The following is a 121,896-nucleotide window of genomic DNA, read 5'->3' on the forward strand; positions in this document are numbered from 1 at the left end:
CTAAAGGAAATGGGGCCAAATTGCATCATTGGCTCGTGTGCAGAATTGGCACTGCAACAAAGTTGTCATAATGTGGTAGCTTCACATATTTCTCTACATGTCCATGCAACTCAATGACTTTAAGTTGTGATGAGAGTTTGCCAACCACATATATACCCAACCTCTGTGAATTTATAGGATACTCAAAAAAAGGCTGCATCAATTCATATTCTCTAAAAACAATGTAAATCTTTCCCAGAGACTGAAGAATGTTTTCAATCAAAGCAATATGTTCACCAATCTTTACACATCTATCTCCCTCACTAGAGATTTTGATTGTGGTCCCACTCACAACAAGTTCCTCAAACTGAACTACATTTAGGTCTACCAGAAAGGATGGAACTGGTCCATGGCTGTGCTCCTTTTGCAACTCTGTTTTTCGCTGAAAAGCCTCGATCTCTGTAAAACGATCCATCTCAGAAATTCGCCGAAGAACCTGAGCCAGTGGATGGTGTGAAGTTCTAACCATCTTTTTCATCTTACCCAAATAATCTTCAAATGGAAATCCAGATATCAGGTCCAGATGTCCATGAAGTCTGACATCGTCAGAAAGGTGGATAAGACTATGAACATTGTATGTAACAAATTCGGGGCCATACAATTCACTGAAGTGTGTTACAAATGAGACAAGTAATTTGCCTGCAAAATCATTAAGAGCTGCAGACAATGAAGGACTGGCAAGAATAAAAATGGCAACAGACAATAACATGAAGTTGTTATAAACAGAAGCTGACAATTCATTGAAGAGAAACACTGGCCCTGTGTACAACAAAAATTGACGAAACTCTGTTGCTTTCCACCTAAGCCTTTCTGAAAGCCCCCTGGGTTTGCGAGCAAAATCCATTGGAATGAAATGTCTTGAGTCTATGAGTTTCCTTGATATTTGTTCCATCTGATGAAAGGACAAGCGGCAAGACAATGGCCCTGTTGTAAACCATAAATCTAATAGTCTACGTACTACCCCAAGACAGACAAGGTGCATGTAGTCATGAGGAAAACCAGATACCATGCCAATGCCTACATCTTTTAATGGAGAGCTTTTGATATGGTGTTCTTCATCACACATCTGTTCAAAAGAAAGATCAGAGCGGCTTGGACAGCTGACCTCGGGAAATGTCATCCTATGTTTAAGATAGACACCTGTTTGGACACACTTATCACACCCAGAGTAACCAGTGTGAGTTTTTGTTCCTTTAATGAAAGCTCTTGCAGGAGCATCACAAATTACAGATGTTAGTTTTATGAAGCACTGTTTCCCATTGAGAACAAATCCTTTGCTGAGCTCTTGTAATTCCATGACCAAATCTTTTAGATACTCAGTGAGACAATTTGGCTTTGAATTGCCACAGAACAGTGCAATGACAACAGGCTTTCTCGCAACACCCTGTAACAAGCCAAGGATTGGCCAAAACTGCAATGATGAACTTTTAAACAAAGGCAATCCATCTACATTCAGCTGCAATCTGAACACATGGCTGTTTGGAATACAAGACCATATTTGTTCTAGACTCTTCTTAAAGGCCTTCAAAATACCAAAGTAGTGGTAAGTACCACCAGCAAGATCTTGAATGGTGTAGGAGGTTGTTGTTTTTAGGAGAGTTCTAGCATCCCTTGGTAGTGAAGGATGATGCATTCTCAAGATGGAAAGAAGAGCAGTCAAAGCTACCAAAGACACCCTGAAATGAACTGCCCAATCACACAAAGACTCATCCAAAGACATGACATTTCCCACGTCATCGTTCTGGGACTCACCATCACTGTCCCATATTTGTCCCTGATCTTCATTCTGGTTAACTACTTGCTCGCCACAATTAACTGCAGTATTCTCAGGACCACAGGCAGTAAAGTCATTCTCCTCATTGTGAAAGGACGCAAAGAAAGAACTTACTTTTTTTACTGCTCTCTTTCTAAGAGTACGGCGATCCATGTAGCCTACTCACCAGTGTGTGTGTCTTCAAGCTAAAGAGAAAGACATAAGTTACAATTGTAACAAACAGATTTCTTAAAATAAATTATTTATATTTAAATTATTTTCCTGGTTAACATGTTTGAAATAATCTTAAGTTTCTAATTAAAACTTTTAGCACATTTAAAGCTAGGGGGGCATTTAAAGCCCACTTACACTCTCTAGGTTATGGTAAATGACATTCCGTTGGAAAGGGTTCATCATTGGCTACAAGATACGTCAGTCATCATTGCCAAACAATGCGACTGGCTGATTCTACTGTCATTAGAAATTTGTCTATGCCCCTGAGTGGGATTTATTCTGAGTTGCGATTCCTATCGGTTTTATGCATAGTTACGCTGTGTAATGTAACAAACACGTTTGATTGAGGCCTCCTGTGATTCACAGAAGCTTATGTCAAACTTTATTGAATTAACGGCGCAATCAACCGTAAAACGAACCGGATTACCGCTTTTTATGAGGAGGACGATGGATTTATGGATTTACTGTACAATATTATGTCTTTTGGACTAAAACACTGGTGCACTATGTTCTATGGATTCTAACGAACAAAAAAATATGCGACACTGGATGTTTCTGTGCATGTAAGAAGTAACAACAGAAAAGGTAAGAACAGCATACTGTACAGTATTTGTACTGTTGTTAAATATTAAGAAACTGTAGTCGTTGTGATAATTCCATCCCAAATTGCTACATACCATTTGCATCGTGAGACTCTAAGCTTTTATTTGATATATATTTTGTCAGACTTTATTCAAATATGTCTTACGATCTTGGTGACACATCTGGACATACAATTCTTCTCCCGCCCCCGGGAGATGGGCAACTATGCCAGGAAGGCAGAAATAAGAGATGCAGAATAACGAACTACAGCAACAAAAATACGAAGAAATAACTACCATAACTAGGTTTTCGTACATGTTAAGGCTAAACAAACAGTATTGGCCATAGGTTTCTAAAGTTTATATGTGACATTGTGCTGGCCATTGAGATGCGAGAGAAGTTGCAAAAGCTCAACAGCATTTGCTACCTTGAATTTCTGCCGACCGAGACAGTGCTAAGAAAGCGAGTGGGCAGGCTGGCCAGGCTCAAAGTTAAGACCAGCCACAATAAGGGAAATGCTTGCTTCTAATAATATTCACATAAAGAAGGTGCGCGGTTTGGTCTTCCCTCGCTAGCTTAGTCACAGAACGGTGAGGCAGAACTCAAACGCGGTAGCAAAAATAACGCCATAAATCAAAATTGTTGCCCAAGTTACAAGCTGAGACTAGACTTACTCTAACTAATAATTTAGGATTTAATATCATTAATCTGGGGAAAAGACCCGTCTATTAACTTAACTTACTGTATCAGCAATACAAGCTAACACTAGCGTTAGCAAACGTTAACACCTGATTCTACCAACTTTTGATGAAGCTGGGGCTGTGTTTTAACCGTTAAAGTAAATTAATAAATTTGCAACGCTATTATTCCAACATTTACGTGACCATTTAGGCTAATGACTTGATAGCAATAATGAGTTACAAGTAAAATAATAAGAGAGTTGGCATCGTCTACTTACCAGTGCCAGAGAGAGAAATCCTATGAAGAAAATCGCGCTTTTTGTGCTTCATGGGTTGATTGACAGTCGGGCAATGTTCGTCCGTGGACAACGAGCCGATAGTCGTAGGTGTTTGCCGCGTACTTCATGAACTGAATGTCGGCCAGGGTTCGTTCACTGACGATGAGCCGCCGCTTTATAAACGTCAGCGCGTTGTACAGTGAATGACCCATAGAGTCTCTGCTCTCATCCCCTCCTCTCCCCACTGCCTCAACGCTCAGCTGACCTGCCAGTTGTGCAGACCTTAAGCTGTAAAGCTGTGTTGTTGTCCTACTTGCTTTATGGTGAGGGAGGGTATCCCAAAACGAAATTGTTAAGTTAAAATGTGTAGCTAAATGATTTGTCAAACTTTTTTTTAAAATCAGATTTCCAGTCTAATTTATTATTTGTTATTTTGTGTTATAGTAGCCACCACCTGAGAAAATGATTTAACCCTGTGTCGGAGGGAGATCAGAAACTGAACTGTAAATGACCAACTCAGTAATCTGTATTAGGCTCAAAACCTAAATAGGCTGGGTGACAACAGCCATAGGTCAAGAGGTGAAAATGTCTTATAGAGCAGGAAGATGGACCTGGGCGCCACTGTTGGCGATGATACGTTACTACCAGCACTCAGCCAAAGCTGGGCCAACTGTGTTTGCTGCGACACTGGTCGTTAGTATCGGGCCACACACTGTATTACGCATGTTTGCCATATTTGCATCCAACGCTGGCAGCTGGGTATCAAGCCACAGTTGGGCCTAATAAGAAACATAGTAATCTGCCCTACTACTGCGTATCTGTATCGGCCCATTCAAGAAAAACAGTGCTCCAGCCGACCCGGAACTGGGCCGATAGTGCCGGCTCTCAGCCAGAATCGGGCCGACTGTGCTTGCTATGTGGGAGCTCTCTCTCACCCTCCCTCTCTTCCCTACACACACACTTCTTCTCTCCTCCCTGACCCATCTCCTCTAGCGCACCCTACCGACTCCCCAAAGAACACCCAGAACAAGACAACAACCTATAGTCACTACAGCACCTTCAGATCTCCCACCCTGCGGCCAAGTACAGAGATATCCTGGAAGAAAACCTCTTCCAGAGTGCTCAGGACCTCAGACTGGGCCGAAGGTTCACCTTTCAACAGGACAATGACCCTAAGCACACAGCTAAAATAACAAAGGAGTGGCTTCGGAACAACTCTGTGACCGTTCTTGACTGGCCCAGCCAGAACCCTGACCTAAACCCAATTGAGCATCTCTGGAGAGACCTGAAAATGGCTGTCCACCAATGTTCAGCATCCAACCTGACAGAACTGGAGAGGAGCTGCAAGGAAGAATGGCAGAGGATCCCCAAATCCAGGTGTGAAAAACTTGTTGCATCATTCCCAAGAAGACTCATGGCTGTACTAGCTCAAAAGGGTGCTTCTACTCAATACTGAGCACAGGGTCTGAATACTTATGACCATGTGATATTTCAGTTTTTCTTTTTTAATAAATTTGCAAAAATTTCTACATTTCTGTTTTTTTCTGCCAAGATGGGATGCTGAGTGTACATTAATGAGAAATAAAATGAACTTTTTTGATTTTGGCAAATGGCTGCAATGACACAAAGAGTGAAAAATTTAAAGGGGTCTGAATACTTTCCGTACCCACTGAATATGTATATCTATATGTACATCTCTATGTAGCCATATAGATGTATATATACATATACATACATACATTTATATGTACATATGTGTACAAATAAATATTATATATTCTAACTTATTGCCCTGTATACAGAATATATATATATATATATATATATACGTATGTTCGATATATAATATATACATTGACCACTCAGGATTCGAACCCCCTGATTCACAATCTCTTGCACCAAAGGGAGCGGCACGAAACGCTGAGATATCCAGCCATCCTGTATGTAATTATATAGACGTGTGTGTGTCTTTACATGTAGCACAAACACTACGAAATAATTTCAGATTGACTCATCAGACTGCCTCAGATGAAGAACAGCATCAAACAGGATATTTTATTGTGGCTATAGTAGGATATATTATTGTAGATTGTAAGATTCCTGCGTTAAAGATTAAAGAAATAAAATGATTCTACATATATCCAAAAAAATATATCTACATTTATCTTCTGCTTCTTATCTTAAAATATACATTATATATTGGATACTATAGTGGCATGTCTAGTAAGAATATATAGGTGGCTGGATAGCTCAGTGCTTCGTGCCACTGCCTTTGGTGCAAGAGATTGTGGATCAGGGGTTCGAGTCCCGACTGGTCAATGAAAAAACACAAAAATGCTACGGCAAGGGGGAGCCAGGACGCCCGGTTGAGGGGGGGAGTAATGTCCCCCCCCACCCAAGATTAGGTAACAAGTCTCCTAAATTTAAACTTAAACTTCAACTGAAGATGGCCACTGAAGTGTGATGAAGATGAAGACCAGAAGACTAAAGAAGACTAAGGCATGCCCCCAACAAAGAGAATGAGAGAGCATGAACAAGACTTGTTACCTAAGCTTGGGTGGTGGGGATGACATTACTCCCCCTAGTGTCCTGGCTCTAATTGGAGATGATAAGACATACATATGATTTTATATGCACACAGAAATTATGATATATATCATCAAGTATTGTATATTCTATATATATATAATATTATATATATTATATATATATTATATATATATTATATATATATTATATATATATATTATAATATATATATATAATAAATATATATTATATATTATATATATATATATTATATATTATATATATAATATATTATATATATATTATATATATATATTATATTATATATATATATATATATATTATATTATATATATATTATATTATATATATATTATATATATATATATATATATATATATATAATATATATATATATATATATATATATATATTATATATTATATATATTATAGACACAAAATCTTATGTATGTCTAATCATCTCCAATTACAGCCAGGACACTAGGGGGAGTAATGTCATCCCCACCACCCAAGGTTAGGTAACAAGTCTTGTTCATGCTCTCTCATTTGGGGGGTTTTCATGGCCTTCTTTGTTGGGGGCATGCCTTAGTCTTCTGGTCTTCATCTTCTTCATCACACTTCAGTGGCCATCTTCAGTTGAAGTTTAAATTTAAATTTAGGAGACTTGTTACCTAATCTTGGGTGGGGGGGACATTACTCCCCCCCTCAACCGGGCGTCCTGGCTCCCCCTTGCCGTAGCATTTGTTTTGTGTTTTTTCATTGACCAGTCGGGACTTGAACCCCTGATCCACAATCTCTTGCACCAAAGGCAGTGGCACGAAGCGCTGAGCTATCCAGCCACCTATACATTCTATGTAGACATGCCACTATAGTATCCAATATATAATGTATATTTTAAGATAAGAAGCAGAAGATAAATGTAGATACATTTTTTTTGATATATGTAGAATCATTTTTTTTCTTTAATCTTTAACGCAGGAATCTTACAATCTACAATAATATATCTTACTATAGCCACAATAAAATATCCTGACCCTGCAGCGACAGCCAATCATCTCCTTCCTCCCACACCTTCGATCACTGATCAACGTCTGCGTCAACCTGGTAAGGAAAAAAAGAGGACACAGACTTATTACTCAGGTTTGGATTGGATTTTTAGCTTTTATTTTTGTGCATTGTCAGGTGATGGGTGTGGTTGGACCGTCCAGTGTGGCAGACGGCTTACCTCTGCTGCACCTCAGCCCATACCTTTCTCCTCCACTGCCCTTCAGCACAGCAGTGGTGCGGCTGATGGCCCTGCAGATCCAGGTAGACTTCAATTACACTCATCTGAGTTCATCAAAACTGTGTTCCTAAATAATATGTTCCAAGTTAGCCCACTATCAGGGCAAACTTCTGTTTCCTCCTTTTCCTCCATCCTAGGCCTTAAAGGATGATTTCCCTCTAAGTCATGTGATCTCACCTTCCACCAATCAGGAGAGGCGTGAGGGGATGCTGCTCAACCTGCTCATTCCCTTTGTATTGACAAAGTTATTGCTGGTCACCTTGTAAACAGATTAGAAATCTTAGGGACGATCTAGTATAAACGTCCGTTCACCTACTGTATAATGAAACTATGTTGTAAAATCAATGACTTTGAGCCGTGCAGGTTGTTCCTCCATAAAATGACATTGTCGATCCCACAGTAGGTCTTTTCACTTTCACTTTCTCACTTTCCACTTCCTTTTGAGCACTGACCCTCATGGTCTCAGCTCATCTGCTGTGCTATCTAACCAGCCCCTTTCCTAAAAATCTAAAGAGGGCCCTTCAGCCCCAGGGCCAGGGAGCTCTGTCTCTTCTTCTGTGTTAGCTGTGAGTCTTTACAGTTGATGTGCCATCACCAAAGTCAGCCTCTCTCCCATAGTGTTTCATACTGTTTACGTGTCTCTCAGGCTTCTCGCTAATCAAATTGGGCGTCCTACTGTGGATACCAATCTGTAGGGACAAGGGGGAACTGGGTTGGCAACCATAATGACACTTTTGTCGTATTTCTTTTTGGCCGTTTTATGAAATTGTACTTTTGAGAAATGGATGTCAAATCTGTTTAACCCCTATCCTACACACTTCAAAAGGAATGAAGGGGGGATTTAAAAAACTAGACACCTCCACTTATTAGTACAAAAGTTTCTTGTCTCTGCGTTGCTACTCCAGCCCCTACTGTCCCCTGTTGTGTTTTCGGTGTATGAATCATGGCAACCTGCCCCGACCGGGCATCTTGTAGCATAGTGTTTGTGTTGTGTATGGGTATATGTTGAAGTTAAATGTCGTCAATAGGCAGAGCTGGGGATGCGGTGGCCTTGTGGTTCCTTCGCCGTTACGTATTTCTGCGTCTTTGCGTTTGTGTCCATCTCTGTGATTGAACCAGGGTGGCCAGCGTGCAGAGCGAACCGGGCCAGCAGAACCTCTTGATACAACCTCCATTAGGAAGAAAGCGTGGCCTCAGACAGGTGAGACGCCATCATCGTCTGTCATCTTTTATACAAGCACAAACACGCATACATGCATTGAGGATAATATGGTGGATTTATACATGTATCATGGTCATTGAGCAAGTGCAAAGGCTTTAGAATAATTGTGTTTGAGTATTACAGAGAATCAAGCCCCTGACTCCCAGCGTCGCGGCCCCTCTGGCCCCTTCAAAGTCCCCCACGCCAGAGGTCACGTCCACTCCCACGGTCAGCGCCGACCTCCATGGCCCTAAACCTGTTAATATGGAGACGAAAAGCAATCCTGAAAAAATGTAAATCTTTAGATAGATAACTAAAGACAATATGCTTTCATTAAACAAACTGAACAAGGAACAGGAGAAGAGAGAGCAGTGGGGCCTCCTCAGCAGCCTCTCCCTTCCACCCTCCATCTCCCAGCCCTCCACCCCAACACCCCCATCCGGGACGTGCTCCCCGCTGCCTCTTTCCCGAACCTGTTCCCCTGTCCCTTTATCCCGCACCTCCTCCCCTCTCCCTCCACTGCTCCCAGTGCTGCGTACTGTGTCCGCCCCGGGCCCTCCGCCACCACCAGCGCTGCCATCAACCCCACTTCTTCCTCTGCCTCCTCCGGGGCCATCCAGGATCAGAAAAAGCCCCGGGAACGAGGACACGGAGCCACGCCTTCCACGCTGTGACGCCCTGCTGCGCTTCAGCGAGGACGACGGCACAGAGAATCCCCTCCTCACCCCCCTGTTGACCTGGACCTGGATGAGTCCCATGTTTGATGAGGCAACAGGTAGATTGATTCTCTAGCTATTCTATTCTCAGGCAATGACCTGAATGTATAACATAGTTTATTTTTCTGTTATGTTATGTCATCAGTGGTGTTAATGATGACATAAATAAAGATCAGACATTATCAAGTGATTAATATATTGAAGTTAAACATATGTATAGTGAGAGTAGAGTATATACATCTAAGAAGAAGACGCAAAGTTTATTAGATGATATACATGTAGTGTATATTGTATACATTATATACAACAGAAACCACCAAAGCACCAAATTACAATACAAATCATCTCAAGGCACTTTACAAAAACTAAAAACCCAACAAGAGGAGAGAGAAGAGAACAGCAACAATAAACAACAAATAGACACTGCAGGTCTGCACATCAGCAATATACAGCTCCAGGACCAGGGACACCTGCAGAAGGTACACAGAGAGAGAGAGAGAGAGAGAGAGAGAGAGAGAGAGAGAGAGAGAGAGAGAGAGGGAGAGAGAGGGAGAGAGAGAGAGAGAGAGAGAGAGAGAGAGAAACAAAGCGACTCCCAATCAGGAGCCGGGGCGTGGCCGAGAGATAATCAGTAATGTGGAAAACGTGCGACGCATTAGTCATGTGATTTCCGGCTCTTTTGGCTCAGCTCACTAAAGAGACGGCTCTTTCCGTGGCTCTTCAGATTTTTTGGTGCTTAAATTCATTTATTACCAACACTAATGTGAAAAAACATGCACTATATGAACTGTTGATTATATAAGTCCACCTTTATTTATACACTCTACAGAGCGATGGAAAAATAAATGAGAAAGTGCAAAAACAAACGTTTAACTATTTACAAGCCAGATCTATGTGAGATTTTAGTCTTGCAGACTCTACGTTCTGCCTTAGTTTGGTCATTGACATAGCCGGCTCCCGTCCTTCACGTCAAACAGCCTGCTCTCAGAGCCGTTTCGTTCAAGACCGACACATCCCTACGGCGCATGCGTAGAAAGGATTCACGTGCGATTGGACGGCGGCTCAATCACGTGGCTGTGCGTCTATTTAAGCGCCTGCGGGAAGGCGGGCCGGTCTCATTTAAGGTCCAGGTTCAGACGGGTTCAGGACGTTCGGCGTGAGCTGGTCGATCGTTTGACGAGTCGACGCTCATTTGAACTTGTTTCTGACCTGTTGTGTTTTGTTTGCAGAGTTCGGGCTGTTCGTTCCGCTGAGGACGAGACCGGCGTGAAAGTTTGGTTGGGTTTTTGGTTTACAGGTGTGACTGCGGGACGACGGCAAACAGCGTCAGTTTTGGAGTCCGGGGCTGGCGGTTTGTGAGGAGTGTTTCTTTGTTTAATGTGTTTGTTTCCTACAGGTCGGCGGAGAAGACAGAGTGTGTGTTTATCGTCGGAGCTCAATGTTTGTAGCAGGTGTTAACGGAGTTTGTTTCAGGTGCTGAAGCGGGTTGGAGTCGCGCAGCAGACCCGGAGTCCCCGCATGTTTTTAATGGCGGTTGTGGACGAAGATTTTTGTTTGTTTTACAGACGAGAGAAGCAGAAATAACTTGGTTTTCTTTTTTGCTGTAGAGGAGGGCGGGGTTTGTGTCGGGAACGTGACAAGGCACCGGGCGGAAGGAATGAATGTAGTCTGAACTTCCGGGCGGGGCTGTTGTGGAGTCGTCAGCAGCCTCACGAACTGTGCAGGTGTTTTGACAGGTGGTGTCGGGAGGGAGGAAGTAAAAAGGAGATCGGTGTGTGTAAAGTGTTTGTGTCCGCTCTACAGGTGGTGGCGGAAGGTCGCAGGTTCCGCAGCCGTCGGCAAAGAAAGACGAGTGTTTGGAGCAGCTTAGTAATGTTAATTTAATGTTTTTAATTTCAGAGACGTGCGACGGAGCAGTTTAGTTTATTTTCCTCCCCGTTTCCTTTGTCTCAGGATTGTAGCTGAGGTTTCCTTTTCCGGAAATACTATTTTTGTTTTTCAGGTAAAATAAGGAGGCCTGGAGAAGCTGTTGGCTACCTTGTAAACTGCTTGTTTGCAAGGTAATTTTTATTAAAGTGAGTACAAGACAAGCAGTGTTTAGAAACATATTTTGTATTTTATTACATGTGGAGATGATTGTCAATATCACAGAATTAAACATTTCGCCCTTATCAACCCCAATCCATAATAAAATTAAACTTTCTTTTTTTTTCATTTCAGGGTTCCTGGACTCTTCATGCTTGCCTTAGCCCAAGTTTGCTTTGGATGACAAAGGAGCAGCCATTGAAGTGAAGTCATTTTTGCAACACAAAGACCAGGAAGTGTACCTGTGGTTGCAAAGTGACTTGACTTGGATGTTTGCTACTTTGTCAGTGTTGCAGTCCAGAGCAAAGATGAGTTTGATTTGGATGAAGCAGCTTTGTGCATTGAAGTGAAATGACTTTGCAACTTTTGGACTTAAAGGTCTGTGTGTTGTTGTGAAGTGATTTGACTTGAATGTGACACTTCAAAAAGCACTTTAAGTTTTAAGTAAATGTTTAACTTAACTGACATTTAACTTCATTTTTCTTGTCTGAACACTAAAAATGTAACTTCCACTTTTAGACACTTCAGTTTTTTAAAGTTCTTTTCCTGTTCTTTATATTCCAACACAAACTGTTAACATTTGTTCCACCAATAAAGATGATTAACACTTATTCCATCTGTTTATCTAATTACTGCTTCTTCAAATTGAGGTTGTTTTGCCTGATACAAATATGAGGGGCACATGATGCTCACAAACAATGAAAAACAAATACACACTACGCTCAATAACACATTTCTGCTCTCTAGCACCACTACATAACCCTTTGACACCTGAACTCCCTTCTTTCCCACATAATTAGACAATTAGACAGCCCTTTGCTCTTTCATACTCACATTGCTGTCTCATGCTACAGTTAGTTACAATGATGAGGACAAGAGAGTCAGATTTTACATGTCACTTTATTAGAAAGAACAAACATCACAAGTAGCACATCTATTCACATCCTCTCCTACACTGTTCTTTCCCTGGAGTCTTAACACTTTTCTAAACCTTTGCTCATCTATCACATCTACCTCTACTGAAATACATTGACTGCATATGATTTGGAAAGAAACAACTGACTGGGCTACTGACATGACTAAGGCTAGGAGATGACTGCAGATAAAGGAGCAACTCAAGGTATGTGCTACTCAAATATTCCAATGCATTGACCTAAACGGCTTCTCGGTAACTAGTTTGTCTGAACAAACACTTTCAGAACTACAAACCCACACCTTACGATATACGCTGTCCTTTATTCTAACACTCACCGCTCAGCGACGTCCTTTCCTGGAGGTCGACGACTCCGTCTGGATCTGGCCGCCGGGTGTCCCTCCGTCCCCCGTGCTCCGAACCTTCATCAAAACATGAAAAACACGAAAACAATTACTGCACCTGACTATGAACCCCGTGTCTTCCCCCCCGGCCTCTCTAGACCTTTCTTGTTATTGTCGTGACAACGACAAAGGTACAGAGAGTCGTTTTCTTTCATATACATGTTGGACAACTCGCCCTGACGTGACCGCGACTCTCACACGTGGCGTCCGTCTGCTAACTGCCCAGCCGGTTAGCCGGTTAGCTAGCCGCCATCCTCCGCCGCCACGTCCATCTACGCGGTCCGACCGTCCAACTAAAGCCGAGTGTGTCTCCTCTGTCTCCGCCACACGACGAGCCGCCGCCGACACCGAATCTCCGCCGTTACTGAGCCAAACGCGGGTCGCTGCGGCTCTTCCGTCTGGCTCCGCCGACTGTCAAAGAGGAAGTGACGTTCTCCGAAGGGATTTATGGGAGGAAGTGGATCCTCTCTTCCTCAGCCATTTCCTCATGGCAGCTTGCAGCCTCGCCAAAGTTGCTTTACCGCCGCCTACTGACCCGCGGTGTGAACTTCATTCAACATTATTCTTATCTATATTTAGATCCGATTTCTAATATTTATTATGACTCGCTGTGTTCACTCTTTGTCTAAAACCCCAGGGCGCCATCTGCTGGACAATACCTTGATATTGCATTTGTGGACATAATACATCTTATTTCTCTCTATAGACGTTGTAAAGATGAGCACCATTTAACAACCTGTAAAAATCTGTTTGGTTCGGCTATATATGTCTTTTTAATTTTCTCAATGATTTAGGGGTGTATGTAAATGTGACCGACCTCTGGGTCCGTTGTAGCCTATATGCTCTTTACTATTTAGGCCATTGAATTCATATGTAGAATTTCTGAATAAACTATGGCGACATCTGCTGGTCGACGTCTAAGATTACATGTCTATGTGATATTGGAACTTTCCAAACAACATTTCATGTCTATGGCAGAGACAATACCAAGACTTTGTTTGGCTGTCAAATCAAAGACCTCTGTTTGGACCAATTTGGACACTTTGAGAAGCTATAAATGATCTGGCAAAAAAACATTCATGGTTTAGTTATTGAAATATGACGTTTATTGTATAGCATATATTCCTGTAGCTACACACAAACACAGTTACGTAATTAGACACACAAATGGCACATTTAAAGGGAACAGTAATGCTTCTTCAAAAAAGCGTGAAAAACTCAACCCATATGCATAAGTCCACTTTACTATTGTAAAGACTACACACAAGATATGATTGTATCTTCACAAACTTGGACACATAATGTTAAACACAGCTAATGATGACACATTGCTTCACCGGTGAAATGAGTTATAAGCAATAAGACAACATCACTAATACAAACTTTAATATAGTACTTAAATTCAAGTAAAATAAACTTAATTAATAATGGTTGATTTGATTATCGATAATTAAATCTTATATTTTCTTATAAAAATCCATTCTTTGGATGACTAATCTCCAGACTGTTGTATATAATGTATACAATATACACTACATGTATATCATATAATGAACTTTGCATCTTCTTCTTAGATGTATATACTCTACTCTCACTATACATATGTTTAACTTCAATATATTAATCACTTGATAATGTCTGATCTTTATTTATGTCATCATTAACACCACTGATGACATAACATAACAGAAAAATAAACTATGTTATACATTCAGGTCATTGCCTGAGAATAGAATAGCTAGAGAATCATGGAGGCGGGGATGGGACAGGAGGGCTAGGCAAGGACTAGCAGGGGATGCAAGACAGACATGCAGAGCGCCTTATCAGGCGAGGTTGCAGATAAAAGGGGTGGACCGTTGCAGGTTGAGAGGAAAGGTAAGGATTGTGTCTCACCTTCACAGTACAATAAAGTTTCTTTTTTTTCGAAACAGGGCATGAGACAGAACAGAGTGAGAAGAGTCAGTTTGAAGACAGGTGATACAACAAACAGCACAGGAACAAACACAGAGGTTGTGGAGGGGTGAAGCAGGTCAGTTCAAATCTGCACACAGACACTAAATATCAATTTTTATCAGTCCACATTTGGCCTGTGCTCTCGATCTGAAGTGTGGGAGAAGTGTAGCCTCATCCTTTTTTAAAATGTAAAACAAAATCGTTTCAGATTTTCACCGATCCTTACTGTCACTAACTCTCAGACACATGTGAAGGTTGTTACCCAGTGGTTTGTTTTTGGGCTGGATGCTCCAACTGGTTGTGGAAAGCCTCGCTCCAGATCGACCTCATGGTTCATTCTTTGGAATCGACAGCAGGGGGCGTCGTATCTGCAGAGAACTCACAAGTAACAGCAACTAGGTATAGAGAATTGTTTCCACACTACCACTTTTACACAAACACAATTATTCCAAAGCCTTTGCACTTGCTTGATGACCATGATACATCTATAAATCCACCATATTATCCTCAATGCATGTATGCGTGTTTGTGCTTGTATAAAAGATGACGGACGATGATGGCGTCTCACCTGTCTGAGGCCACGCTTTCTTCCTAATGGAGGTTGTATCAGGAGGTTCTGCTGGCCCGGTTCACTCTGCACGCTGGCCACCCTGGTTCAATCACAGAGATGGACACAAACGCAAAGACGCAGAAATACGTAACGGCGAAGGAACCACAAGGCCACCGCATCCCCAGCTCTGCCTATTGACGACATTTAACTTCAACATATACCCATACACAACACAAACACTATGCTACAAGATGCCCGGTCGGGGCAGGTTGCCATGATTCATACACCGAAAACACAACAGGGGACAGTAGGGGCTGGAGTAGCAACGCAGAGACAAGAAACTTTTGTACTAATAACTGGAGGTGTCTAGTTTTTTAAATCCCCCCTTCATTCCTTTTGAAGTGTGTAGGATAGGGGTTAAACAGATTTGACATCCATTTCTCAAAAGTACAATTTCATAGAACTGGACCAAAAAAAATACAACAAAAGTGTCATTATGGTTGCCAACCCAGTTCCCCCTTGTCCCTACAGATTGGTATCCACAGTAGGACGCCACGACCGACTTCCTTCACCTCACACATTCTTTCCTTTGCCGATGTTACTGTGAAGCACCGTAAGTACAAGGATTTTTACAGTCATACTGGGGACCAAGACTATAGAGAGAAGAGAGAGGGTAAAGTAGGTATATTATAAGAAGAGGTATGTCAGAGGTTTGTCATTGCAAAGTACAATAACCTGTGTGTTATGTGATAGTCATACAGGCTTTTATTTCCTTAAGACAAGGTGGTTTGTTTCATTAGGTTTTGTCAATTTATTTGTATAGCACCAAATCACAATACAAATCATCTCAAGGCACTTTACAAAAACTAAAAACCCAACAAATCCCTCATGAGCAAGCACTTGGCAACAGCAGAAACCTCCAGCAGAACCGGGCTCAGTCTGGGCGGCCCTCTGCCTCGACCGGTTGGGGTGAGTGGACAGAGGAGAGAGAAAAGAACAGCAACAATAAACAACAAATAGACACTGCAGGTTGGTGGGGCCAGTAACTGCACATCAGCAATATACAGCTCCAGGACCAGGGACACCTGCAGAAGGTACAGAGAGGGAGAGAGAGAGGGAGAGAGAGAGAGCGAGAGAGAGAGCGAGCGAGAGACAAAGCGGCTCCCAATCAGAAGCCGGGGCGTGGCCGAGAGATAATCAGTAATGTGGAAAACGTGCGACGCATTAGTGATGATAAGTCCACCTTTATTTATACACTCTACAGAGCGATAAAAAAATAAATTAGAAAGTGCAAAAACAAACGTTTCACTATTTACAAGCCAGATCTATGTGAGATTTTAGTCTTGCAGACTCTACGTTCTGCCTTAGTTTGGTCAATGTAATTGAAATGTGTCCAGATTTTGCTGCGTTTTCTGTTGTCACTCATTTTCTCAACTTTTTTTTACATTTCCAGTCCGTTTTTGTTTTGGTCCCTCCCTCCTGTTTGTGTGTTTGCTGTGTGGCTATGTGTGTAACTCCGCCCACCCCCTCTCCCCCCCGCTCAGCGCAGACAGACGCCACACATGTCAATCAAATGCGGATTGAAGTGAAAAGCGACAGAGAGAGAGAGAGAGAGAGAGAGAGAGACAGACACAAAGCGGCTCCCAATCAGAAGCCTTTTTTCTGAGGCCATTGTGGACTGGTGTGTATTTGCTTTCCTAGGTTTTCACATGGTCTGAATTGCTTGTGGCATTTTGTGTATTATAATATGTCAGCTGAAGCAAACCATGTTGTCTTCAGTATATAGTGTTTGAGAACCGCGGCCATTTTTACAACGCCCACAAGAGGGCTACAGCGCCACCTGCTGTAAAATGAACGAAATGACACAGCAGTGGTGCGGCTGGTGGCCCTGCAGATCCAGGTAGACTTCGATTACACTCATCTGACTTCATCAAAACTGTGTTCCTAAATAATATGTTCCATACGCCCACTATCAGGGCTAACTTCTGTTTCCTCCTTTTCCACCATCCTAGGCCTTAAAGGATGATTTCCCTCTCAGTCATGTGATCTCACCTTTCACCAATCAGGAGAGGCGTGAGGGGATGCTGCTCAACCTGCTCATTCCCTTTGTATTGACAGTGGGGTCTGGAAGCAAAGGTACAGACTTTTTTCTGATCTGAGGCAGTTCATGAATAGTTTTTATGAAATCAATTTGGATGGTGTCTAAGATGCATCGTATCTAACTTATATTGGCATTTTGTCAAGATTTATTTATTCACATGAAGTTTATTTCTGGTCTAGTGGCAGCATGCAGTCTTTTAAGTGTTCTGTTTCTGGTCTGGACTGTTATTGCTGGTTACCTTGTAAACAGATTAGAAATCTTAGGGACGATCTAGTATAAACACGTCCGTTCACCTACCGTATAATGAAACTATGTTGTAAAATCAATGACTTTGATCCGTGCAGGTTGTTCCTCCATAAAATGACATTGTCGATCCCACAGTAGGTCTTTTCACTTTCACTTTCTCACTTTCCACTTCCTTTTGAGCACTGACCCTCATGGTCTCAGCTCATCTGCTGTGCTATCTAACCAGCCCCCTTCCTAAAAATCTAAAGAGGGCCCTTCAGCCCCAGGGCCAGGGAGCTCTGTCTCTTCTTCTGTGTTAGCTGTGAGTCTTTACAGTTGATGTGCCATCACCAAAGTCAGCCTCTCTCCCATAGTGTTTCATACTGTTTACGTGTCTCTCAGGCTTCTCGCTAATCAAATTGGGCGTCCTACTGTGGATACCAATCTGTACTAATCTGATACAACCTCCAGTAGGAAGAAAGCGTGGCCTCAGACAGGTGAGACGCCATCATCGTCTGTCATCTTTTATACAAGCACAAACACGCATACATGCATTGAGAATGTATTACAGAGAATCAAGCACAGCAGGCGTCCGCAGGGGAGGCCAAGCCCCTGACTCCCAGCGTTTCTGCCCCTCCGGCCCCTTCAAAATCCCCCACGCCAGAGGTCACGTCCACTCCCACGGTCAGCGCCGACCTCCACGGCCCTTATTAGAGAAATTAAAATGTTTCCCTCAGGTTTGTTAATCCACTTTACTTTAATGTAAGTCAAAAACTCTGTTGAGTAGGGCCTGTTATCTCTCGTCTCTTCCTAAGGTCAGTCTGTTCTGACCTTCTTTTCTGATTAGACTCTTAGTATCGAAACCCAGATGTTTTGCAGTTTCATGGGAAACTGCCTCCTCTTTCTTCTTTTATCACATGACTGTTTGTATCATAGTATTAAAATGATGTGCTGCCCAGCTAAGGGCCAGTGACCCTCATGCTGTACCAAGGTGCTGCGTGACTGTTACTCCTTGCAAGAAAAACTTCTATATAATCTTACCGAAGTTCGTCCTCTGAGTCTATTTGTTAAAAGAATTTACCTAACAACTTGGGGGCTGGTCGGGGATCGCAAAATCTCCTCTTCTTTCCAGGTTTGGACCTAAAAACCGTGCACGGGGGAGTCTAAGACTCCTGACTGAAAGCCCTCCGTCCCGGTCCCATAAGGGAACGGTTTGGAGCATTGAGAGGCTAGGATCTGCTGTGAGGGGAGAGTAGTGACGCGACTGAACTTTGAAAAGAGAGACCAGAGATGGACTCCTGTAAGGTAAGAGGAATTTAATTAGGTAAAACTGAGCAGAGTCTCAGTGGGTCTAATTCGAACAAAACCGTCACCTGAGTAGAGTCTCAGGGAATTAGGGCCCAAACAAAGCTGTGAGAGGTCTGTGGGAGACCCAAAGTAAACTAACCCCACGGTCTGTGGGAGACCCGGAACAAAAAGAACCCCGGTGCAGCGTCGATAGTGCTTTTGAGGATAAGGCCAAGAGAGAGTATTGGTACCATGGGAAGAATATAAAAGCATAGAAATAATTAATGTGACATAAAGCAAATTAATCAGCTGCTCCATCTCCTCCAATCAGATCAGTAACTAGACAATAACAGTAATTAAATTAATTTAAAAAACAAAAAGAGAGAGGGGGATAAGGAGCCTGTTAAAATAATAAGTGTAGGCCTATAATAATAATAAATAAATAATAAACTAATTAATTAATTAGAAATAAATAAAAATGAATAGCAGTGAGTAAAAACAAATTGTAACTGAATATAAAGAAATAAAATGGGTAATAATACTAAAAATTGAAAAAAATATATGTTTTTTCAGGGAAGTTAAACTGTGAGGACTGTAGAAACTTAGTGAAGGACATAAAGAGTAAGACTAAGGGAAATCAGAAGAATCAGAGAAAAGAAGGGCTGTTTGACGAGGTCGTGGCCGGAGACCTGGCAGATGGCAGATCATGACTACTGCTACGTCTGTGGAAAAGCTGGACACTGGGCTAAGAGCTGCCCACAGAGAAAGATGCCCTGAGCACCAGGAGGGAGGAGCAGGCTACTCTGCATGACTAGACAGCAAAAAAGGTCAGATGCAAAATACACACACTGAACAGAATAAAGAGATACGAGACACACATCTGACTGAAGCTAACATTTTGAGCTTAGAAGGAGTAACTGAACTCATGCTGTATGAAGAAAAACCTAAAGTGACATTGTTGGTGCAATGAGTTAAAATAAAATTCCTGTGACACAGGAGCTTGTAGGTCAGTTCTTAATAATCCACCAGACAAACTCAGACAAAAGAACATATTTTAGTAAAAGATGTAGGGGCAGCATGCAGACTACAACCTGAGGAAGAGAAGAGAAACTGTTCAAATTGTGGGTGAGCCCACACATTTCACTTGCTAAACCTTCAACAGCTGAGTGGAAAGATTTAGGTGCATTTGTAAACGGGGCTGAGGAGGTGGGGACCGCCTGGGAGCCAGTCCCAGGTGACCCTCATGTTTTCTACAACCGCCCTGTAGACACATATAGCAAAAGATTGAACTGGTGTACAATCACAACAAAAGCTAAACATCTAAGTATAAAAGACTCTAACAACAGAGGAAGAAGATCAATTCAAGGAAATTCCCTCATATTTATGGTCTACGGGAGCAGCAGATGTAGGAGAATCAAAGAAGTAGAACCAGTTAAAATAACACCAAAAGGAACCTTCAGGCCCTTTCAAAGACAATATCCACTAAAACCTGAGGCTGTTGAAGGAACTAAACCAGTATTTGACTCATTACTAAAAGAGAGTGTCCAGATTCACCATGCAACACACCATTGTTTCCTGTTAAAAAGGCTGCCCCATCCACGGGCTGGAGGATGGTGCAGGACCTACAAGCTGTAAATAGAGCAGTGATACCTAGAGCTCCACTGGTACCAGGCCCACACACCCTGCTGAATGACGTCAAGCCCAGCTCAAAGTGGTTCACTGTCATTGATGTGGCAAATGCATTTTTCTCTATTGAAGTTGACAAACAATGACAATTGTGGTTTGCATTTGAGTTTTTGGGCAAAAGATGGACTTGGACGTGGATTCCACAGGGTCATTGTGAGTCTCCTACCATCTTTTCCCAAGTAATGTCTGCTAACTTAGCTAAGTTTTCACAGACACCATAGCTCTGCTTAAGTTTCTAGCAGAACAGGGACACAGAGTGAGTAAGAACAGACTACAGTTACCTAGGTCACGACCTTTCACAGCAAGGGAGAGCTCTAGACTGAGACAGAAAAGAAGCTATACTTAAGGTACCAGAACTACAAACTAAAAGACAGATGATGTTTTTCTTAAGTATGACAAACTTCTGCAGAGCAGGGATACCAAACTACTCAGAGTTGTCTAGTCCATTGTTGAAATTGATTTATGACACACCTATGGCAACTTAGGATAAAATAACATGACTGAAATGACAGAAAAAAACTTTAATGATCTTAAAAAGACCCTGACCAGCACCTCTGTTTTAGGACTGCCTAACTATGAAAAATGTTTTATGCAAACTGTAGATTGTAAAAATGGTCACATGACTTCAGTGCTGAATCAGCCTTATGGGGACAAATACAGACCTTTTGCTGTTTCTGCCCAATTGGATCCAATAGCAAGATCAATGCCTGTGTGTATTCAAGCTGTTATTGCAGCCTCCATGACAGTCCAAGCTTCAGCCAACATCATGTTGTTCCATCCTCTGACAATAAAGGTTCCACATGCAGTCTCTGTCCTGTTGTTGCAAAACAAGATAACATACATGTCTCCAGCTAGACATTTATCCTGCATGACTACATTGCTTTCACAGCCACATCTCACTATTGAACGATGTACAACCTTTAATCCTGCTACATTAATGCCTATAGCTGAGGATGGTGAGCCACGATTGTATTGCTGAAACTGAGTATAGAGTGTTGCCCAGGGCTGACCACACTGACACACCTTATAAAGATGCTGAAATGACAATGTTTGTAGATGGATCTTGTAAAAAAAAAAAAAAAAGAAAAAAACCTCAGACTGATCTAATTCTACAGGATATACTGTTGTAACCCTTAAAGATGTTTTAACGCTGAATCACTACCATCTCATTTATCATTGCAGGCAGTGAGACTTATTACCTTAACAGAAACTTGTAAATTAGGAGAAGGAAAAGTAGTTAATATCTACACTGACAGCAATTATGGATTTTCAACTGTACATGTGTTTGCTCAGCAGGGGAAGAACAGAGGAATGATCACATCATCTGGTAAGCCCATCACACACAAAGATCTTATATTACAGCTGTTAGATGCTGTGCAGCTGCCTAAAAAGGTTGCTAATAGTAAGTGCGACACAAATGTGAGGACTAGATATGATTTCTCTTGGTAATTGTAAAGCTGATGAAGTTGCTAAATCAGTAGCACAGAAACCACTGCCTTTACAAGCTACAGTTACAGCTGAACATCCTGATGAGCAGATACTTAAAGACATGCAGAACAGTGAACCTTAGAAATGAAGAGACTCATGGGTAACAACAAAAACAAAGAGAAAAGAGAGTAAATTAAATGACAATAACATTTGAAGATGTAAAAATAAAAAGTAGTTTTACCTAAAAGTTTTAGATATGCAGCTGTACTGACACATGCTAATGTTCATACGTCAGCAGGAGGGATGGTGGATTAATAAACAAAGTGTTTACAACATATGTCTTTACAAACTACTGTAAAAAAGTTTCCACTACCTGAATATCCTTTCAACACATTTGCATGGATGGAATTAAATAACTGTGAGGAAAGAAATACTGTTTAGTGATCATTGATGCATTAACTAAATGGACTGAAGTGTTTCCAGCAAAGCATCCTGATGCACTAACAGCAGCTAAAACAATGACAACTACTATTATTCCAGAGAAAATCTATTGTGATAATGGTACATATGTTGTAAACCAGGTAATTAAACATCTTACTGCAGTGTTTTCATCTTCCTGAGACCAATAGGGACCACTCGTCTCAAACCAGTGAAGAAACCACACCCAGGGGAATTAGGTGAGTGAGGAGTAGAGTGACCTGCTCAGAAGTACAATTTGCCATGGAGGGTCCAATATATCAACCCTGGGACCCCTTTAGAACATTTTGTGGGGTGACACTGACAATAAGCATATTGACTCTCATATCACTGACCACAGTTATGCTGATTGTAGGTTACACTGATAAGACTTAATCCACCCAATGATCCAACAGGCCCGAACTGCACACTGCAGCTGTTTGCTTCCACCTGCCCTCCAGCCAGTAAACAATGTCTTTGCATTATTTGATGCCACCTATTCCTGTTGTTACTCCTCCTTTCTTTACACCTTATAGTACTAATTATACCTGTTTTTGAGAAATTCCACTTCAGGGAGACAGGTCGGTGATCTCCACTGGTGCAACCCTACCACCAGTGTAACCACTCCTGGGGCAGGCTATGATGCTTCCTGGTTCACTGACCATGTTACTGCACGTAACAAACCAACTGAGACCAGTGCTCCCACCTGATTGGCAGGGAACCTGTGCTCTTATACATTTGATGATGCCATTTTATGTGTTGCCTCTGTCTGGTTCTCCCCTAGACAGCCCACACCGTGTGAAAAGAGACACTGCAGCAGGTTTGATAACAGAGTATATATTGATGCCATCAGAGCCCAGAGGAGTCCCCGACGAGTACAAAGCTAGAAACCAAGTTGCAGCAGGGTTTGAATCTTTCCTGTTTTGGTGGTCAACCGTTTATAAAAATGTTGATTGGATAAATTATTTGTATTACAACCAGCAGAGATTCATTAACTACACTAGAGATGCTGTCAGAGGCTTAGCAGAGCCGTTAGGTAAAACTAGTCTTATGACCTGGCAGAACCGGATGGCATTAGACACGTTACTGGCTAAGGAGGGAGGTGTTTGTAAAATGTTTGGATCTACCTGTTGTACCTTTATTCCTAACAACACTTCCCCAGATGGATCCGTCACTCGAGCTTTACAAGGACTCCAAGCCTTATCTGAGGAGCTCGCTGAGAATGCTGGTATTGACAACAACTTCACTTCTTGGCTGGAGGGAATGTTTGGTAAATGGAGCGGTCTGATCCAGTCCATGCTCATCTCTATGGCTGTGATCACTGCTATTTTGGTTACCTGTGGTGGCTGTTGCATTCCATGTATTAGAGGCCTTTGTCAAAGCCTTATTGATACAGCAATTAACAAAAAAATGTATCAGTCCATTTCACAGGATGACCTGGACCCTGAAACTCCTCCAGAACCAATGAAGGAAGACCTGACTGTCTTTTACCGACTATGATAGATTTGTCTTAACTTCTGAACTGTAAGGCACAAATGACTCCAACATTGATAATTCTTACAGAAAGTGATGTTGTGATGACTGTTTGACCATAAAGACAGAAAGTTACATTTATTTCTCACTTCTACAAGTTATATTTAACATGCTAATCATCTTAGAACTGTGATTGTGATCTTGTTTGTTTTTTTAATCATAGTAGTTATGATTTTACTGTGTGTATGATCTGCTAAACATTTTCATATAGTAGTTATGCTAAGCATAAACAGGAGGGATGTGTTAGAGAAATTAAAATGTTTCCCTCAGGTTTGTTAATCCAATATACTTTAATGTAAGTCAAAAACTCTGTTGAGTAGGGCCTGTTATCTCTCGTCTCTTCCTAAGGTCAGTCTGTTCTGACCTTCTTTTCTGATTAGACACTTAGTATCGAAACCCTTATGTTTTGCAGTTTCATGGGAAACTGCCTCCTCTTTCTTCTTTTATCACATGACTGTTTGTATCATCAGCACGGCACTCCGTCCACGCTGTGACGCCCTGCTGCGCTTCAGCGAGGACGACGGCACAGAGAATCCCCTCCTCACCCCCCTGTTGACCTGGACCTGGATGAGTCCCATGTTTGATGAGGCGACAGGTAGATTGATTCTCCAACTATTCTATTCTCAGGCAATGACCTGAATGTATAACATAGTTTATTTTTCTGTTATGTTATGTCATCAGTGGTGTTAATGATGACATAAATAAAGATCAGACATTATCAAGTGATTAATATATTGAAGTTAAACATATGTATAGTGAGAGTAGAGTATATACATCTAAGAAGAAGATGCAAAGTTTATTATATGATATACATGTAGTGTATATTGTATACATTATATACAACAGTCTGGAGATTAGTCATCCAAAGAATGGATTTTTATAAGAAAATATAAGATTTAATTATCGATAATCAAATCAACCATTATTAATTAAGTTTATTTTACTTGAATTTAAATACTATATTAAAGTTTGTATTAGTGATGTTGTCTTATTCCTTATAACTCATTTCACCGGTGAAGCAATGTGTCATCATTAGCTGTGTTTAACATTATGTGTCCAAGTTTGTGAAGATACAATCATATCTTGTGTGTAGTCTTTACAATAGTAAAGTGGACTTATGCATATGGGTTGAGTTTTGCACGCTTTTTTGAAGAAGCATTACTGTTCCCTTTAAATGTGCCATTTCTGTGTCTAATTACGTAACTGTGTTTGTGTGTAGCTACAGGAATATATGCTATACAATAAACGTCATATTTACGATATCAGCGTTGGTGAATGGTTTTTTTTTGCCAGATCATTTATAGCTTCTCAATGTGTCCAAATTGGTCCAAACAGAGGTCTTTGATTTGACAGCCAAACAAAGTCTTGGTATTGTCTCTGCCATAGACATGAAATGTTGTTTGGAAAGTTCCAATATCGCATTGACGTGTAATCTTTGACGTCGACCAGCAGATGGCGCCATAGTTGATTCAGAAATTCTACATATGAATTCAACGGCCTAAATAGTAAAGAGCATATAGGCTACAACGGACCCAGAGGTCGGTCACATTTACATACACCCCTAAATCATTGAGAAAATTAAAAAGACATATACAGCCGAACCAAACAGATTTGTACAGGTTGTTTAAAGGTGCTCATCTTTACAACGCTATAGAGAGAAATAAGATGTAATGAAAGTCTCAGAAGACTGCGGCTTTTCTCGCTGTGATTTATGTCCACAAATGCAATATCAAGGTTTTGTCCAGCAGGTGGCGCCCTGGGGTTTTAGACAAAGAGTGAACACAGCGAGTCATAATCAATATTAGAAATCGGATCTAAATATAGATAATGAGAATAATGTTGAATGAAGTTCACACCGCGGGTCAGTAGGCGGCGGTAAAGCAACTTTGGCGAGGCTGCAAGCTGCCAAGAGAAAATGGAAGAGGAAGAGAGGATCCACTTCCTCCCATAAATCCCTTCGGAGAACGTCACTTCCTCTTTGACACTCGGCGGAGCCAGACGGAAGAGCCGCAGCGACCCGCGTTTGGCTCAGTAACGGCGGAGATTCGGCGTCAGCGGCGGCTCGTCGTGTGGCGGAGACAGAGGAGACACACTCGGCTTTAGTTGGACGGTCGGACCGCGTAGATTGACGTGGCGGCGGAGGATGGCGGCTAGCTAACCGGCTAACCGGCTGGGCAGTTAGAAGACGGACGCCACGTGTGAGAGTCGCGGTCACGTCAGGGCGAGTTGTCCAACATGTATATGAAAGAAAACGACTCTCTGTACCTTTGTCGTTGTCACGACAATAACAAGAAAGGTCTAGAGAGGCCGGGGGGGAAGACACGGGGTTCATAGTCAGGTGCAGTAATTGTTTTTGTGTTTTTCATGTTTTGATGAAGGTACGGAGCACGGGGGACGGAAGGACACCCGGCGGCCAGATCCAGACGGAGTCGTCGACCTCCAGGAAAGGACGTCGCTGAGCGGTGAGTGTTAGAATAAAGGACAGCGTATATCGTAAGGTGTGGGTTTGTAGTTCTGAAAGTGTTTGTTCAGCAAAAAACTAGTTTAGGTCAATGCATTGGAATATTTGAGTAGCACATACATGTTATACCTTTATCTGCAGTCATCTCCTAGCCTTAGTCATGTCAGTAGCCCAGTCAGTTAACAATGTCAGTGTTTAGAGTCAATGGTTGTTTCTTTCCAAATCATATGCAGTCAATGTATTTCAGTAGAGGTAGATGTGATAGATGAGCAAAGGTTTAGAAAAGTGTTAAGACTCCAGGGAAAGAACAGTGTAGGAGAGGATGTGAATAGATGTGCTACTTGTGATGTTTGTTATTTCTAATAAAGTGACATGTAAACTCTGACTCTCTTGTCCTCATCATTGTAACTAACTGTAGCATGAGACAGCAATGTGAGTATGAAAGAGTAAAGGGCTAATTCTGTAATTATGTGGGAAAGAAGGGAGTTTAGGTGTCAAAGGTTATGTAGTGGTGCTAGAGCATAGTGTGTATTTGTTTTTCGTTGTGAGCACCATGTGCCCCTCATATTTATATCAGACAAAACAAATTAAAATAAAAACCTTAATTTGAAGGAGCAGTAATGAGATAAGCAGGTGGGATAAATGTAAATCTTTATTGGTGGAACAAATGTTAACAGTTTGTGTTGGAACAGAGAAAAGGAAAACAACTTCAATAAAAACTGAAGGGTCTAAAAGGGTAAGAACTTTTTTTTTCATGTGTTTGTATAAGAAAAATGAAGTTAAACGTTTGACCTAAGTTTAACATTAAAACTTTATTAACTTAGAAAGTGCTTTTTGAATTGTCACATTCAAGTCAAACCACTTCACAACAACACACAGACCTTTAAGTCCAAAAGTTGCAAAGTCATTTCACTTCAATGCACAAAGCTGCTTCATCCAAATCAAACTCATCTTTGCTCTGGACTGCAACACTGACAAAGTAGCAAACATCCAAGTCAAGTCACTTTGCAACCACAGGTACACTTCCTGCTCTTTGTGTTGCAAAAATGACTTCACTTCAATGGCTGTTCCTTTGTCGTCCAAAGCAAACTTTGGCCAAGGCAAGCATGAAGAGTCCAGGAAACCTGAAATGAAAAAAAAAAGTTTAATTTTACTATGGATTGGGGTTGATAAGGGTGAAATGTTTAATTCATCTGTGATATTGATATTTATCTCCACATGTAATAAAATACTAAACATGTTTCTAAACACTGCTTGTCTTGTACTCACTAATAAAAATTACCTTGCAAACAAGCAGTTTACAAGGTAGCCAACAGCTTCTCCAGGCCTCCTTATTTTACCTGAAAAACAAAAATATTATTTCCCAGAGAGGAAGCCTCAGCTACAATCCTGAGACAAAGGAAACACGGAGGAAAAAAACTGAACTGCTCTGTCGCACGTCTCTGAAATTGAAAACAATGAAATTAACATTATTAAGCTGCTCCAAACACTCGTCTTTCTTTGCCGACGGCTGCGGAAACTGCGACCTTCCGCTACCTCCCGTAGAGCGGACACTTTACACACACCGATCTCCTTTTTACTTCCTCCCTCCCGACACCACCTGTCAAAACACCTGCACAGTTCCTGAGGCTGCTGACGACTCCACAACAGCCCCGCTGTCGGAAGTTCAGACTACATTCATTCCTTCCGCTCGTGACGCATCCGGTGCCTTGTCACGTTCCCGACACAAACCCCGCCCTCCTCTACAGCAAAAAAGAAAAAACACGTTATTTCTGCTTCTCTCGTCTGTAAAACAAACAAAGATCTTCGTCCACAACCGCCATTAAAAACATGCGGGGACTCCGGGTCTGCTGCGCGACTCCAACCCGCTTCAGCACCTGAAACAAACTCCGTTAACACCTGCTACAAACATTTAGCTCCGACGATAAACACACACTCTGCCTTCTCCGCCGACCTGTAGGAAACAAACACATTAAACAAAGAAACACTCCTCACAAACCGCCAGCCCCGGACTCCAAAACTGACGCTGTTTGCCGTCGTCCCGCAGTCACACCTGTAAACCAAAAACCAAACCAAACTTTCACGCCGGTCTCGTCCTCAGCGGAACGAACAGCCCGAACTCTGCAAACAAAACACAACAGGTCAGAAACAAGTTCAACTGAGCGTCGACTCGTCAAACGATCGACCAGCTCACGCAGAACGTACTGAACCCGTCTGAACCTGGACCTTAAATGAGACCGGCCCGCCTTCCCGCAGGCGCTTAAATAGACGCACAGCCACGTGATTGAGCCGCCGTCCAATCGCACGCGAATCCTTTCTACGCATGCGCCGTAGTGATGTGTCGGTCGTTAAGGAAACGGCTCTGAGAGCAGGCTGTTTGACGTGAAGGACGGAAGCCGGCTATGTCAATGACCAAACTAAGGCAGAACGTAGAGTCTGCAAGACTAAAATCTCACATAGATCTGGCTTGTAAATAGTGAAACGTTTGTTTTTGCACTTTCTCATTTATTTTTCCATCGCTCTGTAGAGTGTATAAATAAAGGTGGACTTATATAATCAACAGTTCATATAGTGCATGTTTTTTTACATTAGTGTTGGTAATAAATGAATTTAAGCACCAAAAAATCTGAAGAGCCACGGAAAGAGCCGTCTCTTTAGTGAGCTGAGCCAAAAGAGCCGGAAATCACATGACTAATGCGCCGCACGTTTTCCACATTACTGATTATCTCTTGGCCACGCCCCGGCTCCTGATTGGGAGCCGCTTTGTTTGTTTGTTTCTCCCTCTCCCTCTCTCTCTCTCTCTCTCTCTCTCTGTCGCTTTTCTCTTCAATCCGCATTTGATTGACATGTGTGGCGTCTGCGCTGAGCGGAGAGGGGAGGGGCGGAGTTACACACACAGCAAACACACGAACACAAAACGCAGCAAAATCTGGACACATTTCAATTACATTGACCAAACTAAGGCAGAACGTAGAGTCTGCAAGACTAAAATCTCACATAGATCTGGCTTTTAAAAAGTGAAACGTTTGTTTTTGCACTTTCTAATTCATTTTTTATCACTCCGTAGAGTGTATAAATAAAGGTGGACTTATATAATAAACAGTGCATTTTTTTTACATTATTGTTGGTAATAAATGAATTTAAGCACCAAAAAATCTGAAAAGCCACGGAAAGACCCGGCTCTTCTGGTGAGCCGAGCCAAAAGAACCAGTTCTCTAAAAACAGCCGGAAAACACTTGAGTAATGCGCCGCACGTTTTCCACATTACTGATTATCTCTCGGCCACGCCCCCTCAAGAGCCTCATTGCACCTGACCCTATGACCTTCATACGTCTATAGATGACGCCATCTCACTGAGTCTATAGTCACAGGTGTAGTCCTAAATAAACCGACCTCTTATTTCTCAGCACATCTACACTAAACCATTTCTTGGACTTTATTTCACATTAAACACCTCATTTTAGTCCTTTATACCAGCTCTTCATTCCTCATCGGATTTTTAGCACTTCTGATACTGATGCTTCAGTTTTACCACACTTTCAGTACATGACCCAAAAATGTTTATCATTCACGTTTCACTTTCCACCACAATTTCTCCACATATTACACTACTGCTTCATTTTTACAACACGCAGCTGCAAAATTTCACAGAATGTCCTGACACATATTAAACTCCCCTCCTCCTCATATATATGTATTGATTGTCACTTTGTTCTCTCTCTCTCTCTCTCTCTCTCTCTCTCTCTCTCTCTCTCTCTCTCTCTCTCTCTCTCTCTCTCTCTCTCTCTCTCTCTCTCTCCCTCTCTGTACCTTCTGCAGGTGTCCCTGGTCCTGGAGCTGTATATTGCTGATGTGCAGTTACTGACCCCACCAACCTGCAGTGTCTTTTTGTTGTTTATTGTTGCTTTTCTCTTCTCTCTCCTCTGTCCACTCACCCCAACCGGTCGAGGCAGAGGGCCGCCCAGACTGAGCCCGGTTCTGCTGGAGGTTTCTGCTGTCGCCAAGTGCTTGCTCATAAGGGATTTGTTGGGTTTTTAGTTTTTGTAAAGTGCCTTGAGATGATTTGTATTGTGATTTGGTGCTATACAAATAAATTGAATTGAATTGAATATGTAATTTCAATGAAATATTCCTCTTCTGTGCTACGACGGACTTCCTTCACCTTACAGGATTTTTACAGTCATACCGGGGGCCAAGACTATAGAGCAGGGGTGTCAAAGTCATTTTAGGTCAGGGGCCATATGGAGGAAAATCTATACCCAAGTGGGCCGGGCCGGACCGACAAGGCAGCTAGCTCCGGGCCAGCTAACAGGTATAGGCCTACTTGCAGTTTGCCTCCTTAACATAATTGCTATTGCGATACCCAGTGGACACATTTAGAACAGCAGTTTCTTTCATTGAAAAATTGCAGCTAATTTAAACTTCAAATCATCTCGCGGGCCGGATTAAACCCGTTTGCGGGCCTGATCTGGCCCGCGGATTGTAAGTTTGACACCCCTGCTATAGAGAGAAGAGAGAGGGTAAAGTAGGTATATTATAAGAAGAGGTATGTCAGAGGTTTGTCATTGCAAAGTACAATAACCTGTGTGTTATGTGTTAGTCATACAGGCTTTTATTTCCTTAAGACAAGGTGGTTTGTTTCATCAGGTTTTGTAGTAACATTAACTAATACGGTGAGAGAGAAGAGAACAGCAACAATAAACAACAAATAGACACTGCAGGTTGGTGGGGCCAGTAACTGCACATCAGCAATATACAGCTCCAGGACCAGGGACACCTGCAGAAGGTACAGAGAGAGAGAGAGAGAGAGAGGGAGAGAGAGAGAGAGAGAGAGAGAGAGAGAGAGACAAAGCGGCTCCCAATCAGGAGCCTGGGCGTGGCCAAGAGATAATCAGTAATGTGGAAAACGTGCGGCGCATTAGTCATGTGATTTCCGGCTCTTTTGGCTCAGCTCACTAAAGAGACGGCTCTTTCCGTGGCTCTTCAGATTTTTTGGTGCTTAAATTCATTTATTACCAACACTAATGTAAAAAAACATGCACTATATGAACTGTTGATTATATAAGTCCACCTTTATTTATACACTCTACAGAGCGATGAAAAAATAAATGATTTTAGTCTTGCAGACTCTACGTTCTGCCTTAGTTTGGTCATTGACATAGCCGGCTCCCGTCCTTCACGTCAAACAGCCTGCTCTCAGAGCCGTTTCCTTAACGACCGACACATCACTACGGCGCATGCGTAGAAAGGATTCACGTGCGATTGGACGGCGGCTCAATCACGTGGCTGTGAGTCTATTTAAGCGCCTGCGGGAAGGCGGGCCGGTCTCATTTAAGGTCCAGGTTCAGACGGGTTCAGCACGTTCGGCGTGAGCTGGCCGATCGTTTGACGAGTCGACGCTCAGTTGAACTTGTTTCTGACCTGTTGTGTTTTGTTTGCAGAGTTCGGGCTGTTCGTTCCGCTGAGGACGAGACCGGCGTGAAAGTTTGGTTTGGTTTTTGGTTTACAGGTGTGACTGCGGGACGACGGCAAACAGCGTCAGTTTTGGAGTCCGGGGCTGGCGGTTTGTGAGGAGTGTTTCTTTGTTTAATGTGTTTGTTTCCTACAGGTCGGCGGAGAAGGCAGAGTGTGTGTTTATCGTCGGAGCTAAATGTTTGTAGCAGGTGTTAACGGAGATTGTTTCAGGTGCTGAAGCGGGTTGGAGTCGCGCAGCAGACCCGGAGTCCCCGCATGTTTTTAATGGCGGTTGTGGACGAAGATCTTTGTTTGTTTTACAGACAAGAGAAGCAGAAATAACGTGGTTTTTCTTTTTTGCTGTAGAGGAGGGCGGGGTTTGTGTCGGGAACGTGACAAGGCACCGGATGTGTCGTCACGGGCGGAAGGAATGAATGTAGTCTGAACTTCCGACAGCGGGGCTGTTGTGGAGTCGTCAGCAGTGTTTGGAGCAGCCTAATAATGTTAATTTAATAATTGTTAGTTAATGATTTTAATTTCAGACACGTGCGACAGAGCAGTTTAGTTTATTTTCCTCCCCGTTTCCTTTGTCTCAGGATTGTAGCTGAGGCTTCCTCTTCCGGAAATACTATTTTTGTCTTTCAGGTAAAATAACGAGGCCTGGAGAAGCTGTTGGCTACCTTGTAAACTGCTTGTTTGCACGGTAATTTTTATTAAAGTGAGTACAAGACAAGCAGTGTTTAGAAACATGTTTTGTATTTTATTACATGTGGAGATAATATCACAGATGAATTAAACATTTCACCCTCTTATCAACCCCAATCAATAGTAAAATTAAACTTTTTTTTTTTTTCATTTCAGGTTTCCTGGACTCTTCGTGCTTGCCTTAGCCAAAGTTTGCTTTGGATGACAAAGGAACAGCCATTGAAGTGAAGTCATTTCTGCAACACAAAGAGCAGGAAGTGTACCTGTGGTTGCAAAGTGACTTGACTTGGATGTGTTACTTTGTCAGTGTTGCAGTCCAGAGCAAAAGATGAGTTTGATTTGGATGAAGCAGCTTTGTGCATTGAAGTGAAATGACTTTGCAACTTTTGGACTTCAAGGTCTGTGTGTTGTTGTGAAGTGGTTTGACCTGAATGTGACACATCAAAAAGCACTTTCTAAGTTAATAAAGTTTCAAGTAAATGTTGAACTTAAGTCAAACTTCATTTTTCTTATACAAAGACACAAAAAAAAGACTACTTCCACTTTTAGACACTTCAGTTTTTATTAAAGTTCTTTTCTCTATGTTCCATATTCCACCACAAACTGTTAACATTTGTTCCACCAATAAAAGTGATTTACATTTATCCCATCTGCTTATCTAATTACGGTTCTTTCTTTTGTCTGATATAAATATGAGGGGCACATGATGCTCACAATCAATGAAAAACACATTTCTGTTCTCTAGCACCACTGCACAACCTTTGACACCTAAACTCCCTTCTTTCCCACATAATTACACAATTAGCCCTTTACTCTTTCATACTCACATTGCTGTCTCATGCTACAGTTAGTTACAATGATGAGGACAAGAGAGTCAGAGTTTACATGTCACTTTATTAGAAAGAACAAACATCACAAGTAGCACATCTATTCACATCCTCTCCTACACTGTTCTTTCCCTTGAGTCTTAACACTTTTCTAAACCTTTGCTCATCTATCACATCTACCTCTACTGAAATACATTGACTGCATATGATTTGGAAAGAAACAACCACTGACTCTAAACACTGACATAGTTAACTGACTGGGCTACTGACATGACTAACGCTAGGAGATGACTGCTGATAAAGGTATAACATGTATGTGCTACTCAAATATTCCAATGCATTGGAATATTTGTCTGAACAAACACTTTCAGAACTACAAACCCACACCTTACGATATACGCTATATACGTATACGCTATATATATACCCCGAATAGCGCCATATACGCTATTCCTTTATTCTAACACTCACCGCTCAGCGACGTCCTTTCCTGGAGGTCGACGAGTCCGTCTGGATCTGGCCGCCGGGTGTCCCTCCGTCCCCGGTGCTCCGTACCTTCATCAAAACATGAAAAACACGAAAACAATTACTACACGACAAAGGTACAGAGAGTCGTTTTCTTTCATATACACGTTGAACAATTCGCCCTGACGTGACCGCGACTCTCACACGTGGCGTCCGTCTGCTAACTGCCCAGCCGGTTAGCCGGTTAGCTAGCCGCCATCATCCACCGCCACGACCTTGTCCCTAAACGTGCATCTACGCGGACGTGACCGCGACTCTCACACGTGGCGTCCGTCTGCTAACTGCCCAGCCGGTTAGCCGGTTAGCTAGCCGCCATCCTCCGCCGCCACGTCCATCTACGCGGTCCGACCGTCCAACTAAAGCCGAGTGTGTCTCCTCTGTCTCCGCCACACGACGAGCCGCCGCCGACACCGAATCTCCGCCGTTACTGAGCCAAACGCGGGTCGCTGCGGCTCTTCCGTCTGGCTCCGCCGACTGTCAAAGAGGAAGTGACGTTCTCCGAAGGGATTTATGGGAGGAAGTGGATCCTCTCTTCCTCAGCCATTTCTTCATGACAGCTTGCAGCCTCGCCAAAGTTGCTTTACCGCCGCCTACTGACCCGCGGTGTGAACTTCATTCAGATCCGATTTCTAATATTGATTATGACTCGCTGTGTTCACTCTGTCTAAAACCCCAGGGCGACACCTGCTGGACAAAACCTTGATATTGCATTTGTGGACATAAATCACGGTGAGAAAAGCCGCAGTCTTTTGAGACTTTCATTACATCTTATATCCGCAACGAGTGGTGCCGAGACGCTGTGGTGGTGTGCAAACATTGCTCACCACTGGTGGAGTTTATGGTCATAAAGTGCCGACCATTCTATTTGCCTCGGGAGCTCAGCGCGATCTTGCTAGTCGCGGTTTATTTACCTCCCACTAACAACAGCAGCGATAGAAACGAGGCACTAAATGAACTGTACCAGGCTATCAGTGAACAACAGACAGCACACCCAGACGGTTTCATCATCCTCGCCGGGGATTTCAATCATGCTGACCCCAAGACTGTCCTTCCAAGATTACACCAGCATGTTGATTTTCCAACAAGGGGGAACAACATCTCGGACTCGGACTCTCTGACCACATCACTGTTATGCTAATGCCAGGATACAGACAGAGAGTGAAAGCTATCAAACTTGTTAGGAAACTGGTAAGGGTGTGGCCAGAGGGAGCATCTTCTGCTCTTCAAGACTGCTTTGAAAAAACAGATTGGGGAATGTTGAAAGAAGCAGCAACCTACAACAACCAGACAGACATTGAGGAATACACTGACACTGTGACCTCCTTCATCTCCAAGTGTATCGATGATGTGACCCACACAAAAAACATCATCACTCGGGCTAACCAGAAGCCATGGCTGACAGGCGATGTCCTCAGGCTGGTGAGAGCTAGAGACATAGCCTTCAGAGCCGGGGATGTATCTGGACTGAAAACCGCGAGAGCCAACCTGTCCCGTGGCATCAGGAAAGCAAAACAGGATTACACACACAAGATAACCACCCACTTCAGAGACAGCAGAGACGCACGGAGCCTCTGGCAGGGCATTCAGGCCATCACAGATTACAAGCCCGCGCCACAGAGCTGCGAGAGCAACCCCTCTCTGCTCAACAATCTAAACAGTTTCTTCGCACGCTTTGAAGAACAAAACAACACAAGGCCAAAGAAGACCCGTCCCCCCTCCCATGATCAGCCCCTGTGCCTCTCCACTGCCAGCGTGAAGAGGACACTTGTCACCATCAACCCCCGCAAAGCAACAGGTCCAGACAACATTCCTGGTCTGGTACTGAAGGACTGCGTAGAGGAGCTGAAGGAGGTCTTCACAGACATCTTCAACACTTCCCTGAAGCAAGCCACAGTTCCATCATGCTTCAAAGCCGCCACCGTCATACCTGTGCCAAAGAAACCTGCGCCATCCTGCTTCGATGACTACCGTCCTGTGGCACTGACACCCATCATCATGAAGTGCTTCGAACGGCTTGTCATGTCACACATCAAATCCCCCCCCCCCCCCACCCTGGATCCCCACCAGTTTGCATACCGAGCCAAACGATCTGCAGAGGATGCAATCTGTTCTGCCCTCCATCCAGCCCTGACCCATCTGGACAAAAAAGACACATATGTGAGAATGCTGTTCATAGACTTCAGTTCAGCATTCAACACAATAATGCCGCAACAACTCATCTGCAAACTTGACAAACTAGGACTAAGCACTTCACTCTGCAACTGGCTATTGGACTTCCTCAGTCAGAGACCTCCAGTGGTGCGTGTTGGCAACAACATCTCAAGCAGCATCACACTGAGCACAGGAGCCCCTCAAGGCTACCACCAACACTGCATCTCTGGCGAAGAAGGCTCAACGGCGTCTCTACTTCCTGTGCAGACTCAGGCGGGCAAGTGCTCCACCACCCATCATGAACACTTCCTACAGAGGCACCATTGAGAGCATCCTTTCCAGCTGCATCACTGTGTGGGGCGGGAGCTGCACTGAATACAACAGAAAAGCCCTGCAGCGCATAGTAAACACAGCCGGAAAGATCATTGGTGCCCCCCCCCCCCCCCCAAAAGACTATTCTTGCACTACCATGCCATGTGCACACTTCTGATGCTGCTTTGATCAAAGTGTCTTGCACTATCATTTGAATGCCATTTGAATACTTCTGATGCTACTATGACCCTACTGTCTTTGCACTACCCTGTCCTCTACTGTACAAACTTATTCAAATGTCTATTTATTGATGTTTATATATAGAGATATGTCTACTATTTCTTTTTTTAACTATGTCTAGTTTTAAATTTTAGTTTAGTTTTTACTATATGTCTTGTCTTCACTGTGGGATGGAGAGAAACGTAATTTCGATTGCTTTGTATGTCTGGAACATGTGAAGAATCGACAATAAAGCTGACTTTTGACTTTTGACTTTTTTTTTGATTTCGCTCAGGTTCAGCTGTATATGTCTTTTCACTTTTCTCAATGATTTAGGGGTGTATGTAAATGTGACCGACCTCTGGGTCCGTTGTAGCCTATATGCTGTTTTCTATTTAGGCCATTGAATTCATATGTAGAATTTCTGAAAAAACTATGGCGCCATCTGCTGGTCGACGTCTAAGATTACATGTCTATGTGATATTGGAACTTTCCAAACAACATTTAATGTCTATGGCAGAGACAATACCAAGACTTTGTTTGCAACATTCATGGTTTAGTTATTGAAGTTATGATTTTAAAAAAGGAAGAAAAATGCACCCAGCGCTGATATCGTAAATATGACGTTTATTGTATATCATATATTCCTGTAGCTACACACAAACACAGTTACATAATTAGACACAGAAATGGCACATTTCAAGGGAACAGTAACGCTTCTTCAAAACAGCGTGAAAAACTCAACCCATATGCATAAGTCCACTTTACTATTGTAAAGACTACACACAAGATATGATTGTATCTTCACATGTTGTTAAACACAGCTAATGATGACACATTGCTTCACCGGTGAAATGAGTTATAAGGAATAAGACAACATCACTAATACAAACTTTAATATAGTACTTAAATTCAAGTACAATAAACTTTAATTAATACTGATTGATTTGATTATCGATAATTAAATCTTATATTTTCTTATAAAAATCCATTCTTTGGATGACTAATCTTCAGACTGTTGTATATAATGTATACAATATACACTACATGTATATCATATAATAAACTTTGCATCTTCTTCTTAGATGTATATACTCTACTCTCACTATACATATGTTTAACTTCAATATATTAATCACTTGATAATGTCTGATCTTTATTTATGTCATCATTAACACCACTGATGACATAACATAACAGAAAAATAAACTATGTTATACATTCAGGTCATTGCCTGAGAATAGAATAGTTGGAGAATCAATCTACCTGTCGCCTCATCAAACATGGGACTCATCCAGGTCCAGGTCAACAGGGGGGTGAGGAGGGGATTCTCTGTGCCGTCGTCCTCGCTGAAGCGCAGCAGGGCGTCACAGCGTGGAAGGAGTGCCGCCGTGTCCTCGTCCCCGGGGCTTTTTCTGATCCTGGATGGCCCCGGAGGAGGCGGAGGAAGAAGCGGGGTCGACGACAGCGCTGGTGGTGGTGGAGGGCCCGGGGCGGGCGCAGTACGCAGCACTGGGAGCGGTGGAGGGAGAGGGGAGGAGGTGTGGGATAAAGGGACAGGGGAGCAGGTTCGGGAAAGAGGCAGCGGGGAGCACGTCCCGGATGGGGGTGTTGGGGTGGAGGGCTGGGAGATGGAGGGTGGAGGGGAGAGGCTGCTGAGGAGGCCCCACTGCTCTCTCTTCTCGTGTTCCTTGTTCAGTTTGTTTAAAGAAAGCATATTGTCTTTAGTTATCCATCTAAAGATTTACATTTTTTCAGGAGTGCTTTTCGTCTCCATATTAACAGGTTTAAGCTATTGGAAAATCTTGAAATTCAAGTGAGCGTACCCCTTATGTTGTCTCCTACCTGCTTGTTTGCAGGGCTTTGAAGGGGCCGGAGGGGCCGCGATGCTGGGAGTCAGGGGCTTGCCCTCCCCCGCGGACGCCTGCTGGGCTTGATTCTCTGTAAAGGTCACCGACCTCTTTCGGTCTCCGGGCGCTGTGGGCACACGTGCACGTGTGGTCAAAACAGAAAAGACAGCGTCATCTCGCAACTCGTTAACACATCAGCACCACCAAAGAGAATGGAGGCGGGGATGGGACAGGAGGGCTAGGCAAGGACTAGCAGGGGATGCAAGACAGACATGCAGAGCGCCTTATCAGGCGAGGTTGCAGATAAAAGGGGTGGACCGTTGCAGGTTGAGAGGAAAGGTAAGGATTGTGTCTCACCTTCACAGTCCAATAAAGTTTCTTTTTTTTCGAAACTGGGCATGAGACAGAACAGAGTGAGAAGAGTCAGTTTGAAGACAGGTGATACAACAAACAGCACAGGAACAAACACAGAGGTTGTGGAGGGGTGAAGCAGGTCAGTTCAAATCTGCACACAGACACTAAATATCAATTTTTATCAGTCCACATTTGGCCTGTGCTCTCGATCTGAAGTGTGGGAGAAGTGTAGCCTCATCCTTTTTTAAAATGTAAAACAAAATCGTTTCAGATTTTCACCGATCCTTACTGTCACTAACTCTCAGACACATGTGAAGGTTGTTACCCAGTGGTTTGTTTTTGGGCTGGATGCTCCTGCGGGTTGTGGAAAGCCTCGCTCCAGATCGACCTCGTGGTTCATTCTTTGGAATCGACAGCAGGGGGCGACGTATCTGCAGAGAACTCACAAGTAACAGCAACTAGGTATAGAGAATTGTTTCCACACTACCACTTTTACACAAACACAATTATTCCAAAGCCTTTGCACTTGCTCGATGACCCTGATACATCTATAAATCCACCATATTATCCTCAATGCATGTATGCGTGTTTGTGCTTGTATAAAAGATGACAGACGATGATGGCGTCTCACCTGTCTGAGGCCACGCTTTCTTCCTAATGGAGGTTGTATCAGGAGGTTCTGCTGGCCCGGTTCGCTCTGCACGCTGGCCACCCTGGTTCAATCACAGAGATGGACACAAACGCAAAGACGCAGAAATACGTAACGGCGAAGGAACCACAAGGCCACCACATCCCCAGCTCTGCCTATTGACGACATTTAACTTCAACATATACCCATACACAACACAAACACTATGCTACAAGATGCCCGGTCGGGGCAGGTTGCCATGATTCATACACCGAAAACACAACAGGGGACAGTAGGGGCTGGAGTAGCAACGCAGAGACAAGAAACTTTTGTACTAATAACTGGAGGTGTCTAGTTTTTTAAATCCCCCCTTCATTCCTTTTGAAGTGTGTAGGATAGGGGTTAAACAGATTTGACATCCATTTCTCAAAAGTACAATTTCATAGAACTGGACCAAAAAAAATACAACAAAAGTGTCATTATGGTTGCCAACCCAGTTCCCCCTTGTCCCTACAGATTGGTATCCACAGTAGGACGCCACGACCGACTTCCTTCACCTCACACATTCTTTCCTTTGCCGATGTTACTGTGAAGCACCGTAAGTACAAGAATTTTTACAGTCATACTGGGGACCAAGACTATAGAGAGAAGAGAGAGGGTAAAGTAGGTATATTATAAGAAGAGGTATGTCAGAGGTTTGTCATTGCAAAGTACAATAACCTGTGTGTTATGTGTTAGTCATACAGGCTTTTATTTCCTTAAGACAAGGTGGTTTGTTTCATTAGGTTTTGTCAATTTATTTGTATAGAACCAAATCACAATACAAATCATCTCAAGGCACTTTACAAAAACTAAAAACCCAACAAATTCCTCATGAGCAAGCACTTGGCAACAGCAGAAACCTCCAGCAGAACCGGGCTCAGTCTGGGCGGCCCTCTGCCTCGACCGGTTGGGGTGAGTGGACAGAGGAGAGAGAAAAGAACAGCAACAATAAACAACAAATAGACACTGCAGGTTGGTGGGGCCAGTAACTGCACATCAGCAATATACAGCTCCAGGACCAGGGACACCTGCAGAAGGTACAGAGAGAGAGAGAGAGAGAGAGAGAGAGAGGCTCCCAATCAGAAGCCGGGGCGTGGCCGAGAGATAATCAGTAATGTGGAAAACGTGCGACGCATTAGTGATGATAAGTCCACCTTTATTTATACACTCTACAGAGCGATAAAAAATTAAATTTAGAAAGTGCAAAAACAAACGTTTCACTATTTACAAGCCAGATCTATGTGAGATTTTAGTCTTGCAGACTCTACGTTCTGCCTTAGTTTGGTCAATGTAATTGAAATGTGTCCAGATTTTGCTGCGTTTTCTGTTGTCACTCATTTTCTCAACTTTTTTTTACATTTCCAGTCCGTTTTTGTTTTGGTCCCTCCCTCCTGTTTGTGTGTTTGCTGTGTGGCTATGTGTGTAACTCCGCCCACCCCCTCTCCCCCCCGCTCAGCGCAGACAGACGCCACACATGTCAATCAAATGCGGATTGAAGTGAAAAGCGACAGAGAGAGAGAGAGAGAGAGAGAGAGAGAGAGAGACAGACACAAAGCGGCTCCCAATCAGGAGCCTTTTTTCTGAGGCCATTGTGGACTGGTGTGTATTTGCTTTCCTAGGTTTTCACATGGTCTGAATTGCTTGTGGCATTTTGTGTATTATAATATGTCAGCTGAAGCAAACCATGTTGTCTTCAGTATATAGTGTTTGAGAACCGCGGCCATTTTTACAACGCCCACAAGAGGGCTACAGCGCCACCTGCTGTAAAATGAACGAAATGACACAGCAGTGGTGCGGCTGGTGGCCCTGCAGATCCAGGTAGACTTCAATTACACTCATCTGACTTCATCAAAACTGTGTTCCTAAATAATATGTTCCATACGCCCACTATCAGGGCTAACTTCTGTTTCCTCCTTTTCCACCATCCTAGGCCTAAAAGGATGATTGCCCTCTCAGTCATGTGATCTCACCTTCCACCAATCAGGAGAGGCGTGAGGGGATGCTGCTCAACCTGCTCATTCCCTTTGTATTGACAGTGGGGTCTGGAAGCAAAGGTACAGACTTTTTTCTGATCTGAGGCAGTTCATGAATAGTTTTTATGAAATCAATTTGGATGGTATCTAAGATGCATCGTATCTAACTTATATTGGCATTTTGTCAAGATTTATTTATTCACATGAAGTTTATTTCTGATCTTGTGGCAGCATGCAGTCTTTTAAGTGTTCTGTTTCTGGTCTGGACTGTTATTGCTGGTTACCTTGTAAACAGATTAGAAATCTTAGGGACGATCTAGTATAAATCAGAATCAGAATCAGAATGAGCTTTATTGCCAAGAGTGTGGCTGTCTTGATGTTTGGAGCTATGAAGCACCGGCCAGAGGGTAAGTGCTGGAAGAGGTGGTGGCTTGGGTGGGTGGCATCCAGAGTGATTTTCTGAGCTCTTTTTCTCACTCTGGAGATGAACAGGTCTTGGAGGGTGGGTAGGGTAACACCGATGATCTTCTCAGCAGTCTGAACTGTCCTCTGAAGTCTTCGGATGTCTGATTTAGAGGCGGAGCTAAAACAGACAGTGATGGAGGAGCACATGACCGCTGAGTAGAACTGGGTCAGCAGCGTCTGTGGAAGGTTGAACTTCTTCAGCTGGCGCAGGAAGTACAACCTCTGCTGGGTCTTCTTCATGATGGAGTCGATGTGGAAGTTCCACTTCAGGTCCTGAGAGATGGTGGTGCCCATGAACCTGAATGACTCCACTAGTGCCACAGTGCTGTTCATGATGGTGAGAGGGGGGTGGGTTGGGGCATTTCTCCTGAAGTCCACAACCATCTCCACTGTTTTGAGCGTGTTTAATTCCAGGTTGTTGTGATTGCACCAGCAAGCCAGCTGCTCCACCTCCTGTCTGTATGCAGACTCTTCACCGTCCTGGATGAGACCAATAACAGTGGTGTCATCTGCAAACTTCAGGAGTTTCACAGAGGAGTCACGGGAGGTGCAGTCGTTTGTGTAGAGGTAGAAGAGCAGTGGGGAGAGAACACACCCCTGGGGGGCGCCGGTGCTGATGATGCGGGAGCCAGAAGTAAATTTCCCCACCCTCACTAGCTGTTGCCTATCCGTCAGGAAGCTTGTAATCCACTGACAGGTAGAGTCAGGAACGGAGAGCTGGGAGAGTTTATTCTGGAGGAGTGATGGGATGATGGTGTTGAACGCCGAGCTGAAGTCCACAAACAGAATCCTTCCATAAGTCCCTGGTTTGTCCAGATGTTGCAGGATGTAGTGCAGCCCCATATTGACTGCATCATCCACGGACCGATTGGATCGGTAGGCAAACTGCGGGGGGTCCAGGAAGGGTCCAGTGATGCTCTTCAGGTGGGCCAACACTAGTATTACAAAGGACTTCATGACCACAGATGTCAGAGCCACTGGTCTGTAATCATTGAGTCCTGTGATTTTTGGGTTCTTGGGGATAGGAATGATGGTGGAGCATTTGAAGCATGCAAGGACTTCATACAGCTCCAGTGATCTGTTGAAGATCAGAGAGAAGATGGGAGCCAGCTGGTCAGCACGGGTTTTGAGGCATGTTGGTGAAACCCCATCTGGTCCTGGTGCTTTCCTTCTCCTCTGCTTCCTGAAGAGCTGACATACATCATCCACACTGGTCTGAAATATGGGAGCAGGGGAGAGGGGGTTAATGGTTAAAGGTGTTAAAGGTCGCTCTGGAAGACAATCAGAGCGGGTGGGGGGTGGTTCAAATCTGCAGTAGAACTCAGATCGTTCACGAGGGTTTGATTGCCTATTGAGGAGGGAGATGAAGTCCTATAGTTGGTTATTGTCCTCAGGCCTCTCCACACTGAAGCAGAGTCATTGGCTGTAAACTGGTTTTCCAGCTTTTTGGAGTAGCTCCTCTTAGCTGCTCTGATCTCCTTATTCAGTGTGTTCCTGGCCTGATTATACAAGACACGATCACCACTTCTGGAGGCATCTCCTTTGGCGTGACGAAGCTGTCTGAGTTTTCCAGAGAACCATGGTTTGTCGTTGTTGTATGTTAAGAAGGTCCGGGTGGGAATGCAGATATCCTCACAGAAACTGATGTGAGATGTAACAGAGTCTGTGAGTTCGTCCAGGTTTGTGGCAGCAGCTTCAAAAACACTCCAGTCAGTGCATTCAAAACAGGCTTGTAGCTCCTGCTCTGTTTCCCGTTTCCCGAACACATCCGTTCACCTACCGTATAATGAAACTATGTTGTAAAATCAATGACTTTGATCCGTGCAGGTTGTTCCTCCATAAAATGACATTGTCGATCCCACAGTAGGTCTTTATAGAGACACTCTGCGATTGAAATGGCCAAAAAGCAATAGCAGATCGGCTGTACCTGGGCGTCTGTGGTGTTTTCTTTGCAGACAGCCCCCACCTGGAGCAGCCTGAGATCTTCCTGCTGCTGCAGACAGTCGTCAATATCCTTTTGCCTCCTCGGATCATCTCCACCTCTCGCACCAAAAACTTCATGCTGGATGCTTCCCCAGCTCACTGCTCCACCCCCGGCGACACAGGGAAGGATCTGCGCAGAGAAGGTTTAGCCGAGTCCACCAGTCAGGCTGCATATCTGGGTATGACTGAGAAATGACATCAGCCGATGGCTTTTCTTGTTCCCACCACTTTCTCTTCTAATCCTCTTGCCTTCTTTCTTCTCTTTCCAGCTCTGAAGATGGTGCTGCTTTGCTTCGAGCACTCGTTAGGGAACCAGGGGTACCGCTTAAGCCTGCAGGTAAAAGAGATGGCTCTGCAGAAGGTGGGCGGCCTGGCCTTCTGGGACTTCATTGACTTCATTGTCTGAACCCGCATCCCTGTCTTTTAATAGACAGGTTCTAACATCACCATAAATGCAGCAATCCTCTGGCCGGTCTCAGAAATGTCATGCGTTTTGCAGTTGTTGACCCAGCCTGCCGACTCCCGTCACCACATCGCCGACCAGCTGGAGCGACGTTTCATCCCACGGCCTCCCTGCAAGAGCTCCCTGTTTGCAGAGTTCAACAATGAACTGAAGATCCTCAAGGAGGCTGTGCACAGCGGCTCTGGTCAGACATTTGCTCCAAAAATAAAAGACCTCAGTCCTTTTTCGTATTTTTATCGCCTCGTTAAGGGTCGGCCGATTCCTCGCTTACATTATTAAAACCGCAGCTGACATCATAGTGAAGATTGTACATTTTGAATTCAGACTGAGATGGACATACTGAATTACAGTTTGTGTTTATTTTCCATTTTACCTACCACCACCCAACAGCTTACCTGGGCAAAACATCTGTCAGCACCGTGGGCACCTCTACGTCAGCATATCGCCTCAGTTTGGCCACGATGTCACACTCCAACACAGGCACCGGCACAGTTTGGGAGCGGGACAGCCAACCGTCACGACAGCCCTCCCAGGACACGCTCAGTCGCTCAGTTTTTGTTTTTTTTTTACATAGACATTAAAAATAGTGGGATGTGAAAAATATGCTGCAGGTTTGCTAGCTGAGGTCAGAGGGAATACTCTGGCTTCCTACCCTCATAAGAAAGGTGCTCAGCGTGGTGACGCCGTCTGTGTGGGTCCAATGTCTCTGTCCCACCAACCCCCACCCTCCCACCTCGTTTTGAGCACTGACCCTCATGGTCTCAGCTCATCTGCTGTGCTATCTAACCAGCCCCCTTCCTAAAAATCTAAAGAGGGCCCTTCAGCCCCAGGGCCAGGGAGCTCTGTCTCTTCTTCTGTGTTAGCTGTGAGTCTTTACAGTTGATGTGCCATCACCAAAGTCAGCCTCTCTCCCATAGTGTTTCATACTGTTTACGTGTCTCTCAGGCTTCTCGCTAATCAAATTGGGCGTCCTACTGTGGATACCAATCTGTAGGGACAAGGGGGAACTGGGTTGGCAACCATAATGACACTTTTGTTGTATTTTTTCTTTTTGGTCCAGTTTTATGAAATTGTACTTTTGAGAAATGGATGTCAAATCTGTTAAATGTCGTCAATAGGCAGAGCTGGGGATGCGGTGGCTTTGTGGTTCCTTCGCCGTTACGTATTTCTGCGTCTTTGCGTTTGTGTCCATCTCTGTGATTGAACCAGGGTGGCCAGCGTGCAGAGTGAACCGGGCCAGCAGAACCTCCTGATACAACCTCCATTAGGAAGAAAGCGTGGCCTCAGACAGGTGAGACGCCATCATCGTCCGTCATCTTTTATACAAGCACAAACACGCATACATGCATTGAGGATAATATGGTGGATTTATAGATGTATCATGGTCATCGAGCAAGTGCAAAGGCTTTGGAATAATTGTGTTTGTGTATTACAGAGAATCAAGACCAGCAGGTGTCCGCAGGGGAGGGCAAGCCCCTGACTCCCAGCGTCGCGGCCCCTTCAAAGTCCCCCATGTCGGAGGTCACGTCCACTCCCACGGTCAGCGCCGACCTCCACTGCCCTGCAAACAAGCAGGTAGGAGACAATATAAGTGGTACGCTCACTTGAATTTCAAGCATTTTCCAATATCTTAAACCTGTTAATATGGAGACGAAAAGCACTCCTGAAAAAATTTAATTCTTTAGTTGGATAACCCTCCATCTCCCGACCCTCCACCCCAACACCCCCATCCGGGACGTGCTCCCCGTTGCCTCTTTCCCGAACCTGCTCCCCTGTCCCTTTATCCCGCACCTCCTCCCTCCGCCACCACCAGCGCTGCCGTCGACCCCGTTTCTTCCTCCGCCTCCTCCGGGGCCATCCAGGATCAGAAAAAGCCCCAGGGACGAGGACACGGCGGAACTCCTTCCACACTGTGACGCCCTGCTGCGGTTCAGCGAGGACGACGGCACAGAGAATCCCCTCCTCACCCCCCCGTTGACCTGGACCTGGATGAGTCCCATGTTTGATGAGGCGACAGGTAGATTGATTCTCTAGCTATTCTATTCTCAGGCAATGACCTGAATGTATAACATAGTTTATTTTTCTGTTATGTTATGTCATCAGTGGTGTTAATGATGACATAAATAAAGATCAGACATTATCAAGTGATTAATATATTGAAGTTAAACATATGTATAGTGAGAGTAGAGTATATACATCTAAGAAGAAGACGCAAAGTTTATTATATGATATACATGTAGTGTATATTGTATACATTATATACAACAGTCTGGAGATTAGTCATCCAAAGAATGGATTTTTATAAGAAAATATAAGATTTAATTATCGATAATCAAATCAATCAGTATTAATTCAAGTTTATTGTACTTGAATTTAAGTTCTATATTAAAGTTTGTATTAGTGATGTTGTCTTATTCCTTATAACTCATTTCACCGGTGAAGCAATGTGTCATCATTAGCTGTGTTTAATATTATGTGTCCAAGTTTGTGAAGATACAATCATATCTTGTGTGTAGTCTTTACAAAAGTGAACTGGACTTATGCATATGGGTGGAGTTTTTCAAGTGTTACTGTTCCCTTTAAATGTGCCATTTCTGTGTCTAATTATGTAACTGTGTTAGTGTGTAGCTACAGGAATATATGATATACAATAAACGTCATATTTACGATATCAGCGTTGGATGCATTTTTTGTTCCTTTTTAAAATCATAACTTCAATAACTAAACCATGAATGTTTTTTTGCCAGATCATTTATAGCTTCTCAAAGTGTCCAAATTGGTCCAAACAGAGGTCTTTGATTTGACAGCCAAACAAAGTCTTGGTATTGTCTCTGCCATAGACATTAAATGTTGTTTGGAAAGTTCCAATATCGCATAGACATGTAATCTTAGACGTCGACCAGCAGATGTCGCCATAGTTGATTTGTCCAGCAGATGGCGTCCTTGTTGACCGGCCAACGCTTGGAAACCGTGAACTTCTTTGTGTCCTTAAAAAGGAAGAGGCCCTTCCTTAAAAAAGAGTTTCATTTCATGTAGCACAAACGCTACGAAATAATTTCAGATTGACTCATCAGACTGCCTCAGATGAAGAACAGCATCAAAACAGGATATTTTATTGTGGCTATAGTAGGATATATTATTGTGGATTGTAAGATTCCTGCGTTAAAGATTAAAGAAAAAAAATGATTCTACATTTCCAAAAAATGTATCTACATTTATCTTCTGCTTCTTATCTTAAAATATACATTATATATTGGATACTATAGTGGCATAGAAAGTAGGTAGATAGGTAGAAAGGTACTTAGACAGTGTAGGTGGCTGGGTAGCTCAGCGCTTCGTGCCACTGCCTTTGGTGCAATAGATTGTGAATCAGGGGTTCGAGTCCCGACGGGTCAATGAAAAAACACAAAACAAATGCTACGGCAAGGGGGAGCCAGGACGCCCGGTTGAGGGGGGGGGAGTAATGTCCCCCCCACCCAAGATTAGGTAACAAGTCTCCTAAATTTAAACTTAAACTGAAGATGGCCACTGAAGTGTGACGAAGATGAAGACCAGAAGACTAAAGAAGACTAAGGCATGCCCCCAACAAAGAAGGCAATGAAAACCCCCCAATTGAACAAGACTTGTTACCTAACCTTGGGTGGTGGGGATGACATTACTCCCCCCAGTGTCCTGGCTGTAATTGGAGATGATTAGACATACGTAAGATTTTATATGTGTGTTTAATTATATCTATTATTATTTGCATGTACATATTATTTATATTTATATATATAAATATAAATATAGAGAGAGATATAGTACTTTTTATATATTCAAAAAATAAAATATGTGCTATCTGTTATATTTATATAACTAATTTCTGTCTAATCATCTCCAATTAGAGCCAGGACACTGGGGCAGTAATGTCATCCCCACCACCCAAGATTAGGTAACAAGTCTTGTTCATGCTCTCTCAATTGGGGGTTTTCATTGCCTTCATTGTTGGGGGCATGCCTTAGTCTTCTTTAGTCTTCCTCACACTTCAGTGGCCATCTTCAGTTTAAGTTTAAATTTAGGAGACTTGTTACTAATCTTGGGTGGGGGGGACATTACTCCCCCCCTCAACCAGGCGTCCTGGCTCCCCCTTGCCGTAGCATTTGTTTTGTGTTTTTTCATTGACCACTCAGGACTCGAACCCCTGATCCACAATCTCTTGCACCAAAGGCAGTGGCACGAAGCACTGAGCTACCCAGCCACCTATGCATTCTATGTAGACATGCCACTATAGTATCCAATATATAATGTATATTTTAAGATAAGAAGCAGAAGATAAATGTAGATACATTTTTTGGATATATGTAGAATCATTTTATTTCTTTAATCTTTAACGCAGGAATCTTACAATCCACAATAATATATCCTACTATAGCCACAATAAAATATCCTGTTTGATGCTGATCTTCATCTGAGGCAGTCTGATGAGTCAATCTGAAATTATTTCGTAGTGTTTGTGCTACACACACGTCTATATATGCACATATAGGGTGGCTGGATAGCTCAGTGTTTTGTGCCGCTGCATTTAGTGCAAGAGATTGTAGATCAGGGGTTCGAATCCTGAGTGGTCAATGTATATATTATATATCGAACATACGTGTATATATATATATTCTGTATACTGGGCAATAAGCTAGTATATATAATATTTATATGTACACAGATGTACATATAAGAGTTGTTCCGAAGCCACTCCTTTGTTATTTTAGCTGTGTGCTTAGGGTCATTGTCCTGTTGAAAGGTGAACCTTCGGCCCAGTCTGAGGTCCTGAGCACTCTGGAAGAGGTTTTCTTCCAGGATATCTCTGTACTTGGCCGCATTCATCTTTCCTTCAATTGCAACCAGGTCGTGATGTTTCCTGTCAGGATGCTCTCTATGGTGCAGGAGTGTGCAATACATTCTCTCTCTCTCTCTGTCGCTTTACTACGGTGGCCGACAACGCGCTGCAAGAGAGAAACGCCGCAAGAATGAAACGCTGCAAAAGAGAAAACACAACGGAAGTGCGCCAGGCCGATAGGGGGACCCCGAACTCATGGGTGCTATGAACAAAGAACTTTTACAGAGGCGAGAGAGACACATGTAGTGATATAAGTCACGTCTCATTTTGGAGGCTGCGTAATGACGCAGGTTATAGTGTTGAATTGCAACAGAATGAGCGTCCTCTGATGATTGTTCTCATGTGCTAATATGTGCTAAAAATGTTCTGTTACATTTGTTTACTTGATCAAAAGTGTCATACAACGTTGGGAGACGTGGGGGGGGGGGGGGGGGGGGTGCAGGGTGGGAGGTCTGAAGGTGCTGTAATGACTATAGGTTGTTGTCTTGTTCTGGGTGTTCTTTGGGGAGTCGGTAGGGTGCGCTAGAGGAGATGGGTCAGGGAGGAGAGAAGAAGTGTGTGTGTAGGGAAGAGAAGGAGGGTGAGAGAGAGCTATTTGGTGAGTGGAGTTAGCGTGGCTATGGCTGAAACAGTAGCCTGTTACCTGTTCCGAGTAAAAAATGAATAAAGCAAAGTGACAAAAGAACGTCTGCTGGCTGTGAATTTAGCGGGGCATTACAGTACGTTTTACATTTATTATTTTTTAAACACAGCCGTCATGTGTTACAGTATTATAAAAGTACAGTGTTGTAAAAGATGACGGCCAAGTGTTAAGTAATAAATGGAAAACGCACCTTCAGATCTCCCACCCTGCAACCCCCCCCCCCCATGTCTCCCAACGTTGTATGACACTTTTGATCAAGTAAACAAATGTAACAGAACATTGTTAGCACATATTAGCACATAAGGTAAAAGTTCTTTGTTCATAGCACCCCTCAGTTCGGGGTCCCCCTATCGGCCTGGCGCACTTCCATTGTGTTTTCTCTTATGCAGCGTTTCTTTCTTGCAGCGTTTCTCTCTTGCAGCGCGTTTGCCCTTGTCGGCCACCGTACTTTTCTCTTCAATCCGCATTTGATTGATATGTGTGGCGTCTGTCTGCGCTGAGCGGGGGGGGGGGGGGGGGGTTACACATACAGCCACATAGCAAACACACGAACAGGAGGGAGGGACCAAAACAGAAACGGACTGGAAAGGTAAATAAAGTTGAGAAAATGAGTGACAACAGAAAACGCAGCAAAATCTGGACACATTTCAATTACATTGACCAAACTAAGGCAGAACGTAGAGTCTGCAAGACTAAAATCTCACATAGATCTGGCTTGTAAATAGTTAAACGTTTGTTTTTGCACTTTCTAATTTATTTTTTTATCACTCTATAGAGTGTATAAATAAAGGTGGACTTATCATTTTTCATTGGAAAGTGCAAAAACAAACGTTTAACAGACGCCACACGTCAATCAAATCAATCAAATGCGGATTGAAGACAAAAACGACAGAGAGAGAGAGAGAGAGAGAGAGAGAAACAAAGCGGCTCCCAATCAGGAGCCTTATTTCTGAGGCCATTGTGGACTGAGAAACAAGGAAATGAATGTCTGATATCTGACGTTCATGTATTTGTCACCTGACACCCGACATACATTATTGATTCATGGGATCATAATTAATTAGTGGTCTTTGATTCTTGTAGATGTGTGTAGTGTTATTGTGTATATAATGTAAAGTGTGATTGTAAATAAATACTTTCCAAAATTATATCAACATGTTGATTTTGTGTTATACTCTGCCACAAATCGTTCATCGTCCACAGCTCAGGCTGTGTGGCGAGCTGTACACTCGTTCTCGGATCGGTCCTCGTTCATTTGTCACGTGACAGCTACCAAGTCACCGTGGCGCTGTTAAACAACAATGGCAGGGAGGATGCAGGACACGAGTCACTTTATTGTGGTGTGTATTTGCTTTCCTAGGTTTTCACATGGTTTGAATTGCTTGTGGCATTTTGTGTATTATAATATGTCAGCTGAAGCAAACCATGTTGTCTTCAGTATATAGTGTTTGAGAACCGCGGCCATTTTTACAACGCCCACAAGAGGGCTACAGCGCCACCTGCTGTAAAATGAACGAAATGACACAGCAGTGGTGCGGCTGGTGGCCCTGCAGATCCAGGTAGACTTCAATTACACTCATCTGACTTCATCAAAACTGTGTTCCTAAATAATATGTTCCATACGCCCACTATCAGGGCTAACTTCTGTTTCCTCCTTTTCCACCATCCTAGGCCTTAAAGGATGATTTCCCTCTCAGTCATGTGATCTCACCTTTCACCAATCAGGAGAGGCGTGAGGGGATGCTGCTCAACCTGCTCATTCCCTTTGTATTGACAGTGGGGTCTGGAAGCAAAGGTACAGACTTTTTTCTGATTTGAGGCAGTTCATGAATAGTTTTTATGAAATCAATTTGGATGGTGTCTAAGATGCATCGTATCTAACTTATATTTGCATTTTGTCAAGATTTATTTATTCACATGAAGTTTATTTCTGGTCTAGTGGCAGCATGCAGTCTTTTAAGTGTTCTGTTTCTGGTCTGGACTGTTATTGCTGGTTACCTTGTAAACAGATTTGAAATCTTAGGGACGATCTAGTATAAACACGTCCGTTCACCTACCGTATAATGAAACTATGTTGTAAAATCAATGACTATGACCCGTGCAGGTTGTTCCTCCATAAAATGACATTGTCGATCCCACAGTAGGTCTTTATAGAGACACTCTGTGATTGAAATGGCCAAAAAGCAATAGCAGATCGGCTGTACCTGGGCGTCTGTGGTGTTTTCTTTGCAGACAGCCCCCACCTGGAGCAGCCCAAGATCTTCCTGCTGCTGCAGACAGTCATCAATATCCTTTAGCCTCCTCGGATCATCTCCACCTCTCGCACCAAAAACTTCATGCTGGATGCTTCCCCAGCTCACTGCTCCACCCCCGGCGACACAGGGAAGGATCTGCACAGAGAAGGTTTAGCCGAGTCCACCAGTCAGGCTGCATATCTGGGTATGACTGAGAAATGGCATCAGCTGATGGCTTTTCTTGTTCCCACCACTTTCTCTTCTAATCCTCTTGCCTTCTTTCTTCCCTGTCCAGCTCTGAAGGTGGTGCTGGTTTGCTACGAGCGTTCGTTAGGGAACCAGTGGTACCGCTTAAGCCTGCAGGTAAAAGAGATGGCTCTGCAGAAGGTGGGCGGCCTGGCCTTCTGGGACTTCATTGACTTCATTGTCGGAACCCGCATCCCTGTCTTTGTCCTGCTGAGACCATTCATACAGTGCAAGGTAAAGGAGTCAAATATCGACGTTAACCTGTTAATCGACAGGTTCTAACATCACCATAAATGCAGCGATCCTCGGGCCGGTCTCAGAAATGTCATGCGTTTTGCAGTTGTTGACCCAGCCTGCCGACTCCCGTCACCACATCGCCGACCAGCTGGAGCGACGTTTCATCCCACGGCCTCCCTGCAAGAGCTCCCTGTTTGCAGAGTTCAACAATGAACTGAAGATCCTCAAGGAGGCTGTGCACAGCGGCTCTGGTCAGACATTTGCTCCAAAAATAACATGCAATGTTTTGATATGATGGCCTGGATCTGTTTGTTCTATAGTTGATGATTTTGTACCTGGTGTTCAGGCAGAGCCTGAAGTGAAGCCAGAAGTTTCACACAAAGTATGAAATGCGATCATACAAAGATATGTAGCCTGACAGTTATAAGTGTTGATCGTGGTGCGAGAATATTAGTTTTTCTTTCTTGAAATGTTAACGTACAATTCCGATCTTGACTTGTTTATGGAATATGCACAATTAATATTTTGAAAAGGATCAAGCAGCTGTATCCCACAGCCACAGTCATTTTTTCCTGTGTATTTCTCTGTTGATTTATAGTGTTTGTTTGTTTGTTTTTACATAGACAGTAAGAATAGTGGGATGTGAAAAATATGCTGCAGGTTTTCTAGCTGAGGTCAGAGGGAATACTCTGGCTTCCTACCCTCATAAGAAAGGTGCTCAGTGTGGTGACGCTTTCTGTGTGGGTCCAATGTCTCTGTCCCACCAACCCCCACCCTCCCACTTCCTTTTGAGCACTGACCCTCATGGTCTCAGCTCATCTGCTGTGCTATCTAACCAGCCCCCTTCCTAAAAATCTAAAGAGGGCCCTTCAGCCCCAGGGCCAGGGAGCTCTGTCTCTTCTTCTGTGTTAGCTGTGAGTCTTTACAGTTGATGTGCCATCACCAAAGTCAGCCTCTCTCCCATAGTGTTTCATACTGTTTACGTGTCTCTCAGGCTTCTCGCTAATCAAATTGGGCGTCCTACTGTGGATACCAATCTGTACTAATCTGATACAACCTCCAGTAGGAAGAAAGCGTGGCCTCAGACAGGTGAGACACCATCATCGTCTGTCATCTTTTATACAAGCACAAACACGCATACATGCATTGAGGATAATATGGTGGATTTATACATGTATCATGGTCATCGAGCAAGTGCAAAGGCTTTGGACTAATTGTGTTTGTGTATTACAGAGAATCAAGCCCAGCAGGCGTCCGCGGGGGAGGGCAAGCCCCTGACTCCCAGCGTCGCAGCCCCTCCGGCCTCTTCAAAGTCCGCCACGTCACGTCCACTCCCACGGTCAACGCCGACCTCCACGGCCCTGCAAACAAGCAGGTAGGAGACAATATAAGGGGTACGCTCACTTGAATTTCACGCATTTTCCAGTATCTTAAACCTGTTAATATGGAGACGAAAAGCACTCCTGAAAAAATTTAAATCTTTAGATGGATAACTAAAGACAATATGCTTTCATTAAACAAACTGAACAAGGAACAGGAGAAGAGAGAGCAGTGGGGCCTCCTCAGCATCCTCTCCCCTCCAGCCCAACACCCCCATCCGGGGCGTGCTCCCCGCTTCCTCTTTCCCGAATCTGCTCCCCTGTCCCTTTATCCCGCACCTCCTCCCTCCACCGCTCCCAGTGCTGGGTTCTGCGCCCGCCCTGGGCCCTCCGCCACCACCAGCGCTGCTGTCGACCCCGCTTCTTCCTCCGCCTCCTCCGGGGCCATCCAGGATCAGAAAAAGCCCCGGGGACGAGGACACGGCGGCACTCCTTCCACACTGTGACGCCCTGCTGCGGTTCAGCGAGGACGACGGCAAAGAGAATCCCCTCCTCACCCCCTGTTGACCTGGACCTGGATGAGTCCCATGTTTGATGAGGCGACAGGTAGATTGATTCTCTAGCTATTCTATTCTCAGGCAATGACCTGAATGTATAACACAGTTTATTTTTCTGTTATGTTATGTCATCAGTGGTGTTAATGATGACATAAATAAAGATCAGACATTATCAAGTGATTAATATATTGAAGTTAAACATATGTATAGTGAGAGTAGAGTATATACATCTAAGAAGAAGACGCAAAGTTTATTATATGATATACATGTAGTGTGTATTGTATACATTATATACAACAGTCTGGAGATTAGTCATCCAAAGAATGGATTTTTATAAGAAAATATAAGATTTAATTATCGATAATCAAATCAATCAGTATTAATTCAAGTTTATTGTACTTGAATTTAAGTACTATATTAAAGTTTGTATTAGTGATGTTGTCTTATTCCTTATAACTCATTTCACCGGTGAAGCAATGTGTCATCATTAGATGTGTTTAACATTATGTGTCCAAGTTTGTGAAGATACAATCATATCTTGTGTGTAGTCTTTACAATAGTAAAGTGGACTTATGCATATGGGTTGAGTTTTGCACGCTTTTTTGAAGAAGCGTTACTGTTCCCTTGAAATGTGCCATTTCTGTGTCTAATTATGTAACTGTGTTAGTGTGTAGCTACAGGAATATATGATATACAATAAACGTCATATTTACGATATCAGCGCTGGGTGCATTTTTTGTTCTTTTTTAAAATCATAACTTCAATAACTAAACCATGAATGTTTTTTTGCCAGATCATTTATAGCTTCTCAAAGTGTCCAAATTGGTCCAAACAGAGGTCTTTGATTTGACAGCCAAACAAAGTCTTGGTATTTTCTCTGCCATAGACATTAAATGTTGTTTGGAAAGTTCCAATATCGCATAGACGTGTAATCTTAGACGTCGATCAGTTGATGTCGCCGTAGTTGATTTGTCCAGCAGATGGCGCCCTTGTTGACCGGCCAACGCTTGGAAACCATCAACTTCTTTGTGTCCTTAAAAAGGAAGAGGCCCTTCTTTAAAAAAAGTTTAATTTTATCGTAATTCTTATACATAGAGAGAGCTTAGTGAGCCGGAGTCAAATCGCAATCTTGGCCCATAAAGCGGAATGTGAGAATAACAGGCTACGGACAGGATCATTGGATCTTTAGTATGAATGGGGTCTGGAAATGTATGTTAGTCGGATAAAAGGAGAGACGGAGGGAGTGACAGCCAGTGACATGGAAGGTGTTTTAGACAAAGAGTGAACACAGCGAGTCATAATCAATATTAGAAATCGGATCTAAATATAGATAATAAGAATAATGTGGAATGAAGTTCACACCGCGGGTCAGTAGGCGGCGGTAAAGCAACTTTGGCGAGGCTGCAAGCTGCCATGAGGAAATGGCTGAGGAAGAGAGGATCCACTTCCTCCCATAAATCCCTTCGGAAAACGTCACTTCCTCTTTGACATTCGGCGGAGCCAGACGGAAGAGCCGCAGCGACCCGCGTTTGGCTCAGTAACGGCGGAGATTCTGTGTCGGCGGCGGCTCGTCGTGTGGCGGAGACAGAGGAGACACACTCTGCTTTAGTTGGACGGTCGGACCGCGTAGATGGACGTGGCGGCGGAGGATGGCGGCTAGCTAACCGGCTAACCGGCTGGGCAGTTAGCAGACGGACGCCACGTGTGAGAGTCGCGGTCACGTCAGGGCGAGTTGTCCAACATGTATATGAAAGAAAACGACTCTCTGTACCTTTGTCGTTGTCACGACCATAACAAGAAAGGTCTAGAGAGGCCGGGGGGGAAGACACGGGGTTCATAGTCAGGTGCAGTAATTGTTTTCGTGTTTTTTATGTTTTGATGAAGGTACGGAGCACGGGGGACGGAGGGACACCCGACGGCCAGATCCAGACGGAGTCGTCGACCTCCAGGAAAGGACAGCGTATATCGTAAGGTGTGGGTTTGTAGTTCTGAAAGTGTTTGTTCAGACAAACTAGTTTAGGTCAATGCATTGGAACATTTGAGTAGCACATACATGTAATACCTTTATCTGCAGTCATCTCCTAGCGTTAGTCATGTCAGTAGCCCAGTCAGTTGTTTCTTTCCAAATCATATGCAGTCAATGTATTTCAGTAGAGGTAGATGTGATAGATGAGCAAAGGTTTAGAAAAGTGTTAAGACTCAAGGGAAAGAACAGTGTAGGAGAGGATGTGAATAGATGTGCTACTTGTGATGTTTGTTCTTTCTAATAAAGTGACATGTGAAATCTGACTCTCTTGTCCTCATCATTGTAACTGTAGCATGAGACAGCAATGTGAGTATGAAAGAGTAAAGGGCTGTCTAATTATGTGGGAAAGAAGGGAGTTTAGGTGTCAAAAGTTATGTAGTGGTGCTAGAGAACAGAAATGTGTTTTTCATTGTTTGTGAGCATCATGTGCCCCTCATATTTATATCAGGCAAAAGAAAAAATTAGATAAAAAGATGGGATATATGTGAATCATTTTTATTGGTGGAACAAATGTTAAGTTTGAGATGGAATATGGAACATAGAGAGAAGAACTTTAATAAAAACTGAAGTGTCTAAAAGTGGAAGTCTTTTTTGTGTCTTTGTATAAGAAAAATGAAGTTAAACGTTTGACTTAAGTTTAACATTGACTTAAAACTTTATTAACTTAGAAAGTGCTTTTTGAAGTGTCACATTCAAGTCAAATCACTTCACAACAACACAGACCTTTAAGTCCAAAAGTTGCAAAGTCATTTCACTTCAATGCACAAAGCTGCTTCATCCAAGTCAAGTCACTTTGCAACCACAGGTACACTTCCTGGTCTTTGTGTTGCAAAAATGACTTCACTTCAATGGCTGTTCCTTTGTCCTCCAAAGCAAACTTTGGCCAAGGCAAGCATGAAGAGTCCAGGAAACCTGAAATGAAAAAAAAAAAAAAAGTTTAATTTTACTATGGATTGGTGTTGATAAGAGGGTGAAATGTTGAATTCATCTGTGATATTATTTATCTCCACATGTAATAAAATACAAAACATGTTTCTAAACACTGCTTGTCTTGTACTCACTTTAATAAAAGTTACCTTGCAAACAAGCAGTTTACAAGGTAGCCAACAGCTTCTCCAGGCCTCGTTATTTTACCTGAAAAACAAAGTATTTCCGGAAGAGGAAGCCTCAGCTACAATCCTGAGACAAAGGAAACGGGGAGGAAAATAAACTAAACTGCTCCGTCGCACACCTCTGAAATTAAAATCATTAACTAACAATTATTAAATTAACATTATTAGGCTGCTCCAAACACTGCTGACGACTCCACAACAGCCCCGCTGTCGGAAGTTCAGACTACATTCTTTCCTTCCGCCCGTGACGACACATCCGGTGCCTTGTCACGTTCAAGACACAAACCCCGCCCTCCTCTACAGCAAAAAAGAAGAAAAACGTTATTTCTGCTTCTCTTGTCTGTAAAACAAACAAAGATCTTCGTCCACAAACGCCATTAAAAACATGCGGGGACTCGGGGTCTGCTGCGCGACTCCAACCCGCTTCAGCACCTGAAACAAACTCCGTTAACACCTGCTACAAACATTTAGCTCCGACGATAAACACACACTCTGCCTTCTCCGCCGACCTGTAGGAAACAAACACATTAAACAAAGAAACACTCCTCACAAACCGCCAGCCCCGGACTCCAAAACTGACGCTGTTTGCCGTCGTCCCGCAGTCACACCTGTAAACCAAAAACCAAACCAAACTTTCACGCCGGTCTCGTCCTCAGCGGAACGAACAGCCCGAACTCTGCAAAGAAAACACAACAGGTCAGAAACAAGTTCAACTGAGCGTCGACTCGTCAAACGATCGACCAGCTCACGCCGAACGTACTGAACCCGTCTGAACCTGGACCTTAAATGAGACCGGCCCGCCTTCCCGCAGGCGCTTAAATAGACTCACAGCCACGTGATTGAGTCGCCGTCCAATCGCACGCGAATCCTTTCTACGCATGCGCCGTGGTAATGTGTCGGTCGTTAAGGAAACGGTTTTGAGAGCAGGCTGTTTGACGTGAAGGACGGAAGCCGGCTATGTCAATGACCAAACTAAGGCAGAACGTAGAGTCTGCAAGACTAAAATCTCACATAGATCTGGCTTGTAAAAAGTGAAACGTTTGTTTTTGCACTTTCTAATTCATTTTTTATCACTCCGTAGAGTGTATAAATAAAGGTGGACTTATATAATAAACAGTGCATTTTTTTTACATTATTGTTGGTAATAAATGAATTTAAGCACCAAAAAATCTGAAAAGCCACGGAAAGACCCGGCTCTTCTGGTGAGCCGAGCCAAAAGAACCAGTTCTCTAAAAACAGCCGGAAAACACTTGAGTAATGCGCCGCACGTTTTCCACATTACTGATTATCTCTCGGCCACGCCCCCTCAAGAGCCTCATTGCACCTGACCCTATGACCTTCATACGTCTATAGATGACGCCATCTCACTGAGTCTATAGTCACAGGTGTAGTCCTAAATAAACCGACCTCTTATTTCTCAGCACATCTACACTAAACCATTTCTTGGACTTTATTTCACATTAAACACCTCATTTTAGTCCTTTATACCAGCTCTTCATTCCTCATCGGATTTTTAGCACTTCTGATACTGATGCTTCAGTTTTACCACACTTTCAGTACATGACCCAAAAATGTTTATCATTCACGTTTCACTTTCCACCACAATTTCTCCACATATTACACTACTGCTTCATTTTCAACACACGCAGCTGCAAAATTTCACAGAATTTCCTGACATATATTAAACTCCCATCCTCCTCATATATATGTATTGATTGTCACTAACTTTGTAACTTTGTGCTCTCTCTCTCTCTCTGTACCTTCTGCAGGTGTCCCTGGTCCTGGAGCTGTATATTGCTGATGTGCAGTTACTGGCCCCACCAACCTGCAGTGTCTTTTTGTTGTTTGTTGCTTTTCTCTTCTCTCTCCTCTGTCCACTCAACCCAACCGGTCGAGGCAGATGGCCGCCCAGACTGAGCCTGGTTCTGCTGGAGGTTTCTGCTGTCGCCAAGTGCTTGCTCATGAGGAATTTGTTGGGTTTTTAGTTTTTCTAAAGTGCCTTGAGATGATTTTTATTGTGATTTGGTGCTATACAAATAAATTGAATTGAATTGAATATGTCATTTCAATGAAATATTCCTCTTCTGTGCTAAGACCGACTTCCTTCACCTTACAGGATTTTTACAGTCATACTGGGGGCCAAGAGTATAGAGCAGGGGTGTCAAAGTCATTTTAGGTCAGGGGCCATATGAAGGAAAATCTATACCCAAGTGGGCCGGACCGGACCGACAAGGCACCTACCTCCGGGCCACCTAACAAGTATAGGCCTACTTGCTCAGCCCTGGTATAAACAGTTTGCCTCCTTAACATAATTGCTATTGCGATACCCAGTGGACACATTTAGAACAACTTCTTTCATTGAAAAATTGCAGCTAATTTCAACTTCAAATCATCTCGCGGGCCGGATTAAACCCGTTTGCAGGCCTGATCTCGCCCGCGGGCCGTAAGTTTGACACCCCTGCTATAGAGAGAAGAGAGAGGGTAAAGTAGGTATATTATAAGAAGAGGTATGTCAGAGGTTTGTCATTGCAAAGTACAATAACCTGTGTGTTATGTGTTAGTCATACAGGCTTTTATTTCCTTAAGAAAAGGTGGTTTGTTTCATCAGGTTTTGTAGTAACATTAACTAATACGGTGAGAGAGAAGAGAACAGCAACAATAAACAACAAATAGACACTGCAGGTTGGTGGGGCCAGTAACTGCACATCAGCAATATACAGCTCCAGGACCAGGGACACCTGCAGAAGGTACAGAGAGAGAGAGAGAGGGAGAGAGAGAGAGAGAGAGAGACAAAGCAGCTCCCAATCAGGAGCCGGGGCGTGGCCGAGAGGTAATCAGTAATGTGGATAACGTGCGGCGCATTAGTCATGTGATTTCCGGCTCTTTTGGCTCAGCTCACTAAAGAGACGGCTCTTTCCGTGGCTCTTCAGATTTTTTGGTCCTTAAATTCATTTATTACCAACACTAATGTAAAAAAACATGCACTATATGAACTGTTGATTATATAAGTCCACCTTTATTTATACACTCTACAGAGCGATAAAAAAATAAATCAGCAAGTGCAAAAACAAACGTTTCACTATTTACAAGCCAGATCTATGTGAGATTTTAGTCTTGCAGACTCTACGTTCTGCCTTAGTTTGGTCAATGTAATTAAAATGTATCCGGATTTTGCTGCGTTTTCTGTTCGTGTGTTTGCTGTGTGTGTAACTCCGCCCCTCCCCTCTCCTCTCAGCGCAGACAGAGACGCCACACATGTCAATCAAATGCGGATTGAAGAGAAAAGCGACAGAGAGAGAGAGAGAGAGAGAGAGAGAGAGAGAAACAAACAACGCGGCTCCCAATCAGGAGCCGGGGCGTGGCCGAGAGGTAATCAGTAATGTGGAAAACGTGCGGCGCATTAGTCATGTGATTTCCGGCTCTTTTGGCTCAGCTCACTAAAGAGACGGGTCTTTCCGTGGCTCTTCATATTTTTTGGTGCTTAAATTCATTTATTACCAACACTAATGTGAAAAAACATGCACTATATGAACTGTTGATTATATAAGTCCACCTTTATTTATACAATCTACAGAGCGATAAAAAAATAAAGGAGCAAGTTGAAAAACAAACGTTTCACTATTTACAAGCCAGATCTATGTGAGATTTTAGTCTTGCAGACTCTACGTTCTGCCTTAGTTTGGTCATTGACATAGCCGGCTTCCGTCCTTCACGTCAAACAGCCTGCTCTCAGAGCCGTTTCCTTAACGACCGACACATTACCACGGCGCATGCGTAGAAAGGATTCGCGTGCGATTGGACGGCGGCTCAATCACGTGGCTGTGCGTCTATTTAAGCGCCTGCGGGAAGGCGGGCCGGTCTCATTTAAGGTCCAGGTTCAGACGGGTTCAGTACGTTCGGCGTGAGCTGGTCGATCGTTTGACGAGTCGACGCTCAGTTGAACTTGTTTCTGACCTGTTGTGTTTTCTTTGCAGAGTTCGGGCTGTTCGTTCCGCTGAGGACGAGACCGGCGTGAAAGTTTGGTTTGGTTTTTGGTTTACAGGTGTGACTGCGGGACGACGGCAAACAGCGTCAGTTTTGGAGTCCGGGGCTGGCGGTTTGTGAGGAGTGTTTCTTTGTTTAATGTGTTTGTTTCCTACAGGTCGGCGGAGAGGGCAGAGTGTGTGTTTATCGTCGGAGCTAAATGTTTGTAGCAGGTGTTAACGGAGTTTGTTTCAGGTGCTGAAGCGGGTTGGAGTCGCGCAGCAGACCCGGAGTCCCCGCATGTTTTTAATGGCGGTTGTGGACGAAGATCTTTGTTTGTTTTACAGACAAGAGAAGCAGAAATAACGTGGTTTTTCTTTTTTGCTGTAGAGGAGGGCGGGGTTTGTGTCGGGAACGTGACAAGGCACCGGATGTGTCGTCTCGGGCGATAGGAATGAATGTAGTCTGAACTTCCGACAGCGGGGCTGTTGTGGAGTCGTCAGCAGTGTTTGGAGCAGCCTAATAATGTTAATTTAATAATTGTTAGTTAATGATTTTAATTTCAGAGGTGTGCGACGGAGCAGTTTAGTTTATTTTCCTCCCCGTTTCCTTTGTCTCAGGATTGTAGCTGAGGCTTCCTCTTCCGGAAATACTTTGTTTTTCAGGTAAAATAACGAGGCCTGGAGAAGCTGTTGGCTACCTTGTAAACTGCTTGTTTGTAAGGTAATTTTTATTAAAGTGAGTACAAGACAAGCAGTGTTTAGAAACATGTTTTGTATTTTATTACATGTGGAGATAAATATCAATATCACAGATGAATTAAACATTTCAACCCTCTTATCAACACCAATCCATAGTAAAATTATACTTTTTTTTTTTTTCATTTCAGGTTTCCTGGACTCTTCATGCTTGCCTTGGCCAAAGTTTGCTTTGGATGACAAAGGAACAGCCATTGAAGTGAAGTCATTTTTGCAACACAAAGACCAGGAAGTGTACCTGTGGTTGCAAAGTGACTTGACTTGGATGAAGCAGCTTTGTGCATTGAAGTGAAATGACTTTGCAACTTTTGGACTTAAAGGTCTGTGTTGTTGTGAAGTGATTTGACTTGAATGTGACACTTCAAAAAGCACTTTCTAAGTTAATAAAGTTTTAAGTCAATGTTAAACTTAAGTCAAACGTTTAACTTCATTTTTCTTATACAAAGACACAAAAAAGACTTCCACTTTTAGACACTTCAGTTTTTATTAAAGTTCTTTTCTATATGTTCCATATTTCACCACAAACTGTTAACATTGGTTCCACCAATAAAAATGATTCACATGTATCCCATCTGTTTATCTAATTAGTTTTTTCTTTTGCCTGATATAAATATGAGGGGCACATGATGCTCACAATCAATGAAAAACACTTAATATATACACACAGTATGTGCTCAATAACACATTTCTGTTCTCTAGCACCACTACATAACCTTTGACACCTAAACTCCCTTCTTTCCCACATAATTACAGAATTAGCCCTTTACTCTTTCACACTCACATTGCTGTCTCATGCTACAGGTAGTTACAATGATGAGGACAAGAGAGTCAGATTTTACATGTCACTTTATTAGAAAGAACAAACATCACAAGTAGCACATCTATTCACATCCTCTCCTACACTGTTCTTTCCCTGGAGTCTTAACACTTTTCTAAACCTTTGCTCATCTATCACATCTACCTCTACTGAAATACATTGACTGCATATAATTTGGAAAGAAACAACCACTGACTCTAAACACTGACATAGTTAACTGACTGGGCTACTGACATGACTAAGGCTAGGAGATGACTGCAGATAAAGGTATAACATGTATGTGCTACTCAAATGTTCCAATGCATTGACCTAAACTAGTTTGTCTGAACAAACACTTTCAGAACTACAAACCCACACCTTACGATATACGCTGTCCTTTCCTGGAGGTCGACGACTCCGTCTGGATCTGGCCGTCGGGTGTCCCTCCGTCCCCCGTGCTCCGTACCTTCATCAAAACATGAAAAACACAAAAACAATTACTGCACCTGACTATGAACCCCGTGTCTTCCCCCCCGGCCTCTCTAGACCTTTCTTGTTATTGTCGTGACAACGACAAAGGTACAGAGAGTCGTTTTCTTTCATATACATGTTGGACAACTCGCCCTGACGTGACCGCGACTCTCACACGTGGCGTCCGTCTGCTAACTGCCCAGCCGGTTAGCCGGTTAGCTAGCCGCCATCCTCCGCCGCCACGTCCATCTACGCGGTCCGACCGTCCAACTAAAGCCGAGTGTGTCTCCTCTGTCTCCGCCACACGACGAGCCGCCGCCGACACCGAATCTCCGCCGTTACTGAGCCAAACGCGGGTCGCAGCGGCTCTTCCGTCTGGCTCCGCCGAATGTCAAAGAGGAAGTGACGTTCTCCGAAGGGATTTATGGGAGGAAGTGGATCCTCTCTTCCTCAGCCATTTCCTCATGGCAGCTTGCAGCCTCGCCAAAGTTGCTTTACCGCCGCCTACTGACCCGCGGTGTGAACTTCATTCAACATTATTCTTATCTATATTTAGATCCGATTTCTAATATTGATTATGACTCGCTGTGTTCAGTCTTTGTCTAAAACACCTTCCATGTCACTGGCTGTCACTCCCTCCGTCTCTCCTTTTATCCGACTAACATACATTTCCAGACGCCATTCATACTAAAGATCCAATGGTCCTGTCCGTAGCCTGTTATTCTCACATTCCGCTTTATGGGCCAAGATTGCGATTTGACTCCGGCTCACTAAGCTCTCTCTATGTACAAGAATTACGATAAAATTAAACTTTTTTTAAAGAAGGGCCTCTTCCTTTTTAAGGACACAAAGAAGTTGATGGTTTCCAAGCGTTGGCCGGTCAACAACGGCGCCATCTGCTGGACAAATCAACTACGGCGACATCAACTGGTCGACGTCTAAGATTACATGTCTATGCGATATTGGAACTTTCCAAACAACATTTAATGTCTATGGCAGAGAAAATACCAAGACTTTGTTTGGCTGTCAAATCAAAGACCTCAGTTTGGATCAATTTGGACATTTTGAGAAGCTATAAATGATCTGGCAAAAAAAACATTCATGGTTTAGTTATTGAAGTTATGATTTTAAAAAAGAACAAAAAATGCACCCAGCGCTGATATCGTAAATATGACATTTATTGTATATCATATATTCCTGTAGCTACACACTAACACAGTTACATAATTAGACACAGAAATGGCACATTTAAAGGGAACAGTAACGCTTCTTCAAAAAAGCGTGAAAAACTCAACCCATATGCATAAGTCCACTTTACTATTGTAAAGACTACACACAAGATATGATTGTATCTTCACAAACTTGGACACATAATGTTAAACACAGCTAATGATGACACATTGCTTCACTGGTGAAATGAGTTATAAGGAATAAGACAACATCACTAATACAAACTTTAATATAGTACTTAAATTCAAGTACAATAAACTTTAATTAATACTGATTGATTTGATTATCGATAATTAAATCTTATATTTTCTTATAAAAATCCATTCTTTGGATGACTAATCTCCAGACTGTTGTATATAATGTATACAATATACACTACATGTATATCATATAATGAACTTTGCATCTTCTTCTTAGATGTATATACTCTACTCTCACTATACATATGTTTAACTTCAATATATTAATCACTTGATAATGTCTGATCTTTATTTATGTCATCATTAACACCACTGATGACATAACATAACAGAAAAATAAACTGTGTTATACATTCAGCTCATTGCCTGAGAATAGAATAGCTAGAGAATCAATCTACCTGTCGCCTCATCAAACATGGGACTCATCCAGGTCCAGGTCAACAGGGGGGTGAGGAGGGGATTCTCTGTGCCGTCGTCCTCGCTGAACCGCAGCAGGGCGTCACAGCGTGGTAGGAGTGCCGCCGTGTCCGGGGCTTTCTCAGATCCTGGATGGCCCCGGAGGAGGCGGAGGAAGAAGCGGGGTCGACGGCAGCGCTGGTGGTGGCGGAGGGCCCGGGGCGGGCGCAGTACCCAGCACTGGGAGCGGTGGAGGGACGAGGTGCGGGATAATGGGAGAGGGGAGCAGATTCGGGAAAGAGGAAGCAGGGCGCACGTCCCGGATGGGGGTGTTGGGTTGGAGGGGAGAGGCTGCTGAGGAGGCCCCACTGCTCTCTCTTCTCCTGTTCCTTGTTCAGTTTGTTTAACGAAAGCATATTGTCTTTAGTTATCCATCTAAAGAATTACATTTTTTCAGGAGTGCTTTTCGTCTCCATATTAACAGGTTTAAGATATTGGAAAATGCATGAAATTCAAGGGAGCGTACCCCTTATATTGTCTCCTACCTGCTTGTTTGCAGGGCTGTGGAGGTCAGCGCTGACCGTGGGAGTGGACGTGACCTCCGGCATGGGAGACTTTGAAGGGGTCACAACGCTGGGAGTCAGGGGCTTGCCCTCCCCCGCGGACGCCTGCTGGGTTTGATTCTCTGTAAAGGTCATCGACCCCTTTTGGTCTCCGTGCGCTGTGGGCACACGTGCACGAGTGGTCAAAACAGAGATGACAGCGTCATCTTGCAACTCGTTAACACATCAGCACCACCAAAGAGAATGGAGGCGGGGATGGGACAGGAGGGCTAGGCAAGGACTAGGAGGTCACAGTCCAATAAAGTTCATTTTTTTCGAAACAGGGCATGAGACAGAACAGAGTGAGAAGAGTCAGTTTGAAGACAGGTGATACAACAAACAGCACAGGAACAAACACAGAGGTTGTGGAGGGGTGAAGCAGGTCAGTTCAAATCTGCACACAGAAACTAAATATCAATTTTTATCAGTCCACATTTGGCCTGTGCTCTCGATCTGAAGTGTGGGATAAGTGTAGCGTCATCCCTTTTTAAAATGTAAAACAAAATCGTTTCAGATTTTCACCGATCCTTACTGTCGCTAACTCTCAGACACATGTGAAGGTTGTTATCCAGTGGTTTGTTTTTGGGCTGGATGCTCCTGCGGGTTGTGGAAAGTCTCGCTCCAGATCGACCTTGTGGTTCATTCTTTGGAATCAACAGCAGGGGGCGACGTATCTGCAGAGAACTCACAAGTAACAGCAACTAGGTATAGAGAATTGTTTCCACACTACCACTTTTACACAAACACAATTATTCCAAAGCCTTTGCACTTGCTCGATGACCCTGATACATGTATAAATCCACCATATTATCCTCAATGCATGTATGCGTGTTTGTGCTTGTATAAAAGATGACGGACGATGATGGCGTCTCACCTGTCTGAGGCCACGCTTTCTTCCTAATGGAGGTTGTATCAGGAGGTTCTGCTGGCCCGGTTCACTCTGCACGCTGGCCACCCTGGTTCAATCACAGAGATGGACACAAACGCAAAGACGCAGAAATACGTAACGGCGAAGGAACCACAAGGCCACCGCATCCCCAGCTCTGCCTATTGACGACATTTAACAGATTTGACATCCATTTCTCAAAAGTACAATTTCATAAAACTGGACTAAAAAGAAAAAATACAACAAAAGTGTCATTATGGTTGCCAACCCAGTTCCCCCTTGTCCCTACAGATTGGTATCCACAGTAGGACGCCCAATTTGATTAGCGAGAAGCCTGAGAGACACGTAAACAGTATGAAACACTATGGGAGAGAGGCTGACTTTGGTGATGGCACATCAACTGTAAAGACTCACAGCTAACACAGAAGAAGAGACAGAGCTCCCTGGCCCTGGGGCTGAAGGGCCCTCTTTAGATTTTTAGGAAGGGGGCTGGTTAGATAGCACAGCAGATGAGCTGAGACCATGAGGGTCAGTGCTCAAAAGGAAGTGGGAGGGTGGGGGTTGGTGGGACAGAGACATTGGACCCACACAGACAGCGTCACCACGCTGAGCACCTTTCTTATGAGGGTAGGAAGCCAGAGTATTCCCTCTGACCTCAGCTAGCAAACCTGCAGCATATTTTTCACATCCCACTATTCTTACTGTCTATGTAAAAACAAACAAACAAACACTATAAATCAACAGAGAAATACACAGAAAAAATGTCTGTGGCTGTGGGATACAGCTGCTTGATCCTTTTCAAAATATTAATTGTACATATTCCATAAACAAGTCAAGATCGGAATTGTACATTAACATTTCAAGAAAGAAAAACTAATATTCTCGCACCACGATCAACACTTATAACTGTCAGGCTACATATCTTTGTATGATCGCATTTCATACTTTGTGTGAAACCTCTGGCTTCACTTCAGGCTCTGCCTGAACACCAGGTACAAAATCATCAACTATAGAACAAACAGATCCAGGCCATCATATCAAAATATTGCATGTTATTTTTGGAGCAAATGTCTGACCAGAGCCGCTGTGCACAGCCTCCTTGAGGATCTTCAGTTCATTGTTGAACTCTGCAAACAGGGAGCTCTTGCAGGGAGGCCGTGGGATGAAACGTCGCTCCAGCTGGTCGGCGATGTGGTGACGGGAGTCGGCAGGCTGGGTCAACAACTGCAAAACGCATGACATGTCTGAGACCGGCCCGAGGATCGCTGCATTTATGGTGATGTTAGAACCTGTCGATTAACAGGTTAACGTCGATATTTGACTCCTTTACCTTGCACTGTATGAATGGTCTCAGCAGGACAAAGACAGGGATGCGGGTTCAGACAATGAAGTCAATGAAGTCCCAGAAGGCCAGGCCGCCCACCTTCTGCAGAGCCATCTCTTTTACCTGCAGGCTTAAGCGGTACCACTGGTTCCCTAACGAACGCTCGTAGCAAACCAGCACCACCTTCAGAGCTGGACAGGGAAGAAAGAAGGCAAGAGGATTAGAAGAGAAAGTGGTGGGAACAAGAAAAGCCATCAGCTGATGCCATTTCTCAGTCATACCCAGATATGCAGCCTGACTGGTGGACTCGGCTAAACCTTCTCTGTGCAGATCCTTCCCTGTGTCGCCGGGGGTGGAGCAGTGAGCTGGGGAAGCATCCAGCATGAAGTTTTTGGTGCGAGAGGTGGAGATGATCCGAGGAGGCTAAAGGATATTGATGACTGTCTGCAGCAGCAGGAAGATCTCGGGCTGCTCCAGGTGGGGGCTGTCTGCAAAGAAAACACCACAGACGCCCAGGTACAGCCGATCTGCTATTGCTTTTTGGCCATTTCAATCGCAGAGTGTCTCTATAAAGACCTACTGTGGGATCGACAATGTCATTTTATGGAGGAACAACCTGCACGGATCATAGTCATTGATTTTACAACCTAGTTTCATTATACGGTAGGTGAACGGATGTGTTTATACTAGATCGTCCCTAAGATTTCAAATCTGTTTACAAGGTAACCAGCAATAACAGTGCAGACCAGAAACAGAACCCTTAAAAGACTGCATGCTGCCACTAGACCAGAAATAAACTTCATGTGAATAAATAAATCTTGACAAAATGCAAATATAAGTTAGATACGATGCATCTTAGACACCATCCAAATTGATTTCATAAAAACTATTCATGAACTGCCTCAAATCAGAAAAAAGTCTGTACCTTTGCTTCCAGACCCCACTGTCAATACAAAGGGAATGAGCAGGTTGAGCAGCATCCCCTCACGCCTCTCCTGATTGGTGGAAGGTGAGATCACATGACTGAGAGGGAAATCATCCTTTAAGGCCTAGGATGGTGGAAAAGGAGGAAACAGAAGTTAGCCCTGATAGTGGGCGTATGGAACATATTATTTAGGAACACAGTTTTGATGAAGTCAGATGAGTGTAATTGAAGTCTACCTGGATCTGCAGGGCCACCAGCCGCACCACTGCTGTGTCATTTCGTTCATTTTACAGCAGGTGGCGCTGTAGCCCTCTTGTGGGCGTTGTAAAAATGGCCGCGGTTCTCAAACACTAGCTATATACTGAAGACAACATGGTTTGCTTCAGCTGACATATTATAATACACAAAATGCCACAAGCAATTCAGACCATGTGAAAACCTAGGAAAGCAAATACACACCACAATAAAGTGACTCGTGTCCTGCATCCTCCCTGCCATTGTTGTTTAACAGCGCCACGGTGACTTGGTAGCTGTCACGTGACAAATGAACGAGGACCGATCCGAGAACGAGTGTACAGCTCGCCACACAGCCTGAGCTGTGGACGATGAACGATTTGTGGCAGAGTATAACACAAAATCAACATGTTGATATAATTTTGGAAAGTATTTATTTACAATCACACTTTACATTATATACACAATAACACTACACACATCTACAAGAATCAAAGACCACTAATTAATTATGATCCCATGAATCAATAATGTATGTCGGGTGTCAGGTGACAAATACATGAACGTCAGATATCAGACATCATTCATTTCCTTGTTTCTCAGTCCACAATGGCCTCAGAAATAAGGCTCCTGATTGGGAGCCGCTTTGTTTCTCTCTCTCTCTCTCTCTCTCTGTCGTTTTTGTCTTCAATCCGCATTTGATTGATTTGATTGACGTGTGGCGTCTGTTAAACGTTTGTTTTTGCACTTTCCAATGAAAAATGATAAGTCCACCTTTATTTATACACTCTATATAGTGATAAAAAAATAAATTAGAAAGTGCAAAAACAAACGTTTAACTATTTACAAGCCAGATCTATGTGAGATTTTAGTCTTGCAGACTCTACGTTCTGCCTTAGTTTGGTCAATGTAATTGAAATGTGTCCAGATTTTGCTGCGTTTTCTGTTGTCACTCATTTTCTCAACTTTTTTTACCTTTCCAGTCCGTTTCTGTTTTGGTCCCTCCCTCCTGTTCGTCTGTTTGCTATGTGGCTGTATGTGTAACCCTCCCCCCTGCTCAGCGCAGACAGACGCCACACATGTCAATCAAATGCGGATTGAAGAGAAAAGTACGGTGGCCGACAAGGGCAAACGCGCTGCAAGAGAGAAACGCTGCAAGAAAGAAACGCTGCATAAGAGAAAACACAACGGAAGTGCGCCAGGCCGATAGGGGGACCCCGAACTGAGGGGTGCTATGAACAAAGAACTTTTACCTTATGTGCTAATATGTGCTAACAATGTTCTGTTACATTTGTTTACTTAATCAAAAGTGTCATACAACGTTGGGAGACATGGGGGGGGGGGTTGCAGGGTGGGAGATCTGAAGGTGCGTTTTCCATTTATTACTTAACACTTGGCCGTCATCTTTTACAACACTGTACTTTTATAATACTGTAACACATGACGGCTGTGTTTAAAAAATAATAAATGTAAAACGTACTGTAATGCCCCGCTAAATTCACAGCCAGCAGACGTTCTTTTGTCACTTTGCTTTATTCATTTTTTAGTCAGAACAGGTAACAGGCTACTGTTTCAGCCGTAGCCACGCTAACTCCACTCACCAAATAGCTCTCTCTCACCCTCCCTCTCTTCCCTACACACACACTTCTTCTCTCCTCCCTGACCCATCTCCTCTAGCGCACCCTACCGACTCCCCAAAGAACACCCAGAACAAGACAACAACCTATAGTCATTACAGCACCTTCAGACCTCCCACCCTGCAACCCCCCCCCCCCCCCCCCCCCACGTCTCCCAACGTTGTATGACACTTTTGATCAAGTAAACAAATGTAACAGAACATTGTTAGCACATATTAGCACATGAGAACAATCATCAGAGGACGCTCATTCTGTTGCAATTCAACACTATAACCTGCGTCATTACGCAGCCTCCAAAATGAGACGTGACTTATATCACTACATGTGTCTCTCTCGCCTCTGTAAAAGTTCTTTGTTCATAGCACCCATGAGTTCGGGGTCCCCCTATCGGCCTGGCGCACTTCCGTTGTGTTTTCTCTTTTGCAGCGTTTCATTCTTGCGGCGTTTCTCTCTTGCAGCGCGTTGTCGGCCACCGTAGTAAAGCGACAGAGAGAGAGAGAGAGAATGCATTGCACACTCCTGCACCATAGAGAGCATCCTGACAGGAAACATCACGACCTGGTTGCAATTGAAGGAAAGATGAATGCGGCCAAGTACAGAGATATCCTGGAAGAAAACCTCTTCCAGAGTGCTCAGGACCTCAGACTGGGCCGAAGGTTCACCTTTCAACAGGACAATGACCCTAAACACACAGCTAAAATAACAAAGGAGTGGCTTCGGAACAACTCTTATATGTACATCTGTGTACATATAAATATTATATATACTAGCTTATTGCCCAGTATACAGAATATATATATACACGTATGTTCGATATATAATATATACATTGATACATTGACCACTCAGGATTCGAACCCCTGATCAACAATCTCTTCCACTAAATGCAGCGGCACGAAACACTGAGCTATCCAGCCACCCTATATGTGCATATATAGACGTGTGTGTAGCACAAACACTACGAAATAATTTCAGATTGACTCATCAGACTGCCTCAGATGAAGAACAGCATCAAACAGGATATTTTATTGTGGCTATAGTAGGATATATTATTGTAGATTGTAAGATTCCTGCGTTAAAGATTAAAGAAATAAAATGATTCTACATATATCCAAAAAATGTATCTACATTTATCTTCTGCTTCTTATCTTAAAATATACATTATATATTGGATACTATAGTGGCATGTCTACATAGAATGTATAGGTGGCTGGATAGCTCAGCGCTTCGTGCCACTGCCTTTGGTGCAAGAGATTGTGGATCAGGGGTTCGAGTCCTGACTGGTCAATGAAAAAACACAAAACAAATGCTACGGCAAGGGGGAGCCAGGACGCCCGGTTGAGGGGGGGAGTAATGTCCCCCCCACCCAAGATTAGGAAACAAGTCTCCTAAATTTAAACTTAAACTGAAGATGGCCACTGAAGTGTGAGGAAGACCAGAAGACTAAAGAAGACTAAGGCATGCCCCCAACAATGAAGGCAATGAAAACCCCCAATTGAGAGAGCATGAACAAGACTTGTTACCTAATCTTGGGTGGTGGGGATGTCATTACTGCCCCAGTGTCCTGGCTCTAATTGGAGATGATTAGACAGAAATTATTTATATGTTATATAAATATAACAGATATTAAATATTTTATTTTTTTAATATATAAGAAGTACTATATCTCTATATTTATATTTATATATATAAATATAAATAATATGTACATGCAAATAATAATAATAGATATAATTATCACACACATATAAAATCTTATGTATGTCTAATCATCTCCAATTACAGCCAGGACACTGGGGGGAGTAATGTCATCCCCACCACCCAAGGTTAGGTAACAAGTCTTGTTCAATTGGGGGGTTTTCATTGCCTTCTTTGTTGGGGGCATGCCTTAGTCTTCTGGTCTTGGTCACACTTCAGTGGCCATCTTCAGTTTAAGTTTAGGAGACTTGTTACCTAATCTTGGATGGGGGGGACATTACTCCCCCCGCCCAACCAGGCGTCCTAGCTCTTTTGTTTTGTGTTTTTTCATTGACCAGTCGGGACTCGAACCCCTGATTCACAATCTATTGCACCAAAGGCAGTGGCACGAAGCGCTGAGCTATCCAGCCACCTACACTGTCTAAGTACCTTTCTACCTATCTACCTACTTTCTATGCCACTATAGTATCCAATATATAATGTATATTTTAAGATAAGACGCAGAAGATAAATGTAGATACATTTTTTGGATATGTAGAATCATTTTTTTTCTTTAATCTTTAACGCAGGAATCTTACAATCCACAATAATATATCCTACTATAGCCACAATAAAATATCCTGTTTGATGCTGTTCTTCATCTGAGGCAGTCTGATAAGTCAATCTGAAATTATTTCGTAGCGTTTGTGCTACATGAAATGAAACTCTTTTTTAAGGAAGGGCCTCTTCCTTTTTAAGGACACAAAGAAGTTCACGGTTTCCAAGCGTTGGCCGGTCAACAAGGACGCCATCTGCTGGACAAATCAACTATGGCGACATCTGCTGGTCGACGTCTAAGATTACATGTCTATGCGATATTGGAACTTTCCAAACAACATTTCATGTCTATGGCAGAGACAATACCAAGACTTTGTTTGGCTGTCAAATCAAAGACCTCTGTTTGGACCAATTTGGACACTTTGAGAAGCTATAAATGATCTGGCAAAAAAACATTCATGGTTTAGTTATTGAAGTTATGATTTTAAAAAGGAACAAAAAATGCATCCAACGCTGATATCGTAAATATGACGTTTATTGTATATCATATATTCCTGTAGCTACACACTAACACAGTTACATAATTAGACAGAAATGGCACATTTAAAGGGAACAGTAACACTTGAAAAACTCAACCCATATGCATAAGTCCACTTTACTATTGTAAAGACTACACACAAGATATGATTGTATCTTCACAAACTTGGACACATAATATTAAACACAGCTAATGATGACACATTGCTTCACCGGTGAAATGAGTTATAAGGAATAAGACAACATCACTAATACAAACTTTAATATAGAACTTAAATTCAAGTACAATAAACTTGAATTAATACTGATTGATTTGATTATCGATAATTAAATCTTATATTTTCTTATAAAAATCCATTCTTTGGATGACTAATCTCCAGACTGTTGTATATAATGTATACAATATACACTACATGTATATCATATAATGAACTTTGCGTCTTCTTCTTAGATGTATATACTCTACTCTCACTACACATATGTTTAACTTCAATATATTAATCACTTGATAATGTCTGATCTTTATTTATGTCATCATTAACACCACTGATGACATAACATAACAGAAAAATAAACTGTGTTATACATTCAGGTCATTGCCTGAGAATAGAATAGTTGGAGAATCAATCTACCTGTCGCCTCATCAAACATGGGACTCATCCAGGTCCAGGTCAACAGGGGGGTGAGGAGGGGATTCTCTTTGCCGTCGTCCTCGCTGAACCGCAGCAGGGCGTCACAGTGTGGAAGGAGTGCCGCCGTGTCCTCGTCCCCGGGTCTTTTTCTGATCCTGGATGGCCCCGGAGGAGGCGGAGGAAGAAACGGGGTCGACGGCAGCGCTGGTGGTGGCGGAGGGAGGAGGTGCGGGATAAAGGGACAGGGGAGCAGGTTCGGGAAAGAGGCAACGGGGAGCACGTCCCGGATGGGGGTGTTGGGGTGGAGGGTCGGGAGATGGAGGGTTATCCAACTAAAGAATTACATTTTTTCAGGAGTGCTTTTCGTCTCCATATTAACAGGTTTAAGATATTGGAAAATGCTTGAAATTCAAGTGAGCGTACCCCTTATATTGTCTCCTACCTGCTTGTTTGCAGGGCAGTGGAGGTCGGCGCTGACCGTGGGAGTGGACGTGACCTCCGACATGGGGGACTTTGAAGGGGCCGCGACGCTGGGAGTCAGGGGCTTGCCCTCCCCTGCGGACACCTGCTGGTCTTGATTCTCTGTAATACACAAACACAATTATTCCAAAGCCTTTGCACTTGCTCGATGACCATGATACATGTATAAATCCACCATATTATCCTCAATGCATGTATGCGTGTTTGTGCTTGTATAAAAGATGACAGACGATGATGGCGTCTCACCTGTCTGAGGCCACGCTTTCTTCCTAATGGAGGTTGTATCAGGAGGTTCTGCTGGCCCGGTTCACTCTGCACGCTGGCCACCCTGGTTCAATCACAGAGATGGACACAAACGCAAAGACGCAGAAATACGTAACGGCGAAGGAACCACAAAGCCACCGCATCCCCAGCTCTGCCTATTGACGACATTTAACAGATTTGACATCCATTTCTCAAAAGTACAATTTCATAAAACTGGACCAAAAAGAAAAAATACAACAAAAGTGTCATTATGGTTGCCAACCCAGTTCCCCCTTGTCCCTACAGATTGGTATCCACAGTAGGACGCCCAATTTGATTAGCGAGAAGCCTGAGAGACACGTAAACAGCATGAAACACTATGGGAGAGAGGCTGACTTTGGTGATGGCACATCAACTGTAAAGACTCACAGCTAACACAGAAGAAGAGACAGAGCTCCCTGGCCCTGGGGCTGAAGGGCCCTCTTTAGATTTTTAGGAAGGGGCCTGGTTAGATAGCACAGCAGATGAGCTGAGACCATGAGGGTCAGTGCTCAAAACGAAGTGGGAGGGTGGGGGTTGGTGGGACAGAGACATTGGACCCACACAGACGGCGTCACCACGCTGAGCACCTTTCTTATGAGGGTAGGAAGCCAGAGTATTCCCTCTGACCTCAGCTAGCAAACCTGCAGCATATTTTTCACATCCCACTATTCTTACTGTCTATGTAAAAAAAAAAAAAACTGTGCGACTGAGCGTGTCCTGGGAGGGCTGTCGTCACGGTTGGCTGTCCTGCTCCCAAACTGTGCCGGTGCCTGTGTTGGAGTGTGACATCGTGGCCAAACTGAGGCGATATGCTGACGTAGAGGTGCCCACGGTGCTGATAGATGTTTTGCCCAGGTAAGCTGTTGGGTGGTGGAAGGTAAAATGGAAAATAAACACAAACTGTAATTCAGTATGTCCATCTCAGTCTGAATTCAAAAGGTACAATCTTCACTATGATGTCAGCTGGGGTTTTAATAATGTAAGCGAGGAATCGGCCGCTGTGCACAGCCTCCTTGAGGATCTTCAGTTCATTGTCGAACTCTGCAAACAGGGAGCTCTTGCAGGGAGGCCGTTGGATGAAACGTCGCTCCAGCTGGTCGTCGATGTGGTGACGGGAGTCGGCAGGCTGGTCCTTCCCTGTGTCGCCGGGGGTGGAGCAGTGAGCTGGGGAAGCATCCAGCATGAAGTTTTTGGTGCGAGAGGTGGAGATGATCCCAGGAGGCTAAAGGATATTGATGACTGTCTGCAGCAGCAGGAAGATCTCGGGCTGCTCCAGGTGGGGGCTGTCTGCAAAGAAAACACCACAGACGCCCAGGTACAGCCGATCTGCTATTGCTTTTTGGCCATTTCAATCACAGAGTGTCTCTATAAAGACCTACTGTGGGATCGACAATGTCATTTTATGGAGGAACAACCTGCACGGATCAAAGTCATTGATTTTACAACATAGTTTCATTATACGGTAGGTGAACGGACGTGTTTATACTAGATCGTCCCTAAGATTTCTAATCTGTTTACAAGGTAACCAGCAATAACAGTCCAGACCAGAAACAGAACACTTAAAAGACTGCATGCTGCCACTAGACCAGAAATAAACGTCATGTGAATAAATAAATCTTGACAAAATGCAAATATAAGTTAGATACGATGCATCTTAGACACCATCCAAATTGATTTCATAAAAACTATTCATGAACTGCCTCAGATCAGAAAAAAGTCTGTACCTTTGCTTCCAGACCCCATTGTCAATACAAAGGGAATGAGCAGGTTGAGCAGCATCCCCTCACGCCTCTCCTGATTGGTGGAAGGTGAGATCACATGACTGAGAGGGAAATCATCCTTTAAGGCCTAGGATGGTGGAAAAGGAGGAAACAGAAGTTAGCCCTGATAGTGGGCGTATGGAACATATTATTTAGGAACACAGTTTTGATGAAGTCAGATGAGTGTAATTGAAGTCTACCTGGATCTGCAGGGCCACCAGCCGCACCACTGCTGTGTCATTTCGTTCATTTTACAGCAGGTGGCGCTGTAGCCCTCTTGTGGGCGTTGTAAAAATGGCCGCGGTTCTCAAACACTAGCTATATACTGAAGACAACATGGTTTGCTTCAGCTGACATATTATAATACACAAAATGCCACAAGCAATTCAGACCATGTGAAAACCTAGGAAAGCAAATACACACCACAATAAAGTGACTCGTGTCCTGCATCCTCCCTGCCATTGTTGTTTAACAGCGCCACGGTGACTTGGTAGCTGTCACGTGACAAATGAACGAGGACCTGAGGACGGACGCGTAGTTGAGTGAGTCGTGAACTAATCATTTCTGGGACTGGGAGAGGACGGACACATCCTGTGGAAGTCAGACTGCCCAAGTTAAAGAGCACCGCTTAACATTAGTGATGTTTGATTGGCACAGACAGCGTTTCTTCCTGTTAAGAAGTAGATTTGTAATAAAAAAAGAAACATGCTGAGTAGAAAATAAACGAACTATTTTGAAACATGAAACATGTTGGACTTCTGGAGGCGTCAGTGAGCGAGCAGTATACTTGGAGTTTGAAACGAAAAGCTGAGGCAGTGGTGTTGTAGAAAAACCAACAGATGGAAGCAAAGTCACATCATTTGTTTATCATAGAAAGTGACAAAGTCGGTATAAATTTCAGTTTGTCAGAAAAAGAAAAGAATAAAATCATTGAAACTATGAAAATTAGTCACGTCATGTCATTATCTAGTGTCATGCTGCGCTCAGACATGTCATTATGTGGTGTGATTTGACATGCGCAGAAAGGATTCACGTGCGAATCCGCGCATAGGCTTTTTGTCTTGGACTGATGAAGCTGACCTATTGACCTGCGATAACTGAGTCACTTATTTTATTTTTTTTTTGCAGTTTTTCCTAAAAAGAACCATCCTTGCTCTGTTTTCTACTTAGCAGTGAACAGGGTTTGAACCTATAATCCGCGGACACGCAACCACTGATCCTACGATCCTACAAGTCCACGGACTACTCAACATTACAAGCTCGAGTTTTGGTCACAAGTGATTTCTTAGTCACTTCTTTTTTAAATATTTGATCTTTTTCGTGAAAAGATATAGTCTAGCTTTGCTTTCAGTTCAGCTTTGGTCGGGGCTTGAACTAAGATCTGGCAGGTTCCTACCCCTTGACTCTGACAGTGTGCCATCAGCTACTCCATGTTGTGCTTTCAGTCGCTCTTATACATAAACAATAGCACTTCGGTGAACATCCGCTACTTTTTCGTGTCACATCAACACTTGGAGAGGCAGAAATGTAATACCAGGCTCTGACCAGCAGATGTCGCCACATTGCCTGTGTCAAGAAGCAAGGCAGGTACGTATACTCAGGAAACTGAACACAAAATGAAAAAAACTATCGTAAAGCAGAAGCACACTCACCAGGGAAACAATGTCAAAATAAAAGTCCACACAGGACGCCCCTGACAGATCCTGACAGCATAATTCACCACACACTGCAGTAATGCAGCTTTTTCATTTTCTGTGGTTAATGATGTGGTCCCATTATTACACCAATATCTACAGTTTAATACACTAAACACACACCGTCCTGAGCTATTTGGTCACAAAACTGTGGGGTTTTGTTTTGAAAGGAAAAGGGAAACAGGCACTTTCTTACAGATAACTTCCACTACTTCTGCTGAAGACTGAAGTAATAGCATTTTATTAAAACCAACAGTATTATGTGGTACAGTGGCTGTGCCAGGTAAGGCTGAAGTTTGACTGTAACCTTAGGGGAAAAAGCCATTTCTGGCAAACATGTAAGAATTTCCAGTTTTTCTTTTTCTTCCTCCTTTATCCCCCATTCTCTACTCCTCCCTCACCACCTCAGCTCAAAAGCACATAGACTGACAGACATTTAAACCCACATGTTAACCAGGTTTTCATTCATAGGTCTTTTTAATAGCAAAAGCAAGCCAATTATAGAGCTCATTAAGTGAATGAATACAAGTACAAAGTAATGAGATATAGACAGTATACAAAAGCAACTTTTAACCAAAATTTATGCTGTGTAAAATATTGCTGAAATACAAACAAAAAAAACAAACAAAAAAACCCCACAATGCAACAGTAACTTCTGGGTCAGCTGTATTTACACGTAGATAAGTTTATTCATTTCAATGGAGGCTTCTGTAAAAACCACATTATTGGCAACAAATGGAAAACAAGATTCAAACTCTGCGACTCCATGTGGGAACATCTATGACAGGAGGATGTAATGTGGTTAACAACAGGCCGAGCAGGAACGCAATGTAAGTGCTAATGCAGAGGAACATTAGAAAAAAACCTTAAGGAGCAGCCCTGAACCACTAACAACGTGGACACTAGAGCTGGAAAAAGCAATATAGGCTCCACACAAAAGCACAATTGATCCTGGCCAAAGTGTAAATTATTACACACTCATGCTTCTCTACAGTTCAAGTATGTTAAATCTAGTCAGTATTAGATAAAGCTGCTAAAAGTAACGTGAAATGAAATGATACTTCTGAACTCTGGTTATGAATGTGTAATCGCTTTTACAATGACTTTAAATATACAGACTTTTAAAGCAAAAGCGGTTCTTTACAGTCGGTGTGTTCCCAGGCTGCATTTCCATTACAAAGTTAACAATGTAAGAAAATATCCCACTTGACCAAACCTTCCATGAGTTTGCTTTGGAGGTGATACTACACGTTGGCCAGAAAACATTCACAGCCTGTAGCCTAACACTGGGCAGCTTTCATCATGTTCCAGTGGGGCGGTGCGACGAGCAGTCGTAAAGGACATTTGACTTGTTCATAATAAAACAAGCCAATGCACGTAGTTTTAATTGGCAGGTTTCAACTTTGACCTGATTCTTTTAAAAACACATCTGATTCCAAATCAATCTGTTTCCTCAGCAGTAAGCATCACTCTGCTGTCATTGTGCAACATCTCAGCAAACTTTTCAAGGTGGAATAACTATTGACTCGCTTTTAGAAAACCTATGAACTCTGCGCTGCACTGAAACTAACTATGTCAGTCCAATGATTTTGAAAGCTGCGATACTGGATTTTCTGTTTGAAAACAGTGGAGAACTCGCGTCCACGATGCCATTATGACACCGTGTTAGTGATTTGGGTTAGGGTTAGGGTTAGGGTTAATCACACATAGGATTCTTCAGCAAACAGAAGCTGGTCAAAGTCTGGCTCTGCTGTTGGGTTGTTGCATCTCTTCAGCCATTCTCTGTGACTCTGCACCAGGGCGAGCGCCACCTGCTGGCTGCTGTCAGGGTGACTGCGCGGGTGAGAGGAGAAGTAGTCCCTCACTGCTTTGGTGGCACATGGGGACAGGCACAAATGGGCCTCTGGCGTGTCTCTCTGCGAGTCCGCCTCGGAGACCTTCGGTCCCGGGTCGCTGGGCAGCCTCGCTCGGGCAATGGCTTGACCCGTGAGCTGGTGTCCAGGTTCTGAGCGCCGGCGTTGACAGAGCAAGGTGTTGCGCTCTTCCTCTGTGGAGCGAGACTTCAGCTCATTTGCTTGGCTTTGTGTTCCAGGCTTCTGGTTGGTGACGTCACTTCTGCCACTGCTGTGTGAGTCCTGCAGAAGGTGTCGGGACTTGTGGGCGGGCCACCCTGTCCCGTGGTTCCCTGCCCCTGTACCTTTTGAAGGTCTGCAGGATGTTTTGGGCCTGGTCTGGCTGCCAGAGAGGAGGAGTTGTCCTCCCTGTTGAGGAAACCGAGAAAGAAAGTTGATTTGCCGCTGCATGTTATGGGCTTCGACACTTACTGTTATACTCACCTTATTCGTGTCCTCTTCTTTGGGTTCACACAGCTGCAAAAAAACACATGCATCAGTCATGTCCGTCTGAAAACGTATTACTTCCTGCAACATAGCACTCAACAATAGAGTTGCTTTTCTTCTCACCCCATTGATGTCCTCTTCTTTCACCAACTTGCCTTGTTTGGCCAATCTCAACTGCTTCTCCAGCAGGTCCATCCCTTCAGCCAGTTCACAGCAGGGGACAGTACGCAACAAATCCTGAAAACTTACACATCTGCACATCACACCACTGTTTCTCTAAGACCGTGTTCCTCGGTATCAGCCCTGCACACAATTACATCCCACGTATAACTGAAATACAGTCACTTTTCTACTCACCGTATCTGGCTCGGTTACTGACAGTCTTAAGTCTTTCTTCAGCCAAGAGTTTGGGTGGAGACCCCTGTGACCTTTTAACGTCTCCCAGTTGAGTGCTTCTCTGGTCTGACCGCCTGGTGGACTGCTCTCCAAGCCTGAACGTCCACCTGAGGACGTGACAGGTGTGCGTAGAGAACCGGCTAGGGGTGTTAAACTGCCACAGTGATGGTTTAACCCACACTCTCCTCCAGCCCTCCTGACCTGACCTGTGGAGTGTGCGTGGCTGCCGGTCTTCATGGAAAGCTCTTCCTCATCCTCAGCAGTGAGATTGTCAGTGCTCCCTGAAAAGAGTAGCTGAAACTTGCCCACATATGCTACGGCTGGCTCCGAACGCCGCCGCCGTGTGTGCCGATCGTCCGAGGACGTGGTGTCTGCGGTCGGCCCGTCCTGGCCTGAGCAAGACGGCTCCGTGTGGGCGTAGTCGAACGCCAGGATCGAATCCAAGCTGCCTTGAAGTGGTTCAGAACTAAGGTGCCTTCTGCTGCAGAAGCTGGGAGACCCACCGCTGCTGCTGTCTAACTCATTCTCCAGACTGTCGTAGGACGAGTCAGTCAGAGGGTACAGCCACGAGTCTAATGATCCAGGCAAAAGACAGAGAACACAGAAACGTGAGACTTGTTGGCACAGACCAAGTATTAGTGAATGATTTTCCAAGAGATACCCTGTGAAAAAAATATGGAAGGAAAAAATTCCAAACTGTTCCAGTTTTTTTTTTTCTTTTTGTTTTGTTTTTTAACATTAAAACATATTTTTTGTGAGTTTCTGCACCTGGTCCTGTCTCCTCTGTGTTGGCTTTTTGTGGTGGACCTCCAAACAGAGAGGAAGGGTCCTCTCCTAGAATCTGCTCACAGTGGTCAATCATAAATTTCACCAGCTCACAAACCTGCAAAGACATAAAGAAAAGGAAGATCAACACTGAACAGACCAAACTTTAGGCCTTTCAAGCAGCTGCCCCCCTCTCTTGCCTTCTTAGTTCCTTCCCCCTCCACCTCAGGACTGCAAGGGGCACCAGGAGGCCAAAGTATGCTGGGGGCGATGCACACCGATAAATTGAAACTTGTCATCTGGTTCTCGTGGGCGTTGCCCTGAATACCGTGCAGCACAGCCAACAGATAGCGAAACAGAAGGTTGTTTTCTTTGGGAAGCCGACGCATCATCCTGCGGGAAAACAGAAAATAAAAAGGATCGAGTTGTTTTTCGGTCTTTGGACACAAAGAACAGCCTGTGTTCATCTCCGGCCCTAGGATGAACAGATCGTGTAAAAAGGTACAGAACCATTGTGCTGTATGTGTGTGTTACCTCTGTATGTCCTGCACCTGTTCTTCCTCCTCTTCCTCTTCCTCCAGCACGTCCATCCATTCCTCATGCAGTTCGCAACACAGCAGGCTGCCCGGGATGCTGCGTAAGAAATCCTGACAACATACACGAGAGGAACTAACACCACTGGCTTCCTACGCTGATGACTCATTGTTTTGTCGTAGCGCATCGGAGAAATATCTGTTCATTTTAACAGCTCAGTGAAATCTCGGCAGCACAGTTTAATCAGATATTAACTGACTGATCCAGATTACATTAATAAAATAATCCAGGCTCCTCTACTGTGAACACTTTGTCCTGCTGACGTAACCGCGTAGTGTGTCGCACTGAAGCAGATTACATGGTGGGCTTACACATGTGGGTCAGCAAGATAACTAACACAGTGGTGCTTGAACACAAACAGAAAACATGTCATGTTATAAATGTCAGCAGGAGGAGCTCCTCAGGGTCTGTGAAGGTGTGACTGATGTTTAACTAAAAAAACTCACGCACACACACAAACACGTAGCTGTACCTTTAAGACTCCAGCAATAATAAAGACGTGGTCTCGTGTAAGAGAAAGCTGGGACTCCCCAGTGTCCAAAGAGTCCCGCAGCTCTCTAACAGCCCGAGCCCCGGCTGGCCTACGGAAGATCCCCCGCGTCCAGGAACCCTCGTGGTACAGAAAGGTCAGCATGTCCTGCAAGGGAAGAGGTTCCTCTTGACCACAAAGCATCTAACTTACCCCTGTACACAGGCCAGTGCTACAGAGTGAGACGTCAAATTCTGGAGTGAAGATGCTGTTTCTAATTTACAGAGATGCTCTCACTGTACAGGCTGGACTGTGCTGTTGAGGATTTTGCCTCAAACATCAGCACTGCAGGCAACAAAGACTTAGTTGAAGCACCGAACACTTTTTATTTCAAATTTGATGGTTGTGATTTGACCCATGATGTCATGGCAGAAAAATAAGTGAAATTAGAGGTCAGGGTAACCTCAACATCAGGGACAAAAACCACTGGGGTTGCACTGCGAAGGCAGCTGGAAAGGTGACCCCTCAACTACCTTCTGTGCTAGAAGATTCTGAGATTCTGACTGCGGCGTGTCACTCACCATGACTGCTTTTGGCAGAGCGCCCTCGACGCAAACGACACCGAGAGGCTGACCGAACAGGCGGCCGCGAGCACCACCGGTGAGGGTTGGCTCGTTCAGGTGTGAGGAGGAGCCGCGCCAGAAGGCCCAGGTGATGAGGGAGCGCCGCCTTTTAAATGGCTTCTGAGGCAGCTCTGAAAAAAATAAAGGCTCAATCTTGAGTTTTGAAAATTCATCTCCTTCACATTTGCACAAGCGTCTTAGTGGGCTTACACAAACAGAGTAAACACCTGCAGATACGTGTTGTTGAGGCGTTTCAATGGGTCGAGGCTTCAGAATGAACTGGCACTGCTTGTACACCTGTAACTGCTCCACCTGTGTGGTGTCCCTGCCACCTCCTCCTCCCTGAGACGTCGAGTGTTTAACGTGACTCATCTGGATACTGAAAGGAAACTCATGACCTGGGACAGAGGAGTTGAGGCTATCAGTCCCTGAAAGCTCGACACAGCTGCTAAAAACATCAGTGAACATTACGAGTGTGTGTAAAATAACAGAGACCGCGGTAAAAACAGTTTGAAGTTAGATATTCGACAGATCCACCCTCTCCAGAGCCATTTTAGGGACTGTCATGCAATAATTGACAGAGAAAAAGGAAAAAGATAAAAAAAAGAAAAAAAGCAAACGTATTCATGTTATAAGAAAAGCTATATGAAAAGGTCGGTGGTCCATAGTCACTGAAATTTCAAACATATTACTTCATACACTGTTTTTATAAATTGTATTTTTTTAAAGATTTTGAGTCATCAGGTCACATGACCTGGAAGCTATTGAGCAAAAATGGCATTATTATTATTATAAGAATTCATAAAAAATGAATGTAATAAGATATTTGAATTGTAAGAGGTGTGTCTTGTGTGGACAGACGAGGCCTATAAATTATGCATAATTTTAAGTCAAGAGGTTATATAAGCTATTGAGCAGAAATCTTCAATATTAAAAATAAAAATTCATTTAAAAATGAATGAAGTGATATATTTGAAATTGTATTCATTAATAATTTCAATGACTTGGACCACCAACCTTTTCATGTAATTTTTCTTATAACATGAATGCATGTTTGCTTTTTATCTGTTTTTTCTTCTTCTCTGTCGATCATGTGTGACGGTCCCTAAAACGGCTCCAGAGAGGTTGGTCAAATATCTGTTCAACATCGAACTTCAAACTGAAAAGTCAAACTTGTAAAACACTGTCTTCACAGCGCTGTGGCAGAGTGGTACAGCACATCTGTGTCACTCACCGATGAGAGGGTATGGGGCATTGTCCCTCTTGGAGATGACCCACAGCTGGAAGTCTTTCACATTTCCCTGGAGGAAACAGAAAACACAAGAGGCTTTGAAATTACTTTGAAAATGTTATTCAACTATTTTAAGCTCATCTGTTGATTTTGTGTGTGTTGATTGTTTCGTGTATAAAATGTCTGTCTTGTTTTTTGTAACAAAACGTATAACTTACAATGATGCCAAACTGCTGCAGGGCCAGTCGGATCACCTCGTTGGTTGAATCCGAGTTGCTGACGGGCAGCGTCTTGGTCTAAGCAGGTAAACACAGGAGATATTATCATACAGCCTCAACTGGACATCATACACCACAGACACAAATGCACCATAAAAGACAAAAGAGAGCCAGAAATCTGTCCTGCAACATCAGCACATAAAAGCAGATTGAGGCTGAGACATTAGACTCCACTTACAACAGCAAACGTATTAATTCCCTTCCCATACACTCTCAGAGGAATGGTCTTAGGTTCTTCCTTCTCTTTCGCTTCTTTTATCTGACTGCAGAAAAACAAAGATGTGGTGAGATTTCTTTGTCACACACATACATACATTATATACTCGATGCATGAAGGCACAGCTCACCTTTTGAGCAGAGGCAGCCATTTCTCTTTCTGTTCTGCTGAGCTGAGGGGAACATGGAAAGACACATTAAAAAGGCACAAAAGGCTGAGAGTAAACTTAAAGGACAAATTCCCAATTTTCTGTCTGTCTTAAATGAAAAATGTGTTGCTGAGAATTACTGGCAGCTCAGGAGTGATTTCACCTGATATACAAAGGTGCTGCTGTTTTATTCATTTGGATGGTGGGATATGATTCAAAACATAAACACATCTGTGCAGATTTAAACATCTATCATGACAGCACTCTTAAGTATTAAGCTGTGTGTGTGTGTGTGTGTGTTACCTAAACGTAGCCACACAATTGCAAGTGGGCCAGCCCATGACGAAGCTCCTCTCTGGGTTTGTGCTTCCCTCACACACCTCGTCCATGCAGCTCGCCGTCCACATCTCGCATACGTACACCTGGGCCTTCTGCTTGAAGTGGTTGGCTGACCTGGGAACAGCGACTAAGTGTCAGAGTGTTCCTGAACTGGTCCACTCCACGTGAGGATGAAAACAAAACAACATGGTCTTGCGCTTACTTGGCTTTGGTGATCACCAGAATGTCATTGAACAAGAAGAGGTGCCTGTCCTGGGTCTGCATCGCCGTCTTCAGCTGAGCATGTCCGTGCAGAAGAAAACACCTCTCAGAGCCGCTCAGGAAGGACTGGACCAATGAGCAGGTCTCCGGACGCTCAGGAACTGAGAAGCTCTCTCTGGAATATATGCACGGCCCACTTAGAACCACTGTCATACTGAACTTTATATGTTAAAATATCCTGTTGCTGATCGGAAACACTCTTAGCTGCAACATCTCTCATGTTTAATTATTCTGAACTCCTACCATTTGTCTTCCAAATCCCTCTGAAAGTATTCACACTTGGTTCAACTGAGGTTCTGACTGAGCACAACTATGCCAAGGAAGAAAAAAAAAAGCTGAAAACAAATGATCCCAGATGTGTTTTCATATCTGACTGGCATATTGTTTTAGCTGTGCTCTATTGTGTTAATCATGTCCACACTTGGAATAAGACTTCTGGGACACGCATGCGCTGTCGGGACTCTCGGTCTTCACAAGCAGCGGTTTTCATTGATGAATGGTTTTCACTAGGAGCTTTTTAATGAGGTTATTTCTTCTTCACTTTCACAGTCCATATGTTTGGAGACAAAGACTATTAATAGCTGCCTGATCCTCAGCTAAGTCAGGTTATAGGAGGATTATCTACCCCACTGTGTATGTGTGTGTATGTGTGTCTGTCTGTGCACGTGTGGGAGAGTGTGGCTTCAGGGTCAGAGTGGCCTGACCTCTAAGACAAATAGATAAAAGTTTGTCTGGGTGCTATAACTGCCAGTGATACGTGTGGCGACACTGAATATCATCTCCCACCTTCCACATCCTGCTGCATTTTCAATGTAAACAGTCAGACGGCCTCAGCTCCAGGAAGTAATGTTTAATATCCCTCAGATGATTTTTCTTTTTCAACATTTTTTTAATGTAGTCAAAGCCACAGAGGGTCAGCGGGTTTCCCTGGCACTTGCTGAGTTCTCCTTAACTCGTAGTCCAAGACATGACTCTACTATTAGCTGCTGCACTGGTAAACCCAAGAACTACGTTTGAGATGCACTCTTGGCAGCACAGGCCTCGAGTCTCCGAATATATTTTGCAGTACCTGGAGAGAGTCTTGGACCTGGTGAGCGCTTTGCTGATGACCAGAGACGGCGCAGACTGACGCCGATAGCTGTGAGACTTCAGCCGCTGCATGACACAAAGAAGAAAGAGGGGTCACAGAGGAGACACAACACAACATCAATGCTATGTTGAAGTGCGAAACGCAAACACACACAAACACATAAGCTTGAGCATCAGTCTCTGCCATGACACTCCCGACCTTTCTCACATTTCATCTACTTCATAAAATTAATCAAGAAATTCTGCTCTTTTCTTTTACCTAATCTAAATATTTTCACCTACATTATTCACATACATGTAGACGATGAGACAAAAATACATCACTTCCATTCTGATTGGATCCACTGTCCCCACTGCGCTGCAGCCCAGCAGCCGCGGCTTGCAGCCAAAATGAGACCCCTTTTTTTGGTTTAGTTTCCTCATAAGAGTCTATACAATTTTATTCAATCTAATTGAAGAAGGGTTTGTGAGTGTGAAGCAGGGTGCCAAACAGCCATTACATTTCATTGTACGTCAGATTAACACATCATGAGAAGGAAAAGATTTGCCACAAGCTGAACTCTCCCCAAACATGATGCTAAATCCACAGTAAATAATCCTGCAATCAAAAAGTCCCTTTCACCAGTCAAGATCTATGTCATTTCACATAAACCCATGGTGTGGACTTGGAGGTGACATGTGCTGCAGGGCCAGCAGGAAACATGCAGGCATGGTCACCACTAGTCAGTCACATGACTCTTACGTTCAGGGGACAATTATTTAAAATTAACCAGAGGGAAACATAAATATCTGAGCTTCAATTGATGACAACTTTCTGTGAAGATGAGCATTGTTCCAGTTCAAAAAAAAACAAAAAACATCAAAAGTCCCCCTCCATCTAACAACCGTCATGCACGTCCACACATTTCTGACATTTCACAACATAATATCATTGATTTAGCAGAGTCACACAATAGTGAAACATTCCTGAGTCTCCAGCCACATTACAATATCACCTTTCAGTCCTAAAAATACACTACCACAAACCAAAGTGTCTCCACTTTAGGTCTTCTGCAGCTCAGAGGACAGTACATCAAAATAAAAACAAAACACTCATGTCATTTTACATGAGCGCACAGAAGAACAAACTCCTTTTATGAACTGTGTAATGAAGACATTTCTCTATGCAGGAGTGTAAATAAGTTATAGAGCCTAATGCAGTTCTGTTACCAAACAACGGATGCTTTAAGAGGCGTTAAAGTTTGAAATCAAAATTATCTTATCTATGGTATTTTGTGCCAACATCCCAACATTTCCATATACTGACTTTCTCAAGACGCGGTGTCACTCGGCTTAAAGCCTTGAACTCTGAACTAACCTCACTGTGTGTACAATATACTCAAACATGAATCAGTTCCCTCCGACGAAAACCATTTGTCCGGTAAATACGAGTCTAAAGTGGAAAAAAAAACAAACTTTAATTTATATTAAATAGTTCATATTCCTCCTTAGGTAAAGCCAATAAACTCAAATAAATAAAATAATTTATATGTCAAAATCTCCTTTAGACAATAAAAAGCAGACCAATCTATTGTAATCCCCCAGAGCATAAAAGAAAACCTACCCGTTTGTTTTCCTGCGCTCCACCGCCTCGGCCGAGGCTGTCCTGTTGCTGCTGTGGAGACACGTCGTCCATCCAGCCTACAGACGCTCACCGGCTCACCGTCCGACTGTCCTCAGGTAACACAGGCAAGAGAGAAATCCCGTTAATAACCCCCGATGCAGGAAGAAACAGACCATTTCAACGCAAACTTGTTAGAAGTCACTGAAAAGTTTCAGGCTGTAACCGGGAGCGCAAAGAGGAAAAACTGTGAGGAGAAAACGTTTAAGAATAGATGTGGGTAACAAAACAGGCTCAGCTGATCCCAGAGCTCTCTCTATCTCTCCCACTGTCCTCACCATCAGTGAAATAGTGTGCTGTAGCCAAAAGCACCTCGGGTCTGGATTATCAGTCGCTGTGCCGCTTCTTAATGCGTCTTTACGCAGAGAAAGGAGGCGGCACCAATGCGCCGCAAAAAATAGGTCTGCCTATTTTTAACCAAACTTTCATTCATTCAGCAGACAATCGGATTCAGTCTAGAACAAACAAGCAGACGTGAGGTTTACAGGTTTGCTTTCGGGATGGCTGTCTAAAGACATTAGGGTGGATCCAGCAGAAATCAGGATCCCACCAGTCTGCAGATCACTATTGTCTCCCATTAGCATCAAAAGCAAGAATCATATACTGTTCATGGTTTACTGCAAAATATTATTTTTAATAATTCAATCTCTTCTGACAACAAGTCAACAGCATAAAATTGATACAAACATTTTTGCCAATACACACAAACAACTCCTTATTCTCCTCAGTGATCCCTCACATTTACCATTGTCACCTACATATAACTAAGTTAGTGGCAAACATAAGAGTTACCACTTCAACTTTTTTTCTAAATATTTGGATATATTACCAGAAGGGGAGATTGTCTTTGGCATTATTAATATTAATAACACCCAGAGCAGGGGGGTATACTATCAACAACCACCCTCCACTTTAGAGCCAAGACACAAATGTTATTAGATGGGAAACAGACATATACAACAGTACTGACTGTAAACTAGGCCATAAGGTTATAATGTAGAGCACATTCAGGCCTTGAATGAAATGATTCAGTTTTATCTACATAAAATCACTACCTTTGCTTTGTGAAGTTAATACTTAAAATATTTCAAACATGCAAGTGAGCACCTTAAGCTTTAGGGGGAAGAAAGTCTAGACAAAGAATTTCAAAGGGAGTTTGTGAACTTGATACATTTTCACAAGGAAAAATAACTATTGCCCCAAAATCAATTGTCCTTCTAGAAAAAGAAGTGGGACACAAACTGGGCTAAAGAAGAACGAGGCCAGAAAGTGAAGAATCCGAGTATTCATTCCCCAAATTGGCCGCAATCAGCCCCGTTAAAACTGGATCACTTCAATGATTACCTTCACTCATGTTGATAATGAACAGCCTTGGGCATGGCAAAGAAAAGCAACGCCCCGTCCTCGCTGGCTCGTAATCTTCTTGCTACAAACACTTTTTCCACCTTTTAACATCATCCAGTCTTGCAGTGATTGCATCAGCTATGACTGAATATGACTGCAAAAAAACAAAACCCGTATTATTCACCTTTGTTTATCTAAATCTAAAAATCTACAGAAAATCCTTGTTTAAACTGCAGTGAAGAGAAGATCAAATCAGCAGCAACAACAGCAGCACTGCTTTATAAAACATCTTTATTTAATGTGGGTACAGCAGCATTTTTAAACATCTATCCGCAGAATCACATTGATTAAACAAAAAATAAAAAATTAACAGTTAACTTCATACAAAGTGCAGTAAAGTGAACAAAACCTAAATCTAATCAGTATTTGCAGCTCTCCCCTGAGGTTCTTCTGTAGATTTAATCCGTCCCAGTGTTTCTGTCTCTTCCTATGATCTCAGACTGACTCCACACTGCTCAGATCCAGGCTCTGTGGGGGTCTGCTGTAGGGCTTCTGGTTCTTCTTGCCTCTAAAAATAGTTCTTCATGAACTGTAATGGGTACCTCATGGGCTTGTTGTCCTGCACAGTGCGGTGCACTATGACTCTGGGATCAATCAGACACCTGATGGTGTTGTGCGATAGGAATCTAAAACATGTAAACTGCCTAAAACCTTTGCACAGTACTTGAGAAAGTGTGTGTGTGTGATTTACCTGGTACTTGTCCGCATCACTACAATCAGTACACAGACAGGAGCTGTAAAAGATAAGAAGGAAGATGATTTAGTATTCTGTGAGGCGAGTTTCTTTGAATAGCACCTTGTAACAAGACACTTTATATTAAACACAGAAGGTATTAAGGCAACAAACAAGAAAAAAAAAAAAGACATTTTTAGAAATAGGATTTAAATAGTAACATGTACCTGCAAAAGAAAAATACTTCTTCAATAAACTCTACAGTGTCAAATCACTAAGAAACCACAAACACAGTTCATTGAGACACAAAAGTTAAAATGACTTTTTTTGGGTTTTTTTTTTAAAAGTTCCTTTACTGGTGGACGGTTGTTTTGAGTTGACACTGCTCTCAGATTAAAGAAACAGCAGCTCCTCATTTGTTTCTTATCATTAACCCTTCACTTTGTCTAAGTCCACGTCAGCCTGCAAATCAACTGTGATACTATTTTTGCTTGTTCACGTCGTGTTGTTGCATTTTGGCACCAGTAACAAGACTTTCAAACGCCCTATGCATTTTCTGGGGAATGGTGGAGCAACATGTAATACAGGATATGTTATCATCTTGTTAAAATGGTCATTAGACAACCACAGAATTACAGTTAACAGTACTGAATGTTTGTAAAATTGTAAAGTAATTATCAACTACATTGGCAAGTTTCTCAAAAGTAGACAGACGAGATCAAACTGTATTATCTGGTTAAAATTTGGCAAATTTAGAATTTTCTACTTTCCACCACTTCCTGTATGATGACATCATTTCCCAATTATTGTTGATCTATTTCCTCCCTCTCCACTGCATTTTTACACTTGTCATAAATACCATGCAAAACACATCATCCTCTCAGTGACAGTCTACTAACGTACACCTGAGGAGAACCAAAAACCCAATGGATGGACCTAAATAACTACAGAGCTACTGTAGTCTCAAAACTCTTGCTTCCAAATATGACCAAGCTGTACATACAGTGCACTTTGGGTCACACAGCTGTTCTACAGTCGTTTACAAAGGATGCACCACCTCCACATGATACAACTTGATAATGAAGCCAGTGTCTGATGAACTGAACAGCTGCGCAAGCAATAATTTATAGCCTTTACGATTCATGCCACGGGTGCAGTCCTTGTCACATTTACTTGATACATGTAGGAAGGTACAGTTTAGAGAAATACAGTGAACAACGCTGACATATGCTGTGTATTTTAAAACAAAAGATACGAAAGAAGAAAAAATGAAGCGTATTTACCTGTTACAAAACTATTCTTTTGATTCCGAGAAACCTGGTCAGAGAATATCACAATCCCCAGATCCAGTCAACTGAAGCGCTTGTATGGTCAACCACACAAATGATGCACAGAGTTTGCTTATGCGCACGCGCGCACACACACGCGCGCGCGCGCACACACACACACACACACACACACACAAAGTATTCTGAAGTATCTTGAAAATTGTTTCACGTAAGGAAATAATTAGAAAGATTTTACAAGTTGACGGCACAGTACAACATAATATCGCAATTCTACAAAATTAACACAATATGAATCAGGTTAACTGTTTGAGCTCACCCTGACCTCATGCATCCTTCACAAGGTTTAAGAAGCAGTTCCACTTCCACTGCAGTTGCACTGCTCAGTCCCTCAAAACTCATCAAATGTGGGTTAAACCCGTAAACTTATGGTTTGATTTAGGTTTAAATATGGTACAAACATCAAACCTAAATCTATATCATTTGAAATCTATTGGTGAATTATGAAGTTTAAAAAAATAAGGCCGGAATTTTCCAGCTAGTGTTTGGTGCAAAGTTTAAGATATGACAGAAATAACCTGGCATCAAAAACCAGCCAATAGTTGTTCAGTGTAAGAGTCCGTCATAGGCTGGCTGAGAACACGTTTCAGCAGGTAAATTCACTGCTGAAGTTTTGAAGAAAATAAATCTTTTAAATCAAGGAGAAAAACAAGTTCCTAAAAAGTTTTATTTCTGGACCATCAAATACAGGATGCTTAGAAACATCTAATCACAAATAGATGAATGACATTTTTAAAGGGAGGATCACAATCAGATGTAACAACAAAATCTATTAGATAAGGCCTTGTACGACAGAGATGACAAATTAATTTACTGTTAGGAGCCTTTTGGGTTTTTACAACACTTAAATATTATTGAGAGGTCAGTAATCTTGATTTAATTCATAACTAATTTGCACTCCGGTCAAACGTTTATTTTTTAAATCTAACACTCCTGCAGAGCATCTTAACGTAGCATATCGAGGACAGTGTCAGACACAGCAACTGCAAAGATGTCCAGTCACAAAGGCCTTCCTTCCTATATGCTTTAAAACTTGTTTGCACATTCAAGACTCAGCCCAGAAAAAAGAACAAACCGTTTCATTTAGAAAAGAGAAAGGAGAAACACATGCTATGAAAAATACTGTGTATAATCATTGCAGTTAGGTATGGACACAAAGCAATATCCCATCATTTCAGAATTCACTAAATAAATGCCTCTCGCTGACAACAGGGCAAAATATGAATGTGTCAGATTTTTTTCAGCACACATATTAAAAGTCACAGTGAGGGCAGAAGGTCAATGAGTAGGTCAGTGTTATTGAGCCGGGGCAGTGACAATGATCCAACGAGAAGTTAATATCTGCGGCGCTTGTTATTTGGCCCATCAAAGACTCCCCCTACTGGACTCCCCCTGCCAAATCCCAGGCCTGGTCCAACTTGGGGGCCCAGTGGCTGCTGCGGCTGCTGCTGTGGTGGCTGCGGCGGCGGCGGAGGCGGTGGTGGCGGCTGCTGCTGCTGCTGCTTTGGGGACTCAACTTCTGGTCGGCCCCCAACTGATCCCCCCTGTGGGAATCTATCGTTTCGCTGCTGTATCACACGGGCAACGTTGCAAAAACAGTGGGTGTGGGGTCAGATTGTAATAATGATTGTGTTGGCATCCGAGCATGTTGGGGTGTCAGATATGAATACAGTGTAGCCATGAAGGTATAGGTTGATCCAAGTGTCGCCATCCAAGAATAAAAGGGAGACAGAGGAAGACTATTAGTCTGCAGTTTTAAGTCAAGTTGTTCAAAGATTTTCAAGTGTACAGTTAAACATACACTTTGCTGTCTGCATAATGCAGTTTTGAGGCAATGTTCTGCCAAAGTATTCTACAGAAAAACGGCTTAATCCCAATGATGTGCTAATTGAGAGACAGGCTTCGTTTCTTTTTCCTGATACTTTACCGTGGCTCCATTCTCCGACATCACTGGTGTTCCCATATTTGCAGTTCCCTCTGGGCCAATGGCTCCTGCCCTTCCACTCATGCCCATCATTTGACCCTGGTTACCACTGGGCCCCGCAGAGGCCTGGTTATAGCCATCTACACGCAAAACAGCGGAGCATCGGTTGGTCATTTGGTAGTTTAATGCAACATACTCAACGCCCAGTAAGAACTGTGGTAGCTGAACATTAGAGCCAATCTCATGGACTTCATAGTTAACGTTGGCTTTTAGTAACAGCTAAAATTTGTAAGGGATGCACCAGCTCAGCTATCTATAAGACATCACGGTCTGTTCACTGGCTGCAGGGAACTCATTTTGATGTGTTAAATATGCTGCACACAAAGGCCTTTATCGCAAAATCAGAACAGTTTGTGATGCCAAAACTCAACATTACAAATATATAAAAATGCACTTGATGTTAGCAGGTGTCATTTTTTACCATGTTCTCCATTTTATTCTCACGTCAGGATGTTAATATTCACTAATTTATGAAAGCAATGTCACTTAAATTTAATAAATTACGTGTTACAGCCTCATGTTTTAGACTGATCCCAATGTGTTCATTCAACATAAAGCACAGGTAACGAATCAGTACTCAGTATCTGCAGAAATCCAAAGTTTGGGCATTAAAACGTGTTTTCGCACAGAAAGACATCAGATTGGTGCATCCCCGCTTTGCTGCTTAATTCATGTGTGTAAACTCAGTTTGAAGTTGAACTCCAGTATCTGACCAAACAATGTTGCATGCGCAGACGTTCACAACCAAAAACCAACGTTAAATTAAAATGAAAGCTAATTGCTGTAACGTGTTACATATACAAAAGGTGACATTTTACAGAAAGTGGACACGGAGACAGTGTAATTAGCAGAATGGAAAGGTTCTCAGTTCAAATTTAAAGCCACATCTTTTTACTAACCAACCCTTAGATTGCACATCACCTTAATCATAGAGAAAACAGAGTTGTATGAAAACAATATTAGACCATATAAAAAACAAAAACACACTTGCACAGACTTCACAGGTTCACTCCCAAGCAAATGTACACCTAGACTACAGAATACTTTCACTAGAGCACGTCACTGGTGAACAATCTACTTATCCTGAGTAAGTAAACCTAAAAACTGTTTATGTCATAAAATAGTCATCTACAAATGTCTATAGTTTTGCAGATGTTAGAAATACATTTCTCCTAGCCTGTTCTACTTAATAAACGTGTATTTTTCACCTCACTGTAAACAGTTTACATTGGAACTACTTTCTCCTGGTGAAAACTCTGACAACTGTTGACAGCCCCTTCAGGGTATATCGCTCTCTGAACTTAACTGCAGTACTCAGGCTAACATCACAATGACTGAGGTAAACCACAAGCAGTGAAGAAAAAAAAAATCTTGATTTTCCAATACAACCATTCCTTAAAAGGAGTATGTGCTCATGTTAATATCAATTAAAGGAGAATAGTATTGGGAAAACATCTCTCAGTTTCACAAAATAATAATTCACATCACAACTTACAGACCCCAAATGACCACAGAGTATAATGAACACATTTTGAAGTTAGAGTTCATTTCAGTGAGGTGTACCAAACAAGCTGGCAACTGGGGAAAATAAATAAATAAATAAATAAAACAAAAGCCCTATGATGAAATACTAAAAAAAAAGGCAGCAAAATGACTGATAGGTACTAGTAGGTCTGTAAACCAAAGCATCTTTGTTATTTCTTTATACTTGTTTTGTAATGGTTAGGCAGCATACCTTACAACCACTATGATCTAGTGTTTTATATTAAGCACAATAATGACTCTCAAAGTGTCAAAATGATACCTTGTGGTTTTATAGAGGGTTATGAGTTATGGCCAGACTATTTCTTCGTTGGTTAGAGGAACCTCCAGTAGACTTGTAATCACAGTGAGGGTGCCAGGCAAGAAGCAATAGAAAACATATGCTTGCAGTATCACAGACGAACACACACAATATATCACGATAGGGTAGTCAGCTATAGAGGATAGTGCAGTGAAGATGAAAGATATTGTAGAAAATGACGCATGTGAGGTCACATTCTTCTATTAGTTTAAAACCGAGACAAACACTCTGCAGTTTGTGCTAAAAGTTGATAAAAATTACACAGTACAACTATGTTCATAAAGGTGATGTGCAATCTGAGGTTCCTATCTTTCTCTGGTGAAGAGCCACTATATAGGTCTACCAATATGTCCCATTCATAGCATCACAGATTTAATATTAGTCCCCGGCCTCTCATCCTGCACTCTGCAGATCAGCATTTACTTTGTGGGATATGCAAATCCAAACCCAAATAAAGTCAGAAATTTGGCTTGTCTAACTATTCCCTGCTAAATAAGTGCTAAAGCCTATTGTATTATTTTTGATGATGTACTTTCAAACCAAAAGCCATGTTGTCTACAGCTTGTATATTATCCCAAAATCATGAATACCAGCTGAAACCCTTGGATCTGTGCATCAACCAGGATAAGAGCTCTGGGACCAAATATTTTTCAAACTATGAAACCCCACCCCAACAACAGCTCCCTCCAGTACATTGTATATTCTTTGTATAGACATGATGTTGTGTGTTTCCTCCACCTTTGCACTGCATCCCAAGTCAGTCCATTGGACACCCAAATAGTGTGAAACCGCAAATTACAATATGTGTCACAGCAACTCAAAATACAGCTTGTTGAAAAGGACTCACTTGGAATGCAGGACAAATAACGATGAATAATGACATTACTTCACTCAGTTCACTCATCCTCATTTGATCCGGTTTTTTTTTTCAACCAGGTCTGACACAATCATGCCCGTACCTCCCATATTAATGGCTCCACGAGGGCCCAGCTCACCCACTCTCATTTCCTGTTCTCTCTGGAAGAAGTGAAGAAGAGCCTTGAGAACAAAACTCTGCTTAAGCACAAATCTTAATCAGACTGCCTACCGTACAACACTCACACTGCAAAACAATAATTTTCTAACAAATGATGACAGTTGAATAAACTGCTTATGGCTGATAAGAATTTTAATTCTCATTATCAGTGATGGAAAAGACTACCTTAGGCTTTGCTTCAATGTTTCCTTGCCTCTATTTAAACTCTGGCCAGGCAACATCCTTTTCATCCATGCACTTGTCTGTGCTCACAGATGAGCTGGTTGCAATCACAGTGCAAAACTCACATCCAAGTTAAGGCTACACTAAATCAAACAAGCTGAAATTGTGCAATCTAAGCTACTTAAAATGGGCTCCAAGGCATTTTATTGGATGGATGGATGTTTCTTCATTTTTGAGTTCATAACATTTATTTATCAGCTAGAGTAAATCTAAAATAAAATTACCACATTCATCCTTTCACACTCTTTCACACAGCACTGACACACCAAGTCAACATAGAAATTAGAGCAAACAAGGACAGTAGGAGCACGATCTTGCACGTAGACAGTGGACACAAATGTTTCATTATAGCTGCAGGTGTTCTACATGTGTACTAGAACACAAGATGGGAACCACACAACAGATGGTCTGCTTTGGCAGAACAACAAAAAAGTGGAAAGTGAAAACGGCAGATAAGTGCAGCATATAGATACAGCACGCATAGGTGTCTAGTGTGCTTTTCTTGTGCAGCCTCAGGTTGTAGTACACAAAGTCTGAGTGCAGGAACACATGAAAAAAAAATAAAAATAAAAGACAACTTCCCACCAACATGTATGAAAAATAACTGGTCAGTGGGCTGCATTCATAACTCAAAAAACACCACAGCATCACTGTTAATCTGTTTTACTAGAAATGTCTCTGGTGCACTCACATCGTTTATTTACTTGTGAACTAGGAAAAGTGAAGAAAATCTGCACTAATTAAGTCACTGCAGATTTAACATGCCTAATCAGCAAATGTCTGTCGATTTACTACCTAATCATATTTGTCTTTCAACGGTCAGCTTGGTGTGTCAGGACCAAAACACACAAAAATAAAGGTCTTCCCATGTGTTCAGTCATTCATACATTTTCCACATCTTCTCACAACACAACTATAGATACATTTCAGTCATACAGAATTTGCTGTTTATAGCTATGCTAAACACTCTCTCACTTCATCAGATACACATATACACACACACCCAAAGCTGCAAACACAGAAGGTGAAAAACATTCAGAAATGTCAGATTTCACTGAGCCAAATATAAACATTTTTACAGTCAAATACTGGGCTTGACATGCTGTTGTGCACTAGATGGCAGCAAAGGCAGGGCACACATTCTGGGAGACAGTCTTCAACTAGTAATTCAACCCAGAAAAAAAAGGTACAAAAGCACATGGATGTCAAATAGTTATGAGTAATGTGTAGGGGAGATGTCACAGAGGCACAGACAGATGATGCTAACAAAACAAACATGAGGAGTATAATGATACAGTCCTCATGACACTGTAGTGTAATGTCTACAAATATTTATAACTCAGATCTTCAGATTAGTGGAGCATTACACATTTTGAAGTGGTAGGTGATTGTGAAGGAATCTAAGGTAGAGTTAATGTGAAGTTAAACCACTGTTAGGTGTGTAGTACTTCTGATCAGTAAACTTTTCTACAAATTTATCAGTCTGTAACAACAAAACACACAATACACATTCCTCCATTTTCACTAAGTTCTAGTTTATACGTATCTTAGTACGAAACTGTATTTGACGAAAGTCATTCCAATGAAGACAGATTTTCTAACTACTTTGCTTTCTGACAGTCTATGTGTTCTGAGTGTGTACATGTGTACAAGATGTGGACTCCAACAGGACCTCTAAACGGAGTAAAGGATTTGAAGAGAAAAGTTATAACAAAGAAATCAACAAAATATCACACAAACAGACGCTCACACCCAGAATCATCTTCAAGTGGGTTTTAGATTATAGATTACACAACAACTCATAATGACTATGTTTTTAAAATATATCTGTGCAAAACAATATCTGCACAGATAAGCAGCTGCAAACATTTCTATGAGGAGGCTCTGCATTATAAATTAAAAAGGAAAAACTAATTTAAAGAACAGTGAAGAAGAAACTGGACAGAACATGAAAGAGTCTTAATAACCTGCTATAAATCCACTTGTCTTAATTTTAAGCTAACATTTTCTAGGACGGAAATAAAGCAACGCATGTACATAATGATACAAACCAATACAATAACCCTGCAACTAACACACTACTGTTCAATATTCACATTTACTATGATCAAATAATGGTTGGTACTAACTTTCAGGTTTCTGCGATGATAGTGGTATATTTAATGAAGGATTAGTGTCTTAAAAAGCAATGCGCTGTGTTATATAGTGTGAGCAGTTAAACAGCTCGTCAAGAGTTAAATAAAAATGAGTCATAAAAAGAAGCAATGGAGAAACAGTAAATCTATTTCTAACTTACTATTCAAATTACATTAAGTGTAACTGACTAGTAGTAATAAATTACTAATAAATACAACCTATACCATTCAAACGATAATGATATCTGTTGTTAGCATGAATGACTGTATCTTGTGCAGTACATTAAAACAACTTCCACAACAGGCTACAACCCAGTCTTTACACCTAAACAATCCTCGTTAACAACTGTTATGTTTCAGCACAACTGCTAGAAATCTCTGAGACTCACAGTGTAGCACTGAACATGTTTATAGTCGTTTGTTTGCAGGGGATACAGTACCACTTCTGGGAGGTATCTTTCTCTTCCTCTGTGATTTGAATACACGACTGATTGTCTATAGCGAATTTCTAAAGCTACTATAAAACTATGACGAAACCAAAAATCCCTGCACAGTAGCACAGTTCTGACAGGTACTGATCTAATGTGGCATTAGAACAGAATCCAAAGAAAGTTAAAAAAACAAATGTTACTGAAAAGCTTATTAGTCTGCTTAACTCATAAAAAGTCCTGACTTGAAACTAAACTCTTAGACCACTGTAATGCTAAACTGTAAGGAGAAACTTGCAGAAGAAACTGAAAGTAAATATACTTTATACAATATAAAACACTTCTGCTTTTCTCCTGATTTCCATGCATGTATTAAAAAGCACCATGTGTGCTACTGTTATGATTAAAGCAGAGAAAAGACTGCAGTGTGTTTAAAGACTAAATGATCAGGTTGATTCTTTGATTGGTGCAACTCTGGAATCTCTGTTTTTATTACTATAAAAATAATCTAATGTGCTAATAAAACTGGGTGAGCTTTTGGGTGTTTGACTTCATGTTCCAGCTGTACTCACATTGTCCAGGTAGTTTGGCTTGAAGCCCTCTGGCTGGCGTCTCAGGTCCTCCTGCTCTCTGTGTCTCATCATCTCCTCTCTCCTCCTCCTCTCCTCCTCATGCCTGCTCACAAGATAGAAAAAAGAACTTGGATCATTTTCAGACAGCTACAGCTTCACAACAGTAAATGATTGACAAAATTAGCTTTAAAATATCACCCCATGTAAAAACTAAAAATGATAAATCACACTGCAGGATAACCGAATTCTACAGCTCTCTCGTTCTGCTCTAAGGCCTTGGTAGAGAAAGAAATAAAAAGAAAGACAATGCACCTCATCTCTATCTGCTTTCGTCTCTGCAGCTCCTGGTTACGAAGTTCCTCCAGTCTCCTCAGTTCTTCCTGACGTCTCATTAGGTCTGCAACATGGGAGGATAATAGACAATTATAATATAATAATATATATAAGAAAAAATAGATAGATTGGGATGAAAACAAAAACATGTTTTCTATGTGTGAAAAGATATCTATAGTGCAACATTGGCCAACTGACCTTGTCTCATTAGCATAAGCTGGTGTTCATGTTTGGCTGACTCCAGTTCAGCCTCCAGTCTCTCTTTAGCCTCTTTAATGTTCCTGTCCACCTGCTCTCTCTGCTGCTTCTCCATCTCATCGAGAGCTTTCCAGCGAGACGCATATTCAAACTCAAACGTCCCCGGCTGGGCGAAATGTGACTGCTGCTCTCGTTCCCTGGGTGGAAAAGAGAAACCAGTGGTTTACTACGACTGAACAGGATGCTCTAGACCAAAAACAAACAAACAAACTCTTAACAGTCCTGTGCACTATACAATGATTATACATAACCTCTTCACTTACTTAAGGTACTTTGGAGTCTTCTGTAGCAGTTTTTCAGGCAGTCCCTCCTCGTCATCAAAGTGCTCTGAGGGCTCCACGATGGCAGGACAAGGTGTGCTGAATTAAGAGACAACAGTGAGTCACACCCCCTGTATTCATCTTGTCACATCCAAAACAGTCAGAAACAAAGGCAGCACTCCATTTATTTGAAATACAAACAGAGCACCTGTATGTAGCACTTAGAAATTAATTTATGTTATGGCTTGACAGAACTGCGTTTGCTAACCACATGAAGGATCTTACAAGAACTTCTGCACTGGCCCAAAGATAAGATCCATCCATTATCTATACTTTCTTATTCCTAGCTAGGTCACAGGGACCTACTGGAGCCTATCCCAGCTCTCTCTGGGTGAAAGGCAGGGGTACACCCTGGACAGGTCACCAGTCCATCGCAGGGCCCCCACTGTGCACTGTCTGTGTTACAGCAATATTCTTTAATGATCCTCAAATAGGAGATGACCACATTTTTTTTTCAAACCCAGCCTCCCAAAAACATGTTGATATATTCAGATCAATTGGTTTGAATGTAGTTTCTAAGTCACAACTGTGTGCATGATGTAAGCTCTCTGTGGTCCACAGTCCAAACCCCTACATCCCCACACCACTTACGTGGTCAGCAGCAGTGCTCCCTCGGTACAGCGCTCCAGGGCCTTACGTGCAGCTACTTTGTTCGCAAACTCTACAATGCCTCTCCCAGTGGGACGGCCGCGGTCATCGGTCACAACAATGGCTCGCTCCAGTGGCCCAAACTGAGAAAACGCCTGAGGGCACAAGGTGGATTCAGAATTTAAAAAAAAAAAAAAAAAAAAATACTCCACAGATAAACGATTCAACAGAGCAGCTGAGACGCAAAATCAAAAATGCATTTGTACCTGTTCCAGCAGTTCATTTGTTACTGCAGGCAGCAGGTTGCGGACTGTGAGAGCAGCACCATGTGTAGCAAAGCGGATCCTAATTGGTCGATTGTTCAAAACAGTCCCATCAAGCTCAGCTTTAGCAATTTCTGCCAGTGTCCGTGTTTCCTGGAAGACAGTGATAAAACGGAAAAGGATGATAATACACCTGTACCTGAGGCATTTTATTACATTTTAGTGTCAGTGTCAACATGAGACAGATAGACAGATGCATACAGATATAAACAATAATCTCATTTAATACTCTTTTTTGTTAAATATCTATTCGTTAAAATAGATCACTATCATTATCCACACTACAAATCCCACAATGCAACACCGCTGACGCAAAATGACGATTATTATTGAGCGCACACACGTAGGGAGAATAATCTCAGGAACAGGTTTAAAGGCACCATTTAAAGGCACCAAACACAGTTTGGTTCTTACCAGGCGGACGAAGCCGAAGCCCCGCTCTCTGTTGATGAACACCTCGTTAGTTTTCCCATATTTAGCAAACATATTGACGAACTTCTCTTCTGTAATATCCACCGGGAGACTGCCGACAAAAAGACGTGAGCGCTGGGTGAACGTCTTCTCACCGGGCTTCCGAAAACTCGTAATGTCCAAAGTCATTTCTGTCGAACTTTCCCCGCTTCCTTCCCCGGCGTCGTCCGCCTGTTGGACCGCGGGGCTCTGCTGCTGCTGCGGCGGCGCTGGGCTGTCTTTGTTCAACGGTGTCTGCTCCGCCGCCGGGGACTCGGTCCTTCTCTTCGCCGACTGAGGAGAATTGCTGCTCTGCATGTTAGCTGGTATATTTCGGCTAGCCATGCTCGGACACAGCAAATTTTGGAGGCTAGCTAAACAAACCAGACGGTACCGAGCCGGTGCAGACGGAACGGTACCACCTCCCGAGAGACAAAGATGGCGACGAATGCGCACGCAACCAGGCAGCGGAAACCTTCTTCTTCTTTTTTAGTTTTATTGGTGGTTTGCAGGTCAGTTAAGGTGCATTACCGCCACCCACTGAGCTGGAGTATGGACAATCATTTCTATTATTTTATTTATTTCATAACAGTTGCTTCCTGGTATACTATGTGTAGATGAGCTATTGATGTTTACTTACTGAAAATAGAAATAAGACTTCTATTCAATCAGCATAATACATTTCCAGAGTTCATTCTCACTTCACTCTTCAGTATTTATACCTATGAATAAAAAGTTTCCCAGTAAAATACATATTGAAGGGCTGCAATGATTTTTTTTCCAATTTCTGTCAAACCCCTGTCAAACTATGTGAAAAAATACTAAGAACATTTATTCAAGTGCCTCCCTTAAGTCAATTTTTGTGTATTACACTGACTGAAAGTTAAAGCTGTGCAAAAATGCAATAGATAGTGCAGCAGAACAATATGATACTGAGACACTGCTAAAAGCTTCTTCAATCGCCGATCGACCATCTGTCCAGATAAAGCCCATCTGTGTGTATATGCTACTGGATACTTTATACCATAGACTGCATGTATATAAAATGTGTGGAAACAGTAGGCCTAACCATGTATTTGCACTGGTCCAGCTATAACGTCACGGTGACGTAGCAGCACCCCCCTCCGCCCGCTTTTACTGAGCAGCGGTAGTTTGAGATTTTCATCTGCGGGCAGTCAGGAGTCAGTTACGGGTCTATCGGGCAAATAAAGCCGGTAAGTTGTGTTGTAAAGTACCGTAAAATGGCTATGTAAGCGGACGCATGTTGACCTTTGTAATTAACAGACAGGAGCGCTTATTTATTACAGGTTATTTGTGATTATGAATAGTCCCGTACGTGCCTAGGACGTGCAGATCAGACTGAAATAATACTGTTACATTATTATGAAAACCCCCTATTATATCTCATGTAATAGTATAAGACGTGAGTTAGTCCTATAAATAGGCGTTTTAATTATTTAATATCTATTAATTACTGTGCGGTAGCTGAGATGTTAAGAGGTTATTTTTTGACAATGTGTAATTTAATGTAGAATATCTATCTACACAGCGATGTCTCTATGTCTGGAGTTATATGTTTCCACTGTGGTTATGAATACTTTGTGTAATAATCGAATCCACAGGATGAAACTGGTGGAATATAACTACTTACATTTACTCAAGTGTCTAGCTGAGGAAATGCTGCTCTATCTGGGTGATTTCTAGTCTACTGGTCTGTTGCGACCCTCTTTTAACCATATAAAACAAGGTTTTTCAAGGCGTCAAGCATTTTATGGGATGCACAGCTCAGCAAGGACCTCATAAAACCTTCCAGTCATGTGGTGACTCAGTGAACCCAGATGGACCTGCTCAAAAAAACAATGTGCGTGTAAGACGGAAATCTGAAATTGGTCAGTCAACGCTTTAAACACAGTTAGGGTTAAATATTTAAGTCGTGATGCACAGTACATCAGTGTTTCAGCCAACAGGATCATTCAGAAACACTGTTTACTGTATTTCTTCAGACACGGTCAAATAGAGTCCAAAACAAAAGCAGTTGTATGACAGAAGTTAAGTCCCTGCCATATGTGTCTGGTCAATAGAGCTGAGCTGCTGGACATCAGCTGATCTTCAAAAGGCAACCCCGGTGGCCTAAAGCTTCACAGAGTTGCATGGACCAATTAGCCTCCATCTAAGGAATTAAACATTTCACACTTGACATGTTATTTTACGCTTCATGTCAGCCTAAATGTTTATTAGGACCAATGGGTTCCTAATTGGATCACTTTAAGATTATTCTAGTGATTCTGATTATTCAGTTTAAGCTCCATGGGTAGCCAAACAAATTCACTTCTAAAGCTGCGGCACAGTACGTGGTTATAGTTTTAATGAATAGATTTGGGATCTCAGTGTATGTGAACAGTTTGTTTTTCTGGTCCATCAGTAATCCCAACTTCACATGTTCCTCATATTCTCCTACAAAACCTGTGTTCTAAATCGTAAAGATCCTTCTGCACATTTGATCTTCATCTGCTACATCTCTGCTAAGAAATAACCATCAGTGTAACTTTGAATGTTTTGCAGTTGGGATAAAAATGATTTTTCTATTTTAGGGCATTTTTTGTCTCTTTCAGTGATAAATATAATTTCTGACAGCACTTAAAGGTAACCTAGCTCTGCCTGTGGGCAGAAGGTGAGTTATTGATCTTCTCTTCAGTTATGTCATGATACTATTTTATGCCTAGGTTAAATATATTTTGAGTAATATCTTTGTCTAAAACAAACTTGACCTCTGAACTGTTGATGACTGATTTATAGCACGGGACTCCACAGATAAACCCGAGGTATCTCTGGTATGAAGAGGTCATAAGACATAAGTTTGGTTGTTTTTTAAACATCCTCTGAGTGAGAGAGCACAGGATAAAATGTCTTCTCTAAAACAGTGTGGAGGCATCACTAATAATACCGTAAAACTGACTGAGAAGCTGCACAGTTCAGGCCCTCCCATCAACTTTTACACTCCCGATCTGCAAACTTTATCCTCTGTTGTCAAGGGAGAGAGAAAGATTTAAAACATGCACTCCTTCAGATTCTTTCAGCTCTGCGTGGCCTTTTAACTGGGACCCGGAGATGGTCGGCGCTGATTGAACCCTGAGTGATATAAACCCTCTCCATCTCCATCCCTCTCCAACTGTAACAGGGAGCTTTTGTACCTAATCCCTGCACTCCTGCCCCTTCCCTCTCAGACTCCGACCAAATTTTACTCCAGGCAAGGCATCATTCAGACAGCTCAACGCTGAAGAGCTACTCTTAACTTATCCTTTCAACATCCAGCATATCATTAAGAGCTATACAGTAGCACACTGAGAGGTACTCTGGATGTAAGCCCCATAGACTGAAAGACTTCTCTTGATTCTTCCAAATAATACTATCTCGTGCAATTAAGGTGTGTTTCTAGAGCTCGACTCAGCTTTTCTAGCGCAAGCCCGGGTTCAAATACTAAAACCGATGCTGATGAAGCAACAAAGCTAACAGTGCCATGTCACAAAGACACAGAACTGGGTTCCAGACACTTCAGTTTCAGTTCTGTCTGAAAACAATGGAGTGTTCCTTTTGTCTATAAAATATACAAAGAGTGAAAAATCACAATTTTCCAGGGGCCAAGTCAAAACACTGTAATATTTTTAACAACTACAAATATTCAGTTTCAAATTTCAAATCTTTGCTCAAAACGTAAAATTTAATTGTTTGTCAAACTTGAGGTGGTCTAATTTCTTGGTATACTAAACAATCAATACAGGTTTAATTGAATTTACTTAAAATGTGTACACCCTGAGCTTTTGACGCAAAGAATAAGTGTACGCTGTGCTGTTATTCCTGAATGTACAGTGTGGTTATTCTGTCTGCAACAAAATACATGTATCAGTTTTATTGGGGCATGAAAAATGCTAAGAAAACAAGCATTTACGACCACACAGTCAGTGCAACGCCTCGGGGGGCATCGTGCACAAAACAAAGGCATCCGAAGTCAGAGCTGATGTTAGACAGCCCTACTGATCTCGTGTGAGCAGCAAAACCAGGTCATGTGGTATGTAATCCACTGATGGACGTATCAGTGAATCCGAGGGGAACACTGGGTAGACAGTGTCTTCCCTGGACTGTCGCTGAAAGCTCAACTGAATACTTTAGATGCCATCAGATAAAAGAACTTGAAGAGGAATTTATTCTATAGTTAGGCTGTGGTCTCCTGTTTATCTGTAAAAGACAATACACGCGCCGACTTGGTTTAACCAGTGACCGACAAAAACACACACACACACACACACACACACACACACACACACATATGGGACTAATGGCTCAATTCCCACAGGGCAAATAGGGCTTGTAATTGAAACATCAATCATGTTTATGTTAAAAGTGACATTGTAAATGGTTAAAATAATGCAATAAATCAAATTTAGAGATAGGTGCAAAGAGTTACAGCTTTGCATGGATGGGTAGGGGTTCTTTTTGACATTTTAATTATGAAGCACACTCACAGCAGGAGCAGTGTGCACAGCTTATCACTTTTATCAAATGATTAGCCCTTCTTTTTTGAAACCTCATGAGGTTTTGTTTAATTACATTTGCTTATGCTTTTCATTTAACATCAATCGAATGGCAGATAAAGAAAGAGACAGATGACATGAATCCTCTGACATGTTTTGCTAAAAATTATGGCCTGATAATGTTGCTTTGTCTACCACACTCTCTCTGCGTTCGACAGGCAAAGGTGGATGACGACGCTTGGGGCCAATGATGGAGGCCTGGCCAACAGTGGCCTGGCTCCTGCTGTTAACCATCCTTGCCGATTGGCTTAAAACCGTCCAGTCACGGGACTTCTCAATAAAAGATATCATCCTGCTGCATCCCTCAAGTACGAGCACAGTAATACCTTTTGTACAAATTGCAGTAGAGTGTAAAAAACAATGTCACCTTATTGAGGGGGCTACTGCATGTGATTACCACCAGAGGTGTTTGTTTTCAGATTATCATTGCAGGTAATCTAACATTTAACCCACATTTATTATGGATTGGGATCATGTTTTGTTCCAGTATATCGATATCAATAAAATAATGCATGATTCTTTATTTTAAATTCAAAATCAGGACACAAAAGTTTTAGGAAGTCATAAATGATCGAACTGCGTGCGTGTGTTTGTCTCTGGAGAGTAACAGGATTTGTTCTGTGATTGGAAAGTGGCTGAATCCGACACCTGCAGTTGTCTCAGCTAAAACAAGGCCTCATGCCCAGTACGGATATGAGTCTCGCCAATGGGAAAAGCAAACAACCCCTTATTTGATCACAGTGTCAGAGCAGCTTGTTAGACAGATGTCTGCTGTCTGTCTGGAACACAAATCTTTTGTGTAGGAACAACATCTGTTACATGGGTGATGAGAATGGTAAACAGTGTTCTGTTATTGTCCCAGACTGAGGACTGTTCCTGAAAAACACCAGACACAGCATCATGCCAGCAGCAGCCTTCAGGTTTACTGCTTTTCCTAATTACTATGATTCTCAAATCAGCAATCACACTCAGAAATCACAAAGAAAACAATAGTGTAATTGAGCACACATACTAATGAAACAAGCCGGTGTTGATCCACCAGCTGCTTCACAGACAGTGTGTATGGTTACTGTTCTGTGTGTACCTGCCCGGAGCCTCCAGATACTCATTCTGAAAAGATTTACAGTTTCATTCATCCATCTATCCATTGTCTATAACACTAATCCTGTGGAGGGTAGATGGGGGGGCCTTGGAAGAATAGGTTGATTCAGATGTAAATCTGAAAATCTAATCAGATCACAAATGCCATGTGTGCATCCTCCACAGCTACACCTCACCCTGGTGCCTTTAAATGCTTCACATGTCAAAATGCTGCAGATAACTATGAGTGTAACCGCTGGGCACCAGATGTGTACTGTCCAAAAGGTACGTCGGCTTTCTTTCACCTGCTCCCCCGAGACCGAACTAATACAAACTAACCTGCACAAATACTATAGATTAGCTTCTTTTTAACCTAGATATTAAGGTGTGCCATGTCATGCAGATACTAGATACTGTTACACACTCCACATGATGGATGACCATGGTGACAGCGTGTCTGTGACCAAGCGCTGTGCGACCCTGGAGGACTGTCTGTTTACCGGCTGTGCCCACGTCACTGATCATGGCAGTCAGGTACGTGAAGCCTCTGGATTAGCATCCACAACCTGACAGTCTTTAAAACTTATAACGAAGGATCGACTTTACCATCAGGACCTCTTCTCAACGGGTACATCTCATCCACCAGGTGTGCTCATCCTGCTGCGAGGGGAACATCTGTAACATGCTGGTGCCGAGAAATGAGAGCAGCGCTGTCTTCTCCTCAACTTCTCCTCTGGTCAGCTCGAGTGGGAGGCCTCATCCTGCAGCACTGAGCTGCATCCTCTTTGGCAGTATCTTCACAGCCCATCACGTGTGAGAAGAAAACTCTGCATCTGTGGGAGATGCTCAAAAACAATAAAGGACATTTTTCTGGTAATTGAAATGTTTGTAGATGTAGTAGAGGTACCTTCACATCTGGGACTTGGGTTGACTCGATCCTGCTCAGGATGTTTCAGCTAAGAAAGCTCAAAGCCACAGAAAAGATATATGATTAGATCTGACAAACACGTATGATCTACAAACAGAAAGCTTGTGTTCAGGCCTGTCACTGCCGCACTATATCCCATTTAAATTAGGTTTCTTTCTTCATGTCATCTACATTTCGGCACAGCTGTAACAGTATTAATGTGGCCATGTTTAACCAATTTTAAGAGATTTTGTTTATATTAACTTGCTTGTGATCTTGTAAAAAAAATGTATTTGTGGGTGTTTGTACTTTAGTTTTTATGAATGAACCTTGAGTATGCATAGTTTTCTATATTCCCTAATGCATAAGTAGAAGTAACTCTAATTTGGATGAGTGTTATACAGGTGGTAACATTAGGAAAACATTTCTGTGAAGAAGCACACACTGACATCTATGGAAATACATTGAGTCACTGCAGCCTGATGAGGTCACTTTATTCATTCAGCAGTTACAAACAGCTGTAGTGCTTCCACTCAAACAGTATACATATTACTTTGGATTCTGTGCAACAGAGCAGAAAAAACAAACGTTGCTGTAAATGTAAGTATGTGAAGTGGTGACCAGATCAAATCTTTGTCTTTACGTATGGCTCTAACGAGATGAGCCACTAACAGCTGGCTGAATACATGTGAAAGGGCTTCATACCCATGTTTCTAATATCATAAAAGACAGATGATGTCACCTTTTAAAATGTTGACTTACGTCCTTCTGAAATTATAAATATAACATTATGAAATATCCACGGCACTGAGTGCATTTCTCCCTGGATGTAGTTCAGGATAAACCAGGTTTAACCTCTTGAGTCAGACATAGCACCAAGGTCTGACTTGAGTCCTTAACACTTAAATCTGCCCAGTTGCTGTGCGTTCCAGTAAGAAACTCTGCACAGTTGTCCACTGGTACAAACAAAGTATGCATCAACACTATGTACAGTCATTAGCTTCCAGGCTTCTTCACAGCACAAACACACAACCGTGTTTGGATTCTGATGTGTTTATAATATATTAAAAAAAAAAGCCTAATCCTCATCATCAAGTACATTTGTAAGTCCCTGTAATCTGGCAATGGCAGCACTGTGAGTGGGTGCACTGGTGAAAACAATTCCCACGAACAGAGGCGTTCCTCTGACGATGTGGTGAATAACCGTGCAGGAGCTTGACACTTCGATGTGAAATCCCAAATGTCTTAGTTCCTCCCCTGTTTGTAGTGTGTTTTGACTTGATGGTGATGCAAAGAACTGTGGAAGAACATTCAAAAAAAGTTCCCATATAACCGAGAAGTAGGTACAATAAAAGTAACAAAAAAATCTATTTTAAGAAACCTAATTTCATAATTATACACATTTTCAAATCAGAATTTAAGCCTAGAAATGCAGGGAATCCTCAAAAATGTTTTTAAAAATATGAAAAAGGTACATTGAGGTACATTATCTAGTATGTAAAGACGAGACAGAGATTTCTGAAATACCAGACCTAACATTCCCTGGCATTCTCTGTTAATATACACCTAGCATGAAAAATCTTACAAATACTCACAGCTGTGCCTGTTCTTGGGTCAATGAAGTCTGCCCAGTACCCTGCAGTCCACAGAGCAAAACACATCTCCTTTGCACCTCTCACAAACTGCAGTTAGGAAGAAACAGAGTCAGCAGCTCACTCAACTTTGTTAGTCATATTGTGGAACGTTTTCAGACATGGACTTACTCTATGAAGCAGCAGATCTCTGTCCTGCTCTGTCTCTTCACATCGACTGTCCCTCTGCGTCACTGTCACAAGTGTGATGGAAGTGGAGGGTACCAAGGGGAACAGCAGCTCCAGATCTGACACACACACACACACACAAAATCACAACAGATGATACAGTTGTCTTCAGGTTATTGTGAGTCAGTATATATGATTACTTTGCTGACATGAGTTAATGAGGTACAACCTTTACTTACCGCTCCTTAAAAGCTCAGGGCAGGTGTTTATGGAGCAGTCTGTGTCTGTCTGATTGAAGTAGTGCTCGGCTTTATGAACTCTCTCGGATATAGGACCTAATTTTCCCTGATGAACACACACAAACACACATCTCAGACTAAATATTTTCAGCTTTTACGGTGCAATTTTCAGTCTCTTGGATGAAACTATGCCACTACCATGAGTTGCAACTGAAAAAGTGGTCAAACATCAATGAATTTAATCATGCACTCAAATGGAACAATGGCAATAGTCTTAAAGGGCTGGCTTAATTAGTAACTATAGTCCTGTCGACATCCTGCGAGCCCTCAACAGTTCAAAAACTTACCTGGAACTCATTGACGAACTGTGCCAGAATGAACTGGTGTCTCTCGGTGCTGCTTGGAGCCGTCAGCACATCGGGCACCATCCTGTGGACTGGAGCCTTCCTTTCGTCTGTAATGCCTTCCAGGTGGCAGTCAAACCCAACGTTACCCGGTAACTGAAAACGCTGGTCCTGAGGTCCGAATGGTCCCATGTTCTCATCAGGCCACACGGTTCTTGGGCCTGGAGGGGAAGGAAGGATACTGAGTGTCTTTGTATTGCTTAATATGCTCTCAGGTTGACTCCATGTCTGATCTACCACCAATGGCTCATCGGCGACCTTACTCACCTGAGTCTGTGGGCGACACCGCTATGTAAGGCTCGTCTGGACTAGCAGCAGAGAAGGCTCTGGTTCTGCTGAGCCTGAGAGCAGCTAACATGTGACGGCCCGTGGTCTGAACTAGCAGCTGCCTTCCTCGACCACACAGCACCTGCAAAGGAAAACCACCACCTGTTACTGGCCAGTAAAGCTGAAGTGAATAAATGGTACATTTAGTATTTCATTTCCCTTGACCTCGGTAATACCCCAGCACCAAAATACTGACATTTAGTAGCAACTGGTCAGCTTTTAGCCGAATTAGCCCTGTTCAGCTAACGTTATTATAGTAGAGGAATATGTCACTCACACCGCTGGACATCGTGGTCTGTCGTCTTCTTCTTTTACCTGTGAGATTAAAAAAAAAAACGTGCCAACTGCTTTAACTGGCTTTTATAATGAAACGAGCTAAAGCTAGTTAGCATTTATGCTGCTAGCTAAGTGGAAGCTGATGCAATGATGTTACACGGGGCAGCAGAAGCAGCCCGGGCCGATGATTAGCTTCAGAAATAACAACTGTGCATTTTTACGGATATGACACAGAGTCTGTGACGGGATATTACAGACCTAACACAAAACGAAAGAGCTAACGCTGGCTAACTATCCAAGCTGCTACCATTAGCACGTTGTTGGGGAGCTAGCTAGTCTGTCAGTTGACATCTTGTTTTGACACTTTCTCTTTTTTAGACAGTTTACTTTCTAATTTAACATCAAATTGGGACAAATGCCAAGCAGTGCATACTACGAACGTCTCAATATTCGTTATATAAGAGTGCAAATACAACAGTATTAAGGGCATTATATGTTAAAGGTTAAATATTTCTCCTACCTGACAACTTGCACGTCCGGAGAGCTGAGCTTACAAAACAACTACGGCAAGTGACGAGGGACAAACTGCATAAACGCGGTTTCCGTAACAATTGCATTGACTTAAAAAACTTAACCAATGCTATAAATAATAATAATGGAGAAAATGAAATTGTACTATTAATAATCAATAAGATAACAGACTTTTATCCTGTGAAACGAGACATTATATGTTGTGTTTTCACTTACTTCCACAAGATGGCAATAAATTATCACTCAACAGGACCAGAGATTTCATTATAATAGCAGTACTTATCCTGTTTGTTTTGCAGTGTGTCATTTATGTAGCATCCCTTACTCTTAGTAGTTTTCATTATCTTGAATAGCCATATTGTAATTTGTTCTCCAGCTTGGTTTGAACTGTAACACATTTCAGAAATAAAGGAGTCAAGCAGTGTATAAAATTTTTAATCATGAACATGTGGCCTTAATGCTAAAAAAAAAGAGTTAAATTTATTGGTAGGTCTCAGGAAAAATATAACACTACCACTTCAAGCAATGATCTAACACTACAGATGCAATAGAATAAAGCTCAGACAAACGGTCAGGAGATCCACTGATAATTAAAACGCAGAACTGCAGAGCTTTAGGTTTTACTTTAAAACAGGGGGGGGGGGTCAGAGGTGAAACAACACTTAACTAATTCCAGGTGAGCCAGTTCACTTCATAGTTGCATTCAGTAGGTGGGTGAAGCCACAGGTCTGACAGAATATCAATATAAATCAACTCCCAATGGTTTCAATGTCATCTAAATAAACAGGTCAGCCCCTATGGCTATCAGGAAACAAAAAGGGCACTAGCACATAACTTGCTAGAACTCCTTTAGTTCTACTTGAGTTTTGTAAATACTGTCCAGAATCAAAGACAGAGTTTGTTGTAGGCAGTTCCCATGCTCAGCAACACTGTCTCTCTTGATCAATAAAAGTTTAAAAAAGTAGAATAGAAGAACTGTCCTGGCAAGAACTGTAGTATTTGCTGTCAGAAGTCATGAAGGACAGGGACAGCAAGTAGAGTACAATTTGCTGGCGTTGACACAACTCTTTAGCTGACTTGGACAAGCTGATTGATGTTTGCTCTGAGCTGACAGGATATGCAGTGGGAGTTCACCCTGGGACCAACATGCTTCAATCACTGCTAGCAGCTGCAGCAATGTGATGTCTGCATGAGGTGTGTGTGTGTGTGTGTGTGTGGATGGTGAAGCATGTGGAACCGTGCATAGTTTGGCTGTCACTGCGTCTGAAATGAGCCTCCCACAGGATCATTTGTAACAGTAATGCAGCATCCACTTAAGATGGAGCCCCTGTGGATGTACGTACGTACACACACACACACACACATGCACACACGAACATGTACCAGCATCCAAAAGCAGCTAACAAATGAATTCCTCACCTCAGGCTTTCTCCACAGTGTTGTTTTCCAGAGAAGAGCACTGAAGTAAAGGCTTAATGAAGACAAGTTAACTCTGGTGGAAATTCAATACTTTCTAGTGAGATCATATGTAGCTACAGTGCCATTTAAGCTGCACCCAACTATTATTTTTTTATCATCGATTAACCTTACAGTCATTTTTAAACGCCCATGTCAGAAAACTGGTTAACATCATCCATCACAAGTTTCCAGATGGGCCTGCATTGTCTAACCGAAAATCCATAACCAGAATTCACAACGAACACAACTAAAATGCTTCCAATCTGTGATGAAAACAAAAAATGGAAATAGAAAATTGATACAATTTGCTGTGTATTTTTCAGACTGTTTTTCTGTAGCTGTGGTCAGGGATGAACTTCTATTACATCATCATCGACGTACCATTACCCAGTATACGATCGTGGTGGAATGAGGGAGGTCTAAATGTTTTTGTAAAAAGAAAAAAAAAATGTTTCCCTGGAGAGCAGTGTCTGGCCCTGTGTGAGGAATTAGTAAATGCAGCAAAGGCCAAAGACCTGGAGACAAAGTCATGAGTCAGTGGAAGTCTTTTTATTGCTGCGCTGCCAGGCCGTGCCAGATCTTATCTGGAATCAGCACTTTTCTATTGCCATTTCATCCACTGTCAAAGCCCATATTTCCATCTTCCCCATTCCGAGCTACCTGCCTGTGTCAGCACACTATTAACTTATGGTAGAGTGAGAACCATTAAAGGTCTATTTCCCATCTCATCACCACACGTGGAAGACAAACCATGAGTCACCGTGCCGAGTTTTGGTCATTTCCCACCCACCACCACCTCCACCTTAATGTTGGCCCATCTTGCTTGGGCTGAATTTATAGCTCTACTGCTCATGTGAGAAGATTTAGATCTCCCATATGTCATGGCCACGGTCCAGTCGTTCATGTCAGTTTTTGTTTTCTGTGCCACTAATGGAAAGTTAGACCCTGTGGTACTGACATTCATTATCCCTCCCACTGGTTATTAATGGGCTTCCTTTTTAACCTAAACCACTCAAGACAGAGCAGTAATTAAATGCAGAAGGTATGCAAAGGCAAAGATGTGGCATTAGGTGAAATCTAGGATTGTTATAGATAAATCTCCTCATCTAACATACATGTAACACAGATCTGTTCTAGGAGAACAACAAATTAGTATCCCAAAGTTTAAGACCACTCCTTTGCTGTGTAATCTTTGTCATTATTATCTATCTGCTTTTTATGAAGCTGCCACAGTTTTCAAAAGCATCCTCGATCATTCAAGTGGTCATACATGATACAATGATTTCAAACAGAGCAGGTTGGGTTTGTATATCAGTGCATTTCCAGTGACAGGAAACTGCTTTGAGAGTAAGTTTAGTCTCCAGAGCAGCCCCTGAGTTTCACTCAGACGTCCTACAGAGAAGGGTACCAGGATTAATGTTACAAACTGAAAAATGTATGACACTTACTCAACTTTTCTGCAATTATGATAAGATATCCAGTTCTGAAAAAAATGAAAGACGTAACCTTCACGAAATAAAGAAGCTTTAAAGCAGGTTCAATCAGGAAGACAATTACCATTTTAATGTGCTCCTCTCTCTGGTTCTCAGGCTCCCAGTTATTACCCACTGAACTTACGTTTTATGGCTTTTTTTGTCAAGGGCATTTAAACCACCTTGTGTGTTACATCTCAGTTGTTGTTGCAGCTGCTCCACTGTCTCAGCACAGTCAGTGTGAAGACCCCATCATCTACAGCTCCTCAGGGTCGGAAGTTTAATTTAGCCTATGAAATGATTTCATTGATGGGGTTAATCTACATTTTGTCCATTTTCTCACTTTTGCACTAACGTTGTGAACACGGTCACAGTGAGCACTGAGCAAAATGCATCAACAGCCCCTCCTCTAATGCACATAACTGCATGAATGCAGACTATGAGACCATATGTGGTGCTTCCTCATTAGGGGCCGTTCACAGTCACCGGGCCTGCACATGGGAAAACAAATTAATAGTTCAGCACTACTGTAAACACTGAGCTTTTTGGAACCTATTTTAACAAATAATCACCAGGTGCAATTATGGAGGACAGTGAATTTAATGAAAATATTTCAAGAAAACCACACAGGCAATAAACCAGTACAGGGATGATTTTTAACCAGCTGGAGAATTAGTGCCAGTAAATCTTTATCTAAATGTGGTAAACTCCTAAGATTCATATAACATGGTGGATAACATGTCGATTAATTTGCATTTTACACATTTGTGGGCCAAAGTCATTGACCAGTCCAGACTGATATTGCCTCTGCACAGTTAGAAATGCAAATTAAGTAAACATAACAGTACTCTTAACAGTACAGTATAGCAAACTTGCCTTGCTATGAGCTAACCTTAGCAGTAATAACTGTGACAGGAAGGGTTAGAAATATCTGATGAATATTACTGTAGACACCTGCACCTGATTCTCATTTGTCAAAGTCTGTTCCAAAAATGCTCTGAGCGCTGTCAGTGCTGCTGAACTGTGCAATTAGACCTTTTCTCAGTTGCGTGCCTCAGGGCTGCAGTCACTAATGAGGTAGCAGTGGATGTGTGTGCATAAAATTATGTATACGCATAGAGGGCCCCGGGGTGCAGCTTCACCACTTGCACCAACTGATGCTCAACTAGTGCCTGGTAGTAGTTTAAGGCTGGTAAATCTGCAGACCTGGGACCCCTGCTCACTGTTCACTGATACTTTGCTCAGTAACCCTCAGTAACAGCTCCTTTATGCAGCAAAGGCTTCATTAAAATTCAGACAAGTAGTAATTATGACTAAGATAATTTCTATGCAGTTTGCATATGAGAAAACTCAGACATGTGGCACCCTAATCATTTATGCCATTTTACAGATCATAATTTCAAGCTTACCTGTCATGCTCAAAAAATGCTCTAACATCATTGTAGGACTGTTTCCCCTCTCATTTCCCTAAGACGGCAGATGTACTGTAGCAGCTATACATTAAAATGTTATTGGTTTATTTCTGATCAGCATGGTAAGAGATAAACAGCAAGCAATGCTGCATGATTTTACTCTGAAACAACTCTTCCTCCCTCTTCCTTTATCTCCCTCTGAATAAGCCTCTAAACCTGAAGAAATGAATTTACTGTATTTCTTCCTATGGGGAAAGCTGTGCTGTAGAAAACAGGCATTAAAGTTGTAGCTCACTATACTACGTTGGCACAGTACTTCAGAGAAAATACAATACAAATACAGTACTGTACTACATCATTAAAAAGACAATTTGAAATGTTATTTTGATCTTGAAAACCATAATACTGAAAAACGCCCACAAATCTAACAAAGAGGATGATACAGTTGCATCAAAGACACTTCAGGCCTTTTGTTTTTTGGAGTTTAGCTCTGTGCACATTTCCTCTGTGTACTTACTTGCACCTGCTAAGCTATAATAAGTTTACCAAAAGGCCATTTAACTGATTCAACAGACTCATCATCCTGCAAGAAAAACAACTTAACCCCTGATGACTCAGAGGGCACAGCCCCCCAGTGATTAATTTGGCAGCATGGCAATTACACAGCAAACCAGCCTTTTTGTTATATCAATGTCATCATTTTTCACTCAGTAATGAGCACAGCGCTCGTGGTTGTGGAAGGTCAGCAGGAGCTATGGACCACTACAGCTAGCCGAAGCTTTGAAGGTCAGCGGGCTAAGTGACAGGATCATTTATGTACGTTTTGCAGCATGAAGCAACTGTGCTGGAATTCAGCACAGCTAAAATGTACATCTGCATCCGTGCAAGTCTGAGTGTGTCTGCACTCCTCGTTTTCCAGGGACCAGAGGAACAGTGCGGTGACATTTCAGAAGGCACGTCAAACCTTTCCACTGTCTCACAGCACTGTCTGTTTGGATTATAGCAACAGTATGTGCACCATCAAGAGGGAAAGCTCGAAAAGTGCGGAAACATATCCAACATCTGTCACGTCTGACGCACAGACTGTGTCTTCAACACTGGTGACTACCAGCTTATGTTAAACTGTGTTGAATGCAGAAAAAAACCAGTTTGAATACCAATGAAGCGATTATCCACATTTTGACAGTCATCTGCTTCATAATAACTATGTTAAAGGGTCAATGCATGAAAATCAAGTTTATAGGCATTACCAGTTTACTGAAAATATGAATTTATTCTTAAACAACTGTGACTTCAAGCCCAAATTTGATGTTCTCATTCTGTAACTTTTTCCTTATACATTTACTTAACTCGATTTGCTTTTTATGTTTTTATTCTTCAAATTATTACTTTAAATTAAGACTTTATTTTGAAACATTTTCACATTTTTATGACTACTCTCCAAATTAGAACTTGTCATGTCTGCTGATTTTTATATTTTGTGCGCTGAGGTGTTGACTTACCAGTACAGGCGACAGAAATCTCAGCAGTGGGTATCTCCAAAGCTGCACGAATACTGTAAAATAAAACAGATTTTTTTTTTTTTCCATTAAACCCCCAAGTCAGGACCAAAAATGCAGCATTGTTTCAGTGTCAGGCCACCATATTATCTGCTCCCAGTTACTCAAGCAGAGGCCTGTGAGAAACTCCCCTCCACGCCTTCCGGCTGAATGGCAGCAGTGCATGGTGGGGGCTCAGCGACGTTGCGGCTCGTAATGCCCTGTTTTGAGTTTTCGTTCAAAACAGCAGAAGATCACAGTCTCTGTAAGACGTAGGAGGGTGGCATCTCAGTGCGGCAGGCGATGCTCCTGTGACTCTGATAGAGTCTGATAGAGGGGATGGGTCTTCACTCCCCCTGCCTAACGGTAATGTATTAACTAATCTCAGTGTGCAAAGCTGCTGTTTGTCTCACCACTGGAGGCTAAAACAGCTCCTTAGAGAAACACACAGATACATAGATTTGTGCCATAAAAAGCGATTATGAAAGCTTTGATTGGTTTATACACAAATGAGCAAGAAGCTAAACAGCTGGTGTAAAGCCTAATGTGTATCACTGTGTTCATGTGAGCTGTCTCTTCGGCTTTGTCACATGCTCTGACAATAACCATCCTAGCTGAGAGCCACCTACACACACACACACACACACACACACACACACCACATGGGGTTTAAGACAATAGCAAACTTAGGCTATAGAGGAGGATGTAGCACAATCAAAGGATGTTAGTGTTTGTGTACTGAGCCATTTTTGCTAAATAATTTTTAAGTCAGACAGATGGAAGTTCAAGCTCTGAGCTATAAGGTCTTCCTGTTGCAGAATCATCATGAAATGCACACTGTGTGTGATGCACATTTGCACTCACACCACCTAGACTGTGTTGAAACTAAATAATCCTCCAGAAAAAAATGACCAACATCATTAAAGGGGAAGGCAGAAAATGTTTGCAGGCAGCTGGAGGGGCTCCAATGAGTTCATCACACGTCAGACACCTCAGGGCTGATTTAACTCTTCACAGTTAGATTGCACATCTCGCCGGCATGATACTGTGGCCAAGGGGCAAAGCACCTTTCAGAAACATAACCTCACACTTGAGTGGATTGCTGAAAAATCTCTAAAAAGGTTGAGGGTTCTCTATAGAAGGGCCTATTGAGATACAAGATCTATGAGCAATTCTTATTTTCAATTTCCCATTTGGACAAGTTTTAAGTTTTTTGTGGCTAAATCAACAAACTACCTGGCATCAAACAATTTACTGAGCACATTCTTCATGAAAATTACCAATAAGGCAAAAACCAATGAAAACACATTTGCATTTAAAACCTAACTACAGTCCCGGCACCCTCTTGCTGTGCAGCATTGTATCATATCAAAGTGTGCACATCCCTTCCTCTTTTAATGACTCACACTCCATAAACCAGAGCACCGGCACACTTCAGGCAGAGGTACAGTGGTGAGCACTGAAGCGAGACCATATTGCTGTGCTATTACTGCCTTTGTCTCCTGGCGCTGTGCCTGGTGTACACTGCAGGAATGTGTATGTGTGTGGCGTGCCAGACAAGGTGAGAGTGCTGACCTCTCTCAGTCAGACAGGGGCAATAATCCGACCAGGGCTGACCTAATTTGGAGGAGTATCTCTGATCCGGTCACGTTACCGTCAGCAACATGCACTCGCGTTTAAATTCCCTGAAGCTGTTGGTCGTGACAGGTGCAGTGAAATCTGTGGTAGGCGGGGACGTGATGGTGTGTTAGGTGATCTGGGTCTGGGTCTGTAGTTGTCCCATAACGCCTTTTTGTCACAAGGCAGGTAAAAACAAAAAGACTACACACTGTCAATCATGCCCATTTTAAATATGCTTAAATGCTCATGCATTAAATATCTGACAGACCATCATAGAGAAGCATTACAGAAAGAATTTAGTGGTAACAGTACCACTGGTATGACATAGAGGCTATTATCATCACAGCCACACTGTCATTCATACTCACAATGGAATTCTGTGGTACGTGTGGCTCAGATGGAAAACACCAGCACAGTAAGAAAATTGAAACATCTAATGACTTTACAGTTTGTGTGTAGACATCCCCTGACATCCTTCTCGCTAGCTGTTCTTTATGACAGGGTTGTCCGCTGAAGGTTGCTGCATCCCCAGAGAATATCTGATCACATGCAGAGTCAGGACTCAGTTATTATTATATCTATAACATCTTTTTATTTTAAAGGGAAATAATTATTTTGAAAGGACAACTTTATATGAAGGTTGACGCTAAGTTTCCTTACATAAAGCAGATGCACATTGTAGACATGTGCATTAATTGTTACGCAATATTCAAACTAACTGTGGCTAACGCACAGTAATATCACACAGACACTGTTCCTCTGCCCTTCATGAATATCAAAGGAGATGAATTGTATATATTGTGGTATTGATTCACCAGTAATTTCAAAAGGTCAAAATAATCCATATGGGCCAAAAGGCTCACTAAATGCATTGGACTAAACAGGAAAATGTGTGTGTTTTGATGTTTTGTGTGACATGAATACAGGACACAGGAACCTAATTATCTTGGGATATAAGTGTATACAGTAACCATGAATCAGTGAAGTTTATTCCTTCATGTAAAAATATAGAATATCTTGTCTAATTTGGACATTAGGTCAAACGCCTGACTATTCCCACTAAAACACGGAAAAAGATCATCACTAAACTAGAGGATATATTGGTTCCAGACGGTCTGTTCTTTACTTCTCCCACTGGATTAAAGCCATCGATTCACGTAGTGCACTTCAAGGTCAAAAATTGACTGTTTGCCCAATCAGTGGGCAACTTACTGCTTTCTATCTGCCAATCAATAGGCCTACCTGCTTTAATCTCCCCACAACTCCATCTCGACGTACAGCCCAGTGCTTCAGTGTGGTTCTGCATTCTCTCCG

The 121,896-nt window shown here is 42.7% G+C and overlaps 3 protein-coding genes and 2 long non-coding RNA genes across 14 annotated transcripts; 2 read left to right on the plus strand and 3 right to left on the minus strand.

Annotated features, from left to right (window-relative positions):
- The first annotated feature begins 51,177 nt into the window (after positions 1–51,177).
- LOC113127413 (uncharacterized) lies at positions 51,178–52,118 on the plus strand. The gene is made up of 3 exons (XR_003295422.1): positions 51,178–51,428; positions 51,541–51,664; positions 52,102–52,118. It is a non-coding gene; the product is annotated as an uncharacterized LOC113127413 (long non-coding RNA).
- A 15,905-nt stretch (positions 52,119–68,023) lies between these two features.
- LOC113127570 (uncharacterized) lies at positions 68,024–68,698 on the minus strand. The gene is made up of 3 exons (XR_003295452.1): positions 68,508–68,698; positions 68,233–68,417; positions 68,024–68,126 (listed from the first exon to the last, which is right to left on the minus strand). It is a non-coding gene; the product is annotated as an uncharacterized LOC113127570 (long non-coding RNA).
- Positions 68,699–79,198: 10,500 nt separating this feature from the next.
- On the minus strand, positions 79,199–103,431 carry pspc1 (paraspeckle component 1). Of its 7 annotated transcripts, none has more exons than XM_026301473.1 (19): positions 100,698–100,755; positions 91,150–91,192; positions 88,998–89,103; positions 87,375–87,460; positions 86,247–86,420; positions 86,009–86,158; positions 85,688–85,729; positions 85,519–85,603; positions 85,281–85,358; positions 85,066–85,132; positions 84,059–84,229; positions 83,790–83,962; positions 83,212–83,376; positions 82,680–82,792; positions 82,346–82,538; positions 82,149–82,263; positions 81,342–81,952; positions 81,108–81,221; positions 79,199–81,014 (listed from the first exon to the last, which is right to left on the minus strand). In XM_026301473.1, exons 3-19 carry the CDS (start codon positions 89,067–89,069, stop codon positions 80,346–80,348), a joined length of 3,078 nt encoding a protein of 1,025 aa, XP_026157258.1. In that variant the 5' UTR covers positions 89,070–89,103; positions 91,150–91,192; positions 100,698–100,755; the 3' UTR covers positions 79,199–80,345. The 7 variants fall into 7 exon arrangements, with proteins under 7 accessions (XP_026157258.1, XP_026157260.1, XP_026157257.1 ...); XM_026301475.1 differs by lacking the exons at positions 91,150–91,192; positions 100,698–100,755 and adding an exon at positions 90,399–90,545 and having other exon boundaries at positions 79,199–80,906; positions 80,982–81,014; XM_026301472.1 differs by lacking the exons at positions 91,150–91,192; positions 100,698–100,755 and adding an exon at positions 90,399–90,545.
- Positions 103,432–104,125: 694 nt separating this feature from the next.
- LOC113127553 (ly6/PLAUR domain-containing protein 6) lies at positions 104,126–109,886 on the plus strand. Of its 4 annotated transcripts, none has more exons than XM_026302236.1 (5): positions 104,126–104,183; positions 107,717–107,866; positions 108,825–108,923; positions 109,042–109,172; positions 109,285–109,886. In XM_026302236.1, the coding sequence occupies exons 2-5, from the start codon at positions 107,746–107,748 to the stop codon at positions 109,453–109,455; spliced, it is 522 nt and encodes a 173-aa protein (XP_026158021.1). In that variant the 5' UTR covers positions 104,126–104,183; positions 107,717–107,745; the 3' UTR covers positions 109,456–109,886. The 4 variants fall into 4 exon arrangements, with proteins under 4 accessions (XP_026158021.1, XP_026158023.1, XP_026158022.1 ...); XM_026302238.1 differs by having other exon boundaries at positions 109,251–109,450; XM_026302237.1 differs by lacking the exon at positions 108,825–108,923.
- A 128-nt stretch (positions 109,887–110,014) lies between these two features.
- mmadhca (metabolism of cobalamin associated Da) lies at positions 110,015–113,132 on the minus strand. Its single transcript, XM_026302234.1, has 8 exons — positions 113,072–113,132; positions 112,553–112,590; positions 112,216–112,357; positions 111,892–112,109; positions 111,545–111,650; positions 111,309–111,424; positions 111,141–111,227; positions 110,015–110,842 (listed from the first exon to the last, which is right to left on the minus strand). Exons 2-8 carry the CDS (start codon positions 112,562–112,564, stop codon positions 110,624–110,626), a joined length of 900 nt encoding a protein of 299 aa, XP_026158019.1. The 5' UTR covers positions 112,565–112,590; positions 113,072–113,132; the 3' UTR covers positions 110,015–110,623.
- Between the last annotated feature and the right edge of the window lie 8,764 nt (positions 113,133–121,896).

This window comes from Mastacembelus armatus, chromosome 2 (assembly GCF_900324485.2).
Source record: "Mastacembelus armatus chromosome 2, fMasArm1.2, whole genome shotgun sequence".
Taxonomy (NCBI): Eukaryota; Metazoa; Chordata; class Actinopteri; order Synbranchiformes; family Mastacembelidae; genus Mastacembelus; species Mastacembelus armatus.

Bases quoted from the DNA above. Each gene is read 5' to 3' on its own strand.
- mmadhca (XM_026302234.1), bottom strand. The intron at 111,425-111,544 runs GTAAGTAAAGGT...TGTGTGTGTCAG, and splicing joins CCCTGAGCTTTTAAGGAGCG to ATCTGGAGCTGCTGTTCCCC. The intron at 111,228-111,308 runs GTAAGTCCATGT...TCCTAACTGCAG, and splicing joins GAGATCTGCTGCTTCATAGA to TTTGTGAGAGGTGCAAAGGA.
- LOC113127553 (XM_026302236.1), top strand. From the start codon at position 107,746: ATGATGGAGGCCTGGCCAACAGTGGCCTGGCTCCTGCTGTTAACCATC. The intron at 108,924-109,041 runs GTACGTCGGCTT...CATGTCATGCAG, and splicing joins AGATGTGTACTGTCCAAAAG to ATACTAGATACTGTTACACA. The intron at 109,173-109,284 runs GTACGTGAAGCC...CTCATCCACCAG, and splicing joins TCACTGATCATGGCAGTCAG to GTGTGCTCATCCTGCTGCGA.
- pspc1 (XM_026301473.1), bottom strand. From the start codon at position 89,069: ATGGACGACGTGTCTCCACAGCAGCAACAGGACAGCCTCGGCCGAGGC. The intron at 83,377-83,789 runs GTGAGTGACACG...CTTCCCTTGCAG, and splicing joins CTCTGCCAAAAGCAGTCATG to GACATGCTGACCTTTCTGTA. The intron at 82,539-82,679 runs GTAACACACACA...GTTTTCCCGCAG, and splicing joins CAGGTGCAGGACATACAGAG to GATGATGCGTCGGCTTCCCA.